General features: G+C 59.9%; 14 protein-coding genes across 18 annotated transcripts in view; 8 read left to right on the top strand and 6 right to left on the bottom strand.

Annotated features, from left to right (window-relative positions):
- Positions 1-15,588: 15,588 nt before the first annotated feature.
- Positions 15,589-32,254, top strand: CPLX2 (complexin 2). Of its 2 annotated transcripts, XM_029998381.1 has the most exons (5): positions 15,589-15,719; positions 20,461-20,559; positions 29,849-29,956; positions 30,445-30,620; positions 30,793-32,254. In XM_029998381.1, the coding sequence occupies exons 3-5, from the start codon at positions 29,926-29,928 to the stop codon at positions 30,988-30,990; spliced, it is 405 nt and encodes a 134-aa protein (XP_029854241.1). In that variant the 5' UTR covers positions 15,589-15,719; positions 20,461-20,559; positions 29,849-29,925; the 3' UTR covers positions 30,991-32,254. The 2 variants fall into 2 exon arrangements, with proteins under 2 accessions (XP_029854241.1, XP_029854242.1); XM_029998382.1 differs by lacking the exons at positions 15,589-15,719; positions 20,461-20,559 and adding an exon at positions 27,570-27,617.
- A 1,217-nt stretch (positions 32,255-33,471) lies between these two features.
- On the bottom strand, positions 33,472-37,220 carry THOC3 (THO complex 3). The gene is made up of 6 exons (XM_029997754.2): positions 36,919-37,220; positions 36,296-36,452; positions 35,220-35,424; positions 34,767-34,928; positions 34,576-34,676; positions 33,472-34,233 (listed from the first exon to the last, which is right to left on the bottom strand). Exons 1-6 carry the CDS (start codon positions 37,099-37,101, stop codon positions 34,070-34,072), a joined length of 972 nt encoding a protein of 323 aa, XP_029853614.1. The 5' UTR covers positions 37,102-37,220; the 3' UTR covers positions 33,472-34,069.
- Positions 37,221-37,304: 84 nt separating this feature from the next.
- Positions 37,305-45,575, top strand: SIMC1 (SUMO interacting motifs containing 1). Of its 2 annotated transcripts, none has more exons than XM_041119271.1 (10): positions 37,305-37,427; positions 39,140-39,883; positions 40,125-40,342; positions 40,934-41,003; positions 41,452-41,597; positions 42,049-42,228; positions 42,723-42,851; positions 43,817-43,973; positions 44,055-44,139; positions 45,116-45,575. In XM_041119271.1, the coding sequence occupies exons 1-10, from the start codon at positions 37,305-37,307 to the stop codon at positions 45,334-45,336; spliced, it is 2,073 nt and encodes a 690-aa protein (XP_040975205.1). In that variant the 3' UTR covers positions 45,337-45,575. The 2 variants fall into 2 exon arrangements, with proteins under 2 accessions (XP_040975205.1, XP_029853612.1); XM_029997752.2 differs by having other exon boundaries at positions 40,122-40,342.
- A 1,802-nt stretch (positions 45,576-47,377) lies between these two features.
- Positions 47,378-55,186, bottom strand: KIAA1191 (KIAA1191 ortholog). Its single transcript, XM_029997755.2, has 7 exons — positions 55,048-55,186; positions 54,769-54,959; positions 53,315-53,441; positions 51,526-51,650; positions 50,119-50,225; positions 49,663-49,799; positions 47,378-49,191 (listed from the first exon to the last, which is right to left on the bottom strand). The coding sequence occupies exons 1-7, from the start codon at positions 55,073-55,075 to the stop codon at positions 48,983-48,985; spliced, it is 924 nt and encodes a 307-aa protein (XP_029853615.1). The 5' UTR covers positions 55,076-55,186; the 3' UTR covers positions 47,378-48,982.
- An 895-nt stretch (positions 55,187-56,081) lies between these two features.
- On the top strand, positions 56,082-59,054 carry ARL10 (ADP ribosylation factor like GTPase 10). Its single transcript, XM_029997748.2, has 4 exons — positions 56,082-56,345; positions 56,937-57,099; positions 57,296-57,471; positions 57,925-59,054. Exons 1-4 carry the CDS (start codon positions 56,160-56,162, stop codon positions 58,099-58,101), a joined length of 702 nt encoding a protein of 233 aa, XP_029853608.1. The 5' UTR covers positions 56,082-56,159; the 3' UTR covers positions 58,102-59,054.
- A 292-nt stretch (positions 59,055-59,346) lies between these two features.
- NOP16 (NOP16 nucleolar protein) lies at positions 59,347-62,250 on the bottom strand. Its single transcript, XM_029997749.1, has 5 exons — positions 62,045-62,250; positions 61,752-61,866; positions 60,960-61,029; positions 60,068-60,174; positions 59,347-59,795 (listed from the first exon to the last, which is right to left on the bottom strand). Exons 1-5 carry the CDS (start codon positions 62,149-62,151, stop codon positions 59,652-59,654), a joined length of 543 nt encoding a protein of 180 aa, XP_029853609.1. The 5' UTR covers positions 62,152-62,250; the 3' UTR covers positions 59,347-59,651.
- A 73-nt stretch (positions 62,251-62,323) lies between these two features.
- HIGD2A (HIG1 hypoxia inducible domain family member 2A) lies at positions 62,324-63,312 on the top strand. Its single transcript, XM_029998510.2, has 2 exons — positions 62,324-62,532; positions 62,820-63,312. Exons 1-2 carry the CDS (start codon positions 62,418-62,420, stop codon positions 62,984-62,986), a joined length of 282 nt encoding a protein of 93 aa, XP_029854370.1. The 5' UTR covers positions 62,324-62,417; the 3' UTR covers positions 62,987-63,312.
- A 2,680-nt stretch (positions 63,313-65,992) lies between these two features.
- Positions 65,993-73,014, bottom strand: CLTB (clathrin light chain B). Of its 2 annotated transcripts, XM_029997762.2 has the most exons (6): positions 72,814-73,014; positions 71,025-71,071; positions 69,598-69,715; positions 69,183-69,294; positions 68,684-68,737; positions 65,993-68,180 (listed from the first exon to the last, which is right to left on the bottom strand). In XM_029997762.2, exons 1-6 carry the CDS (start codon positions 72,995-72,997, stop codon positions 68,009-68,011), a joined length of 687 nt encoding a protein of 228 aa, XP_029853622.1. In that variant the 5' UTR covers positions 72,998-73,014; the 3' UTR covers positions 65,993-68,008. The 2 variants fall into 2 exon arrangements, with proteins under 2 accessions (XP_029853622.1, XP_029853623.1); XM_029997763.2 differs by lacking the exon at positions 68,684-68,737.
- Positions 73,015-73,722: 708 nt separating this feature from the next.
- Positions 73,723-89,816, top strand: FAF2 (Fas associated factor family member 2). The gene is made up of 11 exons (XM_029997761.1): positions 73,723-73,935; positions 81,248-81,316; positions 81,736-81,870; positions 82,529-82,605; positions 83,769-83,907; positions 85,229-85,314; positions 85,395-85,486; positions 86,936-87,113; positions 88,005-88,176; positions 88,400-88,543; positions 89,028-89,816. The coding sequence occupies exons 1-11, from the start codon at positions 73,873-73,875 to the stop codon at positions 89,208-89,210; spliced, it is 1,338 nt and encodes a 445-aa protein (XP_029853621.1). The 5' UTR covers positions 73,723-73,872; the 3' UTR covers positions 89,211-89,816.
- Positions 89,817-92,402: 2,586 nt separating this feature from the next.
- On the bottom strand, positions 92,403-100,718 carry RNF44 (ring finger protein 44). Its single transcript, XM_029998231.2, is given in 13 exon segments — positions 92,403-94,195; positions 94,472-94,571; positions 94,679-94,800; positions 94,946-95,033; positions 95,219-95,286; positions 95,288-95,344; positions 95,423-95,584; positions 95,788-95,913; positions 95,915-95,965; positions 96,158-96,325; positions 96,849-97,065; positions 97,467-97,647; positions 100,629-100,718. Coding segments are annotated over 12 exon segments (1,329 nt in total). The 5' UTR covers positions 97,574-97,647; positions 100,629-100,718; the 3' UTR covers positions 92,403-94,132.
- Positions 99,434-110,402, top strand: LOC115334460 (basic proline-rich protein-like). The gene is made up of 3 exons (XM_029998595.1): positions 99,434-100,283; positions 100,419-100,657; positions 109,601-110,402. Exons 1-3 carry the CDS (start codon positions 99,434-99,436, stop codon positions 110,294-110,296), a joined length of 1,785 nt encoding a protein of 594 aa, XP_029854455.1. The 3' UTR covers positions 110,297-110,402.
- Positions 110,403-111,340: 938 nt separating this feature from the next.
- On the top strand, positions 111,341-122,052 carry CDHR2 (cadherin related family member 2). Of its 2 annotated transcripts, none has more exons than XM_029998391.2 (33): positions 111,341-111,422; positions 111,769-111,847; positions 112,327-112,385; positions 112,816-112,881; positions 112,972-113,111; positions 113,384-113,437; positions 113,674-113,763; positions 114,360-114,449; positions 114,785-114,907; positions 114,985-115,128; positions 115,270-115,345; positions 115,546-115,652; positions 115,732-115,962; positions 116,053-116,208; positions 116,434-116,601; positions 116,872-116,933; positions 117,027-117,267; positions 117,373-117,609; positions 117,882-117,951; positions 118,039-118,644; positions 118,910-118,981; positions 119,267-119,316; positions 119,431-119,582; positions 119,795-119,897; positions 119,978-120,066; positions 120,298-120,372; positions 120,489-120,566; positions 120,652-120,712; positions 120,817-120,941; positions 121,099-121,212; positions 121,378-121,455; positions 121,562-121,622; positions 121,841-122,052. In XM_029998391.2, exons 3-33 carry the CDS (start codon positions 112,340-112,342, stop codon positions 121,955-121,957), a joined length of 3,882 nt encoding a protein of 1,293 aa, XP_029854251.1. In that variant the 5' UTR covers positions 111,341-111,422; positions 111,769-111,847; positions 112,327-112,339; the 3' UTR covers positions 121,958-122,052. The 2 variants fall into 2 exon arrangements, with proteins under 2 accessions (XP_029854251.1, XP_029854250.1); XM_029998390.2 differs by having other exon boundaries at positions 121,838-122,052.
- Positions 122,053-122,276: 224 nt separating this feature from the next.
- Positions 122,277-127,228, bottom strand: GPRIN1 (G protein regulated inducer of neurite outgrowth 1). Its single transcript, XM_029998392.1, is given in 4 exon segments — positions 122,277-124,639; positions 124,641-125,618; positions 125,821-125,914; positions 127,173-127,228. Coding segments are annotated over 2 exon segments (1,377 nt in total). The 5' UTR covers positions 125,579-125,618; positions 125,821-125,914; positions 127,173-127,228; the 3' UTR covers positions 122,277-124,200.
- Positions 127,229-131,416: 4,188 nt separating this feature from the next.
- The window catches only part of LOC115334241 (glutamate dehydrogenase 1, mitochondrial-like), an 8,901-nt gene continuing 8,305 nt past the window's right edge, over positions 131,417-132,012 (top strand). The window contains exons 1-2 of the mRNA XM_029998222.2: positions 131,417-131,456; positions 131,956-132,011. Of these exons, the coding sequence (XP_029854082.1) occupies positions 131,432-131,456; positions 131,956-132,011 (81 nt within the window). The 5' untranslated portion in view covers positions 131,417-131,431. The remainder of the gene's footprint in view (positions 131,457-131,955; position 132,012) is intronic.

The raw sequence follows: 132,012 nt of genomic DNA, 5'->3' as shown, positions 1-132,012 counted from the left end.
CAGTTATGAGAGGGAAGAGAAACTGCTTAGGAAGCTGCTAACCAACATCTGCTTTCTCAGATAGGAAATATCCCCCTGCTAGCAGTGGGAGCGTGGACAGGGATGGCTGCTAAGTGCACGGGGACATTCCCATCTCCCTGTCCCTGTGGGGGCCATGGGACCTCACACTGCTCTGATACACAGGACCCCATCCTCACTTTGCTCCACCAGGCATCCCAGGGACCTGCGGTGCCTGGCTGGGCTTCTCCCACCAAACCACCTTTCCCATCCTTGCCACAGCTCTGGGTAGGGTCCAAAAACATGCGGAGAGGAGATGTGAGGAAGGGGAGAGGCATGTGGGAGGCAGGAGCAGCCACAGGGTGTCCAGGAGTCCCCTGCCCGAGGAGCACAGCTGAGAAGCGGTGGCTGACATGGGCCGGAGGCCAAGGAGTATTTTGTTTCTTTTAGATGGAAGAGAAACATCAGTAGAATGAGAAAAAAGTGTGTTGGGTTTTTTTCAGGCTGTCATGTAATTAAATACAGAGGAGACAGAAAGGTAGCGAACAGCCCCAAGCAGTCAAAAAATGAGAAACTTTGTGTTAGAAATCTCAAGATTTGATTTTCTGGAATAAAATGCATTTTGGGGTCACTCACCCAACAGTTTTGCCTGAGGATCCAAGCCTCTGGAAAGGTTTTGGGATCCAGTATCTCTCCGCTAGATCTAAAAATTACTTTTCCATGCCAAACCATCTTGAAACCAAGAAGCACTCCCTTCCAGCCTGAAGGAGATGACCATGGGGACAGCATCACACGGTGCCAAGGTGCCCTCCTGGCCTGACCCAAGCCCTTCTTGCCCGGTGTTTCCCCACCGCCCGTGAATGCCAAGGCTGGCAGTGCCGGAGGCGCAGGGCCGGCATGACCCCGTCTGCCGTCTGCCATGGGATGGTGGCCATGGGACCAGGAGCGTGGTTGTGGGACCAGAGAGGGGACAAAGCCACTAGAGGGCACAAGTATGACAGAAACATGTCCCCACATCAAGGGACCTCTGGCTCCCCCAGGGCAGCAGTCCCAGAAGTCCCCAAAACCCCTCGCCACCCCCCATCTCCAAAAAGCCCACCCTTAGCTGAGGTCCTGCTGGCCCCAGGGCTTTGGCGTCCCCCAGGCACTGGGGTGGCACTGCTACACCTGGAGCTGCCGGTGCTGCATAACAGATCGTGTCCGTCTGTCCAGCCACGGACACCCTGTGTCCTGGCCCTGCTGGGAGAGCATCATCCCAGACAGCCCAAGACCTGCAGCTCGGGTGCGCAGGCAGTGCCTCCAGCTCGCTGCCCTCCAGCTCGGGGGCTGCACGGCCCCACAACACCCACCCAGCACCAGCCTGACCCTGCACACCAGCCAGCGCCTTCTCACACCCAGAAAACAGGCTGAAGGGACCCCCAGACCCTCTCCCCCACCAGCAATGCGCCTTCTCCCAGTGGCCCGAGACCCCGTCTTGCAGGGCTGGCTGCTGCAGAGAGCCAGGTGCCCCTGGCCAGGCAGCAAGACATGGGTCCTGCAAGGCAGCCATCTGGTCATTGCTAAGGGCTGTGTCCAATGTCCTTTTGTCCTTTTCTTCTCCTTCCTCCCCCAGAGCGTCCTTTGGGCAGGTGCTCCCATCCCCGCGCCTGCAGCCGGCACCGCTTTCATTAAGGCTCTACCACCAAAGCAAACACCATTTGTCAGAGAGACGGATGCCAGAGGCAGCTCTGCTGGAACAGATGCCCCTGTGTGTCCCCCAGCAAACAAACGTTGCAACATCTGTCTTCCCAGTGTGCCCCACACACGCACACACGCGTGTGCACGCTGCCTGTGTGGGTTTGCTGTCCCTGATGCAGGATGGGGTGCTGGGTCACAGGCCACCATCTCCCAGGCTATATTCCTGCTCCCAGCCCAGTGGGTACCCTGGGACTCCCTTGAGGGTGTCTGAGCCACTTTCAGCACCGGGGCTGCCCTGTTGCAGCCCAGCCACCCTCCCCAGGAAGGGCTGGCAGGGTGCTGCCACCCCAATGGTGTTTGGACCGCTGCCGGGACCGCACGCTCCAGGCCTGATCTGCTCTCCCTCCTTCCAGCTCCCATTCCAGTGACAGCAGCAGATCTGCCCACCAGCAGGAACCCAGAGCTGCTGGAGGCAGACGCAGCAACGCCCTCTGACCCCAGGCACACGGGGACTGATGCTAATTAAATGCAGCGCCGGCGCTGATAATTAATTTCTCGGAGGATGAATTACTCTGGAAGGCTCCGGAGTGAATGTTGTTCTTCCTGCCACACACCCGTCACATCTACTCGGGCTTTTAAAAAAACTAACAGCAAAGGGGAAGGAAAGAGCATCCCCTGATGAACACCTGCAGCTGTGCCCTGCCTTGGCTTGGGGTGCCTGCCAGGGCCAGGGTCTCTGCTGGGGGCTGTTCCCTGTGGCCATGCAGATGCAGGCAGGGCAAGAGGATGAGCAGGCACTGCCCACGTCCCAGCAGTCAGGAGACCCTCAGCGCTGGCTGTGGGCTTTGACCAAACCCCCTCCAGCAGCTCACATCATGGGGATCCCCATCTCCCCATGGGACCTGCCCGGGGCATCACAGGGATCTGCATGGAGGGCGTCCGCACGCCCTGTCCCTGGGCACTACCTATCATCCATGGGGTGGGCGATGGATGCGGCTGTCCCCACGCCAGGGCTGTGGGGCCGTGAGCTTATCCCCTCTGGTCCCCGTCTCCTGCAGCAGCATGTGGCGCGTCTTGCCGTAGCATGGCTCCCTCTGGGTGCTGGTGCAAGGCCACGCTGGATGCAAATACGGAGCAAAAAGCCCCTGCAGACAGCACTATTACGCAGGGCTCTCCATCCCTTTTGCTTAATGGGAGGCATTTTTCTGTTTCATTTCCCTTACCCTTGGAGCTGAAACCGCCTTTCTGCAGCAAAACGCGCCAAGCCAAAGAAATCCTTCTCCCTTTCCAGCTCACAAACTCCCCTCCCTCCTCCACCAGCAGAAATGCCCACCCCACAGGCCACCCCTTCCCTGGGGTAGGTTGTATTGCCAGAGGGACAAATTGTCCCCATCCCATGTTCTCGCACTGGCACCAAGTCCCCGGGCTGCGCCGACTATGGGCTGCGTTTGGGTCATTAATCCTCATTCCGCAGGCTGAGACGTGCAGCCGTCCTGAGGGAGAGCTGGGCTCCCCATAATCCCCTGAGCGTGGCAGCAGGGCCATAGCCCCTTTCCCCAGGCAGGAGACGGGTGCCGGCATCCGTGAGCAGGATGATGGGACTGACGTCGGGGAGGACAGCAAGGGTGCAGGGGGACACTTTGGGGACAACAGGGACAGAGGTACCGAGGGGGCTACGAGGTTTTGTTCTCTCCATGTATAGATCTTGCAGATATTTGCAAATATTGCAGAAGGCAAAGCATGCCCTCAGCTCACCTCCCCTGTCCCTTCCCCAGGGCACTTCACTCGCTTGGCCTGCTTCAAGGTTGAGCTAAGTCCACCATTCATTATTGGGTAATTAAGCTCTTAATTAACGGGACGGTTTCCCCTCAGAGCCCTGCCAGCATCTCCTGGTCCCTCCGGCAGCCGCTCTGCACTCTCTCCCTGCCAGCCTGGTTCCAGGGCACCATGAACCCAGCCTGGAGGCGGGAGCCTGCTCCAAAAAGGTGCCTGGGGCACAAGTGAGGCTGACACATGTCTGGGCTCAGTGTGATACTCGGGGGAGTCACGGGCAAACAGGGGTGAGATATTCCTACCATGAGTGATGCTTAAGCCTAAAAACTCCAATACTAGAAAATATCCCAGCTTATGAGCCTTAAAAAAAATCAATATTCAAGATATTCCTGCCTAAAGAAAAAATCTCTCAGCAACCTTCGCTGCCAGCAGGTCCCCTCTGCCCCCTTTTCCCTGCTTTGGAACCGAGCAGGGAAATGAGGCAGCAGTGCCGTGCTCCGACCCCAAGCTGGCTGGACCGTAGGGGACCACATGGGGACCCTGCCCCAGGCTCCCCACCAGCCTCCAAACCACAGAGAACCGCAGCAAACCAGCCACGATGAGCTGCTGTCCTCGGTGAGATGGCAGGGGCTGCCCTGCGGCGCTCCGGCTTTCGTGCATTCATCACACGTCAGTTCCCCTTAACCGTGAAGTGAGGGTTATCCATCTCCCCAGGGCAGAGCCACGGTCCTGCTCCCAGCGGGGTTGGGGACGCAGGAGGTTGGCACTGAGCGGTCCCCATCCCGCTGCCAGGCCGGGGTGGCTGTGTGGGAGGAGAGAGGCAAGTTTGGCTATTCCAAGTGGAAGCTAATTGGGTTTCATTGAGGTTTTATCTCTGCAACTAGCAACATGCTCCTCCAGGAGATTTAGTGGGAAGTTGTCTGGTCCCTGCCAAGAAGGCTGTTTTTTTAGAGAAAGCACATTATGCATCAAAGTTGAAATTCAAATCCCTTTTCCTCCATTCCCAGAGTATATTTATGAGGCTCCAGATATTCCTCGGCGCATCGTGGTTTGCGGGAAGCCCCCAGCCTGCTTTCCAACACCGCAGCAGAAGCCCGGGACCAGCTCAAAGAACCGGCTCAACTTTTTCTTCTGCATTATTTTCTTTCCCCTTTGGTTAAAGTGTTGCTTGCTAAATTGGAGGCCAGGGGCAGGCAGGTCAGCTGCAGGCAGGGAAGGAGCTGCTGCCCATGCCTGGCTCCAGGGCTGGCAAACACCCCCCAGCCCTCCCAGGGCTTTCCCACCCAGGGCTGCTTCTCTCCATCCCAACGCTGCTGCAGTTTATGCATGCCCCTGACCCCCCCGAGCCCCTCCATCCCCTAAATCAGCTGCAGCCTGGTGTCTGCAGTCACATCCTGGATAGGGTGGCAGCAAATCGAGTGTTTTTTCCTGAAAAAACATGCCAGAAGTTGAATCAGCCCAGCCTGGACCCTGCACCCCCTGGCAGGGGTGGGCAAGGGGGGACACGGGGGCACACCTAAGGGAGTGGGGAGGGGGCAATGCAGGACTGCAGCCTTCTTTTGGCCAAACCCTTTGGGGTGTAAACCCACCCCATTTGCTGCAGGAAGGCTGGGAGGGAGGGCGGGGGGGGGGGGGGGCTCCTTCTCCCCCCCCCCCCAACAGCCCATCTCAATGCGTCAGGACAGGCCCAGCATCTGCAGTCACTGGAAAATCACGCTCAATTTCCAAAAGGGAAAGCAAAGTGTAAATCTCTCTCTCTCAGACACACATTTGTTCCTCTGCAGCGAGAAAAGTGGCGAAAGCTTTAATTTCCAAGCTGGGAGGGAGAGACAATGATACATCAGCAGCACCCCGGGCGCAGAGGAAGAAAACATCAATTCTGGGATTACACCAGTGGCCACCGAGATTTCTCCCTCCCTGGCTGTAACCCAGAAATACCACAGGTTTCCCTGCCGGCCCCGCAGCTCTTACCTCTCTGCTGTGTTTGGGGGAAATTCGGACACCTTCATGGTGATGAGGATGGTTATCACATGAGTGTTTGCCCAGAAGTGCTGGACTGGGGGGGAAGGCAGTGATTCCCCCCGGCCCCAGCTGGATTTCGCATTCAGAGCGGGCCGGCAACGGCACTCAGCTCTCCCCAGAGGTTCCCTTCATAAAAGGGAGCAAATTCCACTTATCTATCGAAGAGAGATTTGCATTTTAAATATCCCAACTCCAAATGTCACCCACTTTGATCCCCTATAAGCTGAACAAATGCAACGGAGCCGGGAGGGGGCTGGGGGCGGCTTGCCGGCGTGGACCGCCAGGAAGAAAGGAAAAACCCAAGGTTAAAAGCGTGCACGGATGTTTAATCCGGTCTGAGGTTGAGGATGGGAGCAAACATGGCAGTGACCTTCCCCCTCTTCCAGCCTCTGTCAGGCAGGACACGGGGGAACAGGTATCGGAGGCTTCAACCATTAAGGATTAGGGATTTCGTGTTTGAGATTTTGTTTACACAATAAGACTTAAGTGATTGCTGCATGGAGTGTAGGTGGATTCTCCCTGATGCCTGCAGAGGGATTAGTGCGTATAAGGCAGCCAGAATGAGCTAAAAATTGGAGAGATCAAAGTGCAGAAAGAGGAATCCCACGATCTTGGTGGTGGGAGGGGAGAAAGAGGCCAGTGGTCAAGCCTGAGAAAATTGCGGCTGCTGGCCCCAGAGAGCCCAGGGAAAGGCATGGAGCGCTCCTCACCCTGGAGCTGCAGGGATGCCAGGAGGCATCGCTGGTAGCAGCCGGACCTTGGGTGTTTTCCGTCCTCTCCTGGGGCTGCAAAACCTCCCTGGCCAACTCTAGCCCCCAGGAGAGGGATGACCCCAGCCCTTCTTGAGCTCCCCGCTGCCATGGGGCCATCTCTGGGGAGCATGGCAGCAACGGGGTGTCCAGCCCAGACCCCCGCTGCGGCACTGGGGCACAGGGGGAAGCTCAGCACCATGCCCTGCAGGGAGGTGGCCCCGGTCCCGCTGCACCTACCATGTCCCCCATGACTGAGGTGACACTGTCCTATGTCAGCCCATGCCACATCAGGAGGGGACATGCTTGCCTGGGCCCGGGGGGGGGGGCTCTGCCAAAGCCCCAGTCGCACGGCACCCAGCCTGCTCTCCCCACTTGCCTCTGTTGCCCAGCCAAGCAAATGAGCCTTCCCCTCTTCACCTTATTAAAGCCATGAGCTGATTCGATTAAAACGGGACACCAGCCCTCATCCCCAGAAGGCGAATGGGATGAATGTTTAAGGCGTGAAGTTTTCTGGCCCCCGGTGCCTCGTTAACCACTGCAGCCCCCCTGCGCACAGGGCACTGCCTCCTGCCACTTCCCTCCCTGCCACGCACCTAGGGGCAGGTAAAGGCACCCAGGGGGGGAGCATGATGCGTCTGCCAGCCCTGCACTACTGCATCTCGGCCCCAGGGACCAAAACCCCAGCAGGACCACGCACGTGGAAAAGCAGCCCAGGCAGGGCAGGCTCAGAGCTGCCTCCGGCGCTGGCAGCTTGGAGGGGTGTCTGGCCGCAGCAGCCCACGGCAGCAAGGCTCACATATCTGCAGGCAGCCCCTTTTCCTTCTTGGCATCTGCAGTGACCGAGTTTGCTCCATCACGCAGTTTTTTGAGAGGCAGAGGGTGCGTGCGCCCACCCGCGCAGCCGCCCCACATCCCCAAGCCTCTCCCGCACTCAGGAATGGGACACAAGTTCTATCCTCACCCCCGTCTCAAAACCCGCAGGCAGGCAGGCGCTCCTTCACCACAAATGAGTCTGAAACGGTTCGGAGAAGGTCTAATTCCCTCCTTCCTTAATGCATGGAAGCTTCTTACGCTAAATCTATACAGACACAATTAGCATTATTCATATTCCATATGCTCCGCTCCCTTGTGATGAATATTAATCTGTTCCCCGCTCCCAGGCACTAGAGATAACGGCGTTGCACCGTGCTGCGCTGCGGTGGCAGAGATGGTCTGAAGGAGCAACGCTGCAGGTTGAGGCATTTTCATTCCCATGTCAGGAAGGGGAGATTTTGCATCTTTTTAGGGGGGGCTGGTTTTATGGCTGCAGGGCTGGGCTGAAGCGGGGCATCCTTTCTGCTCCCACTCCTGGCTGAACTGGTCCCCCCTGGGGCTGCCCCAGTCCCCCCAGGGCACATGGTGGGGTCGGGCAGCACGAAGCCCTGACCCTCCCTGCACCTTCCAGCTCTCCACAGGTTTTGGAGGTGGGATAGGACTCAGGCAGACAGTCCTGCCTCTGCCAGCTCACATTTTGCAGCCTTTCTGAGGCCAAGAAGTGGTCACGGCTGTTGCAGGAGCTAAACCGCTGCCTCTTGGTGTTCCCCGGAGCACGAGCGGCTCTGCCGGCAGCCCAAAGCATCCCCGCTGCAGCACCCGGCCGAGCCCCCGAGGCCAGCACAGGCGGGCAGCTGTGGCACCTGGGTCCCTGTCCCAGCCCTGCTCCCACCTCTCTGCGCAGCATCTTCCCCAGAAACAGGGCACGGGGCCGCAGCACCCACCGATGCTGCAAAAGGAGTCCGAGAAGGTGGCAGAGGAAATGATGCAGTAAATGCAGCTCATCCACACGACTGCCGCCGTCTTGCAGAGACACGGCGGGGGGGATTTACGACTTGAGAAGCTTTTGCAAGCCAGGGGCCATCCTGCGCCAGGCAGGGCTGCGCAGACCGTCGCCAGCCCTGCGTCCTTCTGTCCATCCTTGCCCTCCACGTGTGGCTCCAGGCCAGGCTGGGGGTGCTGCAAGCGGGGGGCCTGGGGGCTGTGAATGCCATACGTGTGGTGGGGGTGGAAAGGATACAGGCCAAGAGGCACTGCGTCGCTATACATCCATTTGCATGCTTAATCCACTGCTGGGGAGTATAGCGTCAGGTCCCCCATCTGCTCCGCATCTCGCATCATTAGCTGGCTGGTTTCCGAGGCGGCTCTGAGCAGAGGTGGGAGTCGAGCAGAGAGGGGAGAAGGGAGGCTGGTCCCAGCCCCACGCACCATCACGTGTCGGCAGTCTGTGAGGCTTGGGGGGATCCTGCCCCTTGCCGGAGCCGGTGGGCAGCAGGCAGGGGGCCGGGGAGGGATGTAGGTGAAGGGGGGTCGGTCCCTATGGCTCCCTGGGGTGATGCTGTGCTCCAAGCTCCCTGCAAGTCGGGGGTCCCATAGCGGCAGGTCCCCTGTGGGCAGTGCGAGGGGGACAGGGCATCATCTCCTCGCCTCTCGCAGGTGCTGCCGAAACTCCAGCTCTGCCCAAGGGGCTGCCCGGAGTAGTGATAGTCCCCGTAGCTGGTTCCTCTCCATGGGGAAGCCGAGAAGCACCCACAGCTGCCAGCCCACGCACGAAGGAGAGCTCAGCTCCGCCACACAGATCCAGCCACATCAACCATCCCCGCTGCCCCTAACCCGGGGCGATGGCACCGGGGCACAGCCCCTTTAAATCCCTGCACTCGCAGACCAGGCTGGGACACCGTAAAGGGAAAAATAAGGCAAAGAAATGATTTTCTTCTCGCCAGCAAGCCTGGAGAGCTGCCCGTTCCTCAGCAGCGTGCTGCCAGCCCTCCCACGCACTGCGTGGTGGAGGACTGCAGAGGCCAGCGTGGGCTGGGGGATGCCGGGGGGGGGCCGGGGCACAGCGGGGCCCCCCATACCAGCCACCCCTGCTCACTGGGGTGCCACGGGGGCAGCAGGACCCACTCAGCCCCTCTCACCCTGGGGTGCATGGAACATTCCTCCGCTCCATTACCTGCCCCGTCTGCCCCGTTCTCCGGGGCTATTCCCCATCACCGAGCTCTAAAAGGGCTCAAACTCACCCAAAATCCCTGCTGAACTCCCCAGGTTGGGGCCGCAAGGAGTTACCCCAGCCAGTTGTGCTGAGCAAATTGGGGTTTCTCAGCAAGCAGCGATGAAGAAGGGGTCAGAGGGATGGAGGGGCTTCGGGGCTGGGGAGGGGAAGCCGTGCGCCCCTCCAAGGTCACTCTCCCCCTCCGCTTTCATGCCCGACTGGGTTCCTTCATTACTTACCCAAGCTGTAAATTGTCTAATTTGGAGCACACCATTTATCCCTGATGTGCACTTGAGCAGCCAGATTTTGTTTTCAGGTGTGTAATTAATTTTTTTAACGTGATTTCTCTCCTAGGAAACTGCAAACAAACAGTTCTGGCTTTTGGGGCTGGGCGGCTCGGGCGAGCATCAGGGCAGGGAATGGGCGGGCGAGGAGCCGAGGCCGGATCCTGGAGGATATGAGGAGCTGGGGCTTTGCGGCAGCTCCCCATGCTCCTGCTTTCCAGCCAGAGCTGCATCCTTCAGTGCAGCCCTCTGCCTCCTCTGACACCGCCACACTCCCCACGGGCACCAGTGAGGACTTGTGAGGGGAAGCGACAACCACTCTCCCTGTTCCCAACTCAATCTGCTGGGAATTACCATTTTTATTAAGACCTAACATGTCCTTGGCTGCTGGGAATGTGATTTGCTACTGGAATAAGATTACAGCAGCTCCTGAGGAGCCTGTATCGGCATCCACCTCACCGTGATGATGCTCCCATCCCCGGCCGGAGGCGCTTCTATCCCGGATCTCCCAGGCATCTCCGCCGCAGGGAGAGGCTGTGCTCAGGCACGGTATGGGGGGGATCCCTGTGGATGTACCACCCTGACCTCTTTCCCTTTGATGGGGATGTTTGCTGTTCAAGGATGATGCCGGGCTATTTTTGCATTGCCATCACTTCTCTCAGGGCAGACACGAGGGAGGATGGAGGAGAAGCAGCGACCAAGGGTGGGTAACTTCTGCCCTCGCTCCACACCCCTGTGCCCAGCTGGGTGTGGGTCAGGGGGATGGGGGTGCCCGAGCACTGCTCTGTATCCCAAGACGGAGCAATCCTCCTCCGACAAGCAGCATGGAGAATCACCCGCTGTGAATGTGCAAGCGCATCTCTCCACCTCTCCCGCTCCCAGGGAAGTTGTTATATGATTTTTACCGGTGGTTTTCCAGATGAAAGGAGGTGAAAATCACCTCCATTAGCTGGGCAGAGGCAGGTGGGAGGATCTATGGAGAGAGCACTTCAGGGCTGACTCTGTGCAGGTCTCAAACCCCTGCCCCGTGAGCCCCTCAGACATGGGGTAGCAGTTTGGGGCCATGCGAGATGCTTCTGCGCCACCCCCATGAGGGGACTCCATAAGGCTGCTCTGCACCAGCCACCCCCAAACTCTTCCAGCGTCAGCCCCGAGGATGCTCTGCTCTGTACAGGCTCAGCCAGCAACAAGGCTGGGGGGGGCTAGAGCTGGTGACACCCCTGGGACAGGTCCCCTGCACTTCTCTGCTTGCTGTCCTGCCAGCGCAGCAGGTCCCACCACTGGCAGCTACCTGCAAAATAAAGCCACTGCTGCAGCCCCCCCAAAATGATCCTCCAGGAGTGGGTCTGGCAGCGCTGCCCCCCCCAAGCAGCAGATGCCACCATGGCCACCATGAACAGGCAATGACCTCCCAAGGGGGGATGCCACCGCCCAGCCCCCCAGGACCACAAGCCAGACTCCTTGGGGGTTTTTTTCCTGCTTGTTTAATTCTTTGTTGTGACTTTCAGGAAGGGACAGCACGCTCCCCAGGGGCCATAGGAGGGGGCTGAGTGCTCTGCTCCTGCGTCCCACTGCCCTTTGTGCTTTGAAACTGCCTTCCAAGGAGCTGCTTAGCATTCGGAGCAGGCGCCCGCGCCATTTCAGGGCAAAAACTCTCATTTGCCTTCAAAAACACATCGATCTTCTGCAATCTGCAATGAAGGGCAGCGCCTGCCCTCCAAAACAGGACAGCAGGCACACAGGGGCCTGGCTTGGCTTTCCCAAACACAAATGGGATGAAGGGACCCCGGTCCATGCTCTATCTCACAGCAGCACCCCACTGTTGCACCAGAGCCCCTCACCCATCACTGCCCAGCTCTGCAAGCCCCTGGGTTCAAAGAGAAAGGCATCAAAGCCCTGATTTCTTTGATTTCCCTTCACTCTCTTTTTCCCCCCTCCTCCCCCAGAGGAGTTCAGCTCCCAGGTGCAGCCTGCAGGGGAGCAGAAATTAAAATCCCCAGGAACTGCTGCTGTCCCTGGGAAATTCCTGGCAGAGGTCCCTGCTGCTGAGGCAATGCCGGTCACTCACTGCCCTATGTTTGGCCGCTGGTGGGACTGTGGGCAGGCTCCATCCTGGCTGTCCACAGCATCCCCTCCATCACCTTCTCACCAGGAACCGGCACCTTTTCCCACAAGGTTTGGTGCCACGTGAGTGTTATAAGCTCATCTGCCTAATGGGAACGGCTGATTTATCTGCCTTCTCTCTCCTGATAAGGGCCTGGCTGCAGGCTCTCCAGGCGGAGGAGGTAATACTTAAATAGCTTCTTTACTTATACTTCACGTGGGGATTATTATGCCTGTCTTGAGTCCCCCCTTCTGCTGCCAGCACGGGAAAAATCCCCACAGTGGCAGCGTCAGCAGCACTGCCACCAGGCAGGATGCGACCGTGTCCCCGGGCACCACGGGCTTCCCTCTCCCACCCGTGCACAGTGGGTACGTCCTCCCGGGCACCTGGGGTGACACAGGCAGAGCCACGGAGCTGGTTATCTCCTCCTGCGCAGCACACACCAACGCAGCCACTGCTGGCTGTCACGAAGGGTGAAACCTGCCACCACAGAGAGCAAATTTCCTGCACGCCACAAGCCCGGGGACCTTTGCTCCAAAGTGTTTACTTACGACTAATCGCAGCTACCCCAGCGCCAGCATCCCCAGCCAGGGGCCAGTGTCAGCTGTCCCTGCAGCCTCGGCAGAGCCGCCAGCTCCCTGATGCCCAGTTGCAAAGCTCCAGGCTGCGGTATGCACCGCTGCTGTTGGAGATTATAATCCTGCGAATGCAAACGAGAAGTGGGTCCTGCTCCAGCCTGCCCGTGGCCAGCTCCTCCCAGCCGCTCCGGAGAAATGACAGGACCAGTGGCTCCCATTAGCAGGTTGAAGGCTGGGGAGAAAAATGACTATTGATTGTCCCTGCAAGTTCAGCAGCGAGGCACACACAGCCCACGGCTGCAATCGATAGTGCCGGGGAGGCATTTGCTCTTGCTTTCACTGTGGTTTGTGTGTCCCTCCAGGGCTCTGGGAGGAAGCCTGTGCTGTGCCATCATCCAGCACCACTCCTGCATGGGTGCATCCTCGACAGCGCATCCTCCGCTGGGGTCTCCAAGCCAGTACTTCCATCTGTAGGAAGGAGGAGAGCAGGGATGCTCCCTTGTGCATGGCAGGGGTGAGCAGGCAGAGCAGCTCTCCCACAGCCGGAGCCTCTCCATCCCCTCAGATCCCACGCTGGTGGCACGGAGACAGGCCCAGGGACCCTCTGCTAAAGGACAAGGTGGCAGGGAGGGCTTCCTTGGTGTCGGAGCCCTATGGGCTCCTTTCTCAGCCAGGGATGCCCCATGAACACAGGCTCCCATCAGAGCCATGCTCCTGGCCCGCTCCCCATCCCCAGGGCCAGCTACCCTGGTGCTCCACGGGATGCCCAGCCTTGGCACAGCAGGAGGAACGGGGTGAAAATCAGAGATTTCCATCCCTCCAGAAGAGGCTGTTGGCAGGGAAGGCAGAACTACACTTCCCAGAGTGCTCCTGGCCCTGCCTTCTGTCAGGGGAAAGGCTGAGGGACCCAGCCACCGGCTCCTCCCTACTCCTAAATTATTCTCCTTATTATTTATTTGTGGTTTTTCTGCACTTAACTGTCTCCCTCGTCCACTTAATTGGGGGATTATTGCCACTACCTGCCCGCCCGCCAGAGCCCAACTCATTACTGGGGCTTATTTATTAGCAGCGAGGCAGCAGAAATGTACCCTGCAGCTCCCTCTCCTCCAGCGCAGGCTGCTGGAGGCAATGGAGGAAAGCAAGCGGGGGCCAGGACGGGGCCAGTGATGGCAGGCACGGCCACGGTTTGGCCAGGGCCAGGTCAAAACCAGCCTCTGCCGGGTACGGAGGTATCACCGCAGCCTCCTTCAGTGTCTGGCATCAGCCCGGGACACCGCTGCTCTTGGCAAAGCATGGAAGGAGCAGCGAGAGCCTGGCTGCTCCTTAAAAGTGCTCCCCGAGCTCGCAAAAGGTCAATCGCACAGCGCTGTCCTTCTGCTCACAGCAAGGGACCCCATCTCCTCAGCACAGTGGCGGCGGAGTGACAGCCGCATGGCAGGGCGATGCCAACATCTCGCGGGAGCCCACCATGGAAAGGCAAAGGGACCAGTTGCCCCCTGAGCCCAGAAGGAGCCGGCAGCACCCCACGGCCCCTCTCCAAACTGCTGCTCCCATTTCCAGGCAGGAGAATCCAGGAAGAATGTGGGACAGCAGAAGCGAGCCTGCAAATTGAGCGCTTTGATAAATAAAACATGGCGAGAAGGCAATCAGAGCTGCCCACTTGGCTGCCGGCAGCTCTGTCTGTGGCGGCTGCTTGGGGGGAATTCACAAGCGGTGCCACCCCAGCCGTCAGGCCGCCGGCCCGGCGCTGCTCCTCTGCTTGCATCCAAGTTTTGCTGCCTCAGCACCGAGGGGGATTGATTTATTCATCAGCCTTTCCATCCCGCAGCAGCCCTGCAAGAAGGAGTGGTGCAGTGAGCTGCTGTGTGATGTGACAGCACCGTGGCAGGGACCAGGGAGGACTGACCCCGGAGGTGGCTCCCGGCTGACCCACATCCCACCTGCCATGATGCCTGGTGGATGAGGGACTCCCTGGGGTGGGAAATGTGAGCAGCAAACTCCCCCTGGGCCATGCTGCTGAGCCCTCCTCAGGCACTAAGACACAGCCATCCTGCACCCCCTTTTCAGGACGGGAGACAGGACCACGTTTTTCAGAGGGCGATCAGAGATCCCCATGGCCAAACCAATTGCAAAGCCAAGTTGCAAAGCAAGGAGCCAGCCCCAGAAAGCACGGATCCCAGAGCAACCCCAGGGCTCGGTGGGAGCTGCTCTGTGCACTCACAAACCCAAAGTAAAACCCAGCAAAGGAGTGCTTTGCCCGCCTGCCAGGGAAGTGATGGCAGCAGCCTGTGGAGAGGGGCTGGGCAGTGGGAGGATGAGACCCAGCCCCTCAGGCCAGTGGGGGTCTCAGGAGTCCTCTTGGCCATGCTCTGCACCAAGGGCTGGGCCCTGAACCAGAGTTTTGGCTTCTTAAAACCGCTGGGGACAAGTTCTTGCTCTTTGCCCCACTCCCTCCTTCTGCCATTCCCTGCCCCATGCAGCAGCGCACGGCCAGCCTGCCCACACCCCCGTCCCGAGGCTCTGCAGTCCCCTGGTGCAGCGCCCGTCTCCGGCCCCTCCGCCCGCATCCCGCGCCCGCATCCCGCATCCTTCCCCGCATCCCGCACCGCCCGCTCTGCTCCCCTCGGCTTGTCTGTGAGCTCTGCGGACCCCAGTGGGCTCCCAGCTCTTCATCACCCCCCATCCTCGGGACACCCCGCATGGGAGCCTGGGCAGGGGCATTGTTAGGTCTCTGATTTGGGAAGCACCGCTGGCACCCCAAAACACCCAGAGATGCCCTGCCTAGAGACCCCTCCTCTGGGGGGCCTGGCAGTGCCATGGGAGGGCAATCACTGACTCTGGGGGAGAAAAGTGCTGGGCCCTGGCGGGAAGGATGAATATTGGAGGGAATTGCTGGGTGGGGGGGACTGGCAGGTAGGGGGTCAGGAGGGATGGGCAGGTGCTGCGACAAATTGCTGGGTACTGGGGAAACGGGGGTGGCGAAGAAATGGGGGGTACTGGGAGGCAGGGCCAGATACTGAGGGGTGGCTCTTAGGGGCACTAGAGGTGCAGCTGCTGGGGACATAGCCAGGTACTGGGAGGGCTGCCTGCGTACTGGGGGGCAATTGCTGGGTGCTGGGGGGCATAGCCGGGTAGAGGAGGGATGGCTGGATAGCAGGGGGCAACTGCGGGGCACCGAGGGGGGCGGCTAGGTACCGGGGGGGGGGGGGGGCAATTACCGGGAACCGAGGGGACCTGCCGGGCAGCGGGGCCGATGGCCGGGTACCGGAGGGGAATTGCCGGCCGCGGGGATGGAAGGCCGGGGCCGGGGGGCTGCCGCCGGGGGCGCGGGGCGGGCCGGAGGCGGGCACGGAGCCGGCCCCGCCCGGGAGGCCGTGCGGCGGAGGGGGAGCCAGTACCGGGGGCCCCCCCCCGTACCGCTACGGCTCCCGCCTCCCTTCCGGCGGCGGCTCCTTCCCTGCGCCGGGGGCGGACGGGGCGGACCGGAGCCGCGCCGAGCCCAGCCAGGTGGGTGCGGGGCCGGGCCGGGCACCGGGAACCGGGCACCGGGGACCGGGCACCGGGAACCGGGGGCGGGCCCGCCGTGCCGCAGAGCCCGGGGGGGGGGGGGGGGGGCCGGGCACGGGCACGGGCACGGGCACGGGAACCGGCCCCCCGAACCTCCCGGGGCCGCCGGCTTATGTAACGGGGCGGCGGCCGCGGGGATGCGGGATGCGGCATAGCGGTGCGGGATGCGGGGAAGGATGCGGGATGCGGGTGCGGGATGCGGGTGCAAGACGCAGGGCTGAGCGGCGCGCCCCCGGACCGCAGGGCTGGGGAGGGGGGGACGCCGATGTGGAGGGGACGGCAGGAGAAGGGCTGTCACCCCCGGACTGTGCTTTGCATCCCCCGCCCCCCCCCTCCAGCCCCTCCAGCCCCTCCGTGCCTGGCCGTGCCCTGCGGGGGGGGGCTCTGCAGAGCGGGGCCGTGGGCAGGGAGAGGAGGCGACCTGCTCCCCCCACCGCCCCCTGCCTGCACCCGGGGAGGCTCAGCGCAGCCTTCTGCTGTGGGGAGCTCCTGGTACCCGCCGGGGTCTTCCCACGCCTCCCCATCACCGGCTCCCTCCTCCATCCTGCTCTCCACGGCTGAGTCCAACCGCTCGTGGAGCATCCCAGCTGCACGGTCCCCGGTCCCCCGGGCTCCAAACCCTCTCCCCTCTGCACTGTCCCTACGAGATTCCTCCCATGCCCCACGCTCCAGCCCCTCTCCCCGCCGTGCCCCCAGTGCCGTGGCTGCAGCGCACGGGGCGGGTGGCTGCCGAGATCCAGGCCTGGCAGCACGCAGTGGCACTGCCACCCGCATGGCACGAGCGTGACCGGGCAGCCGCTGCCTGAGGCAGGCAGCGCGGTGAGTCAGAGCAGCAAAGCAGGGCTGGCACCTTCGCTCAGGACGGGGCTGACGGCTCAGGGCTTCTCCATGCGACTAGCCAGGCTCTGCAGGAGGTGGCAGCTGCTGGCTGAGGTTGGTGAAGGAGCCAGAGCGATTCGAGTCAAGCTGAGGTGCTGGGTTTGGCAAATAAAGGATGAGGAAGGATGGGCTGGGATCAGGGTGCAGAGAGGTGTCCTCCCTGCCCTCATCCTCCCAAGGCCGCAGGACCCCGAGGGTTGCCAGGTCAGGCTCCAGCATAGCCAGGGGAAACAGGGAGCTCAGCCCCGGGCTGGCAGCACTGCTGGCAGCACTGCTCCGGGTGTCCGACCCTCAGCATCCTGGGGAAACTGGAGACAGCTCAGCTGACACAAACCAGCACAGAAAAATGTCTCAAAAGCCTCCCTTGGCTATGGGCTGAGTGTTTGTTTCTTCGATTGCCTCACGTGACAACATTAGTATTGAAATGACCCCAACCAGGCAGAGCTATTAACACCTCGCAGCGCTGGAGGATGATTGCGATTCGCACCTTGGCTCTTCCCCGGGTTTCTGCAGAGGCTGCTGCCAGGCACAGCCAGCCAGGCCCGGTGCTGCTTGTCAGGAGCCGTGTCAGGAGCCGAGGAGAGCCACGTTGAGTTGCCCAGCATGGTTTAAGCACCGGAGCTGAGAGGTCCCAGCAAAGGTCTGTTACTGCAAAGAAACCCTCCGGGAACGAGACGGTGACTGCTGGCAGCATGGCACAGCTCCGTCCCCACCACTGGGCACCAACGTGGCCCCATGGCCCAGAGCTCAAGAGGTCTGGTCTGGCAGGTGGGCATGGTCACTGCAGCCCAGGCTGCCACCTTTCCCACCGGCACCGAGCCCAAGCCCTCGGGCACCACGCGCTGCCTGAACAGCCAGGGCCGGACCCCCCTGCTCAGAGCAGGACCTTCCCAGCAGCCAGAGGATCTCTGCTCTCACCCACAGCCTCCACATGTTCCTGGGCAGACCTTCCCATTTGTTCTTATGCCAGCATCATCCTCGAGTTTAAACGATCCTTCTCCCTCCCCGGTGTTTACTCGCCGGGTGTATTTATAGAGAGCAATCAGGCCTGCTCAGCCAGGGTAAACAAGCTGCGCTGCTCTCGCGTGAGCACTCTCTGCTCACTTGTCCCAGGAGCTTTTCCCTCTGCCTCTCCCAGCTCCACGGAGCCTTCCTGGCCGCAGAGACCCGGACTGTCTGCCTTGTCCAGCCATGGGCTCTCCAGGCTATGCCTCCAGGCTCCGGTATCTTGCTAGGTCGCCCGGTGCCTCACCAGGAGCCGGTCACCTTTTCCTGTGTGCCGTTCTGCACCACAGGTGCCTGCTCCTCCTGTAAGCAGCCAGGCCAGCAGGTCCCTCCCTCCCTAGCTGGTGCCACCAGCTCCTGCTGTTACACTCACCAGAGATTCAGAAACATCACTCATCTTGGCCAAATCCCAGAGCTCCATGATGGTGTGACCCAGACCTGCCCTGGCCCGTGGCAAGATGAAGACTGCAAGAGGTGTTGAGATTTTTGAGGCTGAGAGTCTGCTTTTTGAAGGCAAGGCAGGTTGGCTTAGGTACAGGACCCCAACTGGGAAATGCATCTGGGAGCTGCTCAGTGTGGCATGGCACCCTGAGCCCTTTGCACCCCTGTGTGAGAGCCAGTATGGCACACTGCTGGCACTGAGTCCAGTTTGCAGATATTTTCCCCAAACATCATCACTCTGAGCCTTCCTTCTCACCCCGGTGCCCGGACACAAAGCCGATGCCAGCCCCACGGCAGGCCATGAGAGCATCTTCCTTAGGCAGGAGAAACACTCTGAGATGTGGCCCAGAGCTTCCCAGCCTGCGCACCCCACTGCTTCCCTTCCCCAGCCCACCCTCCTCTGCAGACATTTGGACAAGCTCAGCTATAAAAGCAGGGTGCTGAGAGCCAGAGTGGCCAAAGCAGGAGAGCTGTGGACTCACTAATAGTCTCATCTCGAGCATTAAGTTTTCCCTGGATGCTGTGTCTTGTGTCCAGACCTCAGCTGGATAAAAGCATCCCTGCCAGTGCCTGGGGGCACTGCAGTCCGCAGAGCTGGGGGTGTCCTGGCACCGTCACCCTGTTCTGCTCTTCCTTACCCTCCGCTTTGGCTGCGGTTGGTGTCTGGTTGCCTGGACAGACAGACAGACTGAGCTAGTGCAGCTGTCCAGGTGGGATGCATCTTCGTGGTACTGGCAGGCTCTGCCCGTTGCAAAGGCAGGAAAAAAACAATTTGGTCTGGCCCAGAAAAAAAATACCCTGCAGGGATTGGAGCAGCATCCCCCAGGATCCTCTGCATCCTCTAGTGTACCTGGGCAGGGGCTCCCTGCTCTTCCCACCCTCTGGGGTTTCAGCAAAGAACAGCTGATTTGGACCCCAGGCCATGGCCAGCAAAGCAGGGGACTGATCCTGTCCCAGCCCAGCTTGTCTCCTCGGCACTGAGCTGTCTGGAAACTAGCCACCCCCAGGCACACGTCCCTGCAGCACTCTGCAGCCTGTCTTACCCCGCTCCCGAACCTTCTCACATCCCGAAGGAGGCAGCGGTTGTCCCCAGCAAAGGTCACCTTCACGCTGCTGCTGAGCCCTTTCCAGGCTGAGCTTTTAGCTCTGCATTTCCCAGGGAAGCAGACGCCGTGCTGGGGTCTCCTCAGGGTTCCCACTGGGAACCCTCTGCCCCTTCCCCGCAGCGCCCAGAGCTCAGGGTCCCTGGGGTGAGCTTGCACCCTCCCCAAACCCAGCACAGTGCCCAGGGGCTGGCAGTGTTTCCTGCCCCCGGGGCTGGGATGAGGCATCCCTGCTCTGTAAAGCTTTTAAAAATGCAGGCTCCATCCATCCCAGCCCCTGCTCCTCCAGCGTCGCTGTTTGCCTGTGTTTCCCCCAGCTCCCCTGGGTCATATATTTATCTCCAATTTGCCAAAGCCTCCCTCCTTCCCCAGGGTGGAGGAAAAGCCTTTGCTCGAAGTCAGGATGAATTTGTAACTTCCCCAGACACCTGCTCCTCGAGTCGCAGAGCACAAATCACACTCGTGGCACCCATCGCGGTGGCACCAGCCACACCGTGGGGATGGACCACTCCAGCGTGGCACCCAGCACCCTGGTACCTGGGTCTCTGCACAGCCCCTGCCCAGGCCAGCATCCCCCAGGAGCACCCCCTGCATCTCCCCAAGCATCACGGCAGGATTTCAAGGACATTCAGGGAAGGGACAAGATCCCCGGTGCAGAAGCTTCCTGACATCCAGCAGAAGTGGGGAACCCAGAGCAGGGCCAGGCTTTCTCAAATTGCAAAGTCTAAGCAGGGGCTTTTGTTTGGCGGCTTGTTTTAACTTGCCATTATGTTCTCCAAAGAAGAAATTCATCATTTGCAAGCTGAGGAAGGCAGAGTTAATGTGAAATTTTAAAACCCTCAAAGACTTGAGAGCCCTCTAAATATTTAATGAAAGCATCCAAACTGCCGGGTGTCTGCAGAGACGGCCAGGAGCCCTGTGCCAGCAGCAGAGGTGGTATCCCTGGTCCAGGAGAGGACCAAAGACCCCGACGGGCTGCCACCTCCCGCAGTCTGTCACCCTCTGTGTGCCCCACTGGACTCCCACCTGCGGGGACATGGTGGCTCTTGGCAGCAGGTTGCTCCCGTCCTTGAAGGTCAGGATGGGGGGGGGGGGTGAACAGACCCACCCTGGGCCCCGTGGGTGGGCAGAGAAGGCAGCAGGCTGTGGTGTGCTCCGTCCATCGCCCATCAAGTGATTCCGCTTTGTCCACCCCATCCAGTCCTGGGGCCCCACCATGGAGCTGATCCTCTCGCTGTTGGTATCTCCTGCAGGCCCCGCTCTCCCTGCGATGCCCAGCTGCCCCCGCGAGGTCCTCGTCCCCCTGCGTTAGGTGCCGAAGCCTGCAGACGCCTGGCGCTCCACGCACCAAGGTAGGCAGTGCTGCCCCTGCTCTGCACGCCGTGGCTCCTGGGGGGCCAGCTACCTCCCCACGGTACGGGGGGCACAGCGCAGCCATGGGATGGGTGGGGGGGGTACAGAGATACCACTTGGGGCTGCCTCAGTGGAGCCAGTCGGGCCCCCCAGGATGGGGGGGGTTCCATCATGGGCATTCTGGTGAGACCCTGGTGCAGGGCAAGAGGCATCTGGACCAGCTCAGGACCAGGCTGAGGCCGTGGGAGCGGGGAACAGCTCGGGCTCTGGGGCGGATGCTGGGCACGGTGCTGCCTGGGGACCATGGCAGGTGACGGTGACTGTGGAGCTGGCACAGGGCCAGGGTTTTTTTTTTTTTTTTTTTTTTTTTTTTTTTTTTTTTTTTTTTGCCTTTGAAAGCCCCCAGATGGGAAAGGTACGAGCCAAACCCCACTGAAAGCAGCCAAGAATGAATTTTCTGGCCAGAGCCCCAGCAGCTCTTGGAGCAGCGCCGTACCCGTCCGGTGTCACGCTGCAGCGGAAACCCCGAACGCAGGCAGGCTGAGGGAGGTCTGAGCTGGGGTGGGCAGTAAGCCCCCCCCCATCCCAGCTGCCCCCCAGTGCGGGGGTCTCACCCCTCCCAGCACCCCGAGCCAGGGCAGCGCAGGCTCATCCCGCTCCCACCGAGCTGCAGCTTGGCTGGAGCCCAGACACCCAGATGTCCCCCCCCCATGCTGCCACAGAGCCCCCCACTGCGCAGCCATCTGCTGCTGTCGGAGGACAGGGCGTTCCCAGCGTTGTGGCCCTTGGCCGGCTCTGTTGCCCAGGGCACGGGGCCTTTCAGCTCCCAAACCTTCCCTTTCACGGGTTGCGATGGGCCCTTCTCCCCCAGGAAGGCAGATGCTCTCCCACAACTAGGCTGGGAGTTTGGGTAGAGCAGGACCAGCCATGACGGCATCCCCGTTCCTCTCTTCCTCCCGCTCCCCAGCCTCGGCGGTGCAGGGGGCGGTTAACACACCCCAGGGTCTCTGCCCTTGTCTCGGGAACCCCAAAGAGCTTGCAAGATCTTTGCAAAACCAACACCTGTATCAGCACGAGAATGAACCCCAGGGGAGCAGTGCCCAGGGTCTCATTTTTGATAGTGATTTTGCTGGAGGGAGGAGGGGCAGGGGCTGCCGCTGCTCTGCTGTGATCTGGGCGCCCGGTCTTGAGCTAATCGTGCCCTTGTCCTTCATGCCTTTTCCCCACCGGTGAAGTGAGGGTGGGTATAACTCCTCCAAGGCTTTCCGCGAGGAGCAGGTGTGCAATCCCATCCTGACACGGAGCCAGGAGGGGACCCTCGGGCATCCACTCCCCACGCAGTTCCGACCACCTCTGTCACCGGTGCCTGCACAGGCCCTGCACGTCCCTGCCAGGGCAACAGGGATGGAAATCAGTATGTGCACAGGCTGGCTTCTTCCCCAAAGGCGATGGCTGGGGCGATGGGGAGGGATGGGAAGGCAGCGCAGGGGATCGGGGGGGCTTTTGTCTGCTCCCCAAGCAATGCCTGGTGTGCTGTTCCCAGCTCCGCTCCACACCGGCCCCTGCAGAGCTGTGCGGGTGTGCGTGCCTGCCATAAATATTGATGGGGTGGACTCAGCGCAAGTGTGCCTTTATATACGGCGATTGGGATGTAAATGCTGTAAGTACCTGCTGTGTGGGCAGGAGAAAGCAGTGTCGGTGATAGCATCGAGGCTGAATGCACAGTGGCTTTTTTACAGGGAGGTCGGATCCATCCTGCATAGGGTGGGGAGGTGGGAAGCGGCCGGATGAGTAACCCCAGGGGTCATAAACCTGTTTGGGGAATCAGCCAGACCTACAGCAAGCCTAAATCTTCCGGCTGAGACTGCAGCGAGCCACCACGGCTCCCACAACCCGCTCCCCGCACAGCCACGCCAGGATAAACAGCGAGGGGCTGCAGTGCCTCTGTTTAATAATGCATGGCACAGAGGCACCGGACGCACGCCGGGAGCCGTGGGGACGAGGAGTCGCCACTGCAGCACTCGACCAGCGGGGTCCATCCCAGCATCCCCCAGTGCTCATGGGACATGGACACCTCGGGGCTCGGGGTGGCCCTGAGGCTGGGGCTGGGTGAGCAGAGCTCCCCGTGGCAAGGCACAGAGCAGCGGTGGCAAAGCCAAGGCACTCGGTCACTCAGCGGCTGACATCCCAGCCGCGCTGGATGCTTCTTAGCTGGAGCCTAGAGCGGGTCGCTGTCCCCTTGGGCACCCTCGCTGGGAGATTCAGCCCCTCCGTCACTCTTTCTCGCACAGATGTAGGCATAGATGGTCTTTTGGGGGAGCTCTGGAGGACTGAGCAGCGCTGGGAGCACCCTTCCCTCTCTGGCATCCTCCTGGGACGCTGCCATGCTGGGAACAGCTGGAAGCCGCGGGCTCGGTCCCCTCCTCGCCCCAACCCTTCTTCAGCCGCAGCCACCCCGGCTCGCACGCTGGCTGCCATGCCCGGGACGAGCGGGCGCGTGCTGGGGCCCCGCAGGCACCAGTTCACAAGCAGCTCCTGCAAATGGCCCCCCCCCCCCGGGGGGGACGACACACACGTCCCTCCTTGCGCGCGGTGCCGTGATCCGGCCCCGCCGACCATCTGCCGCAGCAGCTCCCTGCCACCCACTCCCCAGCCCACGCTGCACCCCGCGGCACAGAGCTGGGCAGGGATGGCCTGGGGGGTGCCCAGCGTACCCCCCCCCACCCCACAGGCAGGAGCCTGGCAGGAGGGGGCAGACGGGTCTGCGGGAGCAATGCCGACGGGGCCGCGGTACCGATGCAGATGGGTCTGCAATACTGATGCCGACAGGGCCGTGGTATTAATGCAGACGGACTCGTGATAGTGATGCAAGAGAGCAGGAAAAGCTGCAGCGTCAGCCTGGAGCCCCTCTGGCTGCAGGGGTGCTTTGCGGCCCGGGCAGGGCAGGGCATGGGGAGGGCAGCGGGCAGGGGCATCCCTTGTCCAGCCAGCAAAGCCTGGAGCTGGGGAGACCCTCAGGGCACGGGAGCAGCAGAAGTTATCCTGTGAGGGTGGCTCCAAGGGTGGATTTGGCCTGTTTTCTCTGTCCCTCACCGGTGAGCTCAGGGCCCCCTGCCACCCCCGGCCCCCCACCACCACGGTGCTGCTCCCACGGTCGGGCAGAGCACCACAGCGGAGCCGGGGTCAAGCCACAGCAGAAGCCCCCCTCCCTCCCCGCCAGCCCCAGGGCTCGTGGCGTGCTCCCACGTCGGCCCCACGGTGAGACCCACGTTCACACCCCATGCCTGGTGTGGGGGGGGATAACAGGGGGGAGTGGGTGCCGGGGGGGGGGGCACCCACGTGTGCCAGGGGTGCTGTGACTTGCTGCAGGGGCAGAGCGGTGGCCCCGTCGTCCCCAGGGGCTGGACGTGGGTGGCTCTGAGCACCACACGCTCGCCCTGAGCACGGCGTAACAGAGTGACCCTGGGTCCCCCTCGCCTCACGCGGTGTCACCGGCGGGAGGGACAGCAGGGTTGGCAGCAGCTGTCCCTGCAGTCTGTGCTCAGCCGCTGCACTGGAGGGTCTGGCTCCAGCCTGATGCTACAGCATGCCGGTGCCTGTCCCCGTCCCTGTCCCCGATGGATGCCAGCCCCCAGGGGCCAGGGCTGCTCTTCAGAGGCTGCAGCTGCTGCGTGTTTTGTGCTCCCTCTTCCCCTTCTCCCCGCTGTTGTTTTTGTTTTGTTTAAGAGGCTGGGTTACGAATTTTAAACAGGCTCCTGAAAAACCCAATTACCTCCAGAAGACAACCTGATAAAAGCTGCCTAAGTGGCACTGTGGAAATCGCCTTGTGCAGCAGCCGAGGGAAAACCAACATAACAAAGCCTTTGGAAATGGAGTTAACCACTTTTAATCCCTCGGTGTGATGAGAAGGACCAATAATTATTTTCTGCAAAGATGGGGCAGCGAGAGGGGGATAAGTAAAATAACTGTCCTGTGCTAATGGGTGGCAGCAGGGTGGGCTGGCGGTGTCGCAGGGGTGGGTGCGGGTACTCAGGCACCCGCTTCCCTCTGCCTGAGAGCTTTGCAAGGTCCCCCAGGGGCTGTGACCTTGCAGGGTCCCCGTGTGGCTGCAGGGCCTGGGAACGATGCTGGCAGCGAGGCGGACGGGTGCCGCTCGGGCCGTTGCTGGCGGCGGATGCGGTGGGCGATGCGGCAGCGGCAGTCAGCCCCGTGCCCTTTCGCTGGGCGCTGGCGGGGAGCGAGGCGCTGCCAGGGCCCTGGCACTCGCACCGTCTTCGTCCCTGCCGCGCTGCCCCCGCGAGCCGGCACGGAGGCAACTTGCAGGACTTGGCAGTGCTGAGAGCTTCCTTCTCCATCTGGCCATGGCGCTGCCCCCCCCCCCCCCCCCCATCCCTCCCATCCCTCCCCGTCCCTTCCCTTCCTGCCTCCCCCCGCAGCTCCAGGCAGCCACCCGGCAGGTGACACTGCCCAGGACGATGCCAGGGAACAGCTGTGCCTAAGGAGTGTCCGTGCCGGGCGCAAGCAACTTCCCAGCACCGGGAGCATCCTCCAAACACCTGCCAGAGCCAGCTCGGCTCTGGGACTGCGGCGGGGGGGGGTCCCCTGGGCCCATGCCCGTCCCAGGAGCAGGGGTGTCCGCAGGGGGGTACGGGGCAGGAGGACGGAGGCGATGCCCAGGGCTGGTGACGAGCCCCTGGCTGCCCTTCCCATGGGAGCCCAGCCGGCAGGGCAGAGCTGGGTGCCTGCCAGCCTGTCGGCTACAGTTGTGCTGCCGGCACCGGCAGCCGGAGTGCCGGAGTGGTTGGCCACAGCTCATGTGAGCCTCGTGCTTCCCGTGGCAGCAGGGATGGGGGCTGCTTTGCCCACCTCCCCCTGGCCACCCCGCACCCCGCGTGGGGTCCCACGCTTGGGGACAGCACTCCAGGCCACCAAGCCCCAAGGAGGGCAAGCCCAGCTTAGCGCTGGGTGCTGGCACAAGGGACGGCCCTGCCAGCCTGGCCACAGCTCATACTGGGAGCAGTCCCCGGGCACACTGGGAGCTACTGGGGGAGGATGCGCTTAATGCGCCAAGGCATCTCCAAAGATTGAAAGACTCAAGGACCCATCCCAGGAACAAAAGGAGGCGTTTGTCAGGCGCTGAGAGACGGGCTCGTTAATTCCTCCTGACTGTCACACTTATCTGTAATGAATTTGTGCTCCGCTGTATTATTTTTAATACAATAGGAGCGGTGCCGCCCGCCCACCGCCCGGCTGCCGGGAGCGCTGACGTCAGCGCCCGGAGCAGGGCTGCCGCAGGACGGACGGATGGACGGACGGGCCAAGTGCAGGCCTGTCTTGCCTCCCACGCGCCCATCCCACCAGCTGCTGGTGGGCAGAGTGGGGCTGGGCGCGAGGGCAGGAGGCATTTTTTTCCATGGAGGTGGAAAAAGGAGTCGTTGGTTGATGCCACAGTGGAAGGAGGCTGAGGGCTCGGGGCCGGCGGAGATGGGGTGCGCCGAGGGGTATTTTGGGGAGCGGTGAGAGGGGGTGAACAAGAGGGCCATGTCCTTGATGTGTTGTCCCTGTGCTGAGACCTGGCCGCAGCAGTGACTGTGTGTCAGGGCAGGAGCTGGCAGAGGGTGCACACACACGGGTCTGTCAGTGCCGTGTCCCTGTGGAGGTGCTGGGCTGGCACTTACATGCTGGCTTCGGCCCCCCCCCCACGGCTGCGGGACGGCTGCCCACTGCTGCCCAACATCCTGCATCGCCCCTGTCCTCCCCACGGCAGCCCCGGCGGTGCCCAGCAGCACCAGCAGCATCTCTGCAGCTCGCACCACCGGGCTTGTGGGGGCAGCTGCAACCTGTCCCAGCTCCCCGCAGCCTCCCACATGCAGAGGCGGGGGGGTCCCGAAACGACCCCGCACCTAGACCCTCTCCAGCACTTTTCTGGGCCGTAGCCATGATATTCCCCGCAGGGCTGCTCCTCCAGAGCCTCACTATTAAACAGCAGCTATCCCCAAAGCCTGGCTCAGAGCACCACTAATCTGATTTGCGAAGGGCTCGTCTTGTTTCTAATAAGCCAGGGCTGGATTAATTAGGAGGCGCCGACTGCCCCTCTGCAGGGTGGCAGGGCTGGTGATGGGGCACGCGCCTGTCCCCAGCGCCTCGCCAATGCACTGGGATGAGAATGGGAGACCTGGGGGAGCCCAGTGCTGCAGCTGGGGCGGGGGGGGGGGGGGGGCCAGGAGGGTCTACAGGAGCCCGTCTCCCTTGGGGCAGGCACAGCGGGGCCGGGCAGGGTGGTGCCCCCCGTTTCCTGCCCAGGACCCCCCCGGTTAAGGGAGCCCTGAGCTCTGTGGACATCGTGGCCTCGACGCCACCGCGCAGCCCCTCCCAGCATCCCCTGCTTGAGCACCCCCCCCCACCCGCCTTGGGACCCCCCCCGCGGGGGGAGCAGCACCAAAAATCCAAAGCCGGGGCCTCCGAGCAGCAGCTGCTGGCACTGGGGCCGAGGTGATTTATCAGGGACTTTAATTAAACTCCCGCAGCCGCCCTGCACCGCTGCGGAGGGGGCCGGGGTGCTGCAGCTCGGGGTGCCGGGTGAGGGAGCAGGGGGGTGCGGGATTGGGGCCGGGGGGGCAGCTCCCCGGTGCCTTCGCCTGATTAATGCCTCGTTTGGCCCATTAATTGCCGCGGAGGTGAATCATTAACCCCGCGCAGGACGCGCTCCCCCCCCCCCCTCCCCGCGCCATCCCTCCGCTGCGGGAGCGGAGTGGGGGGGTCCGGGAGGGATCCCCGTCCGCATCCAGGGGAGCAGTGTGGGGGTCCCCGGCCCCCCCCCCCCCCGCGAGCACCGGGACGTTTCCCCGGGGGTCGTGCGGCTTTTCCCGTGGGGTGGGTCCCGCATCCCCCCCCCCCCCCCGGTGGGGGGGCCGGGCCGCGCGGTGGCGGGGCGGGGGGGGTGTCGCCCCGGGCGGGCCCACGCGTGCCGCCGGGGGCGGGAGGGGGGCCGGGCCGCGGCGGGGCGGGGCGGGGCGGGAGGGCGGAGCGGCGGCAGCGGAGAGCGGCGGCGGAGCCGGTGAGTGCCGCGCCGCGCCGGTGCTGAAGGGACAGCGCCGCCGCTGCGGCACCGGGCGGCACCGGGCGGCGGTGGCCCCTCGCGTGCCATCCACCGTTGTGGGGGGGGCGGCGGGTCCCCGGCTCACCTCGTCCCCTGCGCGACTTCCCCCCCCCCCCCCCCCACTCGCCTGCTCCCGCCTTCCCGTGTCCCTGCGCCCCCCCCCCCCCCGCGTTCCCCTGCGTCCCCTTCGCCCCCTCGTCCTGTCCCCCCTCCCGTGTCCCCCGCTCGCCCTCCCTTCGCTCCCCCCCCCCCCCCAACTCCGCGGTGCGTCCCCCGGGTTCGCACCCCCCCCTGTGGTCCCGGTGTCCCCCGCACGCCGGGTGTCCCCTACGTCCCGTGTCCCCGCTGTCCCCCGCCCTCCCGGCGCCCCCCCGTGTTCCCTGCGTCGCTGCAGCCCGTGCGGCCCCGCTGTCCCCGTGCCTGCTGGTGTCCCCCCCCGGTCTGCTACGTGCCCCCGCGTCGCCCGTGTCACTGCACCCCCCGGTGTCCCCCACGTACCCCGGTGTCGCTGCGCTCCCCCCACGTGGCCCCAGTGTTCCGGTGCCCCCCCGTGTCGCAACGGCCCCCGCTGTCCCCTGCACCCTCCCTGTGGCCCCGGTGTGCCGGCGCCCCCCCCCGGTGTCCCCACATCCCCGGTGTCCCCGAGCCCCCCTTGTGACCCCGGGGCTCAGCACAGTAGCACCTGGAGGGCCAACCCCCCCCCCCCCCCCCCGGTACTGCAGGGTGCCCGGGGCTGGGAGCAACAAACTTCCCCGGGAGCCCCCCCGCAGCCCAGCAGGGTCCCGGGGAGCCGGGATGGGGGGAACCCACGAGGCTGCGGCACCCACAGGGCGCGCACACACACACACACACACACACACTGCAAACTGCACACCCAGGCTGTGAGCACAGCCTGCAGCCCCCCCCGCACACAGGGCACACGGGGGGCACAAGCACACGCACCCCCATCCCACAGGCACACAACGCCCCACACACATACACACCCCCCCACCTGCAGTCCCCCCCCACACGCACACAGAGCATGCAAACAGCCTGCAACACCCCCACACGTACACACACGCAGCACAGTCTGCAAATTTGTGTGCGCACCCCGCCCCGTACAGCCTGCAAACCCACAGACCTGCACACGCAGCCCCCCCACACACCAACACAACCTGCAACCCCCCCCAGTGTGCAAACACATTACACGCAGCACACACCCAGCGCACACAAACACAGCCTGCCAACCTCTGCACACACACGCACCACCCCCATTTGCAAGCCCTTGCACACATATCCACAGAGCTTGCAAACCCCCAAACTCACACACTCAAAGCTTGCAAACAGGCTGCAGCCCTGCACACCGTGTGGGCACACGCAGCTCGCAGCCCCACAAACTTATACGCACATGCACGTGCACACCCCCACCCCGTGCAAACAGCCTGCAGCCACCCGCAAACACACCTCTTGACCAAACACAGCCTGCACGTACAGCTCACACACACCCAGCGCACGCAAATGCGGCGTATACACACACACACACACACACACGCTCCGTCCTGCACACGCAGTGCCCCTGCATGCCATCACCCATCTCCAGCACCCGCAAGGATCACACACACAGTCACAGGCTGCTGCCTGCAACCCCTGCAGCCCCCAAACACTGTCACAACCTGCCAACAGCCTCTTCTCCATCCCTCTGCAGAGCACACGCGTTGCGATAAGACACACGCGCGTGCACACAGCACCCCGTGTCTGGCTGTGCCACGCTGACATCCCCAGGCAGGGTTTGTCGTCGTCCCCCCCCCCCGCCAAAGCAGGGGTATGCGGTGGGTGGTGGCGTGGTGGGTCCCCATCTCACCAGCCCCCCGGGCAGCACCCCGGGGCTCCCGGGCTCCTGCTGCCCCCCCCCTCCCGGGGGCAATGCTGAGGTGCAGAGTCCCTCTGGGGTCCCTGCCCTGGTCCCTCCACCAAGGGGCCAGCAGGCACGTGAGGAGGGGGCCGAGGGGCGCAGGTGCTGCCAGCAGGCAGATCTGCCCAACCTCTGCCCACAGACCCCCAAAGCTCCCTCTGCCCATCCTGGAAGGCGTTCGGGGCTGGAGGTGCAGAGGGTGCAAACTGCAGCCCCAGGGAGCATCCCATCCCTCATGCCTGGGCAGTGGGGACCCTGGGCACGGCGTCCCCGACCATGTCCCTCTCTGCCCGTGCAGGTGGCCCTGGTCAGCGAGCCCGGACAGCAGTGGATGAGTGCTGGGCGCTGGCCTAGCCGCACACGCACACCGGCACCATGGACTTCGTCATGAAGCAAGCGCTGGGCGGTGAGTGGGTGCCATCTCCCCTCAGGGTCACCCCTCCGGGAGTGATGCCAGGCTGGCACCCCAGGGTGCACGGTGGGGGGGGACATGGCAGGGGGACAGAGCTGCGGGGAGAGCCACCGGCAGCGGGGAGCTGCTGCCGGAGCCCTCCGGGGCTCCCATTCGCTGTGCCAGCAGCGCCTGGCTGGGGAATCCCGGCTCTCCCGCTGCTAAGTGGGATTCCCCGGCGGGTCCCCTGGGTGCCAGCACCGAAGGAGCTGCCGGCGTCTCCCCCGGCTGACGCCAAACTAGGGCAGTGCAGCCAGCCCGCAGCACTCCCCATCCCCACAGCCTCTGGAGCCCGTCTGGGCTCTGGCACGGGTGGCACTGGGGACGTCCCAGGTTGTCCCTGCTGGGGGCCTCCGTGCCCTCCCTGCCTCCGCAGGGGCTTTGGCAGCCAACGCCGGGCTGCGGCACCCTTGAGGACAGGCCGATGGTCTTGTGCTGCACAGGGGCCACCAAGGACATGGGGAAGATGCTGGGGGGCGAGGAGGAGAAGGACCCCGACGCGCAAAAAAAGGAGGAGGAGAGGCAGGAGGCCCTGCGCCAGCAGGAGGAAGAGCGGAAAGCCAAGCACGCCCGCATGGAAGCCGAGCGGGAGAAAGTCCGGCAGCAGATCCGTGACAAGGTGGGCACACGCCTCCCCTGCGCCCACCCCTGCCCGCAGCACCCGGGGAGGGGCTGGGACAGGTAGCCGGCGCAGCCGGGGAGGAGGGTGGCCCAAGGCAGTGGTGATGGGCACGGGGCACAGCACGGGCAGCGCCCGCTGCCTGCCCTGCTGAGGGCCTGTGTCCTCACAGTACGGGCTGAAGAAGAAGGAGGAGAAGGAGGCGGAGGAGAAAGCCGCACTGGAGCAGCCGTGTGAGGGCAGCCTGACGCGCCCCAAGAAGGCGATCCCGGCGGGCTGCGGGGACGAAGAGGAGGAGGAGGAGGAGAGCATCCTGGACACCGTCCTCAAGTACCTGCCCGGCCCGCTGCAGGATATGTTCAAGAAGTAACAGCACCGCCAACCCTGCCATGGGGTGCTGGGGCACGGGCGCCCTCTCCCCTCCAACCCCTCCATCAGTTCCCTTGGCCCCGGGGGGGGGGTCCCCGCACCCCCTCCTGCCCTTTCCCCGGACCAGACCAAAAACCCGCCCCGTCCTGTCCAGGCAGGGCCCCACCACCACGCCGTGCCAAAGGGGAGCGGCCCTGGCCGGACAGGGTGAACCGGGACCAAATGCACTGATGTAACCTCGCGGCAGGCTGGGGGCACCCCAGGCCCTACCGGCCCCCCCCGGGGTGGCTCCCTGTGCCCCCTGCCCTGCCCCTCCTGCCCTCCCAGGGGACCCCGGCAGGCCTCCACTCGCCTGCCCTCGTCCCCAGCACTGCCATCCCCCTGCCCCGTCCCGCCCTGGGCCAAGCCCAAAGCACAAAGCCAGGCGCCCTGCCCGCAGCTCCCCCATCCCCGGTCCCCGGGCACGGGGGTCCCCCGGGGCTGCCCAGTGTGCTCCAGCATCGGGGGGTCGGAGGGGACCCCCCCCCTCCCCGCATCTCTGGCCCCATAGTTAAAGCCATATCAGTTAGACTGCAATACTTCAGCACCGGGAGGAGCGGGCGCCGCGCTCCGCCAACCGTGTACAAAGGCACGCGCGGGGCAGGGACCCCCCTGCCTCGTCCCCCCCACCCCGTCCCCGCCATCCCCACCGCTCGCTCGTCCGTGTCTCGGCCCCGCTGGCCCCCGTTCTCGCATTAGTGTCTCTGTGCCAGGGTGCGCCCCGTCGCTCCATGCGTCCTCGTGTCCGCTGCTCACGCTCCCACCCCCGAGTCCCCACTGTCCCTGGGGCCACCCGCGGCGATCAGCCGAGAGCCCCCTGCCATGCTGCCGGGGGCCCCCGCTTTGCCCCCTGCAATAAAGCCAGCGCAGGGGGGGAGGGCTGCCGGGCCAGTCCTGGGCTGGGAGCGCCCGGCTGCCCCCCACCTGACACTGGACACACGTCCCCCGGGCCTGGGAAGGGATCCCTGGGCAAGCGCCCCGGGCACGTACCCAGGAACCGCTGCTTGCATCCCAATGGGGGGACGCGGGGGCATGCCCTCACCCCAGCCCATCCCTTGCCGCACCGTGCTCCCCCCTCCCCGTGCTTCCTCCGCCACAGCCCCCAGCTGCTTACCAGGGCCCTCCCCGGGAGGCGGCAGGCGGCTCGGGGCCCCGCAGACATGCTGTGACCATCCTGCTCGAACTAGTCTTTGACAAACTAATAAAATAAAGGGATTTGTACATTGCTCCGGCTTCTTCTCAGCCATTGCTTCCCTGGGGCCCCGCGCCAGCTCCCTCGCCCCTCCATCCCCCTCAGGGCTGAGACCTGGCAGCTCATCACACTAAGGGAGGCCACAGGGCCCACCCCGGGCAGCACCCAAGCCAGGCCACAGGTGAAGGGAGAGGCCGCACACGGCTCCCAGAGCCCTGCTCACTCCACTGGTCTCCCCACAGCCCTGCGTCTGCCCTGCAGGCGCCCTCTCCGGGGTTGGGGACAAGGTAAAAGGGGAGGGTGCTGGTGGGCCCCCATCCCACAGACATGGCAGGGGGACTTCTGCCCCTTCCCCCTGACTCTGGGACTCCCCTCCCAGAACAACTGGGGATACCCCTGGGGTATAAGGGCTGTTTCTTGTGGGTCACAGCCTTCTGCCCCGCCAAGAGCAGGGGCATGGGGCTACAGTCAGGCCCTGGGCAACAGGGCACCTTATGCCCCGCAGCGAGGCAGGGCCCCTGGCAGTGCCCAGGCTTGGCACAGCCCTAGAGGCCTCCGTCCGGAGCCAGCCTCAGCTTTGACTGATTTGCCATCATTTACCAGCAAAGAGCTCAGCTGTTACCCAAGCGGCATCAGCAGAGCAGTCACCTGGAAAAACTTCTGTCAGAAGAAAATATTAGGGTAGGAAATGATAGAGATCTTGCAGGCAAGGTCTCCATCGCAGGCAGGCTGCATCCACACCTTCTCTGCAGTGACTGTGTCCCCTGCGACCCAGCATGCCAGCGCAGGGGGGGAAGAAACCCCCATGGCTCTCCCTGGGGAGCGGGGACACGGGAGGCACTACTCGTCACCTCTGGCAGGGGTGCGGGGAAAGGCTCTGCCCAGGGCCAGTGGCCGTGGCGTGGGACAGGCAGCATCTTCTGCTGGGGCCAAGGCCCTGCTCCATCCATGCGGGGTGCTGCCAGGCGGGAGCAGGGTTACGGGACCGGGACAGGTCCCTGCGGCTGTCCCCATCCTCTGTGCAGTGTCCCTGTGTCACTTGTCCCCAGCGTGGGGGCACAGTGCCCCCTGGTGGGGTGACAATGCAGGACAGGAGACAGTGACAGCGGGGACAAGGGGGACAGCCCCTCGACACAGACCCCGCAGCCAGGGCCTTGCCATGGCCAAGGGGAAGGAGACAGGGGAAGGGAGAGAAGCTCGCAGGAGAGCAGCTCAGCACCCCCTTATTCCCCCACAGCAGCCACAGGCACCTTCATTATGGAAGAGGATTTATCAAAATTAGAAAAAACAACCACAGATACAAAAAAAAAAAGAAAAAAAAAAAAGCCCCAGCTGGGGAAACATCCCCCAACTTGCATCCCCCCACCCTCCCCTCGCTGCCCCAGTGGGGGGAAGGGACACGGGATGTCTGGGAGGGGAAGGGGCAGACTGTGCTCCCAGGGCTGCCCTCGCCACCGGCCGTTGGGGACAAGGGGACAGTCACGTAGCTTATCACTGCTGGGGAGCCTAGCTAGAGCGGAGCTCCTCTCATGGGAGGCTCCTCAGCAGTCACCTTCAGTGACTGACTTTCTTTGGCCACTTGCGTTTGGAACAAGCCCCCCACGCCCCAGAGAGGAGGCGGCAGCCCTCAGACAGGAGGGCAGCCCTGCTAGCATACCCCCCACCCTCCCCAGCACACAAGCTGCTTTTTTACAAATGCTCCCAAGAGCAGCACATGCTGCACAGCCAAAGGTCACAGTACTGCCAAGCAGGCAAGGAGGGGAGCCATCTCCTTACCCCGACCTATACTAACTAAGCACTCTCATGTCCCCGAGAGCAGGGAAGCGTTGCCTCGCCCGGTGCGGTTTCATTAGGAGTCATTGGGGAGCCCGAAGAGCTTGACGGTGCCTGCCTCCCGGCTGCTGTCGTATTTGCCATCTTTGTCATCACAGGCGAAGGCCAGCAGTGGCCTCTTCGGGTGCCAGGCCACTGTGAAGGTGGGGGACTCACACTGCACCTCCCAGAGCTTCTCTCCTGCATGGAAAAGGGGCCACGTCAGCCTGGAGAGCCTCCAGCCCTCCACTGCACGCTGCCCCGTAGCGCACACCAGAGCCAAGCACCTGCTGCTTCTCTCCCACGCAGGGCAGAGGAGGAACAAACACTGCTTCAGCGCCTTTTAATCACCTGGTGACAAGGCACAGACATGACAGAATTGTCTACCACAGACTAACGAGGCAGAGGCTCCCCCTCACGGCGCTCTGCTCTATGCAGTCAAGCTCTTCCTTAGCAGACTGATACTCCCAGTGCCCTCCCAGCTACACCAGCACTTCTCCATCCGATTCCCTCTTTGCCATTCCCCAAAAGTCAAACCATTACCTGTCTCCACCTCTGCAATGTCAATGAAGTGATCTTCTGATGCCGATGCCAGCATCTTCCCATCGTGGCTAAAGCTCAGTGTTCGCACAGGCCAGTCAAGCCTGCAGCAACAAAGCGAAGCAGACAGTGAGCCACCTCCCGCACGGTCACCGGTGAGGGGAGGCAAACAGCTTCGGGACAGCACTACGTACCTTGAGAAGCACCTCACACACACCAGTTCATCCACATCCCAGAGGCTGACTAACGCATCAGCACTGCCCGTGGCAAAGTACTTTCCCATGGGATCAAACTTGATGCAGATGCAGTTTGAAGGATGGGCATTGATGGACTGAATGGGTTTCAGCTCTGGGTAGCTGCAGAGATGAAGGGAGAGGGCAGGAAGCAGTGAGAGAAGCGTAGGACTCGTCTACAAGCAGGGCAGGCATGAGGCACACTGGGACTGTGAGCAAACCAAACTGCTGCAAGGCCACGCTCTCGGAAACCTTGAGTGCCAAGCAGCTCCAGGCAAGTTCATTCCCCCCAGAGGGGTGGAAATTGCTGGGGTGTGGGACTTGAGTTCCTCAAAAGCAGCAAAGGGGCTTGCAGACTGATGTCTGCTGCAGCCAGCCCCACTACCCTGCCCACCCACTGCCATGGGCACCTACCTGAGGATGTTGATGCAGCCGTTCCCGTTAGTGAGGAAGAACATGTTGTTATCGTTGTTCCAGGAGATCTCATTCACCTCAAACTTGAATTGTTCCTCAGCTTTGGAGCGATGCGTCTTGGCATCAATGAAAGTGACCACGTCATCCTTGTTCCCCACTGCAATAGTCTGTCCGTCAGGGCTCCAACAGATGTTGATGTTCTCCCCTGGAGGGACAGAAAGGCAGCAGGTCCCGTTTCCACCCAACAATCCACAGCAGCCATAAGTTAAGCAGACAGGTGGCTTTTATTCCTGATCCAAGGCCACAATCTGCTCCACTAACTCCAAACCACTCCCAAATGGGAAAGACTGCCAGGTCTGCAGTCTAATACACAAACCCTATACAGTAGCTGTCCAGCAAATACATACAGTTATTGAAAATTAAACTTGACAGAACCACAGCTTCAAGCCAATATGACTGCATCACTGCCCTTCCTGTTTCAGTCAAGATGGGACCACAGCAACCACCAAACAAGGTCAACTCAAAGATCCTCTGAATCCAGTAATCTTCGAGATCCACAAAAAGCAGAGGCCAACAATAAACACATATGAACGACAGTAAGAACAAGGCAGGTTTCTGTTTGTCATCTTACAGCGCCATTTCCAGCCCCAACAATTCAAAATTGGAGATTTCCAAGGGCAGAGATAGTATCTGGGTTAACTAGCAAATAAATTTGAAAAATCTCTTTCTGAATCCACACAAACTTTTACTTCCACCGTGGCTCTCTGCAAACGTGCCTTTCCCCAGCCTCCAGCCTTGCAGCCCGCAGACTCCAGACACAAGTACACAGGACATTTTAACAGTCAGCATCATATATCAGTAGTTTCTCCAGCCCTGACACCAGAGTAAACCAGCCCTCACGTTCACTACTGTTTCTTACAGATCAGTGCAACTCAAAGATGAAAGCAGTCAGCAAAGATGCCCCGATCACCAATACCCACAAGAAGGGTCCAAAGCGCTGCACCACTGCACACAGGTCCCACGCAGCTGAGGTCCTGCTGGGACCCAACGGCCCTCCTGGGAAGACAGGGACTCACCTTTGGTATTGACAGTGGCGATGCACTTGGTGGTGCGGACGTCCCAGATGCGGATGGTTTTGTCCCCGGACGCCGTGACAAAGAGGTCAGGGTTGCTGGGGTGCCAGCAGAGCTGATCCACGCTGTCCCCATGGCCCCGGTAGTTGTTCTCCTTCACCTGGAGGGGGAGGACAGCCATTGACAGGAGAGATGAGCCCAGCTCTGCCCACCGTCCTGCCCACATCCCAGTATACTGCGCCCCACTCCACTGCGGGTTACCAGATGGGGCGGAAGCCCAGCCCAGAGCCCCACCGCCATTTCAGTCACCCACCGCCGGCCGGGATGGAGGAGCCCTCCCCACCTCCCCAGCCAAGCACCAGCTCCACTCCCAGCTCCCTGGCCCTGGCCTGTGGGGACCTTGGCGACGCTCCTCTTCCCGGTACAGACCCGAGTCCCCGCTTCCAGGCCTGGTACCGACCACCGGGGCTACTGTTCGAGCCCGAGGCGGGGGGGGGGGGGTCCCGGTACCAGCCCCAATCACCAGTCCCAGCCCAAGGGCTCCCGGGGCGCCCGGGTACCGATCCGATTGGCCGCTCCAGGTGTCCCCCGGGGCCCGGTACCGAACGGCCGCCGGAGGAACTCACCAGCCGGTCCTTCTCGAGCAGGAAGACGCTGGCGGTCTTGTCGAAGGAGCCGGAGGCGAGGCGGCGGCCGCAGCAGCTCCAGGCCACCGAGTGCACCTTGGCGCCGTGGGCCGGGAACTCGCGGCTCCGGGTGTTGGCGCGGAACAGCTCCTGCATGGCCTGCACGTAGGGCGACAGCGCCATGGCGGCGGCGCCGCGCCGCGACCGGGAGGGCCGCCGCCACCACTGCCCCGCCCCGCCGCCGCGACTGACGCAGCTTCCGCCGACCCCCTAGGCCCGACCCGGCCCGCGGCCCGAGCGCTGCCGCCGCCGGGACGGGACGGCACGGGGGGGGGGACGACGGCGACGACGACGGAGGAGGGGCGGAGCCGCCGTCCTCCGCGAAGATGGCCGACAGCGTCCTCCTCATAAGCAACTCGGATTCTGAGGGCAGCCGCTCGCCACCGCCGCCTCTCCGGCGTCGCTGTCGCCGCCCGCCGCTGCGGCGGCGCGCGCTGCCGCCCCCTGCGGTGAGTCGGCGGCCCCCGGGGCGGGGCGGGGCCGGGCGGCGGCGGGGCCTCCCGCCGGGCGCGGCGCCGCCTGCCCCTCACAAAGATGGCGGCGCTTCCGCCGCGGCCGCAGAGCGCGGGCGGAGACAGGAGCCGCGCGGGGACAGAAAGCCTCGAGGGCCGTGGCGGGGCGCAGCCGGCCCGGAGCCCCGGCCGTGTCTTCCCGGGGAGCCCGGTTCCCCTCGGTCACGTCCCTCACGGGGCAGTCCCGGCCCCAGCCACATCCCTCAAGGACTCCCCAACCTCCCCCAGGACGGCTCGGGTCCCCTCGGGCGCCTCCCGCCAGCAGAGGCCCCGTCCCCAAGCGTGTCCCGCCGGGGGTCCCGGCCTCCTTGGCCGCGTCCCCCCAGGAAGACTCCAGCCACGGACCGTCACGGTCCCCTCGGCTGCACCCGGAGGAGGGCTCTGAGCCCTCCGGGCACCCTGCTGGGTACAGCCCCGGGCCATGGCGGGGCGGCCGCCGTCCCCCTCACCTGGGCCACCCCGCGGACGCGGGGGGGACGACAGTGGGCCGGTGCGGCGGTTCGGGGCACGAGGCCGCCGGCGAGGCACAGCCCCGGGGCGGGGGGGCGGAATGGTCTGTCCACCCCCCCACCGGGCACCGTTGGCCCCGGTTCTGGTGCAGTTTTCAAACGCCGGTGGTTCCGCAGCGTCCGGTGCGGCGGGGCTGGCTGGAGCCGGGGCAGGTCCCGTCCCTCCTCGGCTCCAGCGGCTTCCCGAACAGGCCGGGCCTGCTGGGTTTTGCCACCTCCCCAGGCTATATGCGGCCTCTCCTTGGGAAAGGCAGCAGGTCTGAGTCAAGGGAAAAAAAAAAAAATGGATTTAAATTGTCCACAAAACATGTTCCTGCTTTGAGTCGCTGAGGGGTCTTTTTTTCCAAGAGCAAAGAGTCTCTGACCCCTCCCGGGCACGTCGAGATCCTGAGAAGCGCCGTGTCCTGCCTGCCAGTGGTGCAGACACAGCTGCCTTCCCCTGCCTGCTCCTGCTGCCCCTCGGACAGGTGCGTCCTTGGAGCTCCGGGTGCTGCATCACCTGGCAAGTCCTGGATGGGAGTCCCCAAAGTCTCGGGGCTGCTGTAGCTCTGGCTTGGTGCCATGAATGTGAAAGTAGCTCTGTTCCCTGCCGCTGTGTCCATGTAGCGGATGAGGTCGTGCCGCAAGGGGGGTGGTGCTGAGGTTTGGATCCTGCGCTGCTCCTGCCAGCACCGGGCAGGAGCCCCTGGGGATGGGGGACGGGAGCACTTGCTGCACTCCCCTTGCCCTCCCCGGGCAACCCAGCAGGGCTGGCATTTCCCTATGCCAGGAGGGAGCTGGGCAGGCCAGGCCCACTCTGGGCCAAGGTGGGATGTGTTTGGAGCAGAGGACACGGCCGTTTGCCATAAGGAGCCCTGGGGGGACCGGGAAGAAGAGCCCAGGTCAGGCTCGGGCTCAGTCATGCTGCTGGGGGACACTGACACCAGAGCTTGAGGCCACTACCCCGCAGGCTGCCCCATCCCTTCAGCCGGGCAGTGGGGTCTTTGCCCCTGGTTTCTCTTCCTGGGCTGGTGCCAATAAGCCCCTTTTCCCCCTTGGGCTGGGGCAACAGTGCCACCATAGCAGAGGTCCCTGGCAGGGGAGGACCGAGGCACCCAGGTGCCACCGTCACTGACAGCACTGGCCCCTCTGTCCCCACAGGAGATCATCGATCTGACCTGCGAGGACACGAGCACAGACCCAGCACCGTGGAGCAGCTTCACCATCATTGACCTGACAGAGGACACATGCAGCCCTCCCCACACCACCAGCTGGACTGACCAGGACCGGGGGCAGGTGCCTGCTGCCCCAGCAGCACACACATCCCATCCCCAGGTCTGCTCCACCACAAAGCAAGAAACGGATTCAATGGCAGGGCCAAGCCCTGCAGCACCCTGGCACGGTGCTCCCGCGGAGCCCAGTGCCTCCACAGACACAGCAGAAAGTGCAGAGAACTGCAGCTGCTTCTCTCCTGCCTCCAGCTGCCATGGCTCCTCCTGCAGCCCAGAGCAGAACTGCAGCACTACCACTTTTAACAGTGACTTGGGCTCCCTGGCCAGCATGCAGCTGGACTCAGACCTGCTGTCCCTGTCCCCTTCCAGCCTGGACAGCAGCAGCAGCTGGAGAGCCAGTGGCCCAGAGGAAGAGACTCCCCACCTCTGCCAGCAAAGGGAGCTCCCCCCGAGGCAGAGCTCTGCCCCAGCCATCCCCACAACCCCAGGGAAGGCCCGAGGGCCTTTGCTGGAAGCAGGCAACGTACCGCCACACAAAGCAGTCCAGCAAGTGAACCCAACCAGGACCAAGGCTGACAGCAAGGCCTGGCTGAATAAACTGCACTATTTCAGGAGAAGCGGAGTTCAGCACCTCTTCCTCCAAGGCGTAGCACCCAACAGGGAAACACAGCAGGTAAACGGGGTTCAGAACAGCCGCTGCCAAGCCCAGTCGGAGCCTGCTCAGAGCAGCCCCTGTGATAGAGGATGGAGCAGGGCTGCCCCTGCTCCACTTCCCCTTTTGGGGGAAGTTTTGCCAGGCAGTTGGGATCTCTGGTTATTGCAGTTCCCTTCACGGTGGGCCCCACATCACAGCTGGGTTCCTCTGCGTCAGGGGGAGCTGGTTTACACCCGTTGTCTTGCCTTGTATGCAGCAGAAACCTGAGCTTATTCCCAGCGGGAAGCTGAGCATGGTGCGCACCACCATGGAGGAGAACTTCCAAGAGGGCACCTTGCATTTCCTGAGCGAGTTCGTCTCCCGCCAGCACTATCCCCCCAGAGAAATCATCTCCCACCTGATCAGACAGATCCTGTTGAATCCCCAGCAAGGGGAGATCCTGAAGGACACCTACATGCTGCTGATGAAGATCCAAATGTACGTGTTCCCTTTGCCACTGTGCCCTAGGGCTGGCTAGGTGCTCCCGGGGGCCTGCCCAGCATAAAGGTTATTCTCCATGGTCCTCACTCACAGAACAGAGAGCAATTTCCCCTTATAACCCAGGATGATCCTCCTGCCCCCTGTTATCAGCACAGGCACACCCAGGGCTGTCTGAGGGTGGGTCAGGGACAACCTGTGACACCAGGGAGCTCTCTAGGACAGAGGAGTGTGTTTGCCTTGCTCCTGAAGCACAGATCTCATTCTTCACAGCTGTGACATGGCAGAAACACCTTCCCTGGGCTGGAGGTGGCTGGAGCAGTTCCCCTGCTGCCCTCAGGGTTCCCGCAGAGGCACAATGTTTTGTGAGGCCACAGGCCCAGGAGTCCTGGGCCTCTCCACAGAGTAAAGCCCCAGTCAGGTTCTTCCAAAAAATGAACATGGTCAGGGGAGGAGAAAGGGAAAGGGCAAAGCTGGAGAGGAGAAGGCAGGGCAGACCCCTGAGTAAGTGGGGCTGGGGAAGGGCCAGAGGCTGCCGTGCCTCCAGACAGTCGGGCAGTTCAGCACAAATGGACAGTGCTGTCCTTGCAGGCTCCATCCAGCCAACACCGCCACAGTGGGATGGGACTGGACGCTGCTGAAATACATCATGGAGGACCAGGTACTTGGCACCGTGTATGTCACATCAGGCAGGGATCATCCAGTACGCACTGCCTGAGGGTAAGCATTGCCCCAGGGCCTCGCATGGCCATGCTCTGCTGCAGAATGGGCCAGTCCAACATGTAGTTTTATTGCAGCTGCTGAGGGCAGCAAGTGCCAGTTGGGTATCTCGCATTTATCCACAGTGCTCCCTAACCTGCTGCACAGCTGTAGGCAGGTTGTCTCATCTGTAGAAGGCACAGCAACAGATAAAGCCTCTGTGGGTCACAGCCCTAGCACAATGGTAGAACAGGTCCAGCAACGCCCCTAGGGCATTGCCTGAACCAGGCAGCCCCTCCTGGAGCTACTCCTCAGTCACGTACCTCAGCCTGTTCCCAAGACAGCCAAATTCCCTGGTGCTGCTTGCCATGCAGCTCTGCGAGGCTCATACCACCTCCATCTGCCCTCAGGAGAAGCCCCCTGGCCGGCTCCTCTTCCTGCAGTACGTGGTGCAGACCCTGGAGGATGACTTCCAGCAGAACCTGAGGTTGCGCCTGCTGCAGAAGTCGATTGCCAAGAAAGTGCTTTCGTGTGACACGTGCTTCAACAATGTCAAGTAAGGGACACCTCCTCCTCCCCTGTTCTCTAACCAGCTGCTGAGAGGCAGGGGCTCAAGGAACACTTGTTGAAACTCCAGGTCAGACTTTCACTTTCCAGGAAACAAGCTTGGGAGACAGAGGGAAGTGTAGGGCCCAAGTATAAAGAACAGGAGCAGGTTTACAAAAGCAAGACACCAGAGATGATGCAAGGCTTTTCCAGCTGCAACCTAGCAGGCTTTTCCCAGGAATCAGGTCAGATTTGCATTGCTCAGGCTAGGACTGAGGAGGCAGTCCTGTTGACAAGCATATAAATCTGCTGCTCAACAGAGCTACTCCCTAACCTGTCCAAGCAAGTGGGACGTATTCTTCATCCCCAGGGCCCTTCCTCAAGCTCCAAGTGGGTCTAGAGGTCAGAATGCAGCAAAACCAGGCCCATCCCCATTAAAGTTCCTGTTTCTTCCCCACCAGGGAAGTGGTCGAATGGTTGGTCGCAGCAGTTACAGGAGTTGGGTTCTGCCAGCCCCAGGAGCAGCCGCAAGAAACTACATCCTCTTCAGCAGAAGCAAGGGCTGAACACAGTTCATCTGCACTACAGCTGGCCAGCACTGACCAGGCAGAGGTGGCTCCACCAGCTTGCTTTGCCCAGAAGTAAGCACCAAAAGCCCTGACTCCCTGCTGGCATTATCATGCGGCCCAAGTCCAGGAGAAGCCAGAGTCTCTCCCTGTCAGGTCAAGGAAGCCAGGCTGTACCTGTGACCAGTTTTGCTGATTCTCCTTTGGGGCAGACATAGACTTGGTGAGCAAGAGACTTCCTCAGCTGGTAGGAAACTGGCTCAATAAGCATCCTCCTCTTGCATGTAGCATAAGGCTTGGAGCTCTTGGCCCACACCTCAGGCTACCCTGTGCTGCTCCACCAATACGCAGTACAGCAACCGAGACCTCCCAAGGGCCCATCTGGAGATTAAGCTCTGCTTCCAAGAGCATCAGATTCAAAAGCCACCAAGAGACACCAAATCTAGCCTGCTACGTTTCCCCATGTCCCTCACTGCAAGGCATGAGGCTGAACTAGGTGCCATCCCCCCTGCTTTACTTTGCAAGCCCAGGGGTAGTGTCTCCTCATGTTGACTGTCTCTCTAACCTAGGGTGGTGCTCCTGCTCCAGCGGATGTTGTCCATCGCAGTGGAAGTGGACAAATCTCCCAACTGCAGCTCCTGTAAGATCGCAGATGTGATATTCCCATTTATACTGAATATTCCCCTGAGGAGCCAAAGGTGAGAGAAACGTGTGCAAGGCAGCATCTGCCTGTGTGAGCAATGGTCTTATTCCCAATTTACATCCAAGTCTGGATGCATAAAGTACCACAGAGTATAGAAAGACAAGCTCATTTATGACCCAGCCAGCAAGACCATGACTGTATCTCCCATGGAGATACAACAGCACCAGCTGAATGCATCTAGCCAGCTGCTGTGTTGCTGAGAACAGTGGATTCTCCCACTTGTTAAAGTTGCAGGACCTTAAAACTGTAAAGAGGGTCTGAAATGCAGCACTCTGCATCAGCACAGTCAAGTACTGGCAAACTTCACTGATTCCCAGGTGCAACTGGGTAGCTCATCAGAAACACAATGCAGTTCCTACAGCTTTGCCTTGCCATCCTTTTGTTTGGTTCTCCAGGAAACACAGTATCTCAAGCCAAAGCACAAGGGCCTAAGTGGCTGTAGCATAGGCACAAGACCACTAAACCCACAGACGTTTCAAACCCATGTTTGCCAGCCCCACCAGGCAGCCCTTTCAGACCCTTTTAGCAGAACTCTGAGCGCACACTGGGTCTGATCAAGCCAAACTGACTCTAACCAAGCTATCGCTCCTCCCAGGACAGATCTCCTAGATCTGGCTGGCCACTGACCCCACTTCACACTTGGTTGGCTGTGCTCCCTGTGAGTCAGCAGGAATGGGTAACTTCCACACAGGCTGTAGGGCAGGGTGAAGTGAAGCAGATAAGCTTGCTTTGCAGACCGTAGCAACCTCGAGTTGCCACAGGTCAGACCTAAGGACATAAACATATCCATGGCCAAGCTGCATAACAAAGGTGTCTCTCACATCGTGGTTTTCCTTCCACTGCACTGCTGGGCAGCCCCTGCACCAGATCAGCACCAGCAGGACACCAGGAACATGCTAGAGCAGTTGTCCCTGGTCAGTCTATGCTGTCTCCCCCAGAGTAAATACCTTTGTCTTCCAGGGAAGCTTTCTTAAACACCATGGAGAGCCAGCTCCTGCGCTGCAAACTGCTAGAGCTGTTGTTCCAACACAGTTGCGACATGCCCACAACCTTGCCCTTGTCTCTGGCCAAGATCCTGTATTTCCTGAATCACTCCTCTGTGCTGCTGCAATACCAGGTATCCAGTCCAACCTCTCCTTTGCCTTGTTTTCTCTTGAAAAAACCTCTTCTAATAACCAAATACTGTCTCCTGTCATAGGATGAAACACCAACATGGCAAAGATGGGATGAGATGCTGCAGTACTTGAGTTTGCTGCTGATGAGTTACCAAAATGTAATACTGGGTAAGCAGCCTGTTCTGGCCTCAATAAACATGAGCTTATCAAAAGGCTGCAGTGGAACAGCCAAAGTACCCTTCCTCCTCTCTTCTCATCACTCTTGAACTCACAGCCACTGAGTCTTAGAACGATAATGTGCCTCCTTCCATGCTAGTAGCTATTCCCAGCAGTCAGAGCAAAGAAGTGATGTTGCATCAAGCAGAGCACCCAGTTTGCTTTGCCAAGTTTAGCCCCTAAGAAACAGCCTACTTCCTAAAGGATTAATCCCAGCACTACGAAGAACACAACGGGGTGCTTTGTACTCACTGTTGTCTAAGTTGCACACACAGTGGGTGGAAGAATAGGGTGACTTAAGAGGAAAAGCAGAAGGCAAAGGGATGGTAAAGCCAGTACACACTCAGCACTTAGACTGGGCAGGGAGCATCACCCACAATAGCCATAGAAGGAGCAGCATTTCTGACCCCAGGAGAGCAGCACAGTTATAAAACACTCCCTAAAACTCCCTAAAGTTATTTTACCAGAAAATTCCTCAAGTCCTTTTCCCAACTTCAGCTGCTTTAGCCCAGGGTTAAGGCTGTCATGGAGAATGCAGAGGAACCCACCATCACATGTGCATAGAGTCTTACTCTCCCTGAAGCTCCAGACAATCACTGCTGTTAAACTCTTTGGGGACTCTCCTTTGCAGCTGGACAGCTGTCCAGTCTGCCACTAGCATAGGAGAAAAGGATGCTATAAGCCCTGCCCCCTCCCCATTTCTTGGGTTCTCTCCACACACAGACTAAGCTCCAGGAGGGGACAGTTCCATCTTCCACCAGGCTAGTCTTGTGCAGAAGCATCAAGAATAACCATGAGAGGATCGGTACAGTTCCCAACCACTCCTCACCACAGCGCAGCGCTGCCTGTGGCACGCTGCGATCTGTCCCTGAACAGGTCAGGCAGCCCACTGTGTGTTGCCTCTCCCCACCAGCATTTCCTCTTGCAGACCACTTGCGGAGCTCACTCATTGACCGGATGGACTTGATCATTCAGAAAGCCAAGCCCAAGCTCCAGGACAGTGATGACATCAGCCATGTGGACATTCAACTTACGGTAGAGGACTTCATCAGCCGAATGCAGGAGATCCTGGGGCAGCCTTTTCCCCTGCAGATCATGGAGAAATTGTCCATACTTCAGGAGTTGTTCCTCATTATCACTGCTACCTGATGGAGACAACCACTGCAGCAGGGGGGACAAAGAGCTTCATGTTTCCTCTATAAAACCCCACCAAAACCCCCATCTCATGCTGCAGTCTCAAGTGTCATACATCATGGGGGTTTGTTTACACATTTCTTTGGAAAAATGACTGGTTCACATGGTTTCAGAATTTCCTTTCAAACTTGACTCATCCTACAGTTTTACAAGGCACTTTGTACACTTCTGAAAAATAAATTATTTTCATATTTGCTGAGACTTCCATCTTGGTGCCAGCCCTGCCCAAAGGAAGTGCAGAGCTCTGTCAGCTGTATCTTGGGATAGCATTAGACTATTGCAGCCATAAACTGACAATAGTTTGCACAGCCAGCAAAATGCCAAAATATCTGTTCGATATTTAGGAAAAGTTAATAATAACTGAGGAAAAAAGAACAGGTGTGGGCCACAGTGAGGGCACTCACAGTGCAGAGATCCCCCAGCCATGCTGGTCAGTCCTCAGGAGAGGAACATTTCTGTTCCAAATCAAATACATCTACATTACTTTGCCTAAGGTGATTAGCCTGTCAAGAAGGAGGACTGGATAGCAGCATCAGCTGAAAAAGCTGCACCTCTTCCAGAATGCACTGAAGTGTCTGCAGTGCAGGCAGGCACGTGTGTTATGATGAATATTCAATTCAAATACACTGCCATCAAATCAAACCACAGCTGAGATCAGAGAGCAATTAGGCATTTCTATGGAAAATCTCCTCAGACAGTTCAGAAGCAACAGAGGTTGGGAGTAGGAGAAAGGCTCCTGTAGCTGCCCACTACCCCTTTATCTGCCCCTGTGGTAGGCAACCCTTAGCAGGGTCCTAATCAGGAGACCAGAGCCTACAAGCATTGAGCAGCACAGTCACAGCCAGGAATAGAGTAGTCCCGATGTTACTGCTGCACAGTGGGGCCTCATCCAGAAGCCTGGTTTCAGTTAGCCCAGAACACTTTGGAAGGGTCTGACCTGGGGCTCACAGGTTTGCTCCTTGTTCTTTAGGAAGCCTCTTCCCAACTGTCAGGTGTAGAACAAACCACTTGTCTGCATGACATTGCCCCACTAATCCAGGGATAAGCCATCCAGGGAAAAGTGAAGAAGTCTGTTTTGGGAGTAGTAGCCAGAAGCATTCCCAACAGTGCAAACTCCTACTCCCTGCTCTAGAAAACTGCTCTTCCTGCATGATATGCTCATCCAGGTATATTTTCCAGTTAGGTCTTTTTAACTGGATTAGATCTCTACCATTAGACTAGAAAAGCAGCTGCATTCCAGCAAGAGGTCCCATTATGGATGTTATTTTCTGGTATGTTGGACATATCCCCAAGAACGATGCTGGAGTAAAACACAGAGTAGAATATCATACCAAGACACCACACTCTAACCCCAGCTTTTCCAAATTAAACTATGAGATCAGCCTGTGCAACCAAGGCCTGCAGCAGCAGCCTGTACCAGAGTACATGGGTGCTTCAGGATCTATTTCATCACTTTTAGTTCTGCTACCACTCCAGGAGCACAGAAAACACCAGTGTTCAGCTCAGACATCCCCAGCCCAGGAGAACAAGTTCTGCTCTATCAGCAGTACTTTGGCAACTACAAATGCTGCAACCACACTCAAACCAGAACTTTTCAGAGGAAGGCAAAGCAGATATGGCCACACCACTGGGAGCTGGGCACCTCTAGACAAATACCAGCCTGGCTCCCACACCTGTGCCCCCCTCCACAGTACAGGTGCAAACACAGCACACAAGCTGCAAGAGAAGCAATCTCAGGAACATGAAGAATCACCATTTGAATAGCTCAAGAAAACATGAAGCTTTCATGTTTAGTTTCATCCGCACAAGCTCTAAGACAGGACCGAGTCCAGCTTTAAACCTAGTCTCCCTGTCAAAAGGGAGTTCTACAGAGCAAACATTTTACCCTACTGCAAGCGCTGCCAGAGCCTTATTAGGCAGAACCTTGACCCCACACTCACTGGACAGATCCACATTTCCACAGATGCTCTGCCAGTGCTAACACACACCAAGGACCTCCATTCACAAGGATTTTATTTTCTTGTAACAAACAAAAAAAAATCATACACATTAGAGACATGAATACAGACAACAAATAAATTAATGTCAAATGAGAGGCTGATTGCCAAGGTGCAAATGAGTGGCGACAGTGAAAACTGCTTGGTTGGATGGGAGACTTTCAACACAACACATCATTGGCAGTGCTCTTGAAGCTTGAAAGGAAGCAGAGCCACAAAACATACTTCTTCAGAGGGGACAGCAGCTAGACAAGTGAGCCAACCCTGCCTCACCCTCTGGGAGGAATGTTTGGTTTGAGAAGGCAGAAACCCCAGAGCTCAATGTTTACCAGCTAAGTAACCTCAGTATAAAGTCCCACCAACATAGAAGCTTCCAATACCAGATGCAAGGCTGCTGCTGCCACCTCACCACTACAGATAGCCTGCTGCTGGCTGAGGGAGCTCTCCAACACAATGAGATCAAGAGAGAAGAGACCTGTTTGCCACAGGACAGGCAAAGATTACAGAGCAACACTGCCTATAATGGATAAGGGATTAGATGGTAGCCAGGAGTACCTCCCACTTCTCACAAAAGCAAGTGTTAACTGTTCCCAGTAACTGGTTCTGACTAGGCCAAAAGTTACATATAGCTGTTATCATAGCAGGGAGGAATGTTTAGCCTTGATCTGCCCTCAGTCCTCCCCCAGCCCTGCAAAATGCATTTAACACTGATGAAACAAAACACCCTATTTGAGAAGTGCCCCTGGTGTCTAATACACTTCTAAATGATTCATACAAGATGCTAAGAAAAAAAACAAATCAAGCAGCACCCAGAGTGCCAGAACATCTGTAAGTCTGTTGTCTAGAAGGCAGGACAGTGTTGTTTTGAAGAAACAAGAGGGGAAGATTACTTGGTTCAAGCCACACCAGCTCTGGTCATTTCCACATTTTTGAAGGAACAGGAAGAGTTGGAAGAGAAGCAATTCTTCCTGCCAAGCCCCATTAGATTCTGCTCCCTGCCTTTCCAATAAGAGGATCTTAGAATGGTCACTGCTCCACTTTTCCTTTAAAAAAAATCCCAAGAATGAAATACTAGGTGTTGAACTGAGGTCACACTGGATAGTAAGGGAGTGCCACATTTAAAACCGACCCACCACATTCCCAGAGCAACTCCCTTCTGGCAGCTAACAGTCCAGTTTTCAGTCCTTGCTTATTTTCGTCATTTTCTGCTGGTGTTCTGTGTATGCCAGACAGAACCACAGTCCTCCTGAGGGTACTTCAGCACTGAGCAGGACAAGACAATCAGACTATGGGTAGACAAGCCAACCTGCTTGGACACCACATGCAGTCGTGTCCCACAAAACATGGTTCAAGGTCTTACTGTGGTGTAGTGTACCAGAAAGCACATCTAGTGCAGCCTAGCAGACCAAACTGGTGCAATACCACAGACAGGATTGTTTACATTGCTTTAGTACTAGTGCAGGAGTTTTTCCAAGACTGGCTTTAGGACAGTCACAACTGTTTCCTTTTCCGAGATGAAGAGCTGGAAGGGAGACTTTCCTATTTTACTGCAGCACAAAGGGACAGGGAAGCAGAGCCCACTAAAGACACCAGAAGCATTCTTCCTAGAACCCAGTAGGAGTGAGCACGTTCAGATCTCGAGGTTTGATATTATGGGAACGTTGAGATTGCTTCCTCCCTTCTGTGACTGGAATGTCCATTTTGGGTGGCTTGAAGGTGACTGGATCTTCTGGCATCCTAGTAGCCTGAGCACGCATCAGCTCCATTGGGGATGGCTTCTGGGCACCCTTATAGGATTGGATGGTAAATCCTCCTGATTAAAAAAAAAAAAAAAAACACACAGCCAGTAAGAGCTAGGAAAACTAGCCAAGTCCTTTTTCCACTGCTGCCAGGAGTGAGCAGTGTCACTGATGCCCAACACGGCAGAAAGCCTATGCAAGACCCAGCAGCTTTATGTCATCTAAAGCCTATTCCACATCAGTGGCTGGTTACTTCCAGTTCTGGTTCCACCAGACAGCAGAGAAAGAGTAAAAAGCTGTCACCTTCACACCCTGCCCTTCCACTGCAGGTCAGTGCAAGTTATTTCTACTTTCAGATCCTTGGCATAGGTTTTACCCAACTGCTTTATATTTAGGCACAGAAATTATACGAATAGCACACATTGACAAGGTGGTCCTAGGAAGTAACAAGGCAAGCAGGATAAGGCTCCAGAAATAGCTAGCAAGTTTGCTGTGTGACAGTTCTCCCCTAGGTCTTGCAGGGCAGGAGATTTTAGAGGACATACCTGGATCATTGGTGAATTTCTGGATGGCTTTGGGCCCAAAAAAGCTCCATCTTTCAGATGGCAATTTGTCCCCACCAGCTTCCATGGCAAAGTCCGGGCCAGTGATAGAAGTAGAGGATCCCTGACTAAACCAACCCCTAGGGAAAAATCATTGATATGTATAAAACATGAGAATAAATACTTCAAGTGGCCCCACTGTGCCAGGAACTCTACATATAGTTATCAGGGGCAATTTAAACAATCATAACAGGTTTGTTACCACCCAGGATGAAGATATGTATGCTCAAGTTCCACAAGCTTTCAGCATTTGGATCTACCCAACACAAATCCACAGCAGGCTCTGAATTTCACCCCTTAGACAGTGCCTCACTGGATAAGAAGGTTATTTGTAGCAGCTCCCAACTCAGCAGCCTGTAGGAAACCAAAGGAGGCAGTGGTCTACCAGGAACAGAGTACCTGTTTTTATGCTTGGGAGAGGAGTGGGGAGTGCTGCTTGGAGTGGACTGAGCAGAAGAAGTCTGTTTGTCATCTTTTGTCATCTCTCCACTCTGCATTTTTAGCTTCTGTTAGATGAAGCAAGAGAAACACAGAAGCAACAGAGGTTAAATGCAAGACATAAGGAACAGCCAGTTTTATTGTCAAAACTGGGCAATCGTTTATATCACATGTGATAAAGGATTTAAGTGTCACTTCACCTACAGCTAAACCCAGCATTACAATACTTGCATACACCCCTTAAGCTTCTGTGCACATCAGATATAAGCATTTTGGAAGTCTGCTATGCTCAAGATATCCTCCAGGCTAGACAAAGTAAAATAACACCTACAGCTCACTCTGCAATTCAGAGTCACTACCCAGCAGTAATGCACTGTTTTAATACCAGCATCCATAGGGAGGTTGCAGATGTAGCAGAGCTAGCTTACACATCAGTTCAGCTACCTGGTGACAAGTCTAAATGCCACAGCAACCATTTGTCTCCAGCACTTTTCAGAGCAAAGCTTTCAGTCCCACAAGTTCTCTAATGAAGGTGAGACCAGACTTCATACAGAAGGTACAAGGTCTAGGAGTACTAGACCCTGAGAAGCAATCCACATACAGCAGGATGGAAACACTGCTCTAGAACACCAAGACGAACTGCATTTGAAGGTACACCTGGTCATAAAACAAACAGGAACTGGGTGTATGTGAACCAGGTTATTACAAGTCAGACAGTACAAACTGAACTTTGAAGAAGTCACTTGAAGGGCAGTTACAGTTCAAACACCAACTACACAGGCATCTCAGAATGTTTCCTGTGGCTATCCAAGCCACACTAATGCAATTCACCAACACTGATAGTGAAACTTTGACCTTGTGGGACTACACTTGAAGAGTTCACTATTAAACTCCAACTGCAAGATTACTGTGGGCAACTGAGCTGATCAGAAACATGTTGATTCAAGACCTTTCTCTTTATTTCCAGTAAGAGGCAAGCCCAATTTCGTCTGCTAACTTCCACATCAGAAATGCACAGTTTGCAAGTTCTCTTGGGACAAACAGTTAAAACAGTCAACTAGAGGGCACCATTCAAAGGTACAGCTAGATTCTGTGTAGGGATGTCCTCACTTGGAAAGATGACTGTGATAGTCTGACATGACTGTGGAATATGACAGATTTCAGAAAAAACTTTGTTTAAAAACTATAAAGGCTAACACTAACTTTACAATAGCAGTGTGTAACCTTTTTTACACAATGAGCTAAAACCCTTCAGAAGAAGCAGTTTAAGGAGAGTCCTGGCAACATGCTCCAAAAGTTATGTCACCAGGTAGGTGTTAAGCTAGTACACAACCTACACAGAGAAAGCCAATGCAAAACAAGCCTTACGTGGACTGCCTCAGCCACTCGGTGATACTTGGTCTCCTCAGTAGTGAGGCCTTTGTGGGGAGTGTAGCCAGCATCTCTCAGCCCAGCCTGTTGCTCAAAGCGCTGAATGCTCTCCTGAGTCTGCTCTGGAATGGACAAGCACATATTCACACAAATGCCACCACAAGCAGTTCTAGCAAACAAAGGCAACTTAAGCAACCAAATGCAAGATGCTTTTCATCATTCATACCTACATGTTGTCATGAGTAGACAGAGGCAGCAAGATGAAGCTAAGGAGATACTCTGACATGAAAACTGTCCTGAGTCAGATGAGCAGTGATTTGTCCCAAATCACCAGATGTATTACAAATGTAACACCTATAATTAAACCCATCATGCCCAAGAAGCTGCATCACTCCTAATTACAACCTCCTAGATCTAGGAGACCACAATAAGCTGGACATTTTAAGTGGCCCTCTAGATCCAAGGGAGTTTTTTTGGCCAACAAAAAATGAAGTCTTCTGAAGGACTGCCCACACTAGCTAATCTGACAATCACAGCCTTGCAGAACAGGTGGTAAAGACTCCCAGTGATTCTAGATTAGGTAAAATAAGCTATTTCAGCCAAATACAGAGCCAGCATCTAATACACTGATATCAACTTCAGTTCTGAAAAATATAAGCACTTCCACCCCACACACTACCAGCATAAGATGCTCACTCCCTAGTGGAACTAAGAAAAAAGTCAAAAGGAATTAGAGCACAGAAAGATACTGGAAAAATCCAATGTCATCTTTAAAACAGATAACACTTTCCACATTAATGCTAAGGTTATTTGCAGGGATAGTGCGCTGTATAAAGGAGAAATCTAGAGGACCTTTGTTTATTTCCAACTTGTGACTGAATGTTCTTCCTGGGAGGTGTAGGTTGGGGCTCCTGACTTATTACTGCACAAGAACATTTTGAGGACATCATGGTTTCAACTAGATTAGCATTTTATCATCAGACTAGAACAGGAACTGCTTTCCAGAAGAAAGCCCATATTCCTGACATTATTTTCTGATGTGTTGGTTATTTTTGAGCCAAGACTGAAATAAGTGTAAATGTATAGCTATTCCACAATGCCGGTCTGAAGATCTAGAAGCCTTTGGAAGCACTGCTTGGAGGAAAAGATGAAGCTCAGATCCCAGCAGCTAAAAGAAGAGGCAGCATGGACAGATTAACACAACAATAATTCCTCTTGTTGTAAATGGGCATGTCTTCTCTGCAAACATAACTGACCCAATTTGATTTTAAAGTATCATGATTTATGAGGTTTGGGTTTTTTTCTAAAGTAAATGTTAGGTAGCAAGACAGCTGCTGCTACTATTAACTAACATAAATGCCATCAAGTGCTCCATTAGCACAGTATGTCAGCTCTCCACACCACTTTGGTTAATTTTAGAGCTTTACCCATCATTCAGAAATAGCAAGTTAATAAGAGTAGCAGCAGCTGCCTCTGCACTCCAGCAACAAGGTGGCATGGACTGCAGTGTCCTATCAGCAAGCAGATAATGTACCCTGCAGTCCTCCCTCATCACCCACCTCCAGCACCTGGAAACACAGAGGCAGTAAGTGTGGCCTATTCCCTAGTTCCTTGCTTCCTTCTAGAAGCATCCTCCAAAAAAACTTCATACAGCTCAAGAGCAGAGTCAGTCTGAACCCACAAGCTGTCCAGGAACTCTGGTAGTTACCTTGAGGCATTGCCAAGCCAGAACATGCTCATCTGCCCACACACCATTAGCCACTGCATTAGAGGTGAGAGTTCTTACTTGTAATGAGAGAGTTCATGATGATGTGAGTGGCCTTGGCCTTCACCACAGGTACCTTGTTCACACTTTCAGTGGATGATGAAGGAGTTATGACAGGTGCATTCATGTTAGCATCCCCTTCCTCAATCTGTGGGGAAGAAGCAGGGTACAGTTTAAAATGAGAAAGTAATTCAGCACCTTGCCAGGAAACATCTCTAACTACCCAAATGATACACAAGGCCAAGCTGCTCTAGCAGTTAGCCTGCTTCCATTCCATGGAAGAAACCCATATGCTGTTCTCACTACAGCCCAGGAGCTTGAACCTTATAATTCTTAGCAATGAACAAGCAACTTGCATCCAACATTTGCAAACCTACCAGGCTCAGAGCCAACAAGTTGTTAGTCTAAGTACAAAAAGGTCAAAAGGAAGGAAACCTGAACATATCTACTCCCATTCTCATAACTGCAAACTGGACTTCAAGGTCAATTGGGCAAGAGTACCCTTGCACAGACAGCTCAGAAACACAAACTATTTACAGAACGGCAGTCACACAGATTAGAGGCTAGTGTTTAGATCTTGTTTTCCCCCCTCATTCCTTATATCAGTTTCTTGCTCAGTGTATCTAGTGGTCATAGCTCTACCACTGATCACAAGACCCTCACAGCCCAAGAACCAGACAATGAATGCTAGAAAACAAGAAATCTTGTGGAACACAGACTTCCTCCTCTTAACACATGAGTTACTATTCCCTGACTGGACATTTTGCTTTTTGTGCCAAACCACACCCTCAGATTTTCTTCCACAAGAAAGATTTTAAAACAAAATGAGGTGAAAAGGACAAGTTAAGCTCAAAGGGATGCAGGGCTATTTACTTCCATTCAACATTTATCTTCACTTCAAACTTAGAAAACAGGCTCTAAATTTAAAAAGAGCTCATCCTGCACTCAAAGCATCCCCACAGTCATTTCATAGAACAGTTTGGGTTGGAAGAGACCTTCAACGACCATCTAGTCCAGCCCCCCGGCTGCAGACAGAGACATCTTTCACTAGATCAGGTTGCTCAAAGCCTTGTCCCACCTGACATTGAGCACTTCCAGGGATGGGGCATCCACAGCGCCTCCAGGCAACCTGTTCCAGCGCCTCACCACCCTCACGGTAAAGAATTTACATCCAGCCTAAACCTACTCTTTTGCTCTAGTTTAATTACACCTGGTTACAGCTTGCACCTTTTTTTACCCACAAACGCCTCCTGTAAGCGAGGAGACCCCCAGAACACCCCTATCTCAACCACACTCCGGTGCTCCCACCGCAGCAAAGCCGGTCTCTTGTCCCCAGCACCTCCCGGGGCCCAGCCGGTCTCCGCTGCGCAGGGCAGCTCGCCCGGTGCCGTGCACCGGGCAGGCAGGAGGGCTGCAGCGGCACACGGGAGGCGCGGCCCGGGCCGGGGCCACGGCGGCAACCGGCCGGCTCCTACCTTCGAGAGCTCCTGGTACTTGCGCTCGGGGATGACCGGCTGCTTCCAGAGGACGTTGGCGCACAGGTCGGCGGGCGGCGGCGTCATGGGCGCCGTGTCCTCCAGGGCGTCGTCGTAGCTGAAGGCCCTCCGCGGCACGCCGATGGGCAGCGACATCTTGGCCGGGCGGGCCCCGCCGCCCTGCTCCAGCGCTGCGAACGGAGAGGGCAGGGCTCAGCGCCGCCGCGGCCTACCCGGGCCGGCGGGGAGCGCGGGGCGGGGGGGGGGGGGAAAGCTTACCGGGAGCGTCCGGCTGCCGCGAGCTCATGGCGGCGGCGCCGCGGCTCGGCTGAGGCCAGCGAGGCTGGGCGAGGGGTGGCGGGCCGGCGGGCCGGCCGGCGCCATGGCGGAGACCGCGGGGAGCAGCCGCCGCCGCCGCTGCCGCTAGAGGGGAGACGCGCTACGCCAGCGGGGGCGGTCTTATAGGCGCGCGGCTCTCGCGAGAGCTGGCGGAGGCGCGCGGGGCACGCTGGGAGGTGTAGTTCGGGCCGGGCGGAGGGGGCGGGGCCGGGCGGAGGGGGCGGGGCCGAGCGATTCCCGGGACGAGACGGGTTGGGGGCGGCGGGCCCGGGGCGGCAGGGTTTGGGGGGTGGGTGGGCATCGCTGCCCGCCGCGCCCCGTCCCCGCCACATCTCACCGGCGTGGGGCGTTCCTGCCAGAGCAGCGCTGCCCGACGCTGCCCGCCACGGCGCACCCGCCGCCTGCTCCTGCCCGCTCCAATCCCCTGTCCGACCGGGCACCGGCTCTGCCAGCAAAACGTGTCTGCCCGCTGGAGGGGTGCCCAGCCCACCCGTGACCCCTGCAGCGGGGTCGGGAGTCCCTTGCCACCCTGCTGCAACCGCCCCCAGGGCCGCAGAGGCCGGGCACGGTGGCTCCCGGGAAGGCCCCGCCGCCGCTGCCGCCACGGAACCCGGCCCGGGGCAGGGATGCGATGTGCCACCGGGAAAGATCGAGGACAAACGAGTCCCGTGGGCAGCGGGCGCAACTCCTGGGCCCGTGGGCATCTGCTGTGCTGGGTGCCAAGCTGCCGGGCAGGTGTGGGGCCAGTCAGAGCACTGGTTGGGGAGGTCCTGCAGCCTCCCTCCAGCCCCACCATCCCTCCGTGTCCCCCTCCTTCCCTCCACCGCTCCATCCACCCACCCACCCACCCATCCATCCACCCATCCATCCCTCCCTCCGCCCCCACCCGCGGTCGGAGCGGCCCCTTTAAGCGCGGCGGTGACGTCAGGGGCGGGCACAGCTGGCCTGGCCCGCCGCCCGCGGGCACAGCTGGCGGGGGGGGGGAGCGGGGGGGGGGGCACAGCTGCACCGCGGCCGCGCGCTGCCGGTGCTGCTGCCGGTGCCGGTGCCGCATGGCTCTGCCCGGCGCCCTCCGGGACCTGATGCTGGCCCTGGGGGCCGCCGTGGCCGCCGTCGGTTCCCTCCTCTTCATCGCCTGGAAGATCTACTTCCGCGGCACCGGCACCGGCACCGACTGGGGCGGCTGGTGGGAGCAGGAGCTGCGGGAGCTACGGGACCGAGCTCCCCCCGGTGACGCGGTAAGGGATGGGGGGTGGACCCTCGCCGGGACCCCCGACCCATCGCAGGGCGGGAAGGGCATAGGGTCGGGATCTCCCTGGGATCCGCTATACCGGGAGCCCCTTAGCAGGATCCTCCCGATCCCGACGGGGCAGGGGGTCGGGATCCCTCCCGGTTCCTCACACGCCCGAGACCGTCAAGCTGGGGAAGGGGCAGGGGGTCGGGATCGCCCCTGTGATCACCAGGCTGGGGGCCGGCGGGGATCCCTCTGAGCACATGGGGCTGGGGAAGGGGGCGCAGGGTCAGGATCCCCCTGGGGTCTCGCACCAGGATCCCCCAGAGCGGGTCAGACTGGATTCCCCGGGGATATTCCGCAGGATGACAGCCCTTGGGGACCCTGCTGCAGCCCATCCTGCTGGGGAAGGGGTCCCTGGTCTGAACCACCACTGGACCCCACCGGGCTGGAGACAGCGGGGCACAGGGGCTGGGGGGGTTGGGGGGCTGGCAGGACCCCTTGCTCTGGGCTCATCCCTCAACCAGCCGCCCAAGCAAGGGGCTGCGGGTCCTGGGATCAGCCCCCACCCACCCCGTGCCCCCCTGTGCCCCCACAGCTGGACTGGCGGCAGGTGCTGGTGCTGGGGCTGGACGGGGCAGGGAAGAGCAGCGTCCTGCACTACATCTGTAGCCAGACGGCCAGGGATCACATCGCACCCACCTACGGCTTCAACTCTGCCCAGCTCTCTGTCGAGGGGCTGGAGATGGACCTGCTGGAGGGTAAGGGTGGCCTGGCCCCAATGTGTCCCCCAGGGCTGAGCCTGCATGGCTCAGAGGGTACCCCCCGCCTGCCGGCACCGGGCTGGGGCTTCAGAGCATCCCGAGCGGCGGGAGGTCTGGTCCCCTGGGGTGCTGCGGTGAGGCGGCAGCCCTGCTCACCCCCGCGTCGGTGCCTGATTCTGCCCATCTCCCGCAGTGGGGGGCAGCCAGAACCTGCGAGCGTACTGGCCCCACTACCTGAGCCAGGCCCACGTGCTGGTGTTCGTGGTGGACTCAGTGGACAGGTCGCGCCTGCTGACAGCGCGCCAGGAGCTGCACACGCTGCTAGCCGCGGAGCCCCAGCTGCCTCTGGTCGTGCTGGCTAACAAGCAGGTGGGTGTCCGTCCATGTGTCTGTCTGTCCCAGCTACCTCTGGGACTGTTTGCAGCAAAACTGTCCCTCCCCAGGGCCCCGAGCAGAAATTCTGATACCCAAAATCCACCCACTCTTGCAAAATCTGATTTCTCAGGGCCTGTCTCCTCCAGTCTTCATCAGGAGACGCGGCTACTGTTACCAGTGCCCCGGCTAAAGAGTTTCAGGAGAGCACCCAGGCAGCAGCCTGCAAAATCCCCAAGGGGAAATACATTCCCCAGGCAGGCAACCAAGCGCATGCCTGGTGCTGCTTCCTGTTAGCTTGCGCCAAAGCGACTCCAATGCAAGAGCGAGGCAGCCCTGCCTGCGCACGATCCCTGCCAGGACCACACAGGCAGGGCAGGGCTCCTGCCAGCCGGCAGCGTGGCTGCCGGCACTGCTCCCTTCCTGAGCAGCCGCCTCTCTCCCTCGCAGGACAAGAGTGATGCCCTGAGCACGGCAGAGCTGCGGGAGGAGCTGGCCCTGCACATGCTCAGCAAGCAACGGGAGCTCTTCCTCCTGCCCACCAGCGCGACCTGGGCCAGCCTGAGCACCGCCACCAGTGTCCTCCATGTGAAGAACCTGCTGGTCACCCTGCTCTCCCAGCCCTGAGCCCGCGTGGGGGGCGGACAGGCTCCCAACCCCAGCACAAGTTCTTCTTTGGGGTCTGTGGCGTGAAGATGAAGGCGGCTGGGTGGGTGCTGTTGGACCTGACTCGCTGGTAGCAGGCTGCCAGTCCTGGGGTGTTTGCTGCACCCCACGATGTTTGGGGTTGAGCTGTGGCACAGCTGCCCTCAGGGAACACAAGCAGCAGGCTCTCCTCTCTGCCGTGTGGAGAGAGCAGCCGCCTCCCCCAGTTCAGGGAAGAAATCTCCCTTGGGATGGAGGCACAAGCACAGCTCTTACCTCCTGGTGAGTGGGAACATGCAGCGCAGGGCAGGGCCTCACACCTTCATGGCAGCCCTGCAGGATATTAAATGAATGTGGCCGAACAAGCGAGGTAGCCCTCTTACCCACCTGCATGGACAAGTCATCCCAGGAGATGGGCTCTCCTTCCTGAAAAACACAAGGAGTTACTGCTGGCGCAGCCCTGCCCCACAGCCCTGCCCGTACGACACACACCAGTAGGAATAACGAGCTCAGGCTGTCTCTCACTGGGGCTGAGCGCAGCTCTCAAGTTCCCCAACTCTGTATTTAAAGCCCTGTTTGAGAGAGATGAAAGCAGGTACTGGGCAGCCCCGCACTGCCTCTCCACCCTGAACAGGGATAAAGATGGGCTGTTTGGTAGGACCTGTGCTCAGCAGGCATTTGCCCCCCTGCCTGGTCTCCCTCCCTCTCAGCTGCCCCAGGGAGAAGAGGAAGGAGCCAGGCTTGGGGACCACAGAAAGCCCTGCCTACAGGCAGGAGGCTGCTGGGTCAGGCCACAGGGCGCTGGGTCCTGGAAAACCGATTGTGGAAGCTGGGGAGCACATTGGGGAAAGGGAGTACATGCCGGCTGGCCTCTGCTGCAAAACCTTTGTACAGTCGCTCCTTCCTTTTGTCAATAAAAGAGGCTGATCACTCTGCGCTGCCCTCCAGCTCCTTGGCAGGGAAGGGACCCCCAGCCCGGTCTCCCAAGCTGCAGGCAGGAAGGTCACTCGTGGGGGAAGGAAGCAGCACATGGCTCCACCCCAGCCTCTGCTGCCAACAGGGAAATCAGCAAAGGCCCAAGCACTGCCTGCACCCCACAGGCCCCCCACAGGCCCCCAGCCCCGCTGCTGCAGAAGGTAACATGCACCCGATGCCCATGTCCCGTGGGTTGACACCGGGATCTCTCCGACACGGGACTGCGCCAAGCGAGAGCCCGTGAGCAAGATATTCACACTAGCTTGAAAGAGTGATTTATTTTAACAAGGCAAAAGAAGTGCTGGCTGCCACACAGAAATGAGCAGCACAGCACATTCAGTCCCAACGCCGCAAGCCATGGCCAAAAGTCTTTCATGCCTGGTTATAACTCCCTCTGTCTAATGAAGGTCCTTCCTCCATCGCCAGAGGCTTTGCATAGCTGAACTTGCAGGCACTGAGCCTGTGAGTGACTGTCACCTGTCTGTCAGTCCCCGCCCAGTTCAAAAAATGGTCATGTCAAGCCTGCACTTGCAGGCAGACCTGAGAAAAAAGGGCAGTCACTGCACATCCATCTTTTCCTGCTTGAGTGATGCAATGAAATCCTTGTACTCCTCAGGATAGAAATTCTTGTACACATTGATCTTTCTCTTAATCTGCTTGGGAGTATCCTGGTAGTAGTTCTTCTCATCTCGAGCCATTTCCTGTGACAAAGGAGAGGGTAAATCAGAGGAGTGGCCCCAAGAGCAAACACCAAACCAGTGCAGCCACACTCCAAAGGCCCACCCAGGCTGGCTGTGATCACTGCCTGAGTCAGACAGGGATCTGGCCAAGGTTCAAAGTGCTGCTTCCCCTTAACAATCAGCTGACTGCGAAACAGGAGCCAGGACAGAGAGGATTAGCAATTCTCATCCTGCAGAAGATCCAGGAGTGAATCGCTCCAGGTGCTCCTCGCTCTGGGACAGCCAGTACTTACCTTGTAGTTCTCCCCGTGGTTCTGTATCATGTACCGCACATAGTCAATGAGGTCTCGTGACAGCGTGTTTGACTTCTTCTCAGGGAGACTGGCCTCATATTCCATCTCTAGGCAGAGGACAGAGACACCATGAAGCAGGGGAGGGAAGCAAGCAGCACCTCAGCAGTCCCCAGTCTCTTCCCAAGGTCGAGCCCTGCCAGTACTGCAGAAAAGAGCACAGGCCCTGCAGCACAGCTTGGCTGCTCACACACACACAGGGCTGCTTCCCAGCACGACTGTGCAGGAAAACAAACAAGACAACAGCCCTCCGCATAGGCTGCAGGCATCCAGGCCTGCGCTGCAGCTCCTTTCCAGCTCACACCATGAGGAATGGAGCCATTCTGCCCAGGCTGCAGAGCATGACTGTTCAGAGCTGCCCAGCCCACAACTAAAACATGCGGGGTACTGCAGCCACAGTGTCTCCTCACCCTGGTGCCACACACCAGCAGTTTCAGAGTGACAAGAGCCCTCTCGGGGCTGCAGATAGAAATACTGCAAAAAAAGGCAGCACAGGAGGGAAAAGGAAATTCATGAGACAGAGAACACACAGGAACGGCAGAGCTGCGGTCCTGGCTCCCGGCTCAGCTCCGGCCTGGCCGAGAACCCCCAGCTGACTGCTGCCAGGGGAGTACTCCTCCACAAGCCCACAAGCCTGGACAAGAATTAACAGCCTTCCCTGCCCCTAGCACAGCACAGCAACTAACGACAGCCTGGCAGCACCAAGATGAGACAAAATAACCCACAGAGCCTTGGGAGAACCCCAAATGCAACAGCAGCAGTGTGGTTTAGCAGGAAACCTGCCAAGGCTGGAGGTGGTGAAGTGCTCCCTGGGGACAACAGAAGCGGCACTGACCGTTCACCACATAGGGCTTTCGCACTATCTTCTTTCCTTGCTCCCATCCACTGCTTTCCACTTCCATCCCCTGTGTTAAATGAGAAAGAAGGCAACTCAAGAAAAGCTCATTTGGAAGAGAGCTGTGTCCCCATACATTGCTCCCAAAACTCCAAACTGCTTACATAATGGCTGCAAAGACCAGGAAATCTCAGCTGGCTTAAGCAGAGCCTTATTTGCACCATTAAGCTAGCTTGTGGGCAAGCCTGTCGCCCAAGCAATAGTGTGTGAATGGAGACAAGTGGCAAACAAGGTCACTCCTGTTTGTTTTTTTTTTTATGAGCGTGACATTTCGTGGGGCCACCTTTCACCTGGAAGCATTGCCCACCGATGCAGGCAGGCCGATGCAGGCAGGCCGGGCTGGCGCTGCTGTACACAAAAGAGGCTTTCTTTGTTATCAGCAGCAACTCCGCTGCAGTGTTCCCAACCCCACCTCACTCTGGCAAGTCCCAGGAGATTGACTGACATCATTTATACTTGTCCCAAAGCCCATTATTTCCCTGTGACACCGTAGCTCATTCCCACACCAGGATCTTGGCAAGAAAAGCATATTAATAAAGATAAGAAACCCATCCACCTACAGAGAGTGATCCAGAGCCACCTGACCCGCGCTCCAAGGCAGGCTGCTCTCCACGCTGCCTTCCCCAGCCCGGCTGCGTATCCTGGGGGAGGCCTGACCTTCCACCCCCCGCAAAGGAGCAGCCCCAGCCGAGTCCCCCTGCCCTTCCCCGGCGGAGACACGGCCGCACTTACCAGCAGCTTCTTCTTGGGGATGGGGACGGCCTTGTTGGGATCCTCGGCCAGGCCCATCTCGGCCAGGTTCTGCGCCACCGACTTCGTCGGGTCCCAGGCATGGCGGATATGCGAGCTGCGTGGAGACAGGCACCGGCATCACAGGCTGCGCTCCCCCTCCCCACAGACAAGCGTCCCCCAGGCACCCACCGAGACGTGTGGCAGGTCCCCCCGGGGCACCCGCTCCCACACGGCCCACGGACGGGCCCGCGCCGCCCCCCTCTCCCCCGTGGGCCCACCCCCGCGGCCCTCACCAGGCGATACGCGGGGCGGCGCGGCGGCGGGCGCTGCGGTAGAGCCGCTTGCGGTTGAGGTTGTAGGAGTACTTCTGCCGCCGGCTCTTCCCCTTCGCCTTCGGCATGGCGGCCCCACGCTCCTGCCGCTGCCCCCGCCGAGCGCCGGGCCGGGCCGCGCGGGGCGGGGCCGCGCCGCGGGGCACCACGGGAAGTGTAGTCCCGCGTCAGGAGTACCGCCCGCTGGGTCTGTCCGCTGCGGACTACAACCCCCGGCATGCCCCGCGGCGGGGGAGGGGGCGGGCCGTGCGGCCTGCCGGGAGCCGGCGCCTCTTCCTTGGCTACGGCAGCCGGGGAGGGTCGCGGGTAGTCACCTTCTCTGCGGGCCGCAGCCATGGCGGGCGGGCCTCCCCCGCCGCTGGAGCCCAGCCCGCTCCCGGTGTTCAGCGATGAAGGCTTCGGGGACAAGTTCCTGCGCAAGACCCGCGAGAACCCTCTGGTGCCCCTCGGTGAGGGGGGAGGGTGTGGGGTGACGAGGGGGAAGGGCCAGGGCGATGGAGGCTGGTGAGGAGGGAGGGCCGTGAGCTGCGGGTCGGCCCCTCTTGAGCCCAAACCCAAGGGGTTGCCCTCCGGGGAGGCATGTCTCTCGTTTGAGGGTGTTGTCTAACAAGCCAGCGACGCTCAGGCGCAGGGCAGGAACGTTGGGGGAGGCGGGAAGGAGGGGTGAGCTGGTCCTCGAAGCCCCCGCCTTGCCCCGCTCCCCTGAGCCGTCCATCCGTCCGTCTCTTCTCCGCAGGCTGCCTCTGCACCGTCGGCGTCCTGACCTACGGACTGATCAGCTTCAAGAGAGGCAACACCCGTCAGTCACAGCTGATGATGCGGGCACGTATCCTGGCCCAGGGCTTCACCTTCGCAGCCCTCCTGGGAGGCATGGTGGTCACGGCCATGAAATCTAGAAAGTGAAATCAGGCAAGAGAGAAGCTGCGGCTGCAGGCACGCGCCCACCAGCCTGTACCCCAGCTGGAAGGGTGGATTCTGGCTGCGTGTGGAGTTTTCTGTGGGACAGTTGTGATGTCTTGGTGGAGCCGCTCTCAGAGAGGCTCTGTGTTCTAGAGCACTGGAAACGTGGCTAATACACCCCTGTGATTAACCTGCAATTTGGGCCATGGCATTTTTTGATTCCCTCAGAGCTTATTGTTCTGCAACACTGGAGGCTGTGGCTCTCCACCCCCGTCAGACCTCTTGTCCCTGCTTGGTGCTGTAACAGTCTATTAAAATTGTGTCCTGTGGGTCGTGGTCTGCACTGAGGTCACTTTAGTTAGGAGGTGCACCAACATTTGAGAAATGAGCTGCCAGGGTAGGAAGGAACAGCTCTGTTTATGGCTTGATCCTGGCAGGAAAGAGTCCATAAGCAGCGGGTGAGTTCTTTGGGGAGAGTATGTAATCTGTTTGGTTGCAACTGGTGAGTAATAAAGTGAATTGCAGCAAGATTCTGACTGATGCTGGATTGCAGAGCATTGAGAAGCCAGAAGAGTAAACAGTGTAGGAAGAAAAGGGAGCAGGCACGGCTGTCTCAGAGCTGTGGTAATGCAAGCAGGACATAAGAAATGTAACCCCCTGTGAAAACAAGTTGGGAACTCACGTTTCCATAAACAGGGCCTGGCCGTGTTCTCTGGGACACGCTGCTGCTTCCACTGCTTTTGCTGGGGAGTTGGTTCCTGCGCAGCTCGCTGCTTCGTATGAGCTGGAGCTGGCTGCTGAGCAAGCGCCCTGTTCCCAGAGGGACCTGCGCTGCCTGTGTCATGACAAACGTCGTCATGGACGACTCCAAGTCCCGTCGTTGGCGTTGGATCATTTGGATCATACCAGGGGTGTTTGGTGTGTGTTGTGATTTAACCTTAGCCAGCAACGAAGCACCACGCAGCCGCTCTATCACTCCCCCTCAGCTGGACAGGGGAGAGAAAATACAACAAAAGCCTTGTGGGTCGAGATAAGGATAGGGAGAGATCACTCAACCAATTACTGTCACGGGCAAAACAGACTCAACTAGGGGAAAATTAACTTAATTTATTGCCAATGAAACCAGAGTAGGGTAATGAGAAACAAAACCAAATCTTAAAACACCTTCTCCCCACCCTTCCCTTCCTCCCAGGCACAGCTTCATTCCCGAATTCTCTATCTCCTCCCGCACAGCAGCACAGGTGGATGGGGAATGGGGGTTACGGTCAGTTCATCACATATTGTCTCTGCTGCTCCTTCCTCCTCAGGGCAGGACTCCTCACACTCTTTGCCTGCTCCAGCATGGGGTCCCTCCCACAGGAGACAGTTCTCCATGAACTTCTCCAACGTGGGTCCTTCCCACAGGCTGCAGTTCTTCATGAACTGCTTCAGCGTGTGTCCCTTCCATGCCATGCAGTCCTTCAGGCACAGACTGCTCCAGTGTTGGTCCCCTGCGGGGTCACAAGTCCTGCCAGAAAACCTGGTCCAGCGTGGGCTCCTCTCTCCACGGGGCCACAGGTCCTGCCAGGAGCCTGCTCCAGCGCGGGCTTCCCACGGGGTCACAGCCTCCTTTGGGCATCCCCCTGCTCTGGCGTGGGGTCCTCCCCAGACTGCAGGTGGAGATCTGCTCCACCGTGGACCTCCCCGGGCTGCAGGGGGACAGCCTGCCTCACCATGGTCTTCCCCACGGGCTGCAGGGGAATCTCTGCTCCGGCGCCTGGAGCATCTCCTCCCCCTCCTTCTTCACTGACCTTGGTGTCTGCAGGGTTGTTTCTCTTACATGTTCTCACTCCTCTCTCTGGCTGCAGTTTCTGTGCCCCAGCAAGTTTTTTTTCCCTTCTTAAATATGTTATCGCAGAGGCACTACCACCATCGCTGATGGGCTTGGCCTTGGCCTTGGCCAGCAGCAGGTCTGTCTTGGAACTGGCTGGCACTGGCTCTGTCAGATGTAGGGGAAGCTTCCAGTAGCTTCTCACAGAAGCCACCCCTGTAGCCCCCCCTGCTACCAAAACCTTGCCACGCAGACCCAATACAGTGAGCAACGAGGCTTTGCTCTCCCATGTCAGGGCCACAGAGCCGGGAGGACATGGGGCTGTAGGCTCTATTTGCTCTGTGGCTGCGGCAGCTTGTACCTGCCTGTAGGCAGAGCGTATCCTTGCAGGGGAAAGGGGCTCAGACACCACTAACTGTGCTGCAATGCCTCCTCACGTTGAGCCACCTGGGGTTTTTCCAGGCGTTGCTCTCTGGGTGTCTGCAAGTAGGTGCCTGTGCCCCGGCCCTCCCTGGCCTGCGGTGGCTTTGCAGCTTGCTGATCCCGCTTTGCCCTTACAAGCTTCTCTGGAGGACATGGTGAGGGGTAAACCCATTTCTGCCCACAAACGAGTGCTTGGTTGGTTTGTCTTTTCCAGGGAATTGCACTGGTGGGCCTCATCAAGGAGAGAGGGAAAGCTCTTGCCCACCAGAGCTGACTTCTGAGACGCAAGGGTGGGGGACAAGCCATCACTGGCGCTGAGCAGGGTGAGCTCCACCTTGGCACCGGGGAGCCTGGGGCTCTGCCTGCTGTGGGGCTGTGCCACTGCCTGCCTTCCCTGGTTGGCTGCCTGCTCAGCACGTCTTTCCCAGAAGAAGCCGCTTTTGGCTGCCTGGTTGGCACTTCTAGCCCGGCCAGCCTGGGGCAGGGGTGTGAGTGCAATCCCTTGGCAGCCCTGGCAGCCTGAAGATGGGCACAGCAGGCTGGGGAGCAGCTTGGCCTGTCTGGACAAGCAGGAGCTCGCAGGTCCCCTCCCTGTCCTGCTGCCACTGCTCCTGCCCAGGGCTAGCGCAAACCCTCTGGCCCTTCCCCTCGCTCCAATTTTTTCCTGTAGGATGTGCTTCTCCTCCAGCCCTGTCCTTCCCGCAGGAGACTTCATGGCTGTGGGTTCTCTCCTAAACACGTGTGCATTGCTGAGGCAGAAAGATGACAGTGCCCTGTAGGATTGGAGATGTCGGTTTATTGTAACAGGTATTTTGAACAGTCACAGATACTAAAGCCGAGGGGATGTAGAACAGCTGTGGGCATGGCTCCCCAGGAGCTGGCTGCCCCTGCTGACATGGGGTGCATGGCAGCTGGGGGACACAGGGGCCCGGCTGCCTGTGGGGGCTGGAGGGACAGAGCGCAGGGGAGCTCCCTGTCCCTGGGAAGCAGCCAGAGGTGCTTCCCGCTGCTCTGCAGTGAAAGGCAGAGGCAGGCAGCTGAGTCCCCAGGTATTCTGCAGCAGCGTCCATCCTGCACCGCAGCAGAGCTGCCTACGTATGCTGGAGCGCAGGGGGACAGAGTAGGAGCAATCAGCCCTATGGGCAAGGGGGCAACACAACACCAAGTGACTCCCTATGTAACCATTTCCCTTCCCAGCCCGCTGCTGAGCCTGTGCCCCAGAGCCAAGGGTGCCCAGTCACCCCACGAGGGCTGCAGCAGCAGGGCAGGTGACCTTCCTGACTCGTGGAGCCATAGCTGCAGGGTAGGAGAGCTCTGCATACTTGCTTTTTGGCTGAACAGGGCTCTGCAGTGAGGCTCAAGCAAATGTTTTGTGGGCTCTGCTCCATGTCCCCGCAGCCCGCTGCTGCAAGCCTTTCCCAAGCCCCCAGTGGGCCAGACCTGGGGCACAAGCTCAAGGCTGCCCTGCAGCAGGGTGCACGCAGGCCTGCTCCTCTCCTGCCAGCTGGGAGTTTTGCAGGTTTCCAGGGCTGGACCTCCGAGCTGGAGGGGCTGGTGCCGGCCCCACCAAGCAGAGGAGAGAAAGACAGTGTTTGGGCTGGGAAGTGTGTGCCTTGTGGGGTGGGGAGCGGGACCGAGACATCTTGCCACACTGCCTTAGGTGTGCAAATCCAGCAGGGGCCAGAGACAAGCCACAGAGCAGCTGCAGACAGATGTGCGGGTTGTTCTCCAGGGACAGCACAAGCACTAGAACTCTGCCCAATCCTGCTCTGGGCCCCTGGGTTAGGGAGCTGGGGGCTTGACCTGCCCCACAGCATCTGGACCTTCCTACACACTTCCCTGCAACCATGCAGCCTCAATCTTCCATCCTAGTAGCAGGGGAAGGAGCAGAGCAGAGCCAAGGGCCCCCAAAGACTGGCACCCCACGTTCCCAACTGCTGGTGGACTTGGGGGAGGGACAGAAAACATCCTGCACACTCACCCCATGGCCCCTTCCCAGTGCCCTGCACCACCGTGCTGCCTGGCGCCAGCAGCCCCACAGGGTGGATGGGGCACGGACACTGCAACTACTGCTCGGAGCCCCACCAGCTTTTTGGGGTGCACAGCCAGGCTGGGGAGAGTTCTGCTGGGCTTGGGGCAACTGCTAGCAGTCCCGGCCCAGCCTGGGTGCCTGCACTCACATTCCTCAGTCCCTGCTAGCCTGGCAGCACCATGCTGCAGCCGCACTCCCCGCAGGACCTAGCAGTATGGAGCCGAGTCGGGGCTGTTCCTCCACCCTCCCAGCCCTGCTCGAAACCCTGCAGGAAAGGCAGACGGCAGCCCCGGGTCCCACTAGGATCACTGCCTCGGGGCTAGGCCCCAAGCCCAGACACGGGGTGCCATGCCTGCAGCTGCCCAGCGCCAGGACAGCCGCAGGCAGGTTTATCCCCAGCATAGGGGTGAGGTGGGGAACACGGGGTGGAGCGTTCCCCCTCTCACTCAGCCATGCCCCTGGGTACAACCTCCTGCAGAGCCCAGGCTGAAGGCTCCCCACTAACTCAGATCTGCCACCCAGTGTCGCTTCCCGGGGAAATCCCACAGTAATAAATAAGTGTAAAAAGAGACCGATGCACCTTTTAAGCAAAGGAAAACCATGGGGAGAATTACAACCAGTGACTCCAGCACAGCCGAGGTGCGCACCAGGGAGCAGGGGGCAGGCAGGGTGAGGACCCTCCTGGGCTGGCCCCACGAAGCCGCCCGGCTCAGCGAGCCTGGCCTTGCCCTGCTGTGTTCCCGGCTGTGCCAGGTGGCAGCTAGCGGGACAGGGGTGTCTGTTTGAGGGAGATGAGCACCGAGCGCATCCGCGAGACATCCTTGCTCTGCTTGCTGCTCTTGGGGTTGAAATCACAGAGCTGGGCCACCTTCTCCCACTCGGAGCCCGGGGTTTCCTCCTTGGACTCCTTCAGGAATGCTTCCTCCGAGGCCCTGTGGAGACGTTGAGGGTTGTCACTAGCAGAACCCTTTTCCAAGGACACCCTCCCCTCTGTCTGGGAACCCCTCGTGTCCCCGCTTCCTGTCCCCTTGCTCCAGCCAATGAGCTCAGCATCCTCCAGGATCCAGAGACACACGATGCTCAAGGCTATTCTTGGCTGCACTCACCGAAAACATCATTCATCCAGGGGCACTGGGGTGTCTGCCTGCTCCCAAGACTTCTCCACTCCCAGAGCCATCCCTCAAAAGGCACAAGGCCCCACAGCTTTGCCTCTTCACCCAGCCATGGGTGAATGCCACAGGGGCATTGCCAGGAGCTCCACTTGCCTCCTAAGACTCCACCATTTAGAAATGCTCAGCTGCATCATCCTCCCTCCGGGACCTCTCCAGGGCCCAGTACCTCCCAGCATCCCCCCTTCCCTTGGCTGGGCAGCCAGCGCTGGGTCCAGGACCCCCAGACCCTGCGGGGCAGGATATGGTCTGTAAGAGGCACATACACATAGCCAATCACATCGGCGTCCGGCTGCTGGTAAAAGGCTTTGTCAGCGATCCTAGCCCCCGAGGCACAGACAGAGAGAGAGCGCAGAGCGGACAGGCAGGCAGAGGGTTAGAAAGAGAGAAACAGAGAGGGGATTAGCATCCTCCCAACAGAGCGTGACGCACTCATCACAGCATACCCGTCACCAGGAAAACCTGCCGGTGATGGCAGGGCTGCACAGACAGTGCCCCAACCCTGCCTCGATGCGAGGCCCACGCGGGGGGCAAGAGGCATTAAGATCCCAGAGTGATCCCAGTGTGGTTCCAGCCAGGCTGGCTCTGCACAGCCACCGGAGCAGCTTGAAGTCCTGGGGCCTCTCCCCTTGCCTGGCAAAGCTCTGTCCCTGCAGGGCTGGGCCCCACTGTGGTGAAAGAGGCCCCCAGACATCCCAGGAAGGCAGATGGGGCTGCACAGCAGCTCCCATCGCAGCCCTCATGGCCATGCTGACCCTGATGTACCTGTTGTTTGCCCGGTTCTTCTCCATCTGCTCATTCTGACGCAGGTTCCACTCCTCCAGGTCCTTCTTGGCCTTCTCACGCCATTCCTGCTCAGTCACCTTCGATGCCGCATCTAAGGCCAGAGTGAGACAGACCCCATCAGCCAGACTGGCACCCACTGGGTCTGCTGGGCAGCCCCTCGGCAGGCAGGACAGTTGCAGCCCCCCAGGCCTGTCCCCAGTCTCCACCAGTACTGTCTGAAAGGCATCACTGCCCCAAGGACAGCAGATCTTTGGCAGGGACACCCACACAGTGTGGGGCACAAGACACCTCTCTGGGATGCAGCAGGGTCACCTCCAGGTGAGGGACCCCAAGGGCCCCGACTGCCACATCATGAGGTACCATGAGCATGGCCACACACAGCCTTGGGTCTCACCCAGCTCCTCCAGGCGCTTCTTCTGCTCCTCCCTCCATTTGCGGATGCTCTCAGGTTCCTGGGTCAGGCGGTCAGCCTTGGCTATGGCTGCATAGGCATCCGTGGGGCCGTTGGACTCCTGCAGGCAATGAGCACCTCACCGTCAGCCCCAGCTCTTCCCACAGCCCAGGCACCTTAAATGGCTGGCAGCAGGGCAGGACTCCACACTCCAAGCACTCAGACATGCCAAGATAGGAGTTAGGGAGGGTGACAGCCTGGGACATCTGGGACAGTGTCCCCAAAGCGCTGCTCAAGCTGCTCTCCCAGCTCCCAGCCCCAGGCCCTGTCACCCAGAAAGACCTGCCAGCGTTCCCCTCCTTGACTTGCCGCGTGCTGCCAATGCAGCTCTCACATCCTCTGGGCAGCCCCACAGCAGAGGACAGCCACCGGCTTTGTGACATGCTCGCCACCAACACCGGGCTTCCCTGGCCCTGACTCAGGCCGAGGCAGCCCCAGGACTGAGCGTCATTACAGGCTTGGCCACAGCAGAGAGGGAGAGCCCAGGCGAGAAGCAGGGCCCAAGGCAGGTACTGCTCTCTGCCTGGACACGAGCCTGCAGGCAAGAGCCTCCCTCGCTCCTGAGCCGAGCTGCCTGTACGGCTTCCCGCCAGGCCCAGCACCATGCTGGCTCAGCACCCCTCCCTAACACCTTCCACTGGCTGGGACGCCCAGCCTGACACCGAGCTCATCAATGGGATTACGGCTTTCCTCCAAGATCCCCAATCTAATTAAGTCTGTCCCGTTTCTGATGTGATTATCATCGCATAAACTAGGCACAGGCAATGCACATGCCACGCTGCTGGGCACTGAGTGGGGTGAAGGGCTTGTCAGATGCTGGCACAGCTTCTCCCGTAGCCAGCAGAGCTGGGCCTCAGGCTCCCAGAGGGAGCTGAGACCCAGGTGGGTGGCCCCCATGAAACACCCTTGGCCATGTGGCAAGTGGGTTTAATGGGAGATGCTGCCAAGTCAGCAAAGCGGGTGTCCCATGGCAGCCCTGTCCTGGCTCTGGCCTCTGCCAAGAGATGGTCCTGACTGCTCCGGAGGCCTCCAGGAGCTACTCAGGCTGGAGAGAAGGGGCTTCTGTGGGGAATAGAGGATTTGTCATCTGCTCTTAGGGCCCAGGCATTCCTTTAGGGCACAGGCCACCTGCAAACAGATTTGGGGCAGGTCCTGGCAGGTGGAACCAACATTCTCTTCAAAGAGGGGTGACAGTGGAGCTGCCAGGACTCCCCCATGAGACCCAGACCTTTCCAGGAGCACCACAGCTGTTCTGTGGCTGGACAGCAAACTCCAGTCAATCCTGGGGGGCAGGGCAGTGGAATGCTGGCCCCATACCAACCCAATTCCCCTTAGCACCACTGGGCCGGGGCAAGGGGCTGAGCTCTCACCTGAAAGACATCTCCATTGACAGTGGCTCCTCCATTCTGGAAACCAGCTAGAGAAAAAAGAAGAGAAAATAAAGCACAACTATGGCAGCTGCAGGTGATCCCAGAGGGGCTGGTGTTCATGAAACTGAAGCAAATCTGTTCCTGGGAGTTTGTCTGTGCCATTTCCAGCCCAGCACACCCATCCACAACGGCCCCATGCATGTGGGCCACGCCCCATGGTATCCTGTCCTTGGTGGGATTCAGCCAGCACCTCCCTCTCTCCCACACAAGCCTCTCAGGGCGTTTATGTTTTTACGGTATTTTCACTGGTGTTTTATCTTATCTGAAGATTAGGGAAACTATTCCAGGCACAAGGCTGGACACAGGCAGGTGCTTTGACTGTAGGAAGACAACCTGACCAACCCCAGCCTGCAAGCAGCCAGGCAGAGGCTGCCGACAGACACAGACAGCTGACCCAGAAGCTGTTGGCCAAGTGCCCAGCAGTGCAGGGCTGCAAAGGGAAGGCAACCCTGCCAGGGACATAGCCCACAGAAACACTGCGGTGTGCTCCACCAGGAGGAAGAGGTCAAGCATGCACGATGAGGTCCTCAAGAGCCCACCTCGGGGGATGCCCCTGGGACAAGCTGCTATGTTAGGGCTGAGAATGAGGCACCACTGAGACCCACAGCTGGGGTACAGCCCCATCTGCCCCCCAGCCCCAGAGAACACCAAGAGCTGCACACCAGGGTCACAAGGCCAGCCCCAGGCAGGGGTCTCTGCTGCTGGGAGAGAAGAGGCTTTGAAGGAGGCATACTCCAGGCCCTGAGCTCTCCCCAGTGACGACCACAGGGCTTCTACCAGCCGGCTAGCCGCAGGCACAGGCAGCCGCACAGCCGCGGCGCAGCTCAGGCAAGCGCCGTCCCCACGGTGCTCGCCCCCACAGTGCAGCTCCGACTACACCCAGCTCCAGCCTGCCTGACTGCATTTATCACTGCGGCCGTCAACACCTCTCCGGGCCCTGTGTGCGGAGAGGTGAAACCACTGCTCCACAGCCAGCACAAGGAGGCCCTGTGGGCCTGGTCCCTGTAGGCCTGGGTTAGTGGAAGGAGCCAGGGTACTGTGGCAGCAGCCTCCCTATGTCCATGTAGAGAGCAGACTCCTGAGGCCCTGCCCCTGCAGACTGGAGGCAGGAGATCAGGATTAGCCTGCAGGGCCTGGGACCACAACGTCCCCAATGGAAATGCCTTCCATTTTGCACCCCGAAGGCCTCTCCTGTCTGTGGGGACAGTGATAAGGCTGTCATTGCTCCTCAGCTCCACCTGAATGCCCCTCATTGCCCTAGCTGGGGGCACCGAGACACAGAGACGGGGACCCATCCAACCCAGGGAACCCAGCCTGAGCACATGGGGGAGAAATTGCCCCACAGCTGGCAAGTCCTGGCTCAGGATTCACCCCACATCCTGAGGTTTGAGAGGGAAGCCCTTTGGGACCAAGCACAGACCCCAGACAGCCCTTGCTGGGATGCAGGCCTGGTCCACTGGGGAGCCCCGTCGCCTGTCCACTGGGGGTACAGCACGGACCCCATCACCCACTGGGGATGCTGTGCATCCCACGGGGATCCCCAGTCCCACGGGGCTGGGTGGGGGGTGCAGCCCGGAGGGAACCCCTCCCTGCCCTCGGGGCAAGAGAGGACGCAAGTCCTCCTTTACACCCACGGGGGTGGCAGCCCCCTCCGCGCCCACCGGGCGCGGCAGCCAGGCGGACCCCGCGGGCCCCCGGCCGCGCCCGCCCGGCGCGGCGCGGCGCTCACCCGGTTCCGGCGGGGCCGCCTGCCCGGCCGGGGCGGTGCCCGATTCGCCGTCGGCCGGCCCGAAGCCCTCGTCGTTCTCGATGCCCGCGATCTCGCTCTCCTGCTGGGCCAAGAAGGCGGCGGCAGGGTCCTCCTCGGCGGCGGCCCCCTCGGACGACGAAAAGAAGCCGAAGTCGTCGGCCATGGCCGGCCCGCCCGCTCCCGCTCCGGCTGCTCGGCTCGGCTGGGCTGGGCCCGACTGGGCCCGGGCGGAGCTGTCACTGCGGCGGCGGCGGCGGCGGGCGGGGCGACCGCGCTGACATCAGCGGCGGGGCCGGCCCCGCCGGGCGCCTCCCGCTTGCCCGCCTCCCGGCGCGTCGCCAGGCCCAGGCGCAGCCCGCTCCCTGCACCGCCGCTGCCGGCCGGAGCCGGTACGGGCCGGGCGCGGCCCCACCGCGGGCATGGGGGGCCGGGGCTGCTCGGCTGCCTCTCCCCGGGCTCGCAGGACCGTGGTCCCGGGGCACCGCCCCCCCCCCACGCGCGCACTCGTAGCTCTCGGGGTGGGAACGGGCGATCCCTCACAGCCACCATCTTAACTGGCGGCCGCCATCTTGGGTGGAGCCGCCGCCGGTGGACGGGCGAACCGGCGGGACGGGAGGTTGCCCGGGCAGGACCCCCGCCCCGGTGGCCGACAGGCAGCCCAACCCGCTCCCGAGGAGCTCCCGGCCCCCACCCGCGGGACCCGCTCCCACGGCCAAAGCCAGCCACCCCGCCCCCGGCCAGCTCCGGAAACGTCCGAGCGGCTTTCGGCACACTTCGGAACTCTTCGCGCGCCCGTCGGGAACACCCGAGAGCGGCGAGCCCCGTCGATGAGATTCGGGCGTTTCCGGATAGGTCCGGGACCGCTTCGGCTTTCTCCGGAACGCGGTCGAGTATTTCCGGTTGCGGCCGATAAAAGGCCGTTGGCTCCGTTGCGGCGCCTCGCGCGCGCGCGCGCGCCCTGGAGCCGGGGCGGAAGTGCGGGTGGGCAGACGTCAGTTCCGGAGAGTGACGGAGCGGCGGGTCAGAGGCGGCAACAAAATGGCGGCGCCTGAGGAGCGGGAGCTGACGGCGGAGCAGACCGAGAAGCTGCTGCAGTTCCAGGTGCCGCGTCGCGGGGGGAGCCCGTGCCGGCCGGCGGGAGCGGAGGAGGCTGCGCGCGGGAACGGAACGGGCTGGGCTGGGCCCGCCCCGCCAGCGCTGGGGTCCTGCCGGCCTGCGCCGGGCTGGGGGGTACGGGGCTCACCGAGAGCGGGGGCAGGCCCCACCTGGAGCGGGCCCGGGTGTGTCGGGCCGGGCCTGAGTGGGGGGCGAGAGGAGAGAGCCCCGTGGTCCCGGTCCTGGCGGGGGCAAGGGTGCTCCCCGCGGGGGCGAGTGAAGCTCCTGTGTGGGGCTTGGGCTCCCCGGGCTTCAGGCTCTCCCGGGATGGGGCCTTGCTGAGGGGCCGGCCGGTGCTGTGCGTGCCCTGAGTGCTTCGTTAGGAATGGCGTTCTGTCATCGCTAATTGGGGAGGCAGGAAGTGACTTTTGAATAAACCCCATTAACTCCATACGAGGAAAACACCGTGGTAAGTCCTGGCCATTTTAATTAGATAGTCTGAAAAATTCCCTTTCAATTCTCTTTCTTGTTGTTAGCAGTGAATGGGAGAACCTTTCCTGGTGCCTTGGGAGGGTTAGGCAGTGGGTTTCTATGGAATGTGGTTTCTCAGAAAATTGTTTCTAACCCTCATGGTTTGGTAATGCCTACTGGGGGGAGGCCACTGGGGATTGTAATGATCTAATCTTGCTGTCTGCTGCATAACATGGGCTGGGTCGCTTAACCGTTGGTTTGCCAAGGCCTCAGGGCTGTACAGCAGCTGAATAATTAAAAAAACCCCGATCTGCAGATGTGGTTTATTGGGAAGAAAACAGTGCTGTGGAGTTGAAATACTTAGGGCTGCTCAGTGAGAAGTAATTAAACATGCTGGCCAATGAAAATTATCTTCAGGTGTCTTGGGTTTGTGAATTGTAGGGCATCATGTGGTGTTCCTTGGATTGCAGAGTTCTTTTACAAATACAGTATTTACTTTCAAGAGTGTTTTGTCTGATTTTGTTGCTTCATATACATTTTTTGAAGACTGTGCTTTGCATTTTTTGGTGTGATGTAACTGTAGAATTATAGGGCTTAAAGGGACTTCAGAGGCATCCAGCCCTGCCTCCCATAGCTGAGATAGGTACAGGTGTTCCTCATCGTTACAGACAGATACCTGGCAAGCCTTTACCTCTGAGCCAGGGGGATTCAACAACCTCCTGAAGTAATTGATCTACTGCAGTGTTTTTCTGTGACTATAGCTATGAGGAATGGTGTGGTTTTTTAGAGATAGCTCCTCTAAATCTTTACTGTAAATTAAGCTGTCTGGGCAGTCTTAACTTACAAAGGAGGCAGAGCAATGTTAGCAATTGCTTTTCCAATGCTACCATTTCCCTGGTAAGTATATGAGGTTTAAACCATTGCCTTATGCTGCACATATATGTGTGCAAAAGCTGTCCAGCTCCTGTTCTCCTGCTGTAAGATATTGTGGTACTTATTAATCTACTGAATCTGGACAGATAGGACCAGCTGCACTCATCAGTGTCCCTGTTGCTATTTTCAAAACCTTGTGGGCAGCTGTGAAACTAAAGAATCCTGTTTCCTAATGCTACCTGGTGTTGCCATGGACAGCAGGCTGGGGGCTGGAGGGGAAGGAGCAAAAGTCACAAGGAGGGATTCATGTTTTAGTCCAGCTTCCTGTTGAGCCCTGGTTTGAAGTGGAGACGAATGCTCCTTAGACTATAAAGAGGAGAAATTTTTCAGTTAGAAGATGGCTACTGTCCAGAACCTGATGTGAAAGCTGTAGTCCAGAAGGCTTTGATACCAGGATCCTCTTGCTCTTCTGTCCCCTGGGGTGTATGTGATTAGCTTTTCACCAGGGCTGTGCTAATGACAGGCTTCACTGGTGATTCCTTCTCATTTGGTACTTCACACCTGGCTGAAAGGAGCTCAGGTGTGCAGTCCTGCTTGTTTCTTTGAAATGAGAGTAAATCAGTCCACCTGGAAAAGTGGGGGGTTTTTCTTGTTTCCTTTAGCTGGACTCTGTTAATAGTGTTTGCTGTTTGGAGAGGATGGCTAAGTATCACTGAAATCATTTGTACATTGCTATTGCTGCAAAACGCTGCTACAGTTAGTTTGTAAACCTTTCAGGGGTTCCCACTCTCTCTGCAGGGAATGCTTAAATGCTGTCAAAGATAAGTTTACCCTTTCATTGTGATGCACTGTCGTAAGTAATTTGTACAATATTCTGTGGTGGCAGAGCATTGTACTTCCACAAAAGATGGCATGCCACTGCAGTGTGAATAAAGCAGGAGAGCAGACTAGGAAAGAAGGGAGTGGGGATAACAAAGATGAGGTAAGCAATAGCAGAAGGCCCTCAGCAATGTTATGGTTAAGTGGAGAGCCAGGAGGGAAGCATTGAGGAAGAGCTGTAGACTGCCATTCACCCAGCAAACAGCTGTTTTGGGTGAAGATGCTGTTGCCCTACACTGTTTATCCTACTTCTGCTGGAAATTGCTCCTTCCAAGGTAGAAAGGTGAATGCCTGCTGTCCTGTTGGTGGCCTAAGCAGTCAGGGTTACAGTTTAAATACATGCTTTGCATTCATTCCACTGATGTTTGCTTGATGTGTCTTTGTAGTGCTCATATAAACAGCTCTGCTGGCAGAATGGTGAAAGTAGCAGCTCTCTTCCTATGGACAGGGCTGGAATAGGACAGTTGTCTGCCACCCTGCTATGGCAGGTTAATGGAATAATAAAAAGTACCAATATGGACAGATAATTGGGATAAACTTGAAATAAAGGCAGCAAAGCACTCTTGCATGCTTTCAGCCTCCCATTACTGCTGAAGCGTTGGCTAATGTAAAGGAATAAAAGCATCTAAATTTTTCATCTGTCAAGACTTGGCTGTCTTGACATCTGTAGAGAGAAACTTGATGTGAACAGCTTAAGCAAGCTGTGGAGATACAGTTCCATTTGGGAGATGGAAGAAACAGCAGAGCAGCTTTTGTAGGATCTTGTTATTGATCTGTGCCCATTACACTTGGGCTCATGTCTGATGTTATAATATGCTAATGTAAAGTAATGGAGTGTTATTCGCAAAGGGAAAAGTTAGCACTCATGATACCAACTCTAACTTCAGCTGGGGAAAACAAAATGCTCAGGACTGAAAACATCTCTAAAGAGGAAGGAGGAAACAAGAAACTTCAGGCATCTTTCCTACTCAGTTTATTGCATATCGATCAAAACCCTCACAAAGGCATTTGCTGTCATGTGAAGAGAAACTCTCATGGTAAAGGCTTTTTTTCTGCTTGAAGTCAGATGTTCTTTACCCTTGGAAACATAATTCTCTGGAATTTGGCAGTGGGTTGGGAATTAAGAGCAGTGCCAGTTACAGTCCTGTGGATTTGCATCTCTTAACGCCGTGTTTCAACATACAACCGTATCTGTAGAGGGAACAGTTTCGTAAGTCCAGTTTACAACCTTTGTCCACTTAGGGGTATTCCTTCCACTTTTGAAGTGTGGAATTGTACTTTCCACTACTTCAGTATTGAGAAGATTTTAACATACTGAGCAGTCTCAAAGGTGAGAGATGCAAATAATTACATCCAGCAGCAGCAGTAGGTTTTAGGATAGCACTGTGCTTTGAGTGGTGTTTGAGAAAGCAGTGTTGAACTTTCCTGGCATTTGTGGTACTTAATATTTTGTTTTCTAAATATTATCCACTGTCTTGAGCTTGGATCTACATTTATTTGAAGGTTTGAGGGTGCTAGTTTAATGGGATTAATTTTAACTACAAGGGGCCTTATCTTTTTATTACTTACTATGTCTGTGTAAGATCTATGCTCTTTGAGGCAACTAATGAGAGACTACAGTGAGTAGGAAACTAGCAGTTAGTGACTGATTTGAAGATGCTGTTTGTTCTCTTAGCCTTAATGATACTAAGAACATACTTGTTTGTCTGGCATGTGAATAACACAGTTTGCAGCTAGCCATGAGATTCTCCGCAGTGAACTGGTGCAGTGGAAATGATGTGGTGTTTCAAGTTTTTAATCTGTTTCTGTGACTAAGGTGAAGCAGTGGCCATAGAAGGTACTGAGATAACAGTATAAATGGTTGTTGTGAGTGATAATGAACAGTATCCGAGTTTACCGGCAAGCATTGTCTAAACTGACAGTTGAACTGTCTTCCTGCAGTTCCTTATGTTGACTACAATTCATTCTGAACCCATATGTGTCTTCCAGAACATCCTGGAATTGAAGTGTCTGTCTTACGGAGCACTTCGAAGTAATGTTCAAAAAAGGTGTTAGGTTTTAAAAGCTGCCTTTATACAGGCAATTTCTTTTTCCTGCAATGTTTTAATTGTGCAACTTCATTGATCAGAAGAGTGGTAGGAGTGCTGAGCATGGTGCTGCTGGGGTGGTTTTGTCACTTCTGTTTCGTGTTGAGAGCAACTGTATTAAGATGCTAAGAAAAAAAAAATGTAGATTCACCTCCACGGAGAAGTACTATTGTAGAAGACTTGAGATCTGACCAACAGCATGCCTGTTGCTGTAATGATCATCAGGAAGGGGTGAAGTTAGCTGGCCCATAGTCTCTCTGTGGAGCTCAGTAGTCTTGCAAATGTTGCAGTGATTCAGTGCTCATTAAGTGCTTGTTGATTGTTCTGCATGGCTGTTACTTTGGTGCTGATTTCTGACCTAAAACTGCTAAAGCATTTTGCATAATTTAAAAAGGAGGGAATGTTCAGTCATGAAGCCCTGTTATTAGTGCTGAGTGATATTCCAGACATTTAGAGACAAAGGTGTGAATGAGTTTCTGAACCTTGTAAATTTTGCAACACCAGCAGAATTTCCAAAGTGTTAAGGAATGGTGACCAGAAGACTTTCAAGACTTGGAAATACACACATTGTGACTCCATTGTAAAAACAAATAATTGAGTCAATTGCAGGTGCCCTTTAAGATGTTGTCCTAAAAGGATAATGAAATGCCTTCTGTAGGAGTTTGGGGTAAAAAAAAAAAAACCAAACCCAAAAAACAGAATACAAAACCTAGATTTTCCTCAGTGAAGCACATCTTTAAAGAAAGATAGTTAAACTAAAACACTAAATCGTGAAGCTGAGTGATAAATGAATGTATTCTGGCAGCAACAGCTGAGCTCACTGAGCTTCATTTCTTCTATGAAATTCACTTCTGTAGTGCTCCCTTGTGAGGCTTGCTGTAGACTTACTTTTTAATAAATATTTATACACCACTGGGCAGTGACTTGAAGTGTTTTTTTCTGAGTGACTACAATCACATAGTTAATGTCAGCAATGCTTTGAACAGTCCGGTTTTGTACAGCAGAATGAAACAATGATTTTTGCCCTGTAGACTGGGGAGACGGTAGAGATCTGTGGAGACTTCATGAGAAAGAAGCCAAGAAATGTTCAAAAGTTTGAACTGAGCCCAGAGATTGAATAGGGCATTTGTCCACAGAGTGACTCGGGTGAAAGTAGCATGTGGAATGTATGAATGGGGGCAGGGAAGGGAATAGATGCACCATCCTTCTCCAGTAAAAAAACAATTCAGTGCATTCTTACATGGTCAGCTTGTCAAGATTGCCTCAGGGGCTTTCAAATGAAGCAAGAAATGGGGGAGATGACGAGCAGAATTAAATAAGATTGCTAACAATGGATTGGATCACAAGGTGTAATAGAAACAGCACACAAGGATTTATATCAAGTCATTGCTCTGTGTTCGCAGTCATCATAGCCTGCCTCCTGCAGAAAAGCTATGCTCTGCTGTATGACAGACACAGGAAGCAAAAGTTCCCTGCTCTTTGCCAAACTCCTGCATGGCTGAGATCATCTCAGGTGCTGCAGAGAAGAGTGCGTGGAACTGGCAGGCAGAGGACAGGCAAGGCTCCTGTGTAGTTCAGCTCACACAACCTCTGTTGGTCAGCAGGCTCCATCTGTCACAGTGTGTAGCAGTCCAGTGGGAAAGCAGCCTGCTTCACTTCTCAGCTTGGTCCCTGAGCCACTGAGGGAGCTGCACCCTCTGTAGTGTTACACCAGCTGGCTGGGGAGGTGTCTGGAGAGAAGTCCACCAGGTGAGAACATGAAGCATAAAGAATCTGTGGAGTTCTCTTGTCAAGAATGACCTTGCTGGAGAAATTGTCATATTTCAACAGTCTTCTTATATCACCAGCACATTTTTATGTTGAATTTGTTACACTGCTTGTGACAGTTATTGTCATTGCTTCTGCCATCTTGTATCCAAGCTAAACAATTATTTCTGAAGATATAACTGTTTTCTTGACTTTCTGTAGCCCAGTTATAAAAAAAAAAATCAAGCCACAAACTTTTTACTCCTTTTAATTTTAAAGTAACAGTAGTTTCCTTTGAAATCGCCAGCATTGTTAATGGTGTCACTTGTAATGATCTTAGACTGATTCAAAGGATTGTTAAAAGGGTGGCAGCAGCGCCATATTGGCATCTTCATGCTTTCCTATGAAAGTGCATGCTTCTGCTCTGTGGTGATAGGTGCAGTGTACAACCCTGAAATGTCTGTTCAAACACCTTACAGCAAGTGGTGTGGGGAGAAATGTGTTTCTGTGGCACAGTGACAGGGATGTTCACTTCAGCAAAGATTTGTCTTTATTCAAGAGGTGCTGATGTGGCTTCCTGTAATAACAAATACTGTTGTTTGATCTCTTGTGCAGAAGTTCTGATTGGCACAGGGTTAAAATATGCCTTCCCAAACATTGATGTGAAAGCCCAGTGGCTTTGAGGTCTGCCAGTGTGTTTTGGACTATGTTTTCTGTTTCAGGTCCTGTCTGTGTTGGACTGAATTTTTTTTTTTTTGCTATAGAATCCCCTGTGATGCTGGAAAATGCTACCTTCACTAGTGCCTGGCTCATTTTGGTTTTAGTCTGTTTATGCTTGCAGTAAGTGAAGTAATGGTCATCTTGGCTTTTCAGAAATGCTTTGCCTGTCTTTGAAGGAGATGCTTTGAGGTGACGTTTGAGGGCATCTGCCTAGCATACCCTTCCAGAGTGAAACTTGTGGGCAATGTCATGTTAGACTCTTGACTGGGCTGAGTGCAGTTGTAGTTACAGACCTTGGGCATCGCTGAGAGTTGGCTAATGCTGGAAGAGTGCAAAGGCCTGTTTGAGGCCTCCTGTGTGTTTATGGATTTGGGTTGGCACAGGTTGCTCTTTTCTTAAACTGAGAGCAGAGCACTTTAAAAAAATTTTTAAAAAGTATTGCAGTAATGTATTGCAGTAACTCCTGTCTGTGCTCATGCATTGCAAAGAACAGTAAAAATACCACACTTCCCTGCCATTCATCTGCTTTTATTCTCCTTTAGGACTTGACTGGCATAGAGTCCATGGACCAATGTCGTCACACACTGGAGCAGCACAACTGGAACATAGAGGTACCACTGCAAATGAGATTTGTAGCAGTTTCCAAGTACCTGGATTAAATGGAGTACTCTGCAGGGAGGGGGGGGGCCCTACCAGTAAGATTTAATCTGTCAACCCCTGAATTTACACTAGTAGCTCTTTATAATAGTATCTTGATACATCTGGAGAGCTGGTTTCAGAAGTACACAGCAGAGTTGTTATGTCTGTGAATAATAGCTTGACTGGCACAATGTGTAACTTCCTGTAGTGCATGTTGTGCAGGCTGCCATGGAGAAGGCTTTCCATGCAGAAAAGAGTATTGGTGGTTAGAGTTTGTAATGAGTTGTGCTTATCCAGTGCTCTGGGGCTGTTAGTGTCCAAAGTATAAAAAAGATCTTTTCTGCCAACCTTAAATGTCTGAAACTGCCCTTTGCTCTTTCTTGTGTCAAAGGCAGCTGTACAGGACCGACTGAATGAGCAAGAGGGTGTCCCAAGTGTCTTTAATCCTCCCCCATCGCGGCCATTGCAGGTCAATACAGCTGACCACAGGATCTACAGCTACGTTGTCTCAAGGCCACAGCCAAGGGCAAGTTATCTTAGAGTGGATTTTGTCCTGCTTCTTGGGTGACTGTGAACAACAGAATGTGCAAGCAGGAAAAGGAATTGTTTTCTTTGTATGCTGTTATCTCCTTTCTAAATAATTTTATCTTCTGAAAACAAAATGTAGAGCCATTCCTTAAACCTCTATTACTACTGTGGATGCTTTCTCCATGGTGTAACTCACAGTATGAGAAAACCTTCTTTGTGTCACAGAATGTCTTGCTGTGGTGTAGTAAAGCTTTTTGATCAGTTCAGTTCAAACAAAGGACTGTCCCCTTCTTATGGCAGAGTGATAATATTTTTTCTTTTTAGACACCCCTAAAGTGTATATTAACCTGAAAATGGTGTCAATTACTTGCGTTAATGTTTCACAGATTTGCATGAGCACCTGTAAGACTTATCCCTTTGTACAGTTAAGAAAATTAGCACAGAGCAAAAGCATTGCTGTTTGACTGCTTGAATTAGTCACTGATGCCTGTTTTCAGATGCATCACATTGAATTCTGAATGAACCATGTCAGTCACTTAAACTCGATTCGACATGTCTGAAGCTGTGAAATACTGCTGAGCTTTTTTGCAGTGGTTAGAGCACTGATACTCTGTGTGTGAGTGGAGACTGTTCTAATTCTTTGTTTGTAATTGCAGGGCCTATTAGGATGGGGTTACTACTTCATAATGCTTCCATTCCGGTTTACCTATTACACATTACTTGATATATTTAGGTAAGTACCTTTTTGTGCTGACTCATGTTTTGACTGCATCAAGGCACAGTAGCTTAGATTTGGCTGTACCTCTGTCACTTGGATCTTTAGGTCTAATGGCAGATTTTTCATTTATTTGCTCAGCTGGCTTTATCTATAGCCTTGTAAAATTCTAACACTGTTTAGCACAGAAATAAATCTTATTGCAGAGAAAATGAGCATCTTGCAGCTCTCTAAATGAAACATTTAATTGGAGTTCTCACTCCATGCAGCTTTACGGTTTGAGTGTCACGCAAAGGGGACACAAAACACAGTGTCAGAAGTGTCCAGTATTCTTGGACAAAACAACTTGATCAGAATGCTGTACCACTGGGCTGAGCTGCAGGTTAACCTGCCCTAATCCCTGTATGTTACTTGGCAAAACCCAAACTGTAAACACCTCTGCATTTTCCCCTTTGGTGTCTGTTGCCTCTTCTCCCTTTACTGCCCCAAAGGGCTAGTTCATCTTGCCTCCTTACAGCATTGATAGAGAGAAAAGGGCTTGTTGAAAGGTGGTAAATATCCAGCAGTCCTGCCATCTGTGGTGTTTTGGCAGTTTCCTCTGTTGTATTAAAACTCCCCCCAACCCCCCACCCCGCCCTGAAAGGCTTTTCCAGAGTTCTACACATCAATAGAACTAAACAACATTGAAATCTGCCTTGCAGTTAAGCTTTTTCAGCCTCAGAGGAATGACTGTTTCTTCTCTCTTCATTGGACTCCTAGTATAATGTTCTCTTTCTGCAGCTCTTTGCACTCTGGAATTGTTAGTCTTGGAATAGCAGAAATGCAGTTTTCAAAGTTATCTGGACAAAACTGTGTGACTTTTAACAGCCTGTCTTTGACTAAATTCCTCAAACCTCATACTGGTGGTGTGTCTTATGCCTGATGCTTCAGAGGAATTCAAAACTGTTAATCACACAGAATTCAGATACTTGCTGATGCCTGGCATGAGATAATATTTGACTGGGGGCTTTCTGTAGCAATGGTATCAGTTTGGAGCAGGTAGCAGTTTAGGTTGTGATTATAAATGTTCAAGGGTCTCAGCTGTGACTTGTTTCCTCCTTATGAATGCCAGTGACTGTGGAAAACTTGTTCTTCAGAGAGTCAGTAAGCTGAATTTCCAGTGTCCTTTGCTTCCTTCCTAGGTTTGCTCTGCGTTTTATACGCCCTGATCCTCGTAGTCGGGTCACTGACCCAGTGGGCGACATTATTTCGTTTATTCATATGTTTGAGGAAAAATATGGGAGGATACACCCTGTCTTCTACCAGGGAACTTACAGCCAGGTCAGTGTCACATGTTGGTGCACAGATCCTGGGGAGATGGAGAGTGGGGATTTTGCCAGATGGTATCAGGGCCTACATGGCAAAAATCACTTTTCATCTAAAAGCCCAGCGTTTGTCCCCAAACTCTCTAACAGGGTAATGGAGAGCTAGCGAACAAGTGTATTGGAAAATCAGTGTCTGCCAGGCCTGATGATGTGCCAAGCCTGCAAAGTTGGAAAGCAAAGCTGCTCTGACTGTTCCTCGACCGTCTGTATGGCTCTGTAGCCAACAGCTATTCTTTGTAACCCTGCCTTTGTTTTTATAAACTGATGTGGTATGCCAGCGTCTGTCCTTCTGTTCACCAAATTGGGATTGACCGCCTGGCTTGTATTATAATGCAACTCCAGAAATTGATGCGAGACCTCAAAATTGAGGGAGGGAGCCCCTGAAGAAATTATGGGAGGTGAGAGTTCCATATGTTAGATCTGGGCTGATGGCGCTCTCTGAAAGAGGGGTGTCCTAATGGGTACTGCCTCTTCTGCCACTTCTCTCAGCCTAGCCAAGGGAAGGGCCTCCTGCAGTGCGTCCCAGCAGACAGTTGGATCAGCACTGCTTCCTGAGTGCCAGAGAAGAATGTGGAGTCTGCTCCATGCTGCACAGTGATGGAGCTTGCCGCCTCCACAGCTCTTCTAGGCCCCTCTGTCTTGCCTGGAATCCAAACTTAAATAACCACGGAATGGTTAGGCTACCAAAACTCAGTGCCAGTAAAACAGGGAGCCTATTGTGCACTTATCCTGTGGTCTTGTTAAGAAATGCTCTTGGGTGGGTGGAATCCAGAGACTGTAGATGCAAAAAGGTTTTTTGTTGCTTTGTTTGTTTTTTGTTGGGGCCTGCAGCATTATTGAGTTATCTGTTTTTAGTAGCATTTTCATTTGATGTGGTCTGAAGATTCTGTCCTGTACAGACTAGAGTGGAAAGCTCAGCCTTGGCTGCTGTGAGTCTGAGGGATGAAGGAGGGCTCTTCACTGCCAGCAGGGTCTGGTGGGGCGGTGGGGGATGTCAATCCATGCAGTTGCCTACCTGGCTTTGCTCTCGGTTCAGTGTTCTCCAAAGCCACATCCTGAAAGGAGTGTGAAAGAACACCATTGTAGTTCCCTTAAATGAGGGTTTAGTTAGAAGGTCTGACAAGTTCATCCTCCACTGCTGCTTTGTTAAAACCATGCTAGTGGCAGAGTAATGGCCTGGGTAAATGGTGCTGACCTGTGTCATGCAAGTCTTGTGGGTGCTGCTTTCCCCTTGCCTAGAGACCCTGTAACTTTACCTCCTCTGCTCTTATGCCAAGGCACTGAATGATGCCAAGCGGGAGCTGCGCTTCCTGTTGGTTTATCTTCATGGAGATGACCACCAAGACACAGATGAATTCTGCCGGTAGGTAGGAGAGTTTTCCAAATAGTTATCTTTGCACTTTAAATGCAGTTTCATTCACACGATCTCTTCTCATCCCTTAGCAATACACTGTGCGTACCTGAGGTGATCACCCTCATAAATACTAGAATGCTCTTCTGGGCTTGCTCAACCAATAAACCAGAGGGATACAGAGGTGAGTGTGTCCCTCCTAGGCTTTACCTATCCCCTTCTGTCTCTGGAACAAGCCAAATGTCCTTTGACAAATTTATGTGTGTGAAACACAGTTGGCTTTTGTGCAAGCAGATGAGATTTCAGGATTGCATGGGGAAATATGTGTTGGTTTCCATGTGATATCTCGGAGGGCCTGTTTGGATGCCAGGGAAGTAACCTTCTGCTCTTCACCTCCACCGTTCCCTGTGTTTCTGGGCAGCCATAGTTGTGTGCTCTTTGCTGCAGGCATTCAAGCTGCTTTCAGTACCTTGTTAATGGGAGTTGGTGGGTGTGTGCTGAGGATTAAACTGAGTGCAGAAACAATTCTCTAACAAGCTGTGCCCTTAACAGTGGCTCCTATTATGCCTGAAGCCAGGAGTGACTTGTTAGGTGCATTCTTTCCCCTTTTGAGACAGTCATCTTTACTCCACACCCAGTCTCTCCGTCTGCTTGAAAGTCTGCAGTGAGGTCCTTTTAAGTACTGTGTTTCCAGAGCTGTCGATACCTGGCCTGCTGGCATTTTGGTAGGGTTTTGCCGCAAATGGAGTTGTTTCCCAAGGTTCTGTCATGCTTCCTGTATCACCTCTGACCCTTCCTGTTTCATGGCAGGAGAGGCCAGGAGTTCTGGTACTAAATCTGGGTCATTCTTGGCTCCATAGTTCAGCTACCAGCTATTGACACCTTGAAAGAATGGCTTTCTGAGGAGACATTCTTTTACTTATTTCTGTTTTGTTGCTGCAATGCTTTGGAGTCGCAGCCTAGAAAGCAGAGCTGGAAGAGATCGTGGCCTTTCATTTAATCCATGGGGTGCTCTGATTTAGTTTGGAGCGCTCCATTGGTAATGACGGCTCCAAGTTGCATGATGTGCCATGCATGTTTTAAGGAGGAGGTGATCGGCAGCCATGGGTAAACAGTAACTTAAAAGCCTCTGATTGGCTCCATTCCCTGCCTCAAGACAGAGCCTGCCTGTGGCAGAAACAACCTAATTCTGTTCAGAAATGTCCAGGATGGACACTCTGCCATCTTGCCCATGACAGTATCTTCCAGAGTCTGGCCGTCCTTAATCATCTTAGCAAATGTTTTCCCTGTGCTTGACCTGTGTTTCAATTCCTGCAGTTTAAACCCAGGGCTTCTTGTCCCATTTTGAATGGATGTTCAGAGCAATTTACTTACTTCCTGCTTGAATTAAAGAATTTTTTGGTTACTTGAAAGCTTGTGGTTTTTTCCCCTCAGTTTCTATGCTCCAAGCTACTTCCTCCCTTTGCTAATTTAGAGGGTTTGACAAGATGGGGCCTGAGGCCTTTCCTGACTTGGAAGAGATAGTGGCTGTGGAAGCTGCTTTCCTAGGCCCTTGGTGATGGAAAGTGTGCTGTACGCCTTGCTGACCCTTCTGGATGGGGCAGTTATGGTGATGTTTGTGCCTGTTACCCAGTCTCCCAGGCTCTGCGAGAGAACACGTACCCATTCCTGGCTGTGATTATGCTGAAGGATCGCAGAATGACAGTAGTTGGGCGGCTAGAAGGCCTTATCCAGGCTGATGACCTCATTAATCAACTGATGTTCATCATGGATGCCAACCAGACGTACCTGGTGTCCGAACGCCTGGAAAGGTATGACAGGACCTGAGCTGCCGTAACGCAGACCTTGTGGAGACAGGCTCTGCTCTGCCCCCTTCTTTCCTCCAGATACCACATGTAGGCAGGTAGCTCAGCATCTCCTGTTCTGTAACACCACCCATGGGCTCTCCTCTTCCCAGTGGGATCGTTGGTCCTTAAATTCAGGCCACCCTCTACTGTGTTCTGCAGTTGGAGCACACCCTTAGCGTGCTGGAGCTTTGCAGGCAAAGCTTGGACAGTAGCCAGCAGGAGCCAAATGGGAGCAAAGGCATTGCAGGCAGGAGAAGAGCTGGTGTCCACAGCCAGTCAGTGAGGGAGTGCTGCTGCCTGGGCTGGCTGTCCTGAATTCTGACTATGATTCTGGTAGTGCCTCATGAGCATGAGCTCCAGTCCCTGATAACTCTGTAGGGATTTGCAGGCTGTGTCCGAAGTAGGATGCCACTTTCTGGTCTTCTGTCTGCTCCAGCTCTGCCCCATGGTCTCTGTGGGGGACCCACTAACATGTTTTGATGCCTCTGGTTTCTGAAATGTGCAAGGAATTACCTGAAGGAGATAAGACTGTGAAGACTCTCAAGTATGAGGCAGAAATCCTGGGCACTGCTTATGTGCTGTCTGTCCACTCTGTCAAGCTGCAGTGGGTGAGAAGTCTTCTGTGTTCAGTTCATTTCCACTCAACCTAGGGAAACAGTTTGTGTGCTAGGGACTGTGGAGGCTCACCTTGCCTTTCAAGAGCTTGTGGTACTCAGCCCTCTAAATGAGGTGTTAACTGATGTGTGCACTCCTATGAGTTGGAGGCTGTACCTGCACCCTCAGGTCTGTTATCAGCCTGCCATGCCTTCATTTTAGGGCCTGCTAGCCCTGACTGCTCCCTGCTCATGTTTGCAGGGAAGAGAGGAACCAAACCCAAGTTCTGAGGCAGCAGCAGGATGAGGCATATCTGGCATCCTTGCGTGCGGACCAGGAAAAGGAGCGCAAGAAGAAGGAGGAACGGGAGAGGAAGAAGAAGAAGGAGGAGGAAGTGCAGCAGCAAAAGCTAGCGGAGGAGAGACGGCGACAGGTGAGAGCAAACTGACTGCTGGAGAGGCTGCTGTGCCCTGTCAGATGCTCATGCTGTGTAGGAACAGTGCCTGCAGTAGGGCTTTCTTGTCAGATCGGAGCTGCTTGTCTTGCTTGGGGCTTGAGTGTCCTCTGAGCCTCCTGGAGCAGCTGTGCTGCAAGGAACAAGCATAAAGGTCTGTGTGGTGCATGCCCATTGCTCTTGCTGCCTCCTTACTTTGCAGACGCTGCAGGAGGAGAAGGAGCGGAAGTCTGAATGCCTTCCTCCTGAACCACATCCTGATGACCCAGAGAGCGTTAAGATCATTTTCAAGCTGCCTAATGATTCCAGAGTGGAGCGGCGATTCCACTTCACACAGTCATTGACGGTGAGCTTGGGGCAGAGCTGGTGGGCTTCCTAGAGTAAAAGAGGGTTGAGATTCTCCAGGTGGCTCAGCAAAGCTTTGGTTCCATTGGACTTTGCCAAACAGTGACCTTTGCTGAGAGCCTTAGCAGGCAGAGTTGTTACTGGGTAAGGAGGGTGTCGTGAGGCCTGGTCCCAGCAGCTTAGAAGAGAGAGGTTAGAGGAAAAAAAGGAAGAAACTTTTTTTTCTTTTCCTGAAAAGCTGAGGCTCTTGTTGCTCCCTATTAAATAATGGTGTAGGAAGAGTCAGAAACAGTGTCTGGACTCCCCAGGTACTCTGTGACAAGTCCTGTTTCGTACATGCTAAGAAAATGGCTGTCTTGTGTCTACAATGCAGTGATGGTGCAAATTTGGTAACCTCCCCCCACCCTACTGTGAGATGCCATAGATGCAGTCTGGCTGTGTCATTGCTCCCCCAGCTGGTAGTTATTTCTGTGCTTCTTTCCCAGGTGATCCATGACTTCTTGTTCTCCTTGAAAGAAAGCCCTGAAAAGTTCCAGATTGAGGCCAACTTCCCTCGCCGTGTCCTGCCCTGCCTCCCTACAGAGGAGTGGCCCAACCCACCCACGCTGCAGGAGGCCGGACTCAGCCACACGGAAGTCCTCTTTGTGCAGGACCTCACGGACGATTGACACTTTTCCAGAAGACACAAAATGGAAAGAGAAATTCATATTATTATTATAATACAATATTTTTTTTAAAAGACTGCATACAAACGAGGGATCAGAGACCACATCGCCTGTGCCAGCTGTGCTGTGTGTGTGCACTGGCAAGAGGAAGTGTGTGCACGTCCTCACACACCTGTGTACACAGCCATCCCCTACACTTGGAGGGCAGAGAGGGAGGGGAGCTGGTGTTGCCCCTCCGCCCTCCCTGGGGAGGAACAGGAATGGCAGCTCTTGGTCATTATTGCTTTTATGGATGACAATAATAATAAAACCCCAACAACCTGACATCTTGTGAAGATTTGATACTCTGCTGTTCCTGACAGCCAGAAGACCGGGCACCTGAATGTGCTGGGAGTGGGGTGGGAGGGAAGGGCTGGACAGAATCTCTTCAGCTTCCCTCTGTGTATAAATATCTTTCTTTTAATATTTCTCTTGCTTTGTAATGACCAAAGGAGAATGGGGTTGACTATAGTATTAACTTTTTGATAAAGAGCTGGTTCGATTCTTACCCGTGTGGGGTCTTGCCCAGGGTTCTTAGCCTGCGTAGTGTAATAAACTCTGCCTCTAGCATGTCTTGTGCCAATGCTTTCTGCCTGTGCCCCCTGCCACAGCCAAGCACTGGGGAGGGGAATTCCAGCTGTGGTGGCTCTACAGTTACTGCTCGTGGCATTGTGGGTATGCTTAATCTCTTGCCTTGAACTGGTAATTTTGTGCTAGCAGAGCTGCTGTTGTAAGATGAACAAGAGTGTGCACGCTGTGGGGGAAGGCAGAGCTGGGGTTGCTGCTGTGTGGCCTGCCTGTGGCATGAACTCCGGGCTGAGGCTGGGGGGGTAGGAGGGAGATGGCCCTCCTTTGCTCAAAGGGCTGGGTCAACCCTCCTGGATCAGGTTAGAGGTGGGGGAAAAAAGACATGTGAAGTGCGGTGTGGAGAAGGGGGGGTGTAAGCCTCTGTTCCCCATCAGAGGCTTGGTTGTGGCTGTGGAGCAGTGCTATCAGCTCCTGCCCAAATGGGGGGTGGTAGGAGCCTGTTCCTTCCCTACCCTTACCTGCTAGTCACCTGTTTTGGACAGGTAACCATGCTCATTTGCCTGCATGAAGCACAGAAGGGAGCAGAGAGGTCTCTCTACCCCCACCATTTCCAAAGCCTGCAAGCTGGAATAAACCAGCCTCCTTTTGTGGTGGCTCCAGGGCCTGGCATGGCTTTTTCAAAAGGGGGGAGAGATCCTTCATTTTCCTCCCAAAGGAAGAGCTGTTCCCTGTCTGGCCACGGAGCCTTCTGGAGCAGCATGGTTTGGGAGTAGCAACCTTGCTCTTGGCCTTGTGGATCCAGAGCTCCTGCCCTGTTATGTGTGGGGCGGGTGTGTCTGTTCTGCTCAGCCTGAAGCTCCCAGCCTGGGGCTGTTGAGGTTCTCCAGGGCCAGCCTGGCTGGGCTGGTTTCCCACCCAGGGATCACCTCTTCCCTGGCTGAGCATGCTGGAGCCGCTGGGGAAGATGCCCTGTCCTGGGATGGTGTCCAGGAGGACTCTGTCTCAGTGCAAGACGTGAGGGAGCGCAGGTGGGTGCTGCTGGACCACAGACCCTGCTGGGGCAGAGGACTCCTGCTTCTACCCTCAGCCTCTCCTCCAAACGCCCTCTCTGGGGCTCCTCCGGCTGCTCAGGAACAGCCCGGGGACCCCCCCATCCCTGACCAGAGTGTTAGCCTGGCCTCAGCCCCCCAGGGGAACACACGTGGCCACCCTGACCCCCCTCGAGCCCCTGCCTGCCTGTGCTGAGACAAGAGCCGGGGCACAGCATGTTGGTATACATCATACATTTATTAGTGAATATCCCTCTCAAAATCAGCCACAACATTAAAAAAAATAATGATTGCACTACTTGGTCAAGCAGAACTAGCAACTTTCATTTTAAAAAAAGTACAAATCTGTTAAAAATTTCAATCAGTATAATACACATATATATAATACAACATACTAGTTATGTTAAATGCTACAAAACCAATATGATTCCAATGGAATGGAAAAAAAAACAAACACTTTTAGAGCTTTAAGAACCTTTTTTTTCTATATATTAGCCTTTTTTCAAATACATACATGGGAAAAATGAGGTAACTGTAAAATGTGCAAGTAACAGAGCAAAAAAAATTATATATATATATTTATATATATATATATATATATATAAAAACTTTCTAACACAGAACACACGTCCTAGCACCTTCCGGGGAGCCGCGGGGGCCGCGGGGGTCCCACCGGAGGGCCCGGGGACTGGTATAATAGAACAGTAAACAGTCCACTATCCCACCACAGGAAATCATTGGTAAACAGTGGTATCTACAGCGCAGTCAGCAATCACAAACACCCTAAATAATTGTTTTTTAGTATTTTTTTTTGTAATTTTTTTTTTTGTTATTTTTTTTTTTTAAATGATACTTTTAGCTGCTCATTGGAATAAATTCTGCAGCACACGAGCTGTGAGCTTTCGAGTCGCCGTCAAAGGACCGTAAGGCTTTCCTGGCTCCCTGGGCACCGCGAGGGCGGGAGGGGAGGAGGGGGGCGTCTCCGGGGGCGCGAGGCCGCCGCGCGGCACGGGGACTCCTTTGGTTATCTGTCACTGAGCGAGGGACGGGGAGGGGGCCGGGGTCCTGCCCGAGGGGCACCGAGCCCAGCGGTGCCAGCGCCCGCGCCGCGGCGGAGCTGGTGGCGCCGGGCCGGGGCCCTCGGCCTCGACGCTTCGCGCGGAGGGCGGCCGCCGGAGAGGCTGGGAAAGGGAGGCAAGGGGGAGCCGGCCAACGGCCGCGCGCCGCTCGCTGCCCCCCGCGCCCGACTGGCCGGGCAGAGACCGGGGCCGACCCACCGGCGTGCCGGGAGAGGCCCGCCGATTGGCGGAGGCGGCGCGCGGCCCTCCGCCAACCGGGAGCGGGCCTACCTCAGCAGCCCGGTGACTGACACCGCCGCTCCGGACCTGTGGCGCGGCGGCGCGGGGAACGAAGTCCCGCCCACCCACCTGCCGGGCGCGGCCCCTCGCCTCGCACCCGGCCCCGGCGTGGCGGCCGGCCGGGGCCACCGCCGGGGGCCAGCCCCGCCGCCTGCCCCCCGCCCCGCGGGGAGCGGCCCCCCCCCCACCACCACCACCACCACCCCCCCCCCTCCCCACCACCCCGTCCCCTTGCACACGCCGCCGCCGCGGGCGCCCCCCCCCATGCCGCCGCCTCCCGCCCGGAGGGGCGCAGACCCCGCGGGGACGGCCCTGAAAGTCTCACGGTCCTGCTGTGGCGTTGCGGACATGTGCAGTACAGTGCATGGCAGTATCAGCTGAGCACAAAAACCCCTCTCCCCACCCCCCTCACCCCACAGCCGGCTAGACGTAGCCAAGACCACGTTCCAAGCTGGTCAGACATGCATGCATATTTGTGAACATTTACATAGGGCTGGCGTCCGCTCGGAGGCTCCCAGGCGTCGGCAACACGCGCCGCGAGGGGAGGGCGGTCCTCTCACCGCCGCCCCCCCTGCCACCGCCTCCCGTCACCCTCCTCGCTAATTAATCATGCAAAACAACGGCCACGCGGGATTGCTGGAGCCGGGCGGCGGCGTGGCGGCGGCTTCGCTCCCGGGCCCCGCGCCGACGGGGCGGCCCACCCTCCTGGCCCCGCGTGGGCACGGCGGGGGGGATACGGCGGCGGGGGGCTGCTCACAGCTCCCCCCGCACCAGCCGGGGCAGGGCCAGGGGTAGCACTGAAAATACACCACGAGGTTATGGATAAAAAACCCCCCCCACTCCGGGGGCCGGGGGGCACCCGCCACAGCCCGGCCGGCCCCCCGCTGCGCGCCGGCCGGGGGCACCGCACCGCACCGTCCAGCCAGCAGGACGGGGGCGCGGGGCTGCTTCGATTTACGGCGGCGGGACAGAGAAACAACAGCGGGAGCCGGGCGGCGGGGGTCACCACGGACACCGCGTGCCCACGGCCACTGGGACGGGGCTGGGGTCGCCCCCCGCCCCCCCCCCACCCAGGCCGGGCTGCCTCACGGGATGCCACACGGCCTGGCCCCCGGAGCTGCGCCGCCCGGGCACGGGGGGAACGAACGGGGAGAGGGGCCGGGGCCGCGGCCGCGCCGGCACCGTCCTCCCACCGGGGAAAGACCCCAAGCAGCCATAACCCTCCGGGGCTCCCCAGGGCCGCCGAGGCGGGAGAGGGGCTGCGCCGGGCCGTGTGCGGGAGCGGGGACAGAGTCGTTCCTGCCCCGGCCATGCCGCGGGGTTGCTGGTGTCCCACCTTGGCCACGCTCCACTGGCCACCTCCTCCGGCTGCCCCCGGGGCCGGCCCAGCGCTCCGGCTCAGGGTGCCGCCGGCATCAAACCCGCGGCACTGCCTCCTCTCTCCTCCCTGCATCCTCCGCAAGCAACGCCGAGGGGAGGAGCCGCCTGCGCGCCACTGGGTCAAACGGCCACAGAACCAAAAACGCAACGGAAAAGGGAAACGGAGGGGGTGGGGGGGGGGAACCTACCATGAAAAAAAAAAAAAAAAAAAAAAGGTGACAAAGGGAAAAAACACTAATTCCCTAGCGGAGTACAAAGACCTGGAAAGTGATGGAGGAACAACAGCGTCTTTGGAGCACGGAGGGCACGGCCACGCGCCTCCCGCCTCCAGCACAACACGATTCAGGGCCCCGGGAGCGCAGCGGGCAGGCGTCCGGCCGAGTCCGTGCCCCGGCGGGGAGGAGGAGGGCTGGCCAGGAGCCCGGACTGCTCAATGCTCACCACATCCGAGGAGAGGCTTTGGGGAGGGGGGGTAAGCGCAGGGTCAGGCCCTAGCAGCGGGCAGCGGCCCCCGCCCCTGGCCCGGCGTCCTCGTCCTCTAGCGAATTGTGCGGCACAGCGCCCGCCAGCCTCAGTCCGCCTCCCGCTGCACCTCCGACGCGTCCGCCCGGCAGATGGGGCACGTGCGGTTCGCCTACAGGCAAGGAGAGACGGGGGGCAAGTGAGCAGGCACCCCACGGCACCAGCTGCACCCAGGCCCCCCCCCCCCCCCCCACCACCAAGGGCTGGAAGCACCCCGCACTGTGCCACATCCCAGCGGTGCCTGATCCAACCCGGCACGGCGCTTGGCCCCCAGTCCCAGCAGCGCATCCTGTGTCGCATGGCACCGAGGGCCACCCTAAAGGCAGCACTCTGCTCCCGCAGCACCCCGAGAAGCCGCCCAGCTCCCTGCAGCGGGCACGGGCAGTACCTTTAACCATTTGTCGACACACTTGGCGTGGAACTCGTGGTTGCAGGGCAGGACGCGGAGAAGCTGCCGGGCCTCGAAGTCGCTGAAGCACACAACGCACCTGGGGGAGGCAGCCGTCAGTATGGCCCCGCCGCGTAGCCACGGCCCCTGGCCCCCCGCCAGGCACCCCCGTGCCCCCCCCCCCGTCTGCACCCCCGGCTCACTCACAGGGTCTGCTCGGACTGGTGGCTCTCAGGGTTGAAGCGGTAGGACGGGAGGTGCTCGATATCTGCTTTGGTGAGTCCCCGCGGCTTGGCCTCCCCCAGCCGCTCGGCCAGGTTCAGCAGTGCCTGGAGGGAGACGCAGAGGCCAGCTCAGCTCAGCTCATGCCCCAGCACAGCACCCCTCCGGCTCTCCCCGCCCTGGCGGGGCGATCCCCAAACCCCGCTCGGGTCCCCCATCCCATCACCCTGTGGGGAAGCAGAGCCGACGCACCTCGTAATTCTCCATCTCCACATCATCCACGTCCAGGTCTAGGCTGATCGTGGGCCCCACAGCCGTCGGCGACACGGGAAGCATAGAGCTGGGGGGGAAGGACAGGGCAGTTGGTGTGGGGCCACAAAACCCCAACCTCCACCCTGGCATTCCTGGGGTGGGGGGGGGGGGGGGGGGCAGAACAACCTGTGCCAACGCCACACGGCTGTGCCCCCCCCGTCTGCGGTGCCACCCCTGCCCCACGCGTCCCACTGTATCCCCCCCAGTACTCACAGGAAGTAGGGCAGGAAGCTCGGGTAGTACGGGGGGGGCGGCGGAGGGGGCGGGGGGGGGGGGCAGCGCCTGCTGCAGCCGGTACCGCTGGGTGTTCAGCCGCCGGGGCATCATGTGGGGGTATGGCTGTGGGGAGAGACGCGGCGCTCAGAGCCGTGCCAGCCCCACGGTGTCCCCCCACCCCTCCACAAGACGGGAACTCACCACGCCGAATGGCAGTTCTTGGTGCAGCGGGTCGTGGGGGAGGTAATGCAGCGGCACGGAGGGGGAGAGCGTGGGAGCGTGGTGGGACGGGGGGTACGTGAAGCCCGCGATGGGGTGCTGCTCCCCTCGCAGGTCCACATCATTGTCTATCCTCTGCAGAGGCTGTGGAGGAAACAAGTTAGGCTGGGAGGGGTGTCCCAAATTACACTCCCCCAACGCTAGCAAGACAGAGGCACCCTGGGCATCCCACCCATCTCTCCCAGTTCAGACCCACGGGGGCTGCAGAAGGCCAAGTCTCCAAGGTGGTCTTTGTTGGGCCATGGGGCGCATCATGTCCCCAGGCCGTACCCCACACCCTAACTCACCATGCGTGGGTGCTGGGCTTGGAGAGGTACAAACTGCCCCAGGGGGGCCATGTGGGGTGGCTGGTGGGGGGGCACTGGCGGCGGGGGGGGGTGCAGGATGTAATGGTCGCTGGAGATGATGGGGGGGGAACGTCTGGTAGGAGACGGGGAGCTGTTGCATGGCGCATGCCTGGATCAGCTGTGGGGGAGAGAGAAAAACGGGGGTCAGACACCCACCGTGGGCATGGCTGCACCCCTGCCCCCTCCCCAGGGTCTCCAACAGACCCCGTGCCCCCAGAAACTTGCACTCCAGTGGGCTTGGGTACCCACACGACCTCCAGGCACCCACAGCCCAGGTTGTCCCCCGTGGGTGTCCCCCGCTGTGACTCACCGGGGGTGGGAGGCAGCAGAGCGGGTAGTGCTGTCCACTGAACATCACTGAGCATGCTGGGAGCTGCTGGGTGCTGCACCCAGGGATGTGCTGGCCGGCGTGGATGGGGAAGCCTTGCGTCGTGACGGTGGTAACCGTGTAGGAGAGAGGGACAGGTCCCTGGTGCACCTGAGGACGAGGCATCGAGGGCAGTCAGGGTACAGCCCCGGCTGAGCTGTCCCTGTCTCGGCAGAGTGGCAACAGGGCGCTGAGCACCCGGCAATGGGACACAGCCACCCAGCACCTCCATCCCACTGGTGTGGCCAGAAGAGGGAGGTTGAGCGCAGGCTGGGTTTGAGGGGGGGTTTTGGACCCCTCTCTGCTCCCCGCGGAAAGGCTGGCACGGCCTCCAACCCAGCACCACCACCGCGGATGATGGTGACAGTTGTGTCATGAACAACCCTATGAGGGGACTGTCCCCAGCCCCTGGGAGCAGGTGCCACCCTGGGCACACTCAAGCTGGCAGGGGGACCTCAGGGTTTCAGCGCTCAGAGGACAAAAGCACTGGCAGCCTCAGGGCTGGCTGCTGCCAGCGGCAAGCAACTGGCCAGAGGGGACCCAGGGACATGTCTTGGGACCACTGCGTCGGACACCAGCCCGGGGCCACCATAGGGTCACCCTTAGGACTGGGGCTGGGGGCTGCAGCACCTACCTGGTCATGCAGATCCACCATGAATGGGTTCTGGTGGGGCGGGTGAGCGGCCGGGTGAAGCATTCGTGGCGGCGTGCTGGGGAGAGCGTAGGCGCGGGGCTCATCTACAGGGACGGGCGGCTGCTGGGGGAAGGCAGGGTGCAGCTGGGGCTCATCCTGGCCCAGCAGGGTTGCCAGAGGTCGGTCGCGTCGTCCCCACTGACGCCTGGCAGGGGGGCTGCGGGGCCACCGCGGGAGAGAAAGAGCAGGAGTGACCCCCCGGCCAGGGGCAGCACAGCCCTGGGCAGGGTGGCCGCAGGCAGGTCTGTGCCAGCCCAGCTCCCAGGGCGAGATGCTCAGGGCATCGTGCCAGGCCAGCCAGGCTCCTTGCCTGGCTAGGGAGCTCCAGAACCGGCTCCTCTGCTCACCCTGCATGTGCCCCCCGCCGCATCCTCAGCACAAAAAGGACCCCTGCTCCCCAGGGACCCATCGGCCAGGCCAGGTGGATGTGCTTCTCTGCTGCCATCTCCCCCCAAGCCCCCTGGGAGCCAGTGGCTTGCCCCAGCAGGACCACGGAACCAGCCCCATGTCCCCACACACCATGGGTGACAGGGCTCCGCACCGCCCTGCGCCCCGTACCTTCGACGGAGGTGGTCGGGGCTGCTGCAGGGTCCCCCCGAGAAACGGCGCTGGTTAAAAGGGGCAGAGGGTGGCCGCCTATTCACTGCCAGTTCCCATGGTCGCATTGGTGACGTCGGGAGGCGGATGGGCACGCGGGACCTCAGGCTCCAGGCAGGGTGACACACCAGCACCTTGGATCCTGTGAGAAGGACAGCGGGTCACGGCACCCCAACCCCCGGGGCTGTGCAGGGCCGCAGGAGCCCCAAATCCCCCCCCACGCCTGGGCAATAGCACCCCAGCCCGCTCCCTCCCCACCTGCTTTGGGAGAGGGAAGGGAGGACTGGCACAGAGAGGGGCCAGGGCAGCCACTGCCCCCGTGGACACACTGCGGGGGTTGCAGCCCGCCTGGCTCCTGCCCATGCCCCCTCCACGATGGGAGCCAGGCCACCCTTCCCATGGCCAGCCCTGCCACCCGCACCGCACAAGGGACTCTGAGCCACCCCAGCGCCACTGTCCCCGCACGGCTCAGCCTGCTGCTCCCTCCCCACGGAGACGGTAATGCCGATGACTGGAGCTGCAAGCTCCAGGACACAGACCTGTGCCCACCCCGTCTCCCGGGGCTAGATGCAGCCCTGGGGGGGGAGGGCGCAGGGCTAGGAAGGGCCCACCACCTCCTCCCAGTTACCCAGTTACTGTCCCTCCACTGCGTGGCCAAAGCCACCCCCCCCCATGCAAGACACAGACACCAAATGAGAGAGAAGCACTTGTTTTTGGCAGAGAGAAAAGCAAGTGGCGAAGGGCCCTGTGGCTACGGCAGTGTCCCATGCTGCTCGCCGGCCGACGGGGAGCCTGAACCGTGATGGCGGGGGGCTTCCAGCGTGTCCTTGGCCAAGACGGGCTCCGGTGCTGCTCTAGGGGCTGCTCCCTCTTGCTGGGCTCCTGCATGTCCTACTCTGGACTGACGATGCCACCCCAGTGACAGGCACAGGGGGCTGCCGGGGGACAGCGGGGCTCATGGCCCTGCTCTGGCTCAGACTGTGCACATCAACTCCCTGCTGCATACGGAGCGCAACCGCACGCCCCCGTGGAGGCGGGGGACAGGCAGAGGCTGTGGCCGAAGCCGGGCAGGCAGCTCTGCTCTCCCATCTGCCCCCCAGAGGCAGGGGGTCAGTGGGAACACAGCCCCCGGCCCTGCCCCATCTCCCCTCCTGCACCCAGCCTGGCTGGTGTCCCCCATGACAGAGCCCCCCTCCCGCCACACAGTTCAGCCCCCCAGCCGCAATGAAGCTTGGCACTGCAGAGGAGACACCGCACGTACCCCTAAATCCAGCTCGCCTGCAGGCTGGTGGTGTGCCCTCCCAAAGATCTCCTTCTTCACCCCTACCTCCTCCTCCTCGGTGCCCATGGCAGAGGCATGCCAGGGCCAGGAAGGGCACCCCAAGGCTGGGGAGCACTGCTCAGCCCCAGGAGGAGGCCGGGGGGGTGCAGGGTGGTGTGTCTCACCCCAGCAGGGAGAAGCTGCAATGTCACCCCTGGGTGACAGGCATCACCAACCACGGCGGAAGTCACTGGGGTGAGCCGTGTCACACACGGGTCTCTTCGTAACCTTACCCCCATCTACCATACCATTTCTGAAGCTGAAAGCAAATTTATTTCTCTGTTTTGGGGGGAAAAGGAAAAAAAAAAACAAAAACCACAAGCTGAGCCCCCCAGGAGCCTGTCTGCAGCTGCCACCGGGGAAGGGGCCGTGCTCAAGGACGGGGGTTTGCCCCACGGGTGTTTCCTTCTGCCCCTGAGCCCCTGTGCAGGTGCCCCACCAGTGGGCTGGGGGCCAGGCTGCAGCGGCAGCCCAGGTTTAGCCCCGCTCCCCAGGAGCCTCCCCGAGGTGTTACTGCTTCCAGTTCCGCATCCTCGCTCTCCGAGTACACGTGGTACAAAGGCCCTGCGTGACCCGGCGGGCACCTTCCAGACCAGACACCGCTGCGATGGGCTTGGGGATGGGGAGCACCTCCGCAGAGGGACACCAAAGCCATGCAGGAGCTCGCCTGTTCGTGGGACCACCGAGGCGGGGGGGAGAGGGGGGCTGCCTGGGCTACCAGCACCCCAGGACGGCACCCCGAGAACACGCCTCCCGCGGGCTCGCCGGGACGGTGGTGGCCGAGGGGCACGGAGCTGGCACGGCCCCCCCCCGTCCTGCCACAACCAGCACCCCCCTCAAGGCACCCGTCCTCCTGTCCCACGCGGCACACCCGGCTCCCCCCCCGCCTCGCACCCACTGCTGGGAGCCAGCGGCCACCCCGGGCAGGGTCACCGTGACCCCGCGGAGGCCAGCGTGGCCCCGGGGCGGAGGGGACCCCGGGCCTCGCCGCCCCTCGGTGGGGCGGGGGGCGAGGCGGCTCCCGGGCCCCGCCGAGAACAAAGTTAGCAGCGCGCCAGCGCTGACGCCCGGTGCCATCTGCTCGGGCAGAGCCGGGCTGCCGGGGGAGCCGCCCGCCCCGCCGCCGCCGCCTCCCCGGGGGTCCCGCCACCCCGGTGCTACCCGTCGCCGGCTCCGTCCCGGCACCCCGAGCTGCCCCGCTCCGCCCCCCACCACCACCCCCCGCAGCCCCTTCCCCGCCGTTATCACGCGAGCGCCGCCAACTCCCCCGGGAGCGGGGTCACCGCTGGCCCCGCCGCACCGGCAGCCCCTTCGGAGAGCCGCCCCGTCGACCCCAAACCCGAACCCAGCCCCCGGGGTTCTCCGGGACGGCGGCACACGGCCGAGCGAGCGGCACATCCCGGAGCACCCCGACGGGTGCAGCACCCCGAAGGGGCACCCCACCTTGCAGCACCCCAGTGGGGCACCCCAGCCGCCAGCACCCCAGCCCGCACCCGCCGGCGGGAGCACCGCCCGGCCGGCAGCCCGCGCCCCCCAAACTCCCCCACCCCCCCCCCCCCCCCCCCCCCCCCCCCCCCCCGCCCCCGCCGCAGCAGCGGAGCCCCGCCGGTGCCGGGCCGGGAGCGGAGCTGTGGCTTTAAGAGCGGCCGCTCCGGGGCCATGTGCTCGGCGCCAAACAAAAGCAATAACAAAGGCGGCCGCCGGGCCCCGCCGCCGCCGCCGCCGCCCGGGGCAGGTGCCGCCGGGGGTCCGGGGGTCGGCCCCCGCCCCCGCCCCGCTTCCCCCCCCCCGCCCGCACCTACCTGCACCGATGGCCTGGGCCGCCGCTCCGGTGCCGCTGCGGAGCCCCCGCCCCCTCCCGCCGCTCTTTGTTCGCCGACGCCGGGCCCGGGCCTGCCTGCCCCCCCCCCCCCCCCCCCCCGCCGCCGGCCCTCCCTCCCTCCCTCCCGCCTCCCGCCCCCCGCCGGGCCGGCCCCCTCCCCGCCGCCGCTGTTTCCGGTGCCTCTTTGTTTTCCGCGGCGCGGGGCGGCTGGGCCGCCGCGGCGGGCCGGGGCAGCCGCCGCCGGGCCGGGGGGGAGGTGGGGAGGTGCCTGCCCCTTTAAGAACCGGCGGCGGCGGCGGGACGCACCGGACCGAGTCACAACACTCGCGGGCCCCGGGGGCGCGCGCGCGCGGCTGGCGGGGGGGGGGGGGGGGGGGGCGGAGGAGGAGGAGGAGGACGGGGGGGGGGGGGGAAGCGGCGCGGCGCGCGCGCGGCCCACGTGACCAGGCGTGTCACGCTCCGCAGCCATCTTGGAGGCGCGGGGCCGGGCCGCCACGCGGGGCAACGCCGGCCCCCCCCTCCCCTCCCCCGGGGGGGCGGTGTCCTAGCAACGGTCTCCACGGAGAGGGGGCCCCTAGCAACGGGGCCTAGGCCTGCAGGCGGCCCGGCCGCACCGAGACACCCCCCCACACACACACCGCTCCGCCGCGGGCGGGAGCACCGGGCACCGTCCGCCCCGCCGCCCTCAAGGGGCCCGGCCCCGGTACCGGTCGCGCCGCCCCACCCCGCTGGGACGGACACCACGGCTCCGCGGGGCCAGGCCGAGGTGGCACCTTACCTGCGGCTTTGCCCGCCGCTGCCAGCCTGCCGCCACCCCTCCCGGCCCACCAGGCCGCAGCCCATCGGGCTGGCAGCTCCGTGAGCCCGGTGGGCCGTGGGGAGCAGCAGCACCGTGTGCCCGGGCGCTCCCGGCCAGCCCACACCGTGCAGCCACGCTCCTGCTGCCCGGTGGGTGCAAAAGCCCGGGCCAGGGGGGAGGTGAAGGCAGGAGCTCGGCTCCCTGCCACCCTCCTGCACTGGGATGGGAGGATGGAGAAGCTGCTCCCCTCCCGCTCAGCACATCGAGCGCTCGCCTGCACCAACAGCCTGCCAGGCACACGCAGCTCTTCCAGGGCATCTCTACCCAGTTCAAATTTCCAGGCACCAGAAAAGCCCCTTTTGCTTCAGAAAAGGCTCCTGCTCTCTCCCCTCGATTAAACAAGCAGCAGGAACTCCTCAGAGCATCTCCCGCACACCTGCAGGTCAGCCGAGCAAGTCGCCCAGCTGGCAGCTAACACCGGGAGCTGCACACCGAGAGGCCGTGCCGCCGGCTCCCCGTAAACCCCTGGCAGCGCCGTTCAGCTCCAGTCAAGCCCCTGTGCTCAGGAGAGCGCATCGCAGTAGCTTTGCTGAAAGCCAGATGCTGCATCCAAGCCAAACTTCCCCGGGTTACAATGCACACTTAGAAATTCCCAGGTAGGCGAGCCAGCCAGCCGGCAGCCCTGATGTAATGCCTATAAACCAGCCCTCCCCTGACAGCTGGGCTTTAAAGTGCTAACAACCAAAGGGAGCTAATTAATTTGTAACATCACCCCTTTTAAAGCAAACCTCAGATCAGTGGCAATGATTTAACAATTCAGCAGGCTCATCATTGCAATGAGCAGTCGGATTCAGTTTTGCCCCATCCCAGCCCTGTGCCCTGCTCCCTCCAGGCCTCTCAAGGCCAGCTTGCCACGTCTCACCTCCTCACCCTGAATCCAGGCACACAGGAGGAACCACAGCAGCTCTGAGGATCCTCCAGGACATGCAGCATCCTGGGGCAAGCTCCCTCTGCTACAACTGTCAACAGCACCACAGCAAACTGCTTCTGTCCCCATGGTAGGGGATACATGGGACAGGAAAGTGGCACAGCAGGGCATGGGGCAGACCTGTGACAGGGTCAGACCCATGTGCTCAGACAAGCACCCCAGAAGGAAACAGCCAAAGGACTGAATCATCAGCCCAGACCTGAATGATCGCCCTCAAGGTCTGTACCACCACAGCCTCTTTGCTTCAAGAGCCAGGGACTAGAGGGAAGAGGAGGAAAATAGCACTCTGCACTTTGACCTTGCCACTCTCTGTGGGCAGAGGCAGCACTGCACCTTTACAAGGCTGCCAGGACACAGTCTGATCCTGGGCAGAGAGCACCAGCAGCAGGCAGAGGCCACAGATGGTGAATATCTGTGCAGACACTCCCTCCTGACCCGTTCCAGCGTCACCAGCTCCCCCGCGGCCAGCAGCTATCGATGTCCTCAGGACGGCGTCGGGAGAAGCCATCGATAGAGCACGGCTTGCCGGTGAGGCACTGCTCATGCTCCCTGGGCAACGAGGCTGGATGGTTCCTGTGGCAGAGTTGGGTCCAGCCATGCCACGAGTGGCTGTGCCGAGCCTGCCCAGCCAGCTCCCGCAAGGATGTGACACCGTGTGTCCAGCTGCAGGCTTAGAGCATGTGGAAGCGGCTCAGCCCACACCATCTCAGGATCGCAGCCACACACAAGCCACCAACATCACGCTGCCCCAGGTCCAGGAGCCTGGAAGAGCCATGTGAGGAGCCCAAGCAACGCCCCTCCAATGCTACAGCAAGGCTGGCCACGGACAGCAGCACTGGTCGGTGTTTCTGGGCCAGGACAACAGGTCCCCAGTCCAGCCACTGAGACCTGTGACACCCCAGGTGAGCGCGACCCCCTGTGCCAGGCAGCAGCCTTAGAAAGCTCTCTACCTGCGAGGGCTGCGAGGGCTGAACCTGGCAGGTCCACAGCCAACGGGCAGTCCATCCTCTCCCTCACGAGAGCCAGGGGCCTGCAGAACCGAAGCCTCCCTGAGCCCAGGCTCTTTAAGACACCATCTGCTGCCGCAGACATGCCGCCTCCCTTGCCCCATATATAGGTCAGGTCTGTCACAGGATTAGCTGGGGTGTTTCGACTGGTGCGAGCACGTCTCCCACTGGAGGCACGCTCTGCCCTGTCCTCTCCCCAACACCCAGCATGCCAATGGCTTGCCTCCACGCTCTCCCTGGCCTCTCCCCCAAGTCCAGGGAGGTGAAAAGGCCCCAGATCCTTCACTCCCCTCCCCAGTGCCCGGAAAACAAGTGGGAAGAAACCAGCACCAAGCACCCAGAAGCTCCCAGGCTGCAGGGGGAGCAGCAGCAGTGTCCCCACCCTACCCAAGCCCAACACAAGCACCGGGGGACATGGGACACCCCAACATCAGCAGCTACCGCAGGGTGAAGCACTTTGCTGGGGAGACGGGGGTTGAGGAGCTCCCTCCCCACTCTGCATAGCCTGGTGGAACCGAGTTCGCTGGCAGCGGAGGCAGGACGCCTCTGCCGCAATCACACACCACCCACTCACACCCCCGGACTGACAGCACTCCCGTCAAACGCCTCCAGCCACACACACGTGGAGGATGCTGACATGAGGAGCGAGTAGCTGCACAGGCAGCGGAACTGATAATGCCTGGTTTCCTGTCGATCTCTCCCACTTGGATTCTCTGATGTCTAATAGCAAGGCTGAGCTGCGCTGCAGAGGGAGAACTAGCAGCATCTTCCTTCCCAAGAGCCAGAGCCTGTAGCAAGCCAAGACCTTTGAGACAGCTACCACAACTGACACCATCCAGCAAGTTCAAAGCGGAGAGAAGACTTGCAAATAAACAGTAAGCTTGCACAAGTCTTCATTTCCTCAGGACAGGGTAAATAATCTACAGACATATCTCCACCTTCCTTCATTTGTCCTAGAAACACTGGCATGACCTGAATAGCATGACCAGAAGGCTGCTGGTGCAGCAGCCAGGTCCAGCTCGGGTACCTCTGTAGCTCAGCAGCATCAAGCAATGGGTCGTGTCCTCTGCTCTCCTGGGTGGACTCTTCTCCCCGGGACAGAAGCACATTGAACCATGCTCACCTCTGTCCCGGCATCCTGTGGCAGCCGGTTCTGCAGCTCAGTTGCACATGGGTGGGGGGAGAAGAGCGAATGCCACCTCATCCGTCCCTAACCTGCAGCCTGGGCAGCCTCCCCGGTCCTGCCCTTCCTTCCTACCATGAGACACCACGGTTCAGGACTCTATTCCTCTGCCCTTCACATTTTAGTTCTCCTTTCAGGCAGCTATTTCCTAAAACAGACCCAATCTCTCCTTGGGCAGAGCCAGGGAGCAGGGATTCAGCCCCCCTTCCCCATACCCACACAGTGTCCCTGGGAGTCCCCAGCTCACCTGCCACCTCTCCACAAGCATCCCCCCTAGTCCAGCCCGCTCTCTACATGCTGCGGACAGCGTTAATAGCATCTGCCAAGTGAGCGGCCAAGGGCAGGAGGGGCTGGGCTCCAGACACCTTTCCTACTGCTCCGCCGGCTGGGCTCAGGCAGAGCAGCAGTGTCCGGTGTTGTGGCTCCAGTGAAAGGATACGGGCAGAGCCAGAAGCTGGTGGACAGCGAAGAGCAATTTTGTTACCGCTTAGCAAAATGAAGCCTCTCTTGAAAGCACTAGTGACAGTCAGGAAGTTGGGTTGGATGTTTTTGTTTTGCATTTTAAGAAGGCTGCAGGGACACCGACAACCTGCAACGATCATTTTCAGAAAGGAGCTCAGAGAAATTCATTATTTTCAGCAACCATTTACCCTCTTTTGTCCTTGATTTAAAATTTGCCAAGAGGCTGCTTACAAGATGCACAGAAACAGGCAGTGACCACTGTGTTAAGTGCAAAGGAGGCTTGCTGCAATACCTCCCCGGTACATCACTCACAGAGAACCCCACACCAGTGCCTGGGGATGGTTTTAAGAGCAAAAACATGACTTCCAAGCTGACAGCCCCTGTGCACAAAGCACGACTGTGCGGTGACAACAGAGCAGCCTGGGGCACAGGAGCTGGCTGACCTCTGCTACAGCTCTCGCCGGCAGATTTTTATTGTTCACCACTTTCCCAAAGCGCAGGCATGGAGAGAAAAGCAACTAAGATATTCGGCTCAAAATGCAAACGCAGCCAGGGAGCCCCACCAGCACAGCAAGGAAAAGACAACCCACCAGAGGCGACCGCATCTCAGCGCTGCCAGGCTGGGGGAAGGAAGGACCAGAGCACAGGCCCTCCCTTCCCAGGGGCGACAGTGAGAGGTGCTGGAGCCCTGGATCACCACAACAGAGGCTCACCCAAGAGAAAGCAGCTCCTAATACGCAGCATCACAGGCCAGTCCTCCCCTCCGCACAGGCGAGCTGAAATCCCTTACCCTGCTTTCCAGGGTAGCCACAGCTATAGCTCCGCAGCCAGCAAGGCCAGGTCTCCAGGGACCAGGCTGCAGCTGGAAAATAACATTCCCAAGGCCTGTCATGAGCGCTGCTTGCTGGGGACACTGCTCGTCTTGCCCTCTGCCATGCATGCAGCAAAGCAGGGAGCCCTCCCAAACCACCACGCTCCAGAAAACCCAGACATCCCATATTGGACACAGGCCCCCATGGGCTGCTCATGCCCTCCAAGAAATAGCTCCTGCCCTGAAACACTGAGGACTTGCAGGTGCAAGGGCAAAGGAAAGGATAAGCACCCTGGGGTGGCTCTGCTGCCCAGAGAGTTGGCAGGCTGGCTTTTCCCAGCACCCTTGCGAGCTGACAGCACGGATCGAAACTGCTTCCGTCCAGAACTGACCTGTCCCAGGGAGCCATGCGACATCCTTGTGCAGCTCTGTGACCCCAGGCCTCAGGGCCTGGCTCTCCCAAGCTCCTGCCACACTAATGTCAGAGGGCCTCTGGGAGGGCTCCCCAGCACCAGCAGCTTCCTCAGACTTTTTAGCAGTCTCTGGACACATCAGACTGGCACCCTATGGGGCTGTGCCTGCCTGGTGAGTACACAAACCCCTTGGCCAACCATTCACCTACACAGGGCAGGTGACAAACCATGTTTCTCCAGCTCACCCCAAACAGGGAGCCAAGGGATGGTGGGAAAATGCCATGCACCGATCAGAAAATGCCATGCACCAGTAGGAAAATGCTGTGTGCGCTGGGTCCTCAATTCAGAGATGAAAAAACCAAAAACGTCCAAAAGCTCCACACTCTTCTGCTGAAAACCAGCGCCGTGCCGCTCGCCGCTGGCTGCCCAGCTACCACCTCCCCAGCTGTGCCCCGCGGCCAGCCTCACGTGACGGTGAAGTGGATGCACACAGTAGGAGTGGCTGTAGTGACAGCGTTACAGCTTGTGTCCAACACACAGCTAAGCCCAGCAAATCCCAGCGCTCTGCAGCTCTCATTTACAAACCCCACACGCTCTGCGCAGGTACACAGGCTTCAGCAAGAGCTCACTGCCCACAGCCCCGGGGAAATGACACCCAGAGGGAGACAGCCCAGTGAGCACGAGGCTCTCGAACTCTCTGACGTCCACCAGCGCAAGGACAGGCCCACACCAAGCCCCAGGGACAAGAAGAGCTCTACTTACACCAGCACCCATTTGGGCTAGGAGCCCACCTCCCCAGGGACAGCCCCACTGCTATTTCAGTACAGATACTCCCACCAAGGAAGCAGGGACACCTGGCAGGACAAGCAGGACTTCGCCCTGTCCTGCTCTGCTCTGAGCGACTTCAGTCCCTGCTGGTGCTCCGGGGTGGCAGGACTTCACCGGCTCTGCAGACACCTGGAAGAAGTGCTGCAAGCTGAAGCTCAGGCCCTACCTGCCGGCTGTTATTTCATTCCTCTAGCAGGTCCATAAAACAGGGATAATTAAATCTCTCCTAAACTCTCTTCCATTTAAAATAAAAATCTATAGTCCCTATTTCATTAGCTGGCTCTGGGTTTTACAGCTTGATCAATTCCCCTCACAGAGCCCTGGTCCCAGGCAGATGCAAAAACACAGCAGGCAGCTTCCACAGTGCAAATCAATGGGGATTCGCAAAGTCTCCTCTCCCCGTTCTTTGTTTCTCGCTCACCAAAGGGGAACCACATGATGCGGCAGGTAGGGATGGCATGTTTCACCACTCAAGGGAACATGACTGCCATGCATGGCTTCAGAGGTCAGATTTAGAGCCTGGCAAGAGCAGAGGCAGTGGCGATGCTTCCCCTCCAGTGAAGGGAGGGCCTAGCACGTGGCCCCAAAAACGCAGCCACGACCCTAAAGGCAAGGTGGGGTAACGCCTCTCCACTCACCCCAAGGTGAAGAAGGACAAGGCTTAGCTCTCACGGCTGATGGCTGGAGTCAGAGCCCTCCGCGAGCATCAAGTGGGAACCAAGAGCAGCTGCTGCTCTGACCTCCCTGCACACAAAGCAGAAGAAACTCATCACAGAGACCCAAGAGCACAGGCTCACCGTTTCCTGCCCTTCCCAGCCCTCTGCTGCTGCCCTGCCAGCAGGCCAGGACGGGGCTCCAGATGGCTCTCACCATCCCTGCAACCCTCTCCCTTCGCTGCAGGAGGGAGCTACAGGCTCCTGGCAGCACATGGAGGGACCACAGCAGCAGCAAGAGTTGCACAGACAGCGGACGGGCAGAGAGCCTGCCTGCCCATGGAGCAGAGATCAGCACGGCGAGCAGCCCTTGCCCCGAGCCACCACCCAGGTGCCACCCAGCACCTAACACACCATTTCCCTCCGCTCCAGACACGCATCCCTCCCTCCCGCCTTTGCTCAGCTGGAAAGCGGCAAGATGCCACGGTCCCCATCCTACCAGTGCTGGGACATGCCACAGAGGCAGCCCCGGGAGGAAGACCCGACAGCCCTGGCCCCAGTGAGCTCTGCCCCGGCCGCACAATGCCAGTGATGGACAGATCACACCACCTGGGCCCAAACCCCAATCTCCGCCAAACCACCTGCGGGCAGGCCAGCACGCTGGTACCTACCAGGGGACATCAGGGCAGGTCGTTGGGCCACAGGAATAGCCACACGTCAGAGCGCCTGGCTCCAAGCAAGGCTGCGGGGGACAAAGCCCCGCCACCCCACTGCAACTCTCTGCATGGCTGTGTGCAGGGGGGATGACACCAGAGCCTCCCAAATGCACCCAGGTGACTCCTGCCTCACCTCCCATGCCAACACCTGCCCTGGCTCTACTGCCTGAGCTGGGGGCCATGGAGGGGTGCAGGGAGGCTGCAGTTCACCTGCTAAACCAAACCCACTGCCCAAGGGGCGTGACGCTGCAGACCGTGGCTCCCGCCGCCCGCCCGGCCTCAAAGCAAACACCCAAAGGTGACAAACAAAGGCACCCGGCAGGCACTCCGCATTAGCAGTATTTTTAGACACCACTATGGAGCCGGCCTTATTATTTTCATTGCAACGTGCATAATTACCCACCATGCACCGCAGTGACATCAGACGCAGCCTGCTCCCCTCCGACAGCCGGCGAGGCGAGGCCAGCGCCTGCTCCTGGCCTTGGGGACCAACCTGCCCCCCACCCCCCCCGCCACGCTCTACCCTGCACATCTCCCCAGGGCACAGCCCCACCGCTACGCGTGGGGGGGACTCGGGGTCCTGGGGAGTCGGAGCTGGCAACAGAGCAGAAATGGGTGCAGGTGGCAGAAGGACCAAGCGAGGCGGTGACACAGGACGGCGAGGAGACGAGCACGGGGATAAGCTCTGGAGCTGCGGACACGCGTGGCCAGCTGTGTGGGAGCACAGGGCCGGTGCAGAGCTTGCGGCCGAGATGCCAGCACAAAACCGAGCCGCACTCCTGGGAAGAGGGGCTGTCCCCGCACGGAGGGACAGTGCCCACCTGGCCACAGGCTGCCCGTGGGGCTCAACTCCTGCTCGGGAAAGCAAGCCCTGGAGCACATCCCAGCTGCCCACAACACGGTTCCACACGTCCCCGGGCCCCGCACACAGCCCACACACCGCAAGGTCGGCAGCACGGCCTGTCCCACGGCCCCAGGTGACACCGCCACTGCTCCGTCATTTGGGGTTTATTTGTTTTGCACCTCTTCCCCATTTACAACTTTCTGAAGAGTTCTGCCACTTCCCCTCCCATCCCCTCTCACCCGCTGGAGGCTCACACCGAGCCGGGCCCTGCTTACCGACCCCGGGTCCGGCAGCGGGGCCCGGAGGCTCCGGCAGCGGCGGACGGAGCACCGCGGGGTGTCCAGCGAGTCGGGGACGCAGAACCAGCCTCGGCAGGAGCCACCGACTCACGCCCGGCCGGGGACGCAGGAGCCCCCCCAAGAAAGGACTATGGCCGGGGCAGCCCCCGCTCTGCCGGCGAGGCCCCGAGGGGCGGCAGGGCTCCGGCTCCACCGCCCTCCCCGGTGCCCCGGGCAGCCCCTGCCGCGCCCCGCCCCCCGCTCCCCGAGGGGCTCCCCAAGAACCGGGGGCTCCTCCCACCGCCGTGCGGCTGCCGGTGCACCGGGCCCTGCTGCCCTTTACGGCCGCCACCACCCCCCGAGCCCCGGTGCCCCATGCAGCCACCACCCCCGCGCGCCGGGCCCTGCGCTCGGCCCCGGCCCCGGCGCGCCGGGCCCCCGCCTGCTCCGGCCATCCACCCCCTCCAAGCTACCGCGCACCGGGCCCGGCCCGGCCCGGCCCCCCCCCCCGGGCCCCGTTCGCTCCCTCGCCCGTCGCACCGGGCTTCGCTCGTCCCTGCATCCGCCCGCCTCGCACCGGGCCCTGCTTGCGCCCTGCAAGGGCTCTGCCTGCCGCCCTCCCCGGTGCACCGGGGCCGGCCTCCCCACCCCGCTGCACCTACCTAGGCTCTACCTACCTCCTTCCCCAAGCCCCGGGCCCTGCCCGCCGCCTTTTCCCGGTGCACCGGTCCCACCGGCCCCCGGTGCACCGGCCCTGCCCCGCGCAACCCGGGCCCGCGGCCGCCGCCGCGCCCCGTACCTACCGAAGGCGCGTCCCCGGCGCTCGCGGGCCGCTCGGTGCCTGCCCCGGCCCTGCCCGCCGCTCAGCCCGCTCGCATGGCGCGGCGGCCGGGCCCGCCGGGCTCGGTGTCCGTCCCGGTGCCGCTCCCGCTCCGGCCTCGGCCCGGCCTCAGCCCCGCCTCATGGCGCCCCCGCGCCCGCCGACCCGATGGAACCGGCCGCGCCGCGCCTCCCCCCCCCCCCCCCCGCGCTGCGCCGATGGGCGCGCCCGCCCCCCTCCCGCCGTACTGCGCCCAAGAGCGGCGCCACCAAAACCGCGCGGCGCGGTGCTCCGGCCGTAATGCTCCGAGCGGCAGCGCACTCCAACGCCGGCCCGGGTGTGCGCTGGGGAAGGTGTCCCGGGCCAGCCCTTGGGAGGTGTGGGGCGACCCGGGACAGACAGGGGCAGTTTGCAGAGGGGTGTTCAGCACCAGCCCCGGGGGGCTCAGGGGATTCGTCCTGGGCCAGCCCTGGCACGCTCCAGGGGTACCCCCAGGCAGCCCATGGGGTGTCTGTGGGGGTGTCCCGGTGCAGTCTTCGCAGGGGCTGGGAGGATCCTGGACCAGCCCTGGAGGGGTTTTCTGGGGGGGGGTGTCCCAGGCTGGCCCCCTGTAGCCCCTTCTCTGGGGGCTCCCTGACCCAGGTGTGGGGTGAGATGGGGACATAGGAGCAGGCTAGGTGTCTGGGGGAACCCCACAGCTTCCCGGGCATCCAGACCCCGTGGCTTCCCCGGAGAATAGGGGTCAAGAGGCCCAGGGCCACAGAGACGGGGGTCCCACAGGGCCAGGACTGGCCGTGCCCCCACCCGTCACCTCCCAGCCCTCTTCTGCCTGAGCGGAGCTGCACAATCTGCCCTTGTCCCCAGCGGATCCGAAGTAGGTCAGGGAGGCTGGGCTGAGCCCCCGGGGAGGGGAGCAGGTGGCAGCGGGGTGCAGAGGGCCCCAGGCACCCGCCCCAGTAGCCGCACCACCAGGTTGGTGCCCACCCCCTGTCCTGGTGGGACCCCGGTGTCCCCAGCCCAGGGGATGTGGGGCATTTCCTCAGCCCCTCTCTGGTTCCCTGGGGTGGTGCAGGATCCCTCTGCATCCTTGCAGGCTCTGCATCCCTCCCGGGAGCCAGAGTCTCATGGGTGCAGTTTGGGCTGGCTGAATCCTGGGGGACGGCACCCAGCGTGGGGACCTGGGGAGCTGGGGTTGGGGACCGAGCATGGGGCTGGGCTGGGCAGCAGCTGGGGCATGAGCACAAGGAATACGGAAGATGAGAGAGGGATTTCTCACCCCTCAATTGCAGTTAATAATTGATGAATGTTTTTACTGCAGGAGGCAAAGTTCTCTAGCGGTATCAGGGTGTGAGCGCAGAGCAGCCCGCCCGGCAGCATCCCCAGCGACGCGACCGCAGGTAAGGGATGTCGGCCCCTGCCCCGGCCCCCACGGGCACCGTGGCCCATTGTGGGGGGAGGCGGGGGTGTCTGTCAGCTGTGAGGCTGCCCACAGGCCATGGCACAAGAAGGGAGACACCATGGTGGTGTCACAGATTGCTCGTGGGCTCCAAGCGCTGCTTGGGGTGGCCGGGTTGAGCCCAAGCAATGGAGCCTCTAGCCATGCCCAGGAGAGGCTCCTGGGGTCCCCAAGCACCCCGATGGTCTCCAGCACCTGGAGGCCAACACTGTCCCCCCATGCCATGTCCCAGAGGAGCCTGTGCCCGGGTGTTGTGGCATGGAGCCTGACGCTTGCTCACCAGCTTGGCTCAGCAGAGGGGATTGTCCCCACCAAAGCCCCTCCTGCCCCAGTGGCTGCTCCCCAGGAGGGATTTGGGGTGGCTGGTGGGATCAGGCAGATGTCAGCCCCAGGTGCTTGTTCTCTGGTGTGTGCCCACAGGCTCGCTGGCAGGATGGCATGGCGTTCGCTGGTGCTGCTCCCCTTCCTCCTGGCAGCAGGTGAGAACTTTGCTCCGTGGCTGGCATGGATGGGCAGGAGGTGTTGGAGGTGCTTTCAGCCCCCAACACTCGTTCTGAATTCCCTGAGGGCAGCTGAGACCCCCAAAACAGCTGCCCACCCCATTGGCACCTTGGAGACCCAATGGCAACCTTGCTGCCCCAGGGCAAGGCAGAGCGGGCAGGGGGCTGGGCAGTGGGGATAGCATCCAGCATGGGTGCTGCAGCTGAAGGACAAGTGTGGTCTGGAGGTGGGAGATGTGGGATGAGCATGAGGAAGGTGAGGGGTGGTGGGTTCCCCTGCCTCCCCTGGAGACCCAAAACACGGCCAGGAGCTGGGGCTGGGGCTAGGGAGGTGCTGCCAGGCACAGGGGTGCAGGGCGCAGGCAGAGCACGGTGCAGAGGTGGTGCTCAGCACACCTCCTCCTTGTAGTTTCAGGCAACACAGCCCCCTTCTTCAACATGTCCTTCGTCTACGTGCCTGAAGACCTGGAGTTGGGTGAGTGGGGCAGTCTTGGGGAAGCTCTGGGGTGCAGGAGGAGCAGCCAGAGGGTCCTCGAGCAGGGACTGATGCTGCCTGTGCCCCCAGGCCAGCATGCTTTCCAGCTGACGGCTATTGACTTTGACGGGGACTCGCTCACCTACAGCATCAGTGGGCCAGAGTCCTTCTACTTCTCTGTCGATGCCCAGACAGGCAACGTGACGCTGAGGAACTCCCTGGACCGCGAGGTGAGGGCAGAGACCGGGGCAGATCTCCCTGCCTGAGCTGGGGGGGGTCTGGGGTGATGGGAATGGAGGGCCAAGCCATGAGACCCGTGGGAGAGCTGCTCATGGCGGTACCGTGGGTCACTCCCTGGCCCCGAAGCCCTGCTCCAGGGGGGAGAGCTGTCTGGGAGGAGCATCCCACCCAGGGGTGGCAGGTGGGAGGGCATTGGGGCTCAGCCATCCAAGGATCAAGCTCTGCCTGGCCCTGACCAAGTCCTGCCTTATGTCCCCCCCAGCACCAGGCCAGGCTCACCATCACCGTCAGGGTGTTCGACGGGATGAACGATGCAGTGAGTGCTGGGGCACGGGCTGGGTGGCTGAAGCGGGTGATGGGGATGGGAGCAGGGTGTCAGTGGGGCCGTGGACGAGGCTCGGTGGGGAAGGGGGCTGGAGGTGGGCTTTGCCCAGGAGCAGGTGATGCTGGCTGGCTTCAGAGCCAAGGTGGGCATGGGGTGCCAGAACCGCACCCAGCTCTGCTGGGCACCATCTCCCGCACCCATCCCACGCCCTCCCCGACACCCGGTAGGTCTCCAGAAAACTCGCGATCATTGTGGAGGACCGTAACGACAACGCTCCAGTCTTCCAGCACCTGCCATATGAAACCTTCGTCCCCGAGGTACCTCCCCAGGACCTCCCGTCCCCACGGGCAGCAGGGCAGGGGTGCTGGGTGCCTCCTGTGGCCTGGGTGCGCCGGGAACAGGCTGACCCTCCACCCGGGCGTGCAGTGACAGCGTGCCTGGGCGTGGGGCGATGGTGCAGCCGGCGCGGGTGACCTGGGAGCGCTCCGTGCCAGGGCAGCTCCCGGCAGGGGCCTCTCTGCCCGTCTGAGGCACTGGCGCATGGCTGGGACTCTGCCCTTGCGATGAGCTTCTCATCAGGGAGTGCCCGAGCTGCCGCTCGGGCTGGGCCAGGGTGAGGCCAGATCGGGGTGCAGACAGGGTGTGGGGTTCAGCCCAACTCCCCTCTGGCAGCCCCGGAGCTGGGGTGCAGCCCCTGCGCCCAGGGAGCTCTGGGGAGGGTGGCAGGGTGGATCCGGCCTCTGCCTTGTGTGAGCGAGGGCAGCAGCTCATCCCTGCGTGGCCCGCGGAACTGGGCAGCCCCTGGAGCTCTGAGGGGCCGGAGCACCCCACAGCAGGGCTGGCAGGGGCCGGGCCCAGCACCACCCCTCCTGCTGTCCTGGGTGATGCCACCCCCCCACCACTGTGTGCCCAGAACACGAAACTCGGCAGCATCATCTACACCGTGTTTGCCAACGACATCGACACCGGGAACGCCTCCAAAGTCAGCTACAGCATCGAGGAGGTGAGCACAGTGCATTGCAGAGTGGGGCGTGCCATACCCGAAACCCATCCCTGAGCCACCCCTGTGGGGCAGAAGGTGCTGGGTGACCCAGCCAGGGGCAGCCCCATGGCTCTGGGGGAGCAGGGGTATGCGTCGGGTCAGGAGGGCTGGCTCTGCACCCACTGGGCAATGGGTGCAAGGTGCTGAACAGTTGCAAGCTGGGGATGAGCCGGGTGGTAGGGAGTCCCCACAGCCCGTGGGCCAAGCCTGGCAGAAGGTTGGGGATTGAGCCCCCATCCCTGCTTGGGCACGTCTGCTCCCTGCCTTGGTGACATGGGGTGATGTCCCCTGCTCAGGTGATCCCAGACAACACGAAGAATCGCTGGCTTTTCTACATCCTGGCCAACGGGAACGTGGTGCTTAATGGCTCACTGGACTATGCTAAGAACACCTTCTACCAGCTCAAGATCCTCGCCAAGGTGGGGACCAGCCAGGCCGGGGGTGCAGGGCTGCCAGGTAAGGGTGCCATGGGGCTAACAGGTGCTCCGCTCCCCAGGATGGTGGGGGAATGCTGCACAATGTGTTGACCTTCCAGAATAGCTCAACCTACCTGTCTGTGACCATCCTCGACGAGCCCAATCTGGACCCACGGTTCCTCAACGAGCCCTACTCCAGCTCCGTACCAGAGAACTGCGCCCTGGTAAGAAGCCTGCCTGCCCCATAGCATGTCCCTACCCCTGGCCCTCCCTGGGGTCTCTGACGGCCCGGGGCATCTGGGCCACCAGGCATGGGGGCAGCTGGAGACATCATAGGTCCTGCCTTGGTGGTCATGTCCCCACAGGGCACCACTGTGCTGACGGTCACCGCCATGGACAGAGACACAGGGGTGAATGATAATATCTCCTACAGCATCACCAGTGAGTGATGGGGCAGGGCGGGATGGGCAGGGAGTGAGCAGTGGCAGGGTGGGATTGGCCAGGGGGGGATCAGGCAGCAAGGGGCACCACAGGGACTTGTTCTGGGCTCCCAGGCGCCGCCAGCATGCTCTGCTGGCAGAGAGGGCCAGGCCTGCGTTTCCCGGTGGCTGCAGCTGATTCCTGCTGTCCCGTTGCCCTAGATGCCAGTGTCCCCTTTGCTATCAGTTCCACGACGGGCACCATCACTGTGAGTGGGCTCCTGGATCGTGAGCAGCTGCCAGGCGAGGAGGTGCTACTGGAGGTCACGGTGAGTAGGAGGCAGCAAGGGGAACCCCATCCTCTTCCTCTCCCCTGGGCCCTCCGACCACCTCTCTCCTCCTGCCCAGGCGCGTGAGATGCACCTGGACATCCATGGCAAGGTGGCCCTGGCCAGGACCCTGGTGACAGTCACGGTGACCGATGTCAATGACAACAAGCCCCAGTTCTACCACTGCTCCCTTCCCAGCTGCAACTTCTCCACCGGTGCCCAGAACAACTTCAGGGGCAACATCATAGAGCACTCCTCCTCCAGACTGCCCGTGTCCAACCTCAGCATCGTCGCCCACGACCCTGACAAGGTGGGAGCCTGTCCAGGGGGCTGAGAAAGGGTGCAGGTGTTTTTCCTTGCTGCACCACCCACCCTCACTCCTGCATGTCTCTCCCGGCAGAGCATCAACAGCAATTATGAGCTGTACCTGCAGGGTCCAAATGCCAGCGCCTTCACTGTCTCCCCCGCAAAGATCGTGGGCACAGGGGAGGTCCAGCTCCTGGTGCAAGACCCATCCTCTGTGGACTATGAGATAAGCCATATCATGGTGGTGCAGGTGGGACCCGTAGGGTTGGCTCACTGTGGGGGCATTCCCTGCTCCCTGCATATGCTGGGGAAAAGCGGGGACACAGCCCTTCTCCTGCAGGGTTCAAAAGCCAAAGCAGAACATGGCTCTGCCCTGGCAGCTTGTTTGGTGCAGGGGAGCTGGGCTGGAGTGTGACACGTCTCTTTCTTATGTTTGGGGACCCATGTGAGACACTGTCCCTTCTCCATCCTGCAGATCATTGCAAATGACATGGGGAACCCCGCGGACTGCTGCTCCACGGCCACTGTGACCATCAGCCTCATTGACAGCAACGACCACATCCCTGAGTTCCCCCAGAACACCTACAACCTGAGTGTGGTGGAGGGCAGCCCTGCTGGCACCATCATCTCCCCAAACATCACGGTCAGGCGCTGGGCAGGGAGTGGGCACAGCTTACATCCCCCAAGCAGGATGCTGGGCACGCCTGGCACCGCTAATGCAGCTTGCGTTGAGGGCACTGGTCTCTCCATGCACATAGGAAGGAGGTGGTGCCAGCGGGCACACAGACTGTGGGACCCTGTGCCCATCAGGGCCACATTTTTGGGGTGCTCACTGCCAGCGGCCAGTGCCCCAGACTCATCACTGCTTTGGGGGCTAAGGCAGACTGAACAGACCCTTCCTTCTCTCTTTTAGGCCTATGATCCAGACAGCGGTGTCCTGGGCCAGATCACCTACCAGCTGCTCCCGGAGAGCATGTACGTAGGGGCACAACCAGCCACGACCAGGATATTGTCCTGGAGAGGGAGCTCCAGGCCTGAGCCCTCGTGATGGCTCTGTGTGTGCCGTAGCCGTAAAATCTTCATGGTGAACGCCACGACCGGGGCAGTACTGGTGCAGAACGGGAGCTTGCTGGACCGGGAGACTCGCTCCATCTACTACGCCAACCTCCAGGCCAAGGATGGGGGCAACCTGGTGGGCACCACAGTGCTGGAGATCACTGTGCTGGATTACAACGACATGGCACCCATCGTCACCGGCTCCTACTTCATCTCAGTGGAAGAGGGGCTGAACATCAGAACGCAGATCCAGGTATGCACTGATGGAGGTGGAGGGGATGATGAGGGGCTGTCAGAGAGGAGTAGGGACTGTCCCCGTGGTGCTGGACAGCCCCGTTCCAACCCCTGACCTTTTCAGGCTATTGACAACGACGAGCCTGGCAACCTCAACAGCAAACTGGGTTTCAAGATCTTGCCAGGACCATTCAGCAACAACTTCACCATCAACGCATCCACAGGTGAGATGCACAGCAAGGAGCCACTGGACCGCGAGGCCTTGGAAGACGAGCAGGGGCAGATGGTGGTGACTGTGAAGGTGTATGACCACGGCACGCCGCAGCTCAGCACCTTAGTGAACGTCACCATCACTGTGGGGGTAAGCCCGGGGCACAAGAGGGGACACGCTGGGGCAGGCTGGGGCTTGGAGCTGAGATGGATGGGCAGGGAAGGGATGTGGGATCCCTGGCCGTGGCAGAGGCACCATGTTCCCAGGCTCCCTGTGGGGGTGGAGGGAAGACTTGATGCAGGGAGGCAGGAGAGGGCTTGTGTCCCTCCTGCCTGCAGGTAGGTCCACACTCCTGTCCCCAGCCTGCTGTGGGGCACCCTGTTTCCTGGAGCAGCTACAACCATGGGCTTTGTCTCCTGCAGGACACAAACGACAATGCACCCATGTTCCTCAAGCAGTTCTATGAGTTCTCAGTCTTTGAAGACTCTCCAGGTAGAAGTTGCACAACCAGATTCATGGGACCAGTGGTGTCCCCGAGTCAGTGCCCACTGGCCACTGAGTGTCTGTCTCCATCTGCAGAGTCCTTCGTGGGTATGGTGGAGGCCACAGACGCCGACCAAACAGACATCAATTCCCGCATTTCCTTCCTGCTTCAGAGGGGCAGTGGCTCCAGCAACTTCTTGATCCGCTCATCCCGCCTAGGGCCAGGGCACTATGGTGGGCAGCTGTCTGTGGACACCAACATGTCCCTGGACTATGACACCCTGCAGCAGAAGTTATTCTCCTTGGTGGTGCTGGCAGACAACACAGCCGCAGAGAACGTGGGGGACACTGCCAGTGTCTCGGTGGTGGTCCACATCCTAGACATCAATGATGAGCCCCCCACTGTCTCGCTGCAGGATGTGCACATAAGCGAGAACGGCACACAGCAGGGTCTGGTCTACACGCTGGTCGCCTCCGACCCAGACACTAACCACTCACTGGTCTTTGAAGAACTGGCGGTCACCTGCTTCAAGGGCGCGAGCAGTGCCGGGGAGGTGTGCTGGGACTGGTTCGTGCTGGCACCCAATGGCTCAGTGCTGGTGAACAGCTCGGACATTGACTACGAACTGTGCGACAGGGTGGTGCTCACGCTGCGGGCTGAAGACCTGTACACCGAGAGGGGCAACCGCTACAGCCAGAATGGTACGGCGCCCACTCCCCGCTCCTTCTACTGCCACTGGGCATGGAGGGAGGTGGGACCTGCCTCTCCCACCTCCCAGGAGGAGCTGTGGGGAGCAGCGTGGGAGCTGGGTGGTTTGGCAATGGAGGGAGGGTGTCCCCAGTTCTTTTGGTCCCTGCCACCGAGACCTGAGCCTGCTGGGAGGATGGGACTCCCAGGGGAAGCAGAGGAGGGTGCTGCAGGGCTGCTCTGTTGGTGACCAGAGTTCTGCTTTTGGGGCATTTGCAGAAACCCTGAGGATCCTCATCACCGATGTGAATGACAACACGCCGCTCTTCCTGCCCATCGTGGAGACCTTCGGTGAGAAGCTGGGGCTGGTGCAACCTGTGGGCTCCTCTCTGCACCCACACATGCTCTGCCATGCTCCCTGGCAGCGGGCACCTTCCCCCAGCCAGGGCAGGGCTGTGAGAGGTGCAGGGGCCAGGCTGGGGTTACTCCATGCTTTCCATGAAGGCCGTGGGGCCGAGGGCAGTGGGGGGATGCTTGGAGCTCTGCTGAGCCCTGGGGTTGTGTGGGCATGAGGTCTGCAGCAAGCCTGGCTGCACACCAGCATGACTGCGCCATCCATCTGTCTTTCCCTGGCAGTGGTTGTCCCCGAAATCTCTCCTGTGGACCTGCAAGTGGCTACCGTAAAGGTGAGGAGCTGTGTGCATGCGTCTGTCAGTCTGTGGAGCTGGGCTCACCTCTCCGCACCGTGGGCAGGCAGTGGCCTTTCTCATCCATGCTCCTGCCATGCTTTGTCCCTGCAGGCCACGGACGCTGACTCAGGGCTGAAGGGAACCATCACCTTCTCCATTGTCAGTGTGGTGCTCGTGGATGACAAAGGGGTCAGCCGGCCCTTCGAGAACCTCTTCAAGGTGGTGACAACGCCTGAGCAGGACAGCTATGTCGGGAGCATCCAGTGAGGCCATGGGTCTGGGCCAGGGTGGGGGGAACGTGGGTCAGCTCCTGCCTGCCACAAGGCAGGGGTGCAGGCAGGGCCAGTGCAGGCTGGCAAGGGGGCAAATCCATCCTGGGGTCCTGCCCTGGGCATGGTGGCAGGGTGGAGCTTGGGGGGATAGTGATGCCCTGGCAGGGATGTCCCATGGGATCGCTGACATCCCCATCTTGCAGGGTGGCCAGCAACCTCGATGGCTCACTGAAGGGGCAGTACCAGGTGACAGTGGAGGCTCAGGACCGTGAGGCACCAGTTCACACAGCACAGACCGTGCTGAACGTGAGTGTCACCCCTGCCCCCCCATCCAGGGACGCCCCACGGCCTGCCCAGCCCTGCTCACCCCTGCTCTCCCCACGCAGATCTTTGCAGTAGATCAGAGCTACCGCATTCGCCTCCAGTTCATGACAACGGTGGATGAAGTCCAGAGTAACTCTGAAAATATCAAAGTGTAAGGGGTGCAGGGCTGGGGTGGTTGGTGCATGGCTGGGCAGCGGGGGACACGAGCATGCAGGCCAGGACCCACCGACCGTCTCTCCCAGCTTCATAGACCATGAAGGGGACCAAGGCAGGCAGGTCCCCACCAGAGCCAGGGACTGCAGGGGGTCCAGCCGCTTCCCGTGCCCACGAGCGGAGCGGCAGGACACCCAGCCCAGCCTCCCTCCATCCTTCCTGTTCCTAGGGCCCTGACCACCGCAACTAAGGCAGGGGTCTACGTGGTGGCCATCCGGACCATAGAGGACACCCGTGCCGCCCAGTGAGTGGGGCCATGCAGGTGGTGAGGAAGGGGACGTGGTGGTGGCATCGGAGGGGGTCACCCTGGGGCAGGGCACCGTGCCCTGCACCCCACTCACCCCATCTTTGATCCCGCAGGGTGAAAGCCAAGTCAGTAATGGAGGCGTACTTCGTCTACAGCAACGGCACTGCCCTGGACGTCAACCAGCTGAGCGTGTGCGTGCTGGGGCGGGGGCCGCGCATGGGCACTGCCACACGCCTGGACCGGCCCAGCCGCTCACGCCTCCGCTTTCCTCGGCAGGCTCATACAGTCCAACCCGCTGGTCCTGGCTGAGCTGGTGAACCTGGGCCTGGCCGTCATCGTGAGTGGGGACGGGCAAGGGGCACAGAGAGGGCACCAGCAACGTGTGGGGCTACGGGGTGGTCCGCTGGCCAGGGCTGTGCCCTCACCCCTGCTCTGCACCAGGGCCCCGGGGAGGTGGCAAAGCCCACCAGGGAGACAGAGCTGATCGGCATCATCGCAGGGCTGGCAGCGTTCCTGCTCATCTTCATCCTCGTCATAACCCTGGTCTTGATTCTCACCACCAGGAGGTACCGCACCGCCCGCACCCCTCCTGCCTCGCCCACCACCCCCATCCTCACCGGCAACCCTAAACCCATCCCTACCTCCCATCCCATTCCTTTCCACCCCATCCCATGGCCCAGCTCCCCCTGCCCCTCTCACACGCCCTGTCCCTGGGCTTTGCAGCTACAAGAGGAAGCTGAGTGCGATGAAGGCTCTGAAAGTGGCCACAACGTTCAGCCCTGCCATGGCACAGCAGGGAGCCGGCATCCCCGGGACCAACCAGTACAATGCAGAGGGGTGAGTGGGGGCAACCTGTGGCAGGAGGGGAGAACCCGGCATGTCCCCCACATGCAGGGGCTGCAGGGCTCGCTGGCACACTCCTGCCTGGGGGGACATGGCTGCCCTGGGCTGACCCCACAGCCCCACGGGACGGTCACTCACCTACCACCCGTCCCTGGCCAGGGCCAACCCTATGCTGAACCTGTCACTCAATCCCTCCCACGACCTGGGCTTTCACGAGGACTCCAGCTCTGTAGCCAGGTGAGCTCTGTGGGCAGGTCCCAAAGGCCACGGGGCCATCACCCTGTGTCCCCACTCCGCCAGTGCCAGGGCCCTCTTCTACCCCCCCACCCTCCACTCTCCACAGCATGAATTCCCTGGATGAAAACACAGTAAATGCACCCGGGGACAACAACCTCAAGGCCAAGGTGAGTGTGCAAAGAACTGCTGGTGCCCAGCAGGGAGTCCTCCCACCGCACCCCCCTGCCCCCTCCTCTCTGCTTTGGTTCCCGGGCTCCTGGATCCCTCATATCCCCCATATCCTCTCCATCCCTTTGCCAGCCCCCAGCTCCTGGGAAGGACAGGAGTGTCCCTGTCGCCCATCTCTGTCCCCATCCCCTCTGACCACACTCTCCTTCTGCAGCAGGGCAAAACACAGCTGACAGACCCCACTGACGAGGAGGTGCTGGTGGCCGCCCTGAACATGAAGGAGCCCACCAAAACAGCATACATCAACACCACCTTCACCACCACAGACTTGTGAGCAGGCGCAGGGGTGCAGCAGGGCCGGAGCGGGACTTGGGCAGCTGCTTTGAAGATGTTGTGTTCAGAGGCTGGTAATAAACCTGTCCCACGGGGGTCATAAGTGTCCTGCGGCCATCACCCCGGGGGGCTCAGCCAGCTTGGGGGCATCTCTCCTGGCACGAGGTGCTGGTTTTGGGCCAGGCTGGTGCCGGAAGGGAGGTGAGTGCCGCCACGGGGCTCAGCGTGGCTTCTTGTCCACAGTACCCTTCCCTGGGCTGCCCCACTGTCCCCTGGCCCCGCTCAGCCCCAGGGGATGGAGGTGCAGGCAGCCCCACTCAGAGGTTTGTGCAAGGTTTTATTACCCAACATCCACATTGACAGGTTGGTCCTCCCGCCCCCTTCCTCCCCCCGCCCCCAAAAAAAGAAGTGAAGAGGAAAAAAAGAAAGTAGGTGATGAAGCCGCAACGCCAGTGTGCTGCAGCCTGGTGTGCCACAGCTCGGGGCTGGAGGTGGGGGACAGCCCGGGGCGGGGGGGGGGGGGGGGATGCCCCAGGGCTCCCTGTCTTCCCCGAGTGCCCATGGCACCGTTCCCGCAGCCCAAGGCACTGAGCAGAGCCAGCACAGAGCAGGCACCAGCCGCAGCTCTGACTGCCAGCTGGTGCTTCAGCGAGCCCTTCGCAGCACACCCCCCGGGGCAAGAGACAGCCCCGCAGGCCCAAAGCAAGCCCAGGATGTACAACAGGGGTCTGGGGGGGCAAGACTTGCCCCTTAAAGAGAGGAAGTGGCTGCACTGATGGCCCTGGCACCTTAAGCTCTCCTGCACCTCTGCCCAGAGGGGATGGTGCAGCTCCTCAAGCACCCCCGTTTGCAGCCTCCTGCCTATCAGGTGTAGGGCACAGATGGGCACAGACCTGGGCCCCCCCTCGCTGCGGCACTGCGGGGCTGGTCCTCTGCATGGGGCCAGGCTGGAGGGGCCAGGACCCATGTCTCGGCAGGACGCCGTGGTGCTGCTGGCCACGGGGATGCTCACCCCCCCGCACGCCGACCCTTTGCTCCCGACGCTCTCCAGGCCGGCGGGGCGCAGGCAACATAGGAAAAGTGTTTGAAAAGAGGGTCACGGCCCTGCAGGCCACCAGGGAGGAGGTGACTCCAGGCAGGACGCGCATGGCTGAAAGTGTCTCTTAAAAAGCTCCAAAAATGCAAACACGGTTCAATAAAAGCCCCCCCACCCCCCACCCTGTAAAACCCCAGCTGTAAAAAGTGGCAGCGCTTTGCAGCCTTCGCATCCCTGGCTGCCATCAGACGAGAGCAGCCAGCAGGGCTGGAGGGACCCGCACAGGGACACGCATCCACATCCCCAGCATGTGGTGCCTCTCTGGCACCGGGGCAGCTGGACAGGCCCGGTGGCAGGGCAGCCTTCATCCCCACCACCAGCCATGGCGAGGACGTGCCAAGGGCTCTGACGGCCGCTCCCAGGCAGATCCCCAGGCAGGGTGAGCTGGGGGCCATGGGGACAGACTCCCCAAGCGCCTCCAGCCACAGTGACGGGGATGAGCGGCTCTCCACCACAGCCGTAGCTGGCCCCAGTCTCTCCCATTTGAGATCTGTCCCGGTGCCCTGCGTGGCCACATCCTCCGAGCTCCGGGGCACCCACGGCACGGCAGTGGGGCAGAGAGGACAGGGCTGTGGAGGTCCAGGCTGAACGCCCCTGCACCGGGCAGCCACGGAGACCCGCGTGTGCACAGCCATGGGCTGGTCAGAGCGTGGCCGAGCCCTGGGCAGGCAAAGCGGTGGCACGGCGACGCACCAGCGTCTCTCCAGCACAGGGAGCAACGCTGCTGCCTGGTGTGCGAGCGAGGCCAGAGCTCGGGGGAGCCAGCAGCGACCTGCCCGTGCCCACCCTGAGCCACGTCCAGACCTGTGCCACGGGCAGGAGATGCCACGGAGCAGCCATCTCCGGCTAGAAGGAGCCACGTGCTTCCTCGTGCTGAAAAAAGCCACCAAGCACAGAGACAGGACACCAGCCTCACGTCCCAGGGCACCTCCACGGGGCTAGGCTGGTGGGGGGACACCAGGCTGGCAGGGGGACCCCCGGCAAAGGAGACGCCTTGCCCCAGCGTGCAGTGCTCCATCACCGCCTGCCCCAGCCCCAGGAGCCCCGCACACTGGCAGCGGGCGTCTCGGGACACCGGGGCAGAGAGCCCTCCCCGCTTCCCCCGAGAAGCCCCGCGGCACCCCCACCCCGCCGGCGCGGGCAGCGGCTCACTCCATGGCGGGGCCGGTGCGGGAGCAGCACCGGGGCCGCCGGACGTTTTGCAGCAGAGCCCGAAAGATGCTGGGCTGCCTCTTGGCTTCGCCTTTGCGGGGGGCTCCCTTGACGGAGCCGGCACGGGTGCTCTGAGGGGTCATCACCACCTGCCGCCCGTGCTCCTCGATCTGCTTCTCCAGGTGCTTCTGGATGGCCATGCCCAGCACCTCCACCTCCATGGAGGCCCCATACACCTCCCACGTCATCCCCTTCTCGTCCCAGCTCACCTCCCGGATGGGCTCCGGAGCCTCCTCTGCCACTGTCCCCTTCACATGCACCTCGGGGTACGAGGCCTGCGGGGACTTGGCCACCGGCGTCATGGGCCCAGTGGCCACCGAGCGGGTCTCCACAGGCATGGACACCTGCATCTCCGCGTCCTTCTTGGAGGGCTCTGGGTGCGGGGGGGGCAACAGAGCCCGGCTCTCTCCTGGGGAAGGTGAAGGCAGCAGCCCCACCCGGGGGGCTCATGGGGCTCAAGGCCACCGACACCAGGGACGCTCGGCTGTCCACTTGCGTCCCCGTGTCCTGCATCCCGGCGTCCTGCGGTGGGGTCACCTTGAAGGAGTAGGACTCACAGAGCAGCTTGGCTGTCCGGGGCTGCTGGCTGCTCCCGGCATCCGCACCCTGGGCTGGGCTCCCCTCAGCTCTGCCCTGGCCCAGGGCAGCAGGGCTCAGCCCTGCCTCGCTTTGGCCCCCGCTCCCCGCAGTGCCGGTGCCAGCGGGGTCTGCCGTGCCCCCCTGGGGGTGCTTGGGAGCCTCGCTGCCCCTTAGCTGGGGCGCAGCGCCCAAGGACGTCCCTGTGCCATCCTGGGGCTGCTCCTGGCTTGGAAGTTCAGCTGCTCCGGTGCCCACGGCAGGCTCCACGAACGCCACGTGTTTGGCAGGAGCCGGCACGCTCCCCATGTCCTTGCTGGGTGCCTTGAGGCAGGGCTCGGGCAGGGGGGGCACGGGGGCTGTGTTCTCCTTCTGGGTGCTGGGGACCCCCATCCCCACGGGACCACAGGCAGGGGCAACGCCACTTGGTCCCCCGCAGCTCCCCGTCACTGCCGCCACACTTGGCTCCACGCCAGCGTCTGGGAGAAGCGTGCTGGGAGCCGGTCCCGTCGGTGATGGCACCTTCTCCACCGCTGGGCTGGCCATGGTGCCCTGGGCCTCCAGCTCAGCCACGCAGCAGGTCCTCATGGCACGGCTCCCCGCGGCACAGCCGGAGCCGGGCAGGCACTCGCCCACCGGTGGGCAGCCAGGGGAGCTGGCGCTGGGCTCGCAGGTGTCCTCGGCCCCGGCCTGGCGGCTCAGCAGCTGCAGCCCCTCGGGCTCCTTAGCACTGCCCATGCCCGGGGAAGGCTTCTCCCATGCTAGTCCCGCTGCTGGTCTGCAAGAGAGAGGATGGGGCAGTGAGGGAGAAGCAGTGCATGGACACCCAGTCCCTCTCGGCTGCCAACTGTTTTTCTCCACGCCACCCGTGACAACAGGTTGGGCGGCCGCCTGGAGCACCCACCAGCCCTGGCACAGCCTGTGTGGTGGCAGCCGGTGCCTGGCCCCACGAGAAGGGAGGAACGGTGTCGGTCGCCTACCGTAAAAGCCAGCCTTCCCCTGGCGCGGCCAGACCGGGAGCGGGATCCAGGCGCTGCTGCGGCTGCTGGAGAGGGGGATGTGGTGTAGGCACCCCTGTGGAGAGAGCGGCAGCTGGAGCACGGTCCGGGCGTCAGGCTGGGAGCCTGGGATGCTCGGCACCCCCTGCCTGCCAGTGGGGAGCTGGGCAGAATGTGGGGTGAGAGCGAGCTGGGCCGGGGGCCTGAGGTGTGCTGCAGGGCACAGCAGGGCCACGGGGCAGGCCAAGTCCTTCCCTCTGCTCGCTGGGAGCAGCATCCCCGGAGCTGGGAGTGACATGCGTCCCCCAGGCACGGGAACCCCCAGCTCAGCACCTACGCCCCGTGTTGCGGATGTGCCGAGCTCCCGGCCGTGCTGCGCAGAGCTGGCTGCAGGCAGGCACCCTGGCACAGCGGGGGGGCACAGGTTGCTGTCACCCAACTGGCCCCAAACTCTCCCCAGCCCCGTGGGACAGCCCTGTAGCAGGAGCATGGCGGGAAGCCCCAAGTTCTCCGGGAGCCCCCCAGCTCTGCCAGTGCCAGCGAGTCCCTCGGGAGCTGGGAGCACATGGGTCCCACAGCTGTGGGGCACTCCACGCCTCTGGCCACGGCCACTCGTGGGTCCCGCAGAGGGCAGAGCCAGGCAGACACGGCTGGAGCCGAGCGAGTCCCCCCCAAGGGAAGCAGCAGGAGCAGGGACCAGGCTGGCACCGACCCCCCCGCGGCCGCCCAGCACCGCCGGAGCCCCTGAGACAATGACACCGCCCCCCCCCCCCATCCCTGTCTTCCCACGCAGCACCCCGTTCCCGGGGGGGGGGCCCTGCCGCCCCGCACCCCGACCTGCCCTGACAGCACCCTACGTCCCGGGGGGCTGTGGGTGCCCCGCCCGGCCCGGGGCTGGGCGTGCTGCCCCGGTACTGCTGCTCCACGGAGAAGCTGCGAGCCCCGGCACACGTGTGTGCAGACGCTCAGGCAGGCAGACACGCGTGTGCACAGGCACGCGCACACGCACAGACACGCGTGTGCACACGCACAGGCACGCAAACGCCAGCACATGGCTACGGGCACACCCGCACGCACGGACACGCGTGTGCACGCCCCGGCCCCGGTTCCCCGGCCGAGCCCCGGGCAAAGCCGCCCCCGCGGCAGCCCCGGCCGGGGCTGGGGGGGGGGGGGGGGGGAGGGAGGAGGCCACCCCGACACCGACCCCGCCGCCCATCCCGGGGCCCGCGCCGCCGCCCCCCCCCCCGCCCTGGGGGTGCCGGTACGGGGCGGGCGGCGGCGGCCCGCAGCGCCTCGGCCCGGTCCCGCCACGTGCGCCCCGGGGCCGCCGTTACCTGCGGCGGCGGATCCTCCCGTCCCGTCCCGCTCCGCTCCGCTCCGCTCGGCTCCGGCGCGGCGGCGGCGGCAGCGGCGGCGGCGAGCATGCGTGGGGCGGCGGCGGCGGGGGCGGTACCGCGCCCCGGCCCGCTCCCCCCCGGCTGCCGCCCGCCCCGGCGCCCCCGGGCAGCGGTGGGGAGGAGAGGGAGGGCCGGCTGCCGCGAGGAGCGTGGGGGTCCCAGCACCCCCCGGTGTCATCGCTGTGACCCCACCGGCCCGCCCTGGGGGCTCCCCGTCACCCCACAGCCCCCCCCCCGCCCCCCGCATCCCCCAGCATCGCCCCCCCCGTGTCCCCCAGGGACGGTCACCCCGGCACCCCCCCGTGCACCCGGGCACAGCAGGGCACGTGGCCGGCACCCGCCGGCTCAGGGGGTCCCCAGCCCTTAGCGTGGGTCCCGTGGGTGGGGGTGACAGCCACACGGAGCCCGGTCCCTCTCCTACCTGGTGATGGAGACGGCCGCTTCCCTCCCAGGCATCACTTGGGGGGGGGGGGGGGGGGCTGCACCCCAACCAGCCCGAGGGACGGGGACAACGTGCCACCGCGGCGGGGATGGAGCTGGGCTCCCGCGTACCCCTCGCCCAAGGGTGGGGGAGGATGGGGAGGGGAGAACGTCCCCGTCTCCCTCCCGGCAGCGCTTGCCTCTGCTCCCGGGCTCAGGCTTTGTCTAACTCCTTCCCACGCACTCCCGCTCGCGCTGCGGGGGGGAAGGCGGCCTGCTCGCCTCGCCTGCATCCCCCCCCCCAAAACCCTCCAGCATCAGCATCTCCCTGAACCCCCCCCCCCCAGCTGCCTCCCATCACCCAATAGGGTCAGGATCCCCTCCCTGGCTGGGGGATGTCAACACTGGAGCAGGAGCTGTAGATCTATAGGGTTCGGGGGGTGGTGGTGGTAACCCCAAGACAGGGGAACCTATAGATCTATAGAGTGAGGCCAGTGCGATGGGAGCTGGCACACCTGGTTGCTTGGAGACAAGGGAGGTTGGAAATGCTCCTTCCAGTAAACAGCCAGGCTGGAACAAAACCCCAAAGGCTAAAAATAGGGAGGCAGGATATGGAAATAAAATAAAAAGCATTGCTTTACCCTCCCTGGGGCAGAGCAGGGCAGCCCCATGTCACCGCTGGGCACCCCAGTGGGTGGATGGGGTGGGGGTGCGTCACTGCACCCATCAGTGTGTTCCCCCCCTCAAGGTGTCTGTTCCCACCCATGGTCCTGTGTGCTGGTCCCAGTCCTGCAGCATTGACTGGGCCCAGTTGCCCACTTGCAACTGGGGGGAGCATGGTGTGGGGCGTAGGTATGGGTTTACATCCCACGCCACCCCATGTGGGATCAGACCCAAGCCTGGGCACAGAGCCTGGGGGGGGACAAGAGACACCACAGGCAGGATCAAGTGATGGCAGAGGAGGGGACCAAAACGTCCCCCAGCCCCTGGCCGGGACTTTGCCGCAGGGCGGGGGGCTGCGGGGCCGCATCCTGCTGGCATTTCCTTCCAGCCGCCGCTCTCAGCTCCGCCGGCAGCCGCTCTCCCCGTCCCCATCGGCATCTCGGCACCCAGCGCGTCCCCGTCCCCCCCAAGGCCGGCCGGGGGGGAATCGCGAGGAGCATCCCCCCGCTCCCCGCAGGCAGCCTTCATCCCAGGCCGGCTGCCTCCCCCTCCTCCTCCTCCTCCTCCTCCTCCTCTCCCCGCCCGGGCACCTCGGGGCTGGCAGGAGAACAATAGCGAGGAGGATGAGTAAGATGGTCCCCATCGCCTTGGCAACGCACTCCCGCGCTGCCGGCGAGCGAGGAGTCAGGCAGCTGCCTGAAAAGCGCATTCTCCCTCGGCGGAGGGGGCTGCCGGCGCAGGTAGCATGGCAGCCCCCTCCCTCGGCGCCGCGGCCCACCTCCCACGCCGCACGGGCAGCGCCACGTGAACGCGCCGGGCTCCCCCACAGCCGCCAGCACGCCGCCGGCGCCCGCACACGTCGGTGCGGGCAGGCACACGCGCCCGGCACACGGCTCGGCCCAGGCTTGGCTCCTCGCCGTCCCGCTCGCCCGGTGCCCGGTTATGCCGGGGAGCGGTGGAACGCGGTCGAAAGGGTCTGGTCGGGGTGGAACGTGCCCCCTCCGGGGCTGCCCGGCGGGAAGGCGATGGGTTTCCCGCGGCCGCCCGCAGCCGCGCCAACTTCACGCGCGGCCGCCCACGCTATCTGCGGGCAGGGAGGTCGGGCTCCGGAGCTGACGGGGTGCTGGCAAACGGGAGAGGCAGGGGATGCCCCGGGGACACCAGGCTGCCATCGCTGACCGCTGTGCGTCCCACGCTGCCCCCGGGCTCCCTCCCCGGGATGGGTCGTGCTGCCAGCAGGAAGACCCTCGGCGTGCCCAGAGCTGCGAGTGCCTTGGGATGACAAGGACATTACCGGGAGATCCAAAAGCACCAAGCACCCTAAAAATAGTGCTGCCTTCCCAGCCGCCTGAGTGTGGAGGTGCCGGGGGGGGGGACACCTGATCCCTGCCAGCACCCTCTGCCCCGGGTGCCCCAAAACACAGCCCGTGGCTGGGGTTGACCTGCCCCAGAGCTGCGGGGTCAAGGGCACCGTGGCCGGGACACCGCAGCCCGGCGGCCGAGCATTTCGCCCTGGGTGCTCCTGGGTGCAGGCAGGGACATCGATGCAGGCAGGGAGATGGTCCCGGGGTCAGCTGGGGGGGGCGCAGGCAGGGATGGGCGCACAGGGAGGCACAGCCCCCACTGCTGGGACGGCGGCGTGGGGCTGTGCAGGCCCCGGGAGCTGGGCGAGCACCCCACGGCCCCCCCTGCCCCACGGCCCAGCCCCACGGCCCCGGCTCCCCCATGCACCCACCCCGCACACCCCCCTGCGCCCTGCTCGCCCCGCCCCCGACTGGCCCCGCCCCCGCATTGCCCCGCCCTCGACTGGCCCCGCCCCTCTGGGCCCTCTTCTCCCTGTGCAGACCCCGCCTCCATCTTCCCGTCTCCCATTGGCCGGAGAATCGGCCAATCAGAAGAGCCTTGCTACCCTCCCCGCCCATTCCTCTCTCCACAGCGCCCCCTCACGGCCATCCCTGCGGGAATCAGCCAATCAGAGAGCCGTTTGCTGAAGGGCGCGCCCTCAGCCACCCAGGATGGCCCTTATTGGCCGCTAGCAGGGCGGCGGGGCAGGGGCAGCCATGTTGGGGGCAGAGGGGAAGCTGCTGGGCCGGGGGCCCAGCATGGCGGTGCCGGGGTGGTGCCGGGGCACGGCCAGCCTGGCCGGGGGCAGCCCTGACGCCCCCGGGCTGCTGGCCATGGTGGAGGCCTTCTACGGGCAAGCGGCTGCCATGGTGGAGGCAGAGGCGGCGGCGGGGGCCCGGTGGGGAGAGCTGCCTTGGGTGCGCGGGCTCCTGGAGACCATCCGGCGCTGCAGCCATGTCCTGGAGCTGTCCTTCCCCCTGCGCAGGGACGGCGGCACCTGGGAGGTGGTGCGGGGCTGGCGGGCCCAGCACAGCCAGCACCGCCTGCCCTGCAAAGGGGGTGAGGCAGGGAGCCGCGGCCCCACTACGCACTTCTCCATCCTTACCCAGCCCTACGTGTGGGGTTCAGCTGGGCTCACCCCCGCCTGGCTTGGGGAGCGGGGAGGCCGAGTGAGAGGCTTCTGCGTTAGCGCAGTGGTGGTCAGGATGCATACGGAGGTGCCCAGGAGGACGCTTTCCTTGGATACATCCTGCAGAAGGACAGAATGCACCTGGGAGAGGCAGTTTTGCCAACCTCAGCTGCAGTCCAGCTGCTCCAGCTCGCACCGGAGCACAAGAGCAGTGTGGTTGGTGGCCACTTCTGCATGCGTTTGATGCCTCATCCTAAACCTCAAAGCGGTGACAGTTGTTCTGAGCCTGAGGGGGGCCGAGCCTCCTGTCTCCTCGCCCTTAGCCTGAGGCTTTCGCCGTGCTGCGGCTGGGCTGTCTGAAGTGCTGGCCACAGCAAAGGCCTGTGTCTGAGATGGCCAGCTAGTAGGAAACTGCTTTCCATTCTGTGGTGAGCTGGAGGAACAGGTCTAGATGAACAATTGCTGATCACTTATTGCGACGAGATGCTGCCATTTCAGAAGAATCAAAGCCTCTCCTATAATGCCTCTGTGCCATTTGTGGTAAAAAGGCAGGGACTCTTCATTTCTTCTCTCTCCTTTCCCAGGGGTTCGTTTCAGCAGCTCAGTCGGTGTCGATGAAGTAAAAGCCCTGGCTGCATTAATGACATACAAATGCGCCGTAGTGGGTAAGTACAAGGGGAATGTAAAGCACATGGCGATTTGGGCATGGGATGGGGCCATGATACGGTGAGTCAGAAAAGCTCATTAGATGCTTTGAAAATCAGAAGTGCTCCAGAAGTGCAGGATGTTCATCTGGGCACGGATGTGCGAGGGCAAGGCTTGCTGTGGCTGCAGAATACGCCACTGGCAGTCCAGGATGTTCGTGTTAATCAGGGAGCATCAAGCACTGTGCTTCTCAGATGCAGTCTCTGTGCTTGGGTTGTCATGGATTCGGCTCTGGCTGGTGGCGTTTGTGGCAGGCTCAGGGGCCATATACTGTCCTCCCTTTAGCTCTGCTCCACAGAGGCCGCGTGGCATTAGGGGGGAGCCATGTGTGGCGTGGGGAAGCGCTGGCCCCTTGCCTGGATTCACCAACAAGTTCATGATTGCCGTGGTCACCCTCTCCCCCCAGGGAGACAGTGAGCTGGCAGAGAACATCTGTCTGCCTTACCTGGTCTTTTCCAGATGTTCCTTTTGGTGGTGCCATGACAGGTGTGAGGATTGATCCAAGGAAATACTCGG

The sequence above is a fragment of the Aquila chrysaetos genome, chromosome 22 (assembly GCF_900496995.4).
Source record: "Aquila chrysaetos chrysaetos chromosome 22, bAquChr1.4, whole genome shotgun sequence".
Lineage (NCBI taxonomy): Eukaryota > Metazoa > Chordata > Aves > Accipitriformes > Accipitridae > Aquila > Aquila chrysaetos.
Note: the sequence above shows the minus strand (reverse complement) of the source record. Positions and strands in the feature narration are given on the sequence as shown.

Bases quoted from the DNA above. Each gene is read 5' to 3' on its own strand.
- CPLX2 (XM_029998381.1), top strand. From the start codon at position 29,926: ATGGACTTCGTCATGAAGCAAGCGCTGGGCG. The intron at 29,957-30,444 runs GTGAGTGGGTGC...TGTGCTGCACAG, and splicing joins CATGAAGCAAGCGCTGGGCG to GGGCCACCAAGGACATGGGG. The intron at 30,621-30,792 runs GTGGGCACACGC...GTGTCCTCACAG, and splicing joins GGCAGCAGATCCGTGACAAG to TACGGGCTGAAGAAGAAGGA.
- FAF2 (XM_029997761.1), top strand. From the start codon at position 73,873: ATGGCGGCGCCTGAGGAGCGGGAGCTGACGGCGGAGCAGACCGAGAAG. The intron at 73,936-81,247 runs GTGCCGCGTCGC...ATTCTCCTTTAG, and splicing joins AGAAGCTGCTGCAGTTCCAG to GACTTGACTGGCATAGAGTC. The intron at 85,487-86,935 runs GTGAGTGTGTCC...CCTGTTACCCAG, and splicing joins TAAACCAGAGGGATACAGAG to TCTCCCAGGCTCTGCGAGAG.
- CLTB (XM_029997762.2), bottom strand. From the start codon at position 72,997: ATGGCCGACGACTTCGGCTTCTTTTCGTCGTCCGAGGGGGCCGCCGCC. The intron at 69,716-71,024 runs GTGAGAGCTCAG...CATTGCCTGCAG, and splicing joins TCAATGGAGATGTCTTTCAG to GAGTCCAACGGCCCCACGGA. The intron at 68,738-69,182 runs GTACATCAGGGT...CTCGGGGGCTAG, and splicing joins AAGAACCGGGCAAACAACAG to GATCGCTGACAAAGCCTTTT.
- LOC115334460 (XM_029998595.1), top strand. From the start codon at position 99,434: ATGGGCTTGGGGATGGGGAGCACCTCCGCAGAGGGACACCAAAGCCAT. The intron at 100,284-100,418 runs GTGGGGCACCCC...CCCCCGCCGCAG, and splicing joins CCCCACCTTGCAGCACCCCA to CAGCGGAGCCCCGCCGGTGC. The intron at 100,658-109,600 runs GTGCCGCTGCGG...CACCCGCTGGAG, and splicing joins TGGCCTGGGCCGCCGCTCCG to GCTCACACCGAGCCGGGCCC.
- NOP16 (XM_029997749.1), bottom strand. From the start codon at position 62,151: ATGCCGAAGGCGAAGGGGAAGAGCCGGCGGCAGAAGTACTCCTACAAC. The intron at 61,867-62,044 runs GTGAGGGCCGCG...GTCTCCACGCAG, and splicing joins GCCGCCCCGCGTATCGCCTG to CTCGCATATCCGCCATGCCT. The intron at 61,030-61,751 runs GTAAGTGCGGCC...CATTTAACACAG, and splicing joins TCCCCAAGAAGAAGCTGCTG to GGGATGGAAGTGGAAAGCAG.
- ARL10 (XM_029997748.2), top strand. From the start codon at position 56,160: ATGGCTCTGCCCGGCGCCCTCCGGGACCTGATGCTGGCCCTGGGGGCC. The intron at 56,346-56,936 runs GTAAGGGATGGG...GTGCCCCCACAG, and splicing joins GAGCTCCCCCCGGTGACGCG to CTGGACTGGCGGCAGGTGCT. The intron at 57,100-57,295 runs GTAAGGGTGGCC...CATCTCCCGCAG, and splicing joins GGAGATGGACCTGCTGGAGG to TGGGGGGCAGCCAGAACCTG.
- HIGD2A (XM_029998510.2), top strand. From the start codon at position 62,418: ATGGCGGGCGGGCCTCCCCCGCCGCTGGAGCCCAGCCCGCTCCCGGTG. The intron at 62,533-62,819 runs GTGAGGGGGGAG...TCTTCTCCGCAG, and splicing joins GAACCCTCTGGTGCCCCTCG to GCTGCCTCTGCACCGTCGGC.
- THOC3 (XM_029997754.2), bottom strand. From the start codon at position 37,101: ATGGCGCTGTCGCCCTACGTGCAGGCCATGCAGGAGCTGTTCCGCGCC. The intron at 35,425-36,295 runs GTGAGTCCCTGT...CTGTCCCTCCAG, and splicing joins CGCCACTGTCAATACCAAAG to GGGAGAACATCAACATCTGT. The intron at 34,677-34,766 runs GTACGTAGTGCT...TTGTTGCTGCAG, and splicing joins TGTGTGAGGTGCTTCTCAAG to GCTTGACTGGCCTGTGCGAA.
- KIAA1191 (XM_029997755.2), bottom strand. From the start codon at position 55,075: ATGAGCTCGCGGCAGCCGGACGCTCCCG. The intron at 53,442-54,768 runs GTAGGAGCCGGC...TCTTCCCCACAG, and splicing joins AGTACCAGGAGCTCTCGAAG to ATTGAGGAAGGGGATGCTAA. The intron at 50,226-51,525 runs GTAAGGCTTGTT...TTCATCTAACAG, and splicing joins GAGTGGCTGAGGCAGTCCAC to AAGCTAAAAATGCAGAGTGG.
- CDHR2 (XM_029998390.2), top strand. From the start codon at position 112,340: ATGGCATGGCGTTCGCTGGTGCTGCTCCCCTTCCTCCTGGCAGCAG. The intron at 117,610-117,881 runs GTAAGCCCGGGG...TGTCTCCTGCAG, and splicing joins ACGTCACCATCACTGTGGGG to GACACAAACGACAATGCACC. The intron at 120,713-120,816 runs GTGAGTGGGGAC...GCTCTGCACCAG, and splicing joins ACCTGGGCCTGGCCGTCATC to GGCCCCGGGGAGGTGGCAAA.
- SIMC1 (XM_029997752.2), top strand. From the start codon at position 37,305: ATGGCCGACAGCGTCCTCCTCATAAGCAACTCGGATTCTGAGGGCAGC. The intron at 42,229-42,722 runs GTAAGCACCAAA...TCTCTAACCTAG, and splicing joins CCAGCTTGCTTTGCCCAGAA to GGTGGTGCTCCTGCTCCAGC. The intron at 42,852-43,816 runs GTGAGAGAAACG...TTTGTCTTCCAG, and splicing joins ATTCCCCTGAGGAGCCAAAG to GGAAGCTTTCTTAAACACCA.